Source organism: Mytilus californianus, unplaced genomic scaffold (assembly GCF_021869535.1).
Source record: "Mytilus californianus isolate M0D057914Y unplaced genomic scaffold, xbMytCali1.0.p SCAF_13, whole genome shotgun sequence".
NCBI classification, from domain to species: Eukaryota; Metazoa; Mollusca; class Bivalvia; order Mytilida; family Mytilidae; genus Mytilus; species Mytilus californianus.
In genome coordinates this window covers 11,792,292-11,936,470 of record NW_026262615.1, presented here as the reverse complement: position 1 = coordinate 11,936,470, position 144,179 = coordinate 11,792,292, and the positions used below count along the sequence as shown (strand labels likewise).

General features: G+C 34.3%; 3 protein-coding genes and 2 long non-coding RNA genes across 19 annotated transcripts in view; 3 read left to right on the top strand and 2 right to left on the bottom strand.

Annotated features, from left to right (window-relative positions):
- Window positions 1-10,852, top strand: part of LOC127723179 (uncharacterized) — a 25,333-nt gene extending 14,481 nt beyond the window's left edge. For 5 of the 13 annotated variants that reach the window (XM_052229692.1, XM_052229700.1, XM_052229696.1 and 2 more), the window contains 7 exons: window positions 268-321; window positions 1,618-1,671; window positions 3,395-3,478; window positions 4,748-4,944; window positions 5,921-6,080; window positions 6,736-6,839; window positions 10,695-10,852. In XM_052229692.1, the coding sequence (XP_052085652.1) occupies window positions 268-321; window positions 1,618-1,671; window positions 3,395-3,478; window positions 4,748-4,944; window positions 5,921-6,080; window positions 6,736-6,839; window positions 10,695-10,739 (698 nt within the window). In that variant the 3' untranslated portion in view covers window positions 10,740-10,852. The remainder of the gene's footprint in view (window positions 1-267; window positions 322-1,617; window positions 1,672-3,394; window positions 3,479-4,747; window positions 4,945-5,920; window positions 6,081-6,735; window positions 6,840-10,694) is intronic. The other 8 variants (XM_052229704.1, XM_052229702.1, XM_052229697.1 and 5 more) reach the window with 3 other exon arrangements.
- Window positions 10,853-52,509: 41,657 nt separating this feature from the next.
- LOC127723183 (uncharacterized) lies at window positions 52,510-86,887 on the bottom strand. Of its 3 annotated transcripts, none has more exons than XR_007991926.1 (10): window positions 86,608-86,887; window positions 69,744-69,823; window positions 63,946-63,999; window positions 62,830-63,013; window positions 61,882-61,986; window positions 59,147-59,273; window positions 57,912-58,041; window positions 56,803-56,958; window positions 54,980-55,087; window positions 52,510-54,188 (listed from the first exon to the last, which is right to left on the bottom strand). It is a non-coding gene; the product is annotated as an uncharacterized LOC127723183 (long non-coding RNA). The 3 variants fall into 3 exon arrangements; XR_007991928.1 differs by lacking the exon at window positions 86,608-86,887 and adding an exon at window positions 84,290-84,382; XR_007991927.1 differs by lacking the exon at window positions 86,608-86,887 and adding an exon at window positions 70,216-70,934.
- LOC127723185 (uncharacterized) lies at window positions 75,606-83,115 on the bottom strand. The gene is made up of 2 exons (XR_007991930.1): window positions 82,684-83,115; window positions 75,606-76,400 (listed from the first exon to the last, which is right to left on the bottom strand). It is a non-coding gene; the product is annotated as an uncharacterized LOC127723185 (long non-coding RNA).
- On the top strand, window positions 76,662-82,435 carry LOC127723174 (repetitive organellar protein-like). Its single transcript, XM_052229685.1, has 2 exons — window positions 76,662-77,377; window positions 77,966-82,435. Exons 1-2 carry the CDS (start codon window positions 77,296-77,298, stop codon window positions 81,379-81,381), a joined length of 3,498 nt encoding a protein of 1,165 aa, XP_052085645.1. The 5' UTR covers window positions 76,662-77,295; the 3' UTR covers window positions 81,382-82,435.
- Window positions 86,888-95,771: 8,884 nt separating the features above from the next.
- Window positions 95,772-125,215, top strand: LOC127723861 (uncharacterized). Its single transcript, XM_052230579.1, has 4 exons — window positions 95,772-95,783; window positions 123,372-123,613; window positions 124,167-124,227; window positions 125,011-125,215. Exons 1-4 carry the CDS (start codon window positions 95,772-95,774, stop codon window positions 125,203-125,205), a joined length of 510 nt encoding a protein of 169 aa, XP_052086539.1. The 3' UTR covers window positions 125,206-125,215.
- The last annotated feature ends 18,964 nt before the right edge of the window (window positions 125,216-144,179 follow it).

The window sequence follows — 144,179 nt, the reverse complement described above, 5'->3', positions numbered from 1 at the left end:
TATCGTTTTAATTTATTGTTCAGGCAATTTTTTCTAAAACATCCACCATCTATCCAAATTTTATATTAAGTTCCTTCTGACCCACCACAAACTGATTGATAAACTTAAAATAATTTTGATTAAAAATCATTATTGTTTTTTCTTAATATTAATTTCTGAAGTCAGGGATTTATTCTTTTTTCTTTATAAGTCAGGGAACTCTCAGGTATTAAAAGTTTTTACAACTGATATGCATGATATAAATCTAATGATTTTATTATTTTTTAGATCATCAGCAGGATAGCCAAAGTACACCTATCATGCCATTAGGAAATTCAGAAAGTAAGATTTTACAGAACATAATATCTTTATCATAGTGTGGAAGATACATGTATGTAATGGTTTAGATTGTAATGGTATCCCAGTTTTTTCTGTAAATACCTTAAAATCACACCAATGATATATTCTGCATTTATTAATTTTGTATTTGTCTAATTTGTCTAATTCAGTGTAACATGCACTCAAGATTGATTGATTGTCAGTTGCTAAACATCACAAGGTTAGTATTTCATGCACATTCAGGAGAACAAAATAAATTAGTGCAATAGACAAAAGTCAGAAATGCCCAGAAATGAATGTATTTGGGGTTGGGATGCACTTAATTTGACCATACATGACGTTTTAATTTATTGGTAAGGGTATTTTTCTTAAACAATCACCAGCCATCCAAATTTAATATTAAGTTCCTTCTGACCCACCACCCAAAACAATCAATTGAGGAACTATGCTCGGGAAATTCAGATTAAAAAAAAAGATTGAATATGAAAACTTGTTGGTTTTACTGTTATGTCATTGCTGCATATTTAAGGTAGCTGGGGTGTCTAAATCTTCGACAATAGATTTTTCTTAAATTTCTGTAAAAGACTTCTAGGTTGATATACTATCATACTTTCAAATTTCAAGATAAAAACTAGGGGTCATGCACAGACCTTGTTTTTTCTTTAAAAAAAACAGATATTAACGAAATCAGATTTATTTTATATGGGTTATATGGGGGAAACTTAATTTTTCCTTATTGAGGAAACAGTAACCTATAGAATTGGTTAAAATTCAATGAAAGAATTGCTTTTCATAAATACTTCCGAAATATCAAATAAAAATAGGGGGTCACAGGCCTTATTTCCTTGAAAAATACAAAAAAAAAATTGTCCTATCAAGTTCAATATAATTATCTGCCCTTGATTTTAAAAGGATTATTTTCTGAAAATTTTAAATACACTTTACAACATTCATTTTTTTTTATAGTTTAATTTTTAAATTTCAAGTTTTAGATGTTTCTGTTGTATATTGAATGTTACTTAGTAAAATATTTTTAAACCAAAAAAGTTTTTTTTTTTTTTTTTTTTGCAACATGACCAAAAGGGGTGCTCAGAAAAAGACACCCGACCTACCTTAACTGATTGTTAAACTTCAAATAATTTTTATTAAAAATCATTATTCTTTTATTCTTTCTTAATATTAATATCTGAAGTCAGGGATTTATTCTTTTTTTCTTTATCAGACAGGGAACTCTCAGGTATTAAAAGTTTTTACAACTGATATGCATGATATAAATCTAATGATTTTATTATTTTTTAGATCATCAGCAGGATAGCCAAAGTACACCTATCATGCCATTAGGAAATTCAGAAAGTAAGATTTTACAGAACATAATATCTTTATCATAGTGTGGAAGATACATGTATGTAATGGTTTTGATTGTAATGGTATCCCAGTTTCTTTTGTAAATACATTTGTACCTTAAAATCACACCAATGATATATTCTGCATTTATTAATTTTGTATTTGTCTAATTCAGTGTAACATGCACTCAATTGATTGTCAGTTGCTTAACATCACAAGGCTAGTATTTCATACACATTCAGGAGGAGAACACATTGACAATGCCATAGAATGCAGTCTGGAAACAATCTCTCAAATTCTTTTAAAATTGAATATGGAAATTCAAACAATGTGTAAGTTGTTTTAAATGGTAGTACCATGGTTAAGTCAAGTTAGTTTTAGTTTAAGGTAGCTGGGGTGTCTAAATGTTCAACTATAGATTTTTCTTAAAGGTCAGTAAAAGACTTCTGGGTCAATGTACTTTCAAATTTCAATACTAAAACTGGGGGTCACGGATCTTGTTTTTTCGTTAAAATACATTGAAATTAACAAAATTGGGGTTATTTTTATATTGTTTATATAGAGGAATCTGGAAACTTAATTTTTCCTTATCGAGGAAACATTAAACGATAGAATTGGCTAAAATTCGATGAGAGAATTGCTTTTCATTAATACTTCCGAAATATCAAATAAAGATGGGGGGTCACAGCCTTATTTTCTTGAAAAATCCCAAAACACAAATTGTCCTATCAAATTCAGTCTAATTATCTGCCCTTGATTTTAAAAGGATTTTTTTCTGGAAATTTTAAATATACTTTACGACACTTAATTTTTTGATAGTTTAATCTTTAAATTTCAAGTTTAGGTATTTTGTTGTATATTGAATGCTACTTGGTAAAATATTTTTAAAACAAAAAAGTATTTTTGCAACATGCCCCGAAGGGATGCTCAGAAAAAGACACCCGATCTACCTTAATATCCTGCTTATTCTTATGAAGTCAGCTAAAATAGTTAAGTTGATATGCATTGGAAAACTTAGAAAGTATGTTTATAAAGAATATTATGTTGCATGGTAATTATACCCCTGTCTCAAAAGAGGGTGGGTATATAGTGATGCACACATTAATCATGGAGATGATTTGGCCCTGAACCATCAGTCATGATTCATTGATTTATGGTGTTTTGCATACTTTACATGTTAAATTACTGTCATTTTAATATCAATGGTGTTTTGCATACTTTACATGTTAAATTACTGTCATTTTAATATCAACATTTGCATTTTACTATAAATTATATGCATGTGAAACATATCTCTGTATCAACAAATTATTTAAAAGGATTTTTTTATTTGTTAATGTTGGCATAATATATCTTTCTTTCACTTCTATACAAACCAAAATAAGTAACACCTACTATATGTTCTACAAAGATTAAAAAAGTAATATCTGTGTTCCCACAAACATTCTGAATAAAAATGAGGGTCCACAGGCAGGCAAATGATTTTAAAAAATATTAATTGCATGGTTTTTACAGTTGAAATAGTCTGATTTTAATATTGCTTGTTCCATAATGAAAAAAGTCTTGGGTAGGTACTAAAAATTTGTGTTGATCAAGTTGATCGAAACACATGTATTTTTATAAAGCCTTGAAATTGTAGGTTTTTTTATAGTTTTAGTTTATAAGTTTTTAATTTGACCCAAAAAATACTTAAAAAGTGCATTTCATCTTAAAATGTTAATATCTGTCATAGGAAGGAAAGAAAGACGGAGAGAAATTCGCATACTCCCAGATCTACCAGAGGAAGGTCGATTAAATTTACCAGAAAACACAAGCAGTAAGTAATATTGAAAGAAATGCAGGTAATTTCTGCAAAAAAAACAGCCTTGGAAAGTAATATAGTTCAAATATTTGTTATATGTTTTATTCAAATTCATCTAAGGAATAGTGTCACAACAATTTTGTGAAATGACACAATTAAGTTCATTAATGAACAGTTTATAATTAGTTAGAAAATACATAACTTATGGTCAGATACTTTTTTTCTGCCCCACACATGAATATAGAAATTTAATGAACATTCATCCGTGTAAAATTATGGTTTTTATCTCAAAAATTTACTTAATTGGTAGTTCTAAAAACTACATATTATATACAGTATTGGTTGATTTGGCCTAAGTTTTATGCCTAAGTCTTCTATTTATGATAAGTCTGTGATAATGTGTATAAAGTTGTAGTAGCTTTGTAGCATTTCCTTTACATCGAATTTATCCTGCCTATCCCAATGTCCACTGAATTTGAAAAGTTTGCATTTCTTACATTGATTGATTGATTGATTGGTGTTTAACGCATCTTTCAGCACTATTGTGCTATTTCGTGGCTGTCAGTTTTTATTGGTGGAGGAAGCCCGAGAGAACCACCGACCTAAGGTAGGAAAACTGACAATCCTAGTCAATTAAGATTGGAGTCGAGCGCACCTGCCACGTGCTGGATTGGAACTCACAACCTCTGTGTTGACAGGCTAGTGATACAGTAGTTCGACTACTTAGACCACTCGGCCACCAAGGCCCCTGCATTTCTTACAAGTTGTTTTTTTGATATGTTAAATAAGAAATTCTTAATAAGGTTAACTAGTCAACTGTTTTTTGGCATCTTATTCTCATAGCAGTTTTCAATATTTGGTTTATACAATCCATATCAGGCAAGTCTGACTAACATTCCTTTTTTCTTTTCTTTTTTATGCCCCACCTACGATAGTAGTAGGGGCATTATGTTTTCTGGTCTGTGCGTCCGTTCGTTCGTCTGTCTGTCCCGCTTCAGGTTAAAGTTTTTGGTCAAGGTAGTTTTTGATGAAGTTGAAGTCCAATCAACTTGAAACTTAGTACACATGTTCCCTATGATATGATCTTTCTAATTTAAATGCCAAATTAGATTTTTTTCCCCAATTTCACGGTCCACTGAACATAGAAAATGATAGTGCGAGTGGGGCATCCGTGTACTATGGACACATTCTTGTTTTCTTTTTGATTTTTTCATGGGAGGGGGGCTTGGGGCTTTTCTTGGCTGGATAAAACTTTTAACCTTTTTACAAATTATATTGCTCCAGGTTTTGAACGGATAGTATTGAGCACCCTTAAACATGTGGTAAAGAATCAAGAAAACATCCAGGCAGAGCTTGCCCTCATTTCCGGAGCAGCAGTAGATGATGAAATAGAAGACTTGCTTCCCTCTCCAGTAAATTCTCTTGAGGATTTCATCCAATGGGGAATTAAATTGGAGGAGAAGCAGTCCAGAAAGAAATTGGTAAGAGAGTAATTTTTTGAAGGAATAATATACATGGAGATAGATTTTCTGTCATACTTTTATTGATATTAAATTCATTTTTAAGAAACTGGTATAATTATAATAATTCACTTCTTCTGCATGCATTAAACTACTTTTGACAAGTTGGATAAATTATTTTGATTAAATTGTCTTTATATAATTTCCTGTCAAATTCATACACAATATTTATATCAGAAAAGATTAGAACATCGCCTAATAAAAAAAACTCTATATAGTTTAATTATAAAATTCTTCGCCAGCCTCATACATTGTATTTGAAAATGAACTATTTTAATTGTATTAAGGTAAAATACTCTTTATTTGGCAATATTTTGGATTTTGATGAAAGTTTGTATGCTTTTACAACTCAGTCATATTGAAATATTTCTTATCTATTAAAATAAATAAATTGTGATAACTCCACAATGCTTTTAATACTTTTTTATCGATAGAAGTGCTATGGATTTAATTTGTGTTGCATGAACTGCCGAAAAGAGCAATCTTGAAAAGCTCTGAGCTTTCTCTTAAGAATAAATTTATGATCCCTTATTGGATGTCCCCTAATTAATTTTTGAAATAATACTGGAACCCACTGATCTTAAGGTATAATTAGATTATTCCCCTTTTGAAATTTGCTTCAATTTCCCATTTTGAATCCTTTTTCTACATAACATTATTAGGACAGTAATTTTTTTTAGAAAAACTGGGGAATAATATGTCTTGCATGATAAAATATTGTGGTAATTTATAAATTTGTAAAAAAACTTCATGATACTACCTCAGTACTTAAAATTGTTAATTAATGTTTGTTTGTTTTTGTATAGAACTATCTCCTTTAGCAGTAATATGAGTTGTTTGAAGAAACATTTCTTTGATCATCCTTGTATTCAATAAAGATATTTTTTCCCCTTTTTATTCTCATATAAATAAAATTGCTCTTTTTTCTCCCTAATAGGCATCTTTCCTTATTGCTTTTGGAGGAGCGACATGTCTAGAAACAGTGAGAAATATTCTGAAGAAAACAGTGACTAACAATATACTATCTTTGTACAGCTTGAGGGGAAAAAAGGGGAAAAAGGTCTTTCAGGACCATAACTTGTACAGAGTTCTTATAAGTAAGTACATTAGGGCTGTTCCAGATACAAATATATTATGGGTGTAGATCAAAATACTTGTTTATTCCCCCTTTCTGAAGTAGGCAGTATATTGTGGGCCCTTCCATCCATCCAGCTTGTGTATCCTGAACCACCTGACAGAATGAAACATGAAAAGAGAAGAAAAAAAAGGTCTTTAAGGATTTATGTTTTTCACCAGACCTTGACCTCATTTCATGTATCAGTGATCAAGGATAAAGTTGCATGATTAGGTCCGTTTCTCAGATACTATAAGCAGTAGGTCAACTATATGTTGTGGATGGAATGATTGTAAGGGATACATGTCAGTCTGGCAGGTATCATCTGACTTTGACCTCATTTTTATAGTTCATTGGTAAATGTTAAGTTTTTGTGTTTTGGTCTGTTTTTAATTACCATAAGCAATAGGTCAGCTACATATGGTGCATGGAATAATTGTAAGGTGTACATATCTGTCTGACAGGATTAATCTGACCTTGACCTTATTGTCATGAATCTTTAAAAATGTTAAGTTTATGTGATACTTGTTGTACAACCTTTGTCTTTTTTACTTTCGTCATAAAGTCAATGGTCAGTAAAGCAGGCGAGACATTTTAGCGTGTGTACTCTTGTATGAAAATATCATTTTTTATTTCAGGAGCATGTTTTAAGTTGCACAAGTGCAAAAGACAGGAAATAGAAGATTGCATGATTGAGGTGTTAAAGCATGCTCCTCATATGCCGGGAGGACCTAAATACAAGGTAAATTGTTATATATTTTATTATAAACTGTTTGTGGCATCAAATAATTACCGCACTCGTACAGAAATCTTGGAAGAATAACTAGTGGTGCATCAATCAACAGAAACATCTTCTTTGTACCAATGATAGCTAACAATCCTGTGTTTTTACGGTTTTAAAAAGCAAAAAAATAACTTGATATGAGTTGTCAACGTTTACCTTGATATGAACAACGCTCAGACATAACAGAGTTGTCCACATTTTTAACTCATCTGGCCCAAAGAGCCAAGTGAGCTTTTCTCATCACTTGGCGTCCGTCGTCCGTTAACTATTACAAAAATCTTCTCCTCTGAAAACTTGGCCACAATCATCATTGGGGTATCTAGTTAAAAAAATGTGTCCGATGACCCTGCCTGCCAACCAACATGGCTGACATGGCTAAAAATAGAACATAGGGGGTAAAATGCAGTTTTTGGCTTATATCTCTGAAACTAAAGCATTTAGAGCAAATCTGACATGGGTAAAAATGTTCATCAGGTTAAGATCTATCTGCCCTGAAATTTTCAGACGAATCAGACAACCCGTTGTTGGGTTGCTGCCCCTGAATTGGTAATTTTAAGGAAATTTTGCAGTTTTTGGTTATTATCTTGAATATTATTATAGATAGAGATTAACTGTAAACAGCAATAATGTTCAGTAAAGTAAGATCTACAAATAAGTACACATGACCAAAATTGTCAATTGACCCCTTAAGGAGTTATTGCCCTTTATAGTAAATTTTTAACAATTTTTCGTAAATTTTTGTAATCTTTTACAAAAATCTTCTTCTCTGAAACTACTGGGCCAAATTTAACCAAACTTTGCCACAATCATCATTAGGGTATCTAGTTTAAAAATTTGTTCGATGACCCCGCCCGTCAACCAAGATGGCCGACATGGCTAAAAATAGAACATAGGGGTAAAATGCAGTTTTTGGCTTATATCTCTGAAACTAAAGCATTTAGAGCAAATCTGACATGGGGGTAAAAATATTAATCAGGTTAAGATCTATCTTCCCTCAAATTTTCAGACGAATCAGACAACCCGTTGTTGGGTTGCTGCCCCTGAATTGGTAATTTTAGGAAATTTTGCAGTTTTTGGTTATTATCTTGAATATTATTATAGATAGAGATAAACTGTAAACATCAATAATGTTCAGCAAAGTAAGATCTACAAATAAGTCAGCATGACCAAAATTGTCAATTGACCCCTTAAGGAGTTATTGCCCTTAATTTATAGTCAATTTTTAACAATTTTTCGTAAATTTTTGTAATCTTTTACAAAAATCTTCTCCACTTAATCTACTGGGCCAAATAGAATTAAACTTAGCCTCAATTTTTAATAGGGTATCTTGATTGAAAACCACAATTTTTAATAGGGTATCTTGATTGAAAAGTGTATCTGATGACCCTGCCGTCCAACCAACATGGCTGCCATGGCTAAAAATAGAACATAGGGGTTTACTATAGAAGTCAATGATTGTAAAAAAACAATTTCAATTGGTCACAACTTGAAAACTAATTTAAATAATGATAAGGGGTCTTCAGTAACTATTGTAAGACTACAATGGGATGACTTGATTTGTTTCCATGGGAGGGTGCAATTTTTTCAGGGGGGTGCTTATAATTTCTGCTTAATATTTTCCATTTTCAGAATTATTCAGTGTTACTTTTCTATAAACCATTATTATATCGTCTCTTTCAGCATACTTATATTGGGTGAATGCCCTTCCCGACCTGGCGGGTCAGGGAGACCCCTGCCCAAATTTTTTTTGAAGGGGTGTTCCCAAAAACAAAGGCATTTCCAGCATTATACAGGCCCTGGGTGAAATAAATTTTGGAGAGGAGGGGTATTCAATTGATGTTCGTTTGGGAGACTTTCATGACAGCATCCTTTTGCAATGATATCTCGTTTTAAGGAAATTTTGCAGTTTTTGTCTTGCATATCATTATAGATTGAGATATACTGTAAACAGCAAAAATATCAAGCAAAGAAAGGTCCACAAATAAGTCAACATGACCAAAATCGTCAATTGACATCTTATTGGAGTTATTGTCCTTTAAAGTCATTTTTTGCAATTTTTTGGTAATTTTTGTAAACTTTTTAAAAAATCTTCTGCTTTTGATTGAACTACTGGGCCAAATTAAACCAAAATTGGCTTCAATCATTATTAGGGTATCTAATACTATTTATTATGATTTTAACCTTATTTTACATGATTTCCCAAACCACAGTAGATACAGATGAGCGCGACAGGCTCTTGAGAGCCTCTATAGTTACCATTGTGACTGACCAGATAAAAAAAACACATGCTACTAATAATCTTTGTTGCTAATTATGCATTAAAAAAAAATCATTATAATCAGATCTATTATTTTGTTGTTATTTAACCTGTTTAGGTAAGGGCGTTACAGAAAATTAAATGCAGAAAAGTGGTGGTGGGAGTTGGCATGGGAGGGTTATTATTAAGACCCCATTCACCTATGATATAAAATTTTCATTTTACTTATAATTAAAAGGAAAATACAACCACACACAATTATTTGATTTGAGTGAATCCCATGCCCCAAACCACAATCAATTTTGGAACAGTACCAAGAGATTGTGTTCACTGCATATATATATTTGACTGTTATATTTAAAATCCACAATAAATTAGATTTTCCCATGGATAACATTGCAGTTAGGGCTGTTCCATTTAAACATACTTTGTACACACAAAAGGCACTTTGAGGTTGGGGTACCATCTTAAGAGACAATTTTAGAGTTTCACCTACAATTTCACTGTACAAAAACACCCACCTGTAGATGATATTTTGTAGTGCATTCACATTAAAAAAGTTGACATAAACATAAAGAATTCAGAAATGTTTGCTGCTGCTGAATTATAATGGAAAAATGCGTCTCTGCATGACATTATGAGCTTGCATGTTAAAACTATCTATAAGAAAGATGTTTGTAACAAAACCTAAAACAGAGTATTCATTTTTAATAGATAAAAAAACAGATCCTGTTTCCGCATTTTGCCTACAAGTTGGATTTCTATTTTCTTCTACATGTATTCTATTTTATGTTTAAATGAACCTTTTCAAAATGAGATTTGCCATACTATATTACAAATGTAGACATTTTTTATTGCTTGCAGTAAGTGTCATCAGAACAGAAAGTAGAGAGGAGTTATTTAAGATACTTGAAGGCAAAGTGTTTGTCCAAGACCTAATATTCAATTTAAACAATTTATTTTTATTCATAAAGTTAACTGCTTTTATATTAAAATAAGAAGATGTGGTATGATTGTCAATGAGACAACTCTCCACCAGAGACCAAATGACATAGAAGTTTACAACTAAAGGTCACTGTATGACCTTCAACAATGAGCAAAACCCATACCGCATAGTCAGCCCCGAAATGACAAAATGTTAAACAATTCAAACGCGAAAACTAACGGCTTGATTTAAGTACAACACAATGAATGAAAAACAAATATGATATACAGCAACAAACAACAACCACTAAATTACTTCTGACTTGGGACAGGCACATAGAGAATGTGACGGGGTTAAACTAAGTTTGTTGTCGCCAAACCCTCCCCCTTACCTGGGACAGTGGTGTTATAGTACAACATAAGAACAAACTATAAAAATCAGTTGAAAAGGGCTTAACTCATCAGCTAGTTCAAAACCAATAATAACTAATAAAACAATCATGCCTACTACATGTTTAAAGTTGGTTCGTTTAATTAAATCAATAAACTTACATTTATTTTCATTATGTATAAAATTCATTTTAAAATTTGCATTACTATTGCCTTTATTTATTTTTTATTGTGTTTTTTAGAAACCAGCTTCAAGAAGAAGAGAGGATATATCAGACTCTGAGTGACTCTTTAAATGACTCTTTAATGATACAAATTATATAAATGATAAATAATATATGATAATGTATAATATATATACATAATATATGATCAAATTAAATATGAAAACACATCTTTATGCATTTGTTTGGAGTATTCTATTATCTGAAGCTCAAGTTTTTCAACCAACAGTAATGTCAAAATGATCTAACTTTTCGATGGAAATACTAGTAAGGAAGAGCTGAGAGGCAGGGTAAAAAAAGAAGAGTGCATTTAATTGTATTGGAATACCATTTAAGTAAATCTTTAGATTAAAAGATGACCCTTTAATTTGAAGTGTGCCTTAAGCACTGTCGGCTATTTTTCGACTATTCTAGTTTAACTATCCCATAGGTATCTCCCGCCTCTCTTTTAGACGTGAGGTATACATCAATGCAACAGCAACTAGATGAACAAAAGTAGTCAAATTATATTTAGATGGGAACATAATATAGCATATAGTCTTCAACAACATAGATGTCTATTCACTAAATTAGTTGTGAATGAATAAAACAGAAACAGACATCTGCCATATCCATCTAGACAGAATTTCAGGAATAACATAAAACATTAAGATTTCACAAGACAGGAATTGATTTATGGTAAACGCAAGTAAATGATTTTTTTTTTTTTAAACATTTCACTAATGTGGGTCTTCAGTAAATGAATAACGTTATCAGAAGTGTTACTCTAACGTTAATATTACGTAAATAAATAATGTTGTAAAAAATATAATTCTAACGTTAGTCTTCTGTAAATAAATAACGTTATCAGAAATGTAACTTTAACGTTAGTTTTGAGTAAAAACAAACATTGTTAAAAAAACATTACCACCACGTTAGTCTTCTGTAAAAAAACAACGTTGTAAGAAATACTAATCAAACGTTAGTCTTCCATAAATTAATAACGTTATAAAAAGATGTATCTTTAATGTTAGTTTTACATAAAAAATAAACGTTCTCAAAAACGTAACCACCACGTTAGTCTTCTGTAAAAAAATTACATTCTAAGAAATGTTACTTTAACGTTGGATTTACGTTAATAAACAACGTTAGCAGATATGTTACTATAACGTTTGATTTATGTTTCTTGTAATGTTACTTTTAACGTTACTTCCACGTTGATCGGAGTCTACAAAATGACGTAAAATAAACGTCTCTCAGTAACGTAAATATAACATAAAGTTTACGTTATACCAACGTTATACTAACGTTATTTTGTTTGCTGGGCTCATGGTCTTCTGATTGGCAGATGGATTGCATACTTGGAAACTGTTGCTGGATCCATGGTGAGTCCATCGAGCCCCAGACCGAGGTCGGATTCTGTACAGGCTGCCATGGTTTTTGATGCTGAGGTTGGAAAAAAAACTCACAGACGTACCAGGATAGCTGTAGTTTCCAGGCTGACTGAATAGACCGGCAGAAGACTGACAAGGAAGCTTGTTCTTTGTCCTGAAAGCATCATTATCAATTATACATCTGTACATAACGTCGGACAGCTCCCGCTGTCATCTCCTCCAGAGGAGTAGCTCAAGATTGCGCAGTGCTGACTTAAGCCATTCTATAAATTCATCAAGCTCCCTGTCACCTTCTGGTCGGATATGATCAAAGAGCTACTTCTGCATAGTCAAAAACTGCTGAGAGCGTTCATCCAGGCTTGTAGGTAGGGTCTAATCATCTGCGGCTGCAGATCTTTTATCACGTAAAGTACTAGCATTAAGCGAATGAAGCCGCTAAGGGAACTCCATGTTCCCCACAGTACTAAATCGGTAAAAAGAGCCGTAGGAATGTTTTCTTATTATAGTCAATGGATTCCAAGAATCTCAGGCAAAATCAACCCTTTGGCTAATGCTACGCTACATCTTTTCCGTTAGCCTCTATTGCAGTGAAAGCATTCGATGATCTGCAATCCAATCTTGAAAACGCAAACATCAGTGCAATTGATGAAGCTATTCATTTTGTCGTAGAAACCGATGCCTCGGATTCTGCAGTAGCCGGAAGTCTCAATCAGGGCTGAAGGCCTGTTGCTTTCTTTTCGAGAACTTTAAATGCTCATTAATTAAGACACTCATCTGTAGAAAAGGAAGCATGTGCAATAGTAGAAGCTGTGGAGACACTTACTTAGTGGGAAACACTTCACTCTTGTCACTGATCAGGAAGCAGTTTCTTATATGTTTGATTCAAAGAAGCACGGTAAAGTGAAAAAAGACAAAATAATTCGATGGAGAACTGAATTGAGCTGCTACAGCTATTATATAAAATACCGTCCTGGACGAGACAATGAGTCAGCCGATTGCTTCTCTCGAGCCTACTGCTCCTCCGTCAGCTCAGATGCTCTTTCTGAATTGCACAGTGCGCTTTGCCATCCGGGCATCAATCCGACTTCTTCACTTCGTCCGTTCAAAGAACTTACCTTACTCTGTTGATGACGTCACGAGAACAATCAAACAATGTCAGATTTGTGCAAAAGTGAAACCTTAGTATGCATCACCTCTTGTGAAAGCTACACAACCTTTTGAACGTTTAAGCATTGATTTTAAAGGACCACTGCCGTCTGTTAGTACGAAGAAGTACATTCTTACCGTTGTAAGATTCCCATTTGCCTTTCCTTGCACCGATATGACAAGCGCAACTTTTATTCAGTGTTTACGACAGTTATTTGCTCTTTTTGGTATGCCTGCTTATATTCACTCGGACCGTGGTCAGTCTTTCATGAGCGCCGAACTCAAAACTTTTCTCCAATCGCATGAAGTAGCTACTAGCAAGACAACGCCATATAGCCAACAGAGCAATGGACAATGTGAACGCTATAACGGTATCATATGGAAAGCTGTTACTCTAGCGTTAGAATCTTTTGGACTGAAAGAGAGTCAGTGAGAGATTGTATTGCCAGATGCACTGCACTCTGTTCGAAGTTTGTAATGTACTTCAATAAACACTACTCCACATAAAAGGTTTATCAACTTTACAAGAAGATCATCATCTGGCCAATGCATTCCGTCTTGGCTAGCGCACCCTGGACCGGTTTTAATGAAAAAGCTTGTGCGTGCGACTAAGTATGGTCCACTCGTCGAGGAAGTAGATCTTTTGGAAGCCAATCCATCTTATGCTCATGTTAGACTGTCTGATGGACGCGAAACTACTGTATCAATCCCACATTTAGCGCCAACAGGACAACAAATAAACAATGACAATCTTGATCATTCAGTTTTGAACGATAGAACCACGGACATCGGTGAATGTGTGTATTCCGGTATTGAAACTACAACACAGGAAGTTACCAGCAACATGGACAACCCTATTGAAACGTTGAGTAATGTTGAGGATGTTGTATATTATGTTTAATTTGGTTTTGTGGTAGTTAGTCATTAGTAATAGACATTGTAACAGTTTCCTTCCCTAAATAAAGCATGTATCTAGTCTACTTTTGAATCTATATAATTACATTACAATTAATTTTCTCCTGTTGCCCACGTTTTACACAAAACCAGTACACTTCTACCACGATTATGTCACGATTTTACCGCGTCTGCTATGGCACGCCGTTCTCGTCAAAACTATGTTTAAGCCATTTTTGGAAAAATTTACACACTGAGATTTAAAAAAACACAATGAGATTAAAAAACTTAAAAACACACACTGAGAATTTAAAATTACACACTGAGAATTTAAAATTACACACTGAGATTTCAAAAATACACACTGAGATTGAATAAACTGAAAAACACACACTGAGATTGAATAAACTGAAAAACACACACTGAGAATTGAAAATTACACACCGAGAATTGAAAATTACACACTGAGATTAAATTAACTGAAAAAAAAGACACTGAGAATTGAAAATTACACACTAAGAATTGAAAAACACACACTGAGAATTGAAAATTACACACTGAGATTTGTGCGCACATTTTATGCGCACAAATCTCAGTGTGTAATTTTCAATTCTTAGTGTGTGTTTTTCAGTTTATTTAATCTCACTGTGTATTTTTGAAATCTCAGTGTGTTTTTCTTAAATCTCAGTGTGTATTTTTTTCGAAAAATGGCTTATTAACATAGTTTTGACAGAACGGCTTGCCATAGTCTGCCTTTAACGGTACAGCTACGATCTATACGTCTCAACCACACGCATCACGTTTCTCCTAAGTGTGCCACGCGGTTGTACCACGTCACATCGACCTCATTCTATTTTCCCGTCACATTTATGAAAAAAATCTAGTTTGCTTATCTCATAAAAAAGATAAAAAATAAATTATGTTTATTATGGAAACAAATGAATAATACAGTTTTCTTTAAACTAATAATATGCAATGAAAACTGGCCTTGCCGTTGCAATAATTTTTTGTTTATTTTTCGAGCTGAAGAAACCGTAGACGAAAGAATCACTAAATAGTTTGGATAAGGCCAAGGTTATCTTCGGGAAATTGATGCATTTTCAGAAAGTCAAAGAAAACTTGTATCACGATCGTCATACTCGTAGTAAGGACGTGGTATGAATGTGGGGGGGGGCGAAGTGAAAACGTTACACAAACGAGGTAAAAGCGTAGTAATATCGTACAGGTCGTTGTGCTGTCTTGGCATGATCGTAGGGCGAGCGTAATCAGAATCTGACTGAAATAATAGACAATCATGCCACGCAGACACCACGACGTTGCTACGCTATTCGCCGCTGCCACTACGATCTTTCTACGACCTTATCACTATGCTAGTACGACCACTTTTTGCCACGACCAGCCGCGATCAATGCCGAATCCCTCGGGCATGTTAAAGTGATGTCCCATTCCTTGTCAGTGTTTTTTTTTTTTATTTGTTGCAAGAATGTGAGTTCAAACCTCATATTGCGTGGGAAATTAACATTTGCGCACTTTCGTATAGCTTTTCCTTTTTTTTTCTCGTTTGCGCACTTTCATTTTCATATCAATTGCGGCTTTTTTACAGAAAACAATTATGTTATCCCTTCCGGTAGCCTAACTTGGAGCAAATATTATACAATTATAGTCTTTTGTAGAAGTCAATATGAGATTTTATGGACCAAAGAAATTGATATTGACCGAATTAGTAGGGTGAGGTTAATATTGATTTCAAATGTCCATAAAACTCATATTGACTAATACAGAAGAATGTAATTGTTTTATTAAATAGCAATTTGATATGAAAGTGAAACCAAGTAAATCAAGATATTATGACGTCATGCATAATGTAATTGGAATGTGTTATAATTTTTTTCCCAATGATTTTGATCAAAGCCAAAAATTTCAGTCCATCTTAACTGACAAGTGGGAACACTTTTATTTTTATTTAAAACAAAATACATATCTTTAGATCCTTTTGAACTTTTTACAAGTCTTTTAATAGCAGATGCAATTACAGGTAGTTCTAATTTGTGATTTTCCCCACAAATGAATTTGATGCTTGATATGTAGCAGATATAATACTATTATATCTCATGAAATCCACATTTATCTGATACATTTCTTCTATTTTTTGATGAGAGAAAACTTGAAAGTGAAAGGTAGTCAATATGATTTTTAAAATTAAACAATATCAGAAGTTACAGAATGTCATGTGTCAGCATTTCATCCAATGAAAATTTTGAAATTTTGTAATAATAAACTATATTTGAATATGGGTAAATGATAAAAATTCATATATAATGCCATTACTCTTCTTTTCCATTATATTTACGTTTTGTTTTTCTTTTTTTTTTCTCTCATGGTTCACTTGGGAACTTGTAATCGGTGGTAATGTAACTAAATAATCAGCAAATTTCTTACATTCTGACATAATATATTAGGCACAAAGACCAGAAAATTACCATTAAGCTTTAAACTTTAATGTTTAACGACATTTCGGTCGATGCACAAATGTAAAAAAAAAAAGAAATAGTGCACAAATGCAATGCGCCCTATGGCTTCGATACGTTGATCCCGCGATTTACTTTAAGCTGTGCCACAATGTCTGTCCAGATTGTCTTTTATAACACAAATTGTAGAAATTTGCAAAAGTTTAGCTATGCTCTTGTTTCACAACGTTACAGAACCTGGAACCGGACACAAAGGGGTGCGAAATAGTAAATTAAAATTCCGCGGCACGGGCTTGAATCTATATCGAAAGACGTTTACATACTAAAAATGTAGAAAATGCTTTAAAGGGATAAGGACTTTACTACATCTATGAAGTCCGTTTTATCCTACATTACGTACTAAGTATCAAAATAGCTTTGAATCGGAATTCATTGTCCTCTGGTTGTATGATTTTGAAGTAAAATCTCGTGTAAAGATATTGGGTGTTCCCCCTTTTTTTATTGAATCTACCCGGTATATATGGGTCGGTACTTAACAAGTGTTCTAAAAACTTCCGAAATTGCAAAAAATTTGTTAATCCGTTCAAAAAATTATCATTGTCCTCTGGTTGTATGATTTTGAAGTAAAATCTCCTGTAAAGATATTGGGTGTTCCCCCTTTTTTTATTGAATCTACCCGGTATATATGGGTCGGTACTTAACAAGTGTTCTAAAAACTTCCGAAATTGCAAAAAATTTGTTAATCCGTTCAAAAAATTATCATTTTTATCAAAGAAATTGACTTTATTGTAATCTTTTGTGTTTTGTTTTATGAAGACTAAACCTGCACTGCACTTAGGCCGTGTTCACATTGAGATAACTCGATGTGGTGTAAGTGTACTAACACTTAAACTAAACTCTATTACGTTCCTATTGATAAAAATCAATGTTTACATGCAGTTTAAATCAGATTTTGACCACATGCAGTCGATACTCAATGTAGGCCTTGTGTGGGTTAAGTGTACATGAAACTAGATATTAAGAACGTGAATTTTATTATGAATATTTAAGGAAGTTAAATATATTGAATAAAATGATTATAATAATATTATGAATTAAGTGTTTTACCTATTTATATGACAAAAACTCAAAAAAATTGATCAGTTAAAAACATGATTGAATTTAAATAGCCTTAGTGGACCATTTGATTTTCAGTGGGAGGGGGAATATTTTGCTGATGGAATATTCATTTTTACACCTGTTGATAGTTCGACTTATTTATTTAGCGCGAAAAGTATTTTCGCTTTTTGTACACAACAATTTTTTGCAAAGACCTGCATTTTGTAGGACAAAATATTCATTTTCATCTTGTCTTGGGCAAGGTTATTTTTTACAGTAAGTACCAGTCTAGAATATTCATTTCCAAAATCACCCCAAGAATGACTGGGTAATAGAAATATGGTCAATAAGGTCTTCTTCCGATCGGTAGTAAAACCTATGTCAAAGCGGGGCCTCTGTTTGGCTGTGTGGGATGTACAAGTACGCAGCCACGTATGATCAGCTTGGGGACGGTAAATCCGATCCCTCGTGTAGAGAGAGTGCCACGCTCTCGTCACGTTAAGAACTCCTGCAACAACTCTTTAAGGGGTCCGTAGGTGGCCTGTTGCCAGGCAAATTGTTGACCCTATTTAACATACTCTTATTTTCCAATGGCTGTCCAAATTTTCTAGATTTGTGAATTTGTTCTCGTCCTGAACATGTATGAAATATTTGCCACTGGACGTTAAGCAATCAATAATCAATCGATCAATCATTTTCAAAATCCTTTTTTTCGCTTATTGTTACGCTGCTTTAGCCTGCGTAATCGTGACATAATTTAGAACGCCCAAAGTTCCCCAAATCAATGGAACGATTTTTTTAAAGGTACCGACCATTCATCTTCGAAGGACAAACCAATTTTTTCACTATACTTTAATAAAAAAAAAAAAAAACAATTTTTCTCAATAACATACTGGAACATTTTTTTTAACTCCATGTTGAATCCCCCGCCTTTATGAACGTTATCTAGGGGTCATACACCTCGGGGAACTATGTACATGTGTTATATGAACATTGTCTATCGGACCTTCGGAATACTGATATGGTTTTTATGACATATTTTGTCAGTGCATTGGACCTATATTTGAGCCATAAATTTCATTGCTTAAAAAGCAGGGGTCGTTCGAGTCGTCTTACCAAATTCGCTCAACCAATGTATATTTTTCTCCGATTGTGACAGATGTCCTCAGTGGGTAAAATGTCCTCAGTGTGTAAAATGTCCTCAGTTTGAAAAAAGTCTCCATTTAACCGTATGTGCCTGTTGCCCTCAGTGCCACTGTTAGCTGAACGTAACATGTTTATATCTAGGGATCCTACGTCTCGAACATTTTAATATCATGGTTAATATATGTGAATGGTACACTGAAGGGGTCGAATAACTATGTAGTAATGTTATATTATTGTTATCTAACCGTAGAATGCCTTAAGTAACTCCATATAACTGTTTACAGAACTTTATCTAGGGGCCGTACACATCGAACAACTCAGTCCTAGTGTTATATGAACGTTATCTAGGGATCAAACATCTTAGTATAAGTGTTAAATGAACGTTATTAAATGATCATACACCTCGAAGAACTAAGTATATATGTTGTAGAAAAGGAGTCTGCAACCTCGGGCATCATTTTATCAGTGTAATATGAACGTTTTCTGCAGATCATAGACCCAAAGGAACATAGTAGCACTGTTATATGAACGTTATCTAGGATCTGGCACCACAAAGGTCTCAGTACCAGTTTTATATGAAGGATGTCTGTGGTTTAAACATCTCGAGAAACACCGTATAACAGGTATAAAAACCTTATCTAGGGATCAGGCGAGTCGAACATTATAGTGCCAGTGTTATATGAATGTTATGAAGGGTTATACGTCTATAGGAACTCAGTATCAGTATTAAAAAACGTTTTTATCAGCATGTAATACCAGTTTATTTAAAATGGATGTATTGCCCATGTTATAGACCAGAAATTGCATGCCGATATCACCCCGAGTTGATAACCGGTTATCGGTCCGTCGATAATACCCACGTTTATCGATATCAGCCCATCGTCAATTGTAATGTCATCGGTTAAGGAAAGCAACGTTCTTACTAGAAATCTGAAAAAGTGTATATAAATGAATGAATTCGAATCAAAAACGCTTTGACGTAGTCCGTATGAGACTGCATTTTCATTGAAAATATGTGATAAAAAAGTAATGACTTTGCATTAATAGATTAATACATGGCCTTTTTCATATTGCCCTTGTTATCAGCCCAAGACATTGAATTCGGACCCTAGGGCTTTAGTCCGAGGGACGATATCAGTTGAGGGCTGATAACAAGGGCAATATGAAAAAGGCCACATCGTCCCTCGCATCACACCTTGACCCATATCAGCCCTCGCGCACAGCTCTCGGGCTATATATGGGAGTCTCGAGTTGATACTCTGGCCTGTATGGAAAATGAAAAAGGCCATATCGTCCCTCGCATCACACCTTGACCCATATCAGCCCTCGCGCACAGCTCTCGGGCTATATATGGGAGTCTCGAGTTGACGCTCTGGCCGGTATGGAAAATTCAATGTTATAATCCATAAATCTAGTGGTGATATTGCTCGAGCAACTGTGTACCAGTGTTATATGAACGTGACCCAGGGGTCATAGACCTGTTGGAACTAAATTGTAAGTATTTTTGCTGTATGAAAGATATCTGGCAAAGTCACACGCCTTGAACAACTGTATAGCAGTTTAATATGAACGTTGCCGAGGGGTCTTACACCACTTTGAACACAATATAAGTCTTGTATGAACGTTATCTAGGGGTCATACACCTCGAGGAACTATGTACATGTATTATATGAACATTGTCTATCGGACCTTCGGAATACTGATATGGTTTTTTTTGACATATTTTGTCAGTGCATTGGACCTATATTTGAGCCATAAAATTCATTGCTTAAAAAGCAGGGGTCGTTCGAGTCGTCTTACCAAATTCGCTCAACCAATGTATATTTTTTTCCGATTGTGACAGATGTCCTCAGTGTGTAAAATGTCCTCAGTTTGAAAAAAAAGTCTCCATTTAACCGTATGTGCCTGTTGCCCACAGTGCCACTGTTAGCTGAACGTAACATGTTTATATCTAGGGATCCTACTTCTCGAACATTTTAATATCATGGATTATATATGTGAATGGTACACTGAAGGGGTCGAATAACTATGTAGTAATGTTATATTATTGTTATCTAACCGTAGAATGCCGTAAGTAACTCCATATAACTGTTTACAGAACTTTATCTAGGGGCCGTACGCATCGAACAACTCAGTCCTAGTGTGATATGAACGTTATCTAGGGATTAAAAATCTTAGTATAAGTGTTATATGAACGTTATAAAATGATCATACACCTCAAGGAACTAAGTATATCTGTTGTAGAAAAGGAGTTGCAACCTCGGGCATCATTTTATCAGTGTAATATGAACGTTTTCTGCAGATCATGGACCCAAAGGAACACAGTACCACTGTTGTATGTGCGTTATCAAAGAGTCATACACCTCGAGGAGGTCAGGATAACTTACATGAACGTTATCTAGGGGTCTTTTAACTCGAGTATCTCAGTACGAGTGTCGATCGTATGAACGCTGTCATGAGGTCAATCACCTCGATGACTCCGTATCACTGTTATATGATCGTCATCTGAGGTAATACGCCTCAAGACATTCTTTATCAGTCTTATATGGATGTTGTCGGGGGATCAATCATCTTCAGGAACACAATATTTCGGTTATATGAACATTATCTAGAGTCTGGCACCACAAAGGTCTCAGTACCAGTTTTATATGAAGGATGTCTGTGGTTCAAACACCTCGAGAAACACCGTATGACAGGTATAAAAACCTTATTTAGGGATCAGGTGAGTCGAACATTATAGTGCCAGTGTTATATGAATGTTATGAAGGGTTATACGTCTATAGGAACTCAGTATCAGTATTAAAAAACGTTTTTAGCAGCATATAATACCAGTTTATTTAAAATGGATGTATTGCCCATGTTATAGACCAGAAATTGCATGCCGATATCACCCCGAGTTGATAACCGGTTATCGGTCCGTCGATAATAGCCACGTTATCGATATCAGCCCATCGTCAATTGTAATGTCATCGGTTAAGGAAAGCAACGTTCTTACTAGAAATCTGAAAAAGTGTATATAAATGAATGAATTCGAATCAAAAACGCTTTGACGTAGTCCGTATGAGACTGCATTTTCATTGAAAATATGTGATAAAAAAGTAATGACTTTGCATTAATAGATTAATACATGGCCTTTTTCATATTGCCCTTTTTATCAGCCCAAGACATTGAATTCGGACCCGAGGGCTTTAGTCCGAGGGACGATATCAGTTGAGGGCTGATAACAAGGGCAATATGAAAAAGGCCATATCGTCCCTCGCATCACACCTTGACCCATATCAGCCCTCGCGCACAGCTCTCGGGCTATATATGGGAGTCTCGAGTTGATGCTCTGGCCGGTATGGAAAATTCAATGTTATAATCCATAAATCTAGTGGTGATATTGCTCGAGCAACTGTGTACCAGTGTTATATGAACGTGACCCAGGGGTCATAGACCTGTTGGAACTAAATTGTAAGTATTTTTGCAGTATGAAAGATATCTGGTAAAGTCACACGCCTTGAACAACTGTGTAGCAGTTTAATATGAACGTTGCCGAGGGGTCATACACCACTTTGAACACAATATAAGTCTTGTATGAACGTTATCTAGGGGTCATACACCTCGAGGAACTATGTACCTGTGTTATATGAACATTGTCTATCGGACCTTCGGAATACTGATATGGTTTTTTTTGACATATTTTGTCGGTGCATTGGACTTATATTTGAGCCATAAATTTCATTGCTTAAAAAGCAGGGGTCGTTCGAGTCGTCTTACCAAATTCGCTCAACCAATGTATATTTTTTTCCGATTGTGACAGATGTCCTCAGTGTGTAAAATGTCCTCAGTTTGAAAAAAAGTCTCCATTTAACCGTATGTGCCTGTTGCCCTCAGTGCCACTGTTAGCTGAACGTAACATGTTTATATCTAGGGATCCTACTTCTCGAACATTTTAATATCATGGATTATATATGTGAATGGTACACTGAAGGGGTCTAATAACTATGTAGTAATGTTATATTATTGTTATCTAACCGTCGAATGCCTTAAGTAACTCTATATAACTGTTTACAGAACTTTATCTAGGGGCCGTACACATCGAACAACTCAGTCCTAGTGTTATATGAACGTTATCTAGGGATAAAAAATCTTAGTATAAGTGTTATATGAACGTTATTAAATGATCATACACTTCGAGGAACTAAGTATATTTATTATACTTCACGTTAAAATGCCAGATTTTGATTGGTTAATACGAGGGAGACAATTTACTCTTTCCCATGGCTCAGCTGGAGACAATTTTTTGAATGTCACCCTCTCGTGTAGACCAATCAAAAATCGATAATTTAAAGGACTGTCGCAATCAATTGAATTTAAATCAATAATTTAAAGCCAATGCTCAAGTTCTACTTTTCGACTGTCAACATAAATAAAAAAATACATCTTGCTTCACTTTTGTTGTTTTTCAAATAACTGTTACGTTTTTAAGTACATAACGTCATAGTTAATTACTTTCAATTTATAATTCAAAAGACAATAATGACAGAACATTCAGTATAATAAATTAAATAACACATAGCTGAGAGGGTGATAGAGCAGATTGTTACCCCTCAAAAAACATTGTCAACCTTGGCTTCGCCTCGGTTGACAATGTTTTCTCGGGGTAACAATCTGCTCTATCACCCTCTCAGCTATGTGTTATTTATATACTGTTGTAGAAAAGGAGTTGCAACCTCAGGCATCATTTTATCAGTGTAATATGAACGTTTTCTGCAGATCATATACCCAAAGGAACACAGTACCACTGTTGTATGTGCGTTATCAAAGAGTCATACACCTCGAGGAGGTCAGGATAACTTACATGAACGTTATCTAGGGGTCTTTTAACTCGAGTATCTCAGTACGAGTGTCGATCGTATGAACGCTGTCATGAGGTCAATCACCTCGAAGACTCCGTATCGCTGTTATATGATCGTCATCTGAGGTAATACGCCTCAAGACATTCTTTATCAGTCTTATATGGACGTTGTCGGGGGATCAATCATCTTCTGGAACACAATATTTCGGTTATATGAACGTCCGTCGAAAATAGCCACGTTATCGATATCAGCCCATCGTCAATTGTAATGTCATCGGTTAAGGAAAGCAACGTTCTTACTAGAAATCTGAAAAAGTGTATATATATGAATGAATTCGAATCAAAAACGCTTTGACGTAGTCCGTATGAGACTGCATTTTCATGGAAAATATGTGATAAAAAAGTAATGACTTTGCATTAATAGATTAATACATGGCCTTTTTCATATTGTCCTTGTTATCAGCCCAAGACATTGAATTCGGACCCGAGGGCTTTAGTCCGAGGGACGATATCAGTTGAGGGCTGATAACAAGGGCAATATGAAAAAGGCCATATCGTCCCTCACATCACACCTTGATCCATATCAGCCCTCGCGCACAGCTCTCGGGGTATATATGGAAGTCTCGAGTTGATGCTCTGGCCGGTATGGAAAATTCAATGTTATAATCCATAAATCTAGTGGTGATATTGCTCGAGCAACTGTGTACCAGTATTATATGAACGTGACCCAGGGGTCATAGACCTGTTGGAACTAAATTGTAAGTATTTTTGCAGTATGAAAGATATCTGGTAAAGTCACACGCCTTGAACAACTGTGTAGCAGGTTAATATGAACGTTACCGAGGGGTCATACACCACTTTAAACACAATATAAGTCTTGTTTGAACGTTATCTAGGGGTCATACACCTCGAGGAACTATGTACCTGTGTTATATGAACATTGTCTATCGGACAATCGGAATACTGATATGGTTTTTTTTGAAATATTTTGTCAGTGCATTGGACCTATATTTGAGCCATAAATTTCATTGCTTAAAAAGCAGGGATCGTTCGAATCGTCTTACCAAATTCGCTCAACCAATGTATATTTTTTTCCGATTGTGACCGATGTCCTCAGTGTGTAAAATGTCCTCAGTTTGAAAAAAAGTCTCCATTTAACCGTATGTGCCTGTTGCCCTCAGTGCCACTGTTAGCTGAACGTAACATGTTTATATCTAGGGATCCTACTTCTCGAACATTTTAGTATCATGGTTAATATATGTGAATTGTACACTGAAGGGGTCGAATAACTATGTAGTAATGTTATATTATTGTAATCTAACCGTCGAATGCCTTAAGTAACTCCATATAACCGTTTACAGAACTTTATCTAGGGGCCGTACACATCGAACAACTCAGTCCTAGTGTTATATGAACGTTATCTAGGGATCAACCATCTTAGTATAAGTGTTATATGAACGTTATTAAATGATCATACACCTCGAGGAACTAAGTATATCTGTTGTAGAAAAGGGGTCTGCAACCTCGGGCATCATTCTATCAGTGTAATATGAACGTTTTCTGCAGATCATAGACCAAAAGGAACACAGTACCACTGTTGTGTGTGCGTTATCAAAGAGTCATACACCTCGAGGAGGCCAGGATAACTTACATGAACGTTATCTAGGGATCTTTTAACTCGAGTATCTCAGTACGACTGTCGATCGTATGAACGCTGTCATGAAGTCAATCACCTCGAAGACTCCGTATCACTGTTATATGATCGTCATCTGAGGTAATACGCCTCAAGACATTCTTTATCAGACTGATATGGACGTTATCGGGGGATCAATCATCTTCAGGAACACAATATTTCTGTTATATGAACGTTATCTAGAGTCTGGCACCACAAAGGTCTCAGTACCAGTTTTATATGAAGGATGTCTGTGGTTCAAACACCTCGAGAAACACCGTATAACAGGTATAAAAATTTTATCTAGGGATCAGGCGAGTCGAACATTATAGTGCCAGTGTTATATGAATGTTATGAAGGGTTATGCGTCTATAGGAACTCAGTATCAGTGTTAAAAAAACGTTTTTATCAGCATGTAATATCAGTTTATTTAAAATGGATGTATTGCCCATGTTATAGACCAGAAATTGCATGCCGATATCACCCCGGGTTGATAACCGGTTATCGATCCGTCGATAATAGCCATATTATCGATATCAGCCCATCGTCAATTGTAATGTCATCGGTTAAGGAAAGCAACGTTCTTACTAGAAATCTGAAAAAAGTGTATATAAATGAATGAATTCGAATCAAAAACGTTTTGACGTAGTCCGTATGAGACTGCATTTTCATTGAAAATATGTGATAAAAAAGTAATGACTGCATTAATAGATTAATACATGGCCTTTTTCATATTGCCCTTGTTATCAGCCCAAGACATTGAATTCGGACCCGAGGGCTTTAGTCCGAGGGACGATATCTGTTGGGGGCTGATAACAAGGGCAATATGAAAAAGGCCATATCGTCCCTAGCATCACACCATGACCCATATCAGCCATTGCGCACAGCTCTCGGGCTATATATGGGAGTCTCGAGTTGATACTCTGGCCGGTATGGAAAATTCAATGTCCATAAATCTAGTGGTGATATTGCTCGACCAACAACTGTGTACCAGTGTTATATGAACGTGACCCAGGGGTCATAGACCTGTTGGAACTAAATTGTAAGTATTTTTGCTGTATGAAAGATATCTGGTAAAGTCACCACACGCCTTGAACAACTGTGTAGCAGTTTAATATGAACGTTGCCGAGGGGTCATACACCACTTTGAACACAATATAAGTCTTGTATGAACGTTATCTAGGGGTCATACACCTCGGGGAACTATGTACCTGTGTTATATGAACATTGTCTATCGGACCTTCGGAATACTGATATGGTTTTTTTTGACATATTTTGTCAGTGCATTGGACTTATATTTGAGCCATAAATTTCATTGCTTAAAAAGCAGGGGTCGTTCGAGTCGTCTTACCAAATTCGCTCAACCAATGTATATTTTTTTCCGATTGTGACAGATGTCCTCAGTGTGTAAAATGTCCTCAGTTTGAAAAAAAGTCTCCATTTAACCGTATGTGCCTGTTGCCCTCAGTGCCACTGTTAGCTGAACGTAACATGTTTATATCTAGGGATCCTACTTCTCGAACATTTTAATATCATGGATTATATATGTGAATGGTACACTGAAGGGGTCTAATAACTATGTAGTAATGTTATATTATTGTTATCTAACCGTCGAATGCCTTAAGTAACTCTATATAACTGTTTACAGAACTTTATCTAGGGGCCGTACACATCGAACAACTCAGTCCTAGTGTTATATGAACGTTATCTAGGGATAAAAAATCTTAGTATAAGTGTTATATGAACGTTATTAAATGATCATACACTTCGAGGAACTAAGTATATTTATTATACTTCACGTTAAAATGCCAGATTTTGATTGGTTAATACGAGGGAGACAATTTACTCTTTCCCATGGCTCAGCTGGAGACAATTTTTTGAATGTCACCCTCTCGTGTAGACCAATCAAAAATCGATAAATTAAAGGACTGTCGCAATCAATTGAATTTAAATCAATAATTTAAAGCCAATGCTCAAGTTCTACTTTTCGACTGTCAACATAAATAAAAAAATACATCTTGCTTCACTTTTGTTGTTTTTCAAATAACTGTTACGTTTTTAAGTACATAACGTCATAGTTAATTACTTTCAATTTATAATTCAAAAGACAATAATGACAGAACATTCAGTATAATAAATTAAATAACACATAGCTGAGAGGGTGATAGAGCAGATTGTTACCCCTCAAAAAACATTGTCAACCTTGGCTTCGCCTCGGTTGACAATGTTTTCTCGGGGTAACAATCTGCTCTATCACCCTCTCAGCTATGTGTTATTTATATACTGTTGTAGAAAAGGAGTTGCAACCTCAGGCATCATTTTATCAGTGTAATATGAACGTTTTCTGCAGATCATAGACCCAAAGGAACACAGTACCACTGTTGTATGTGCGTTATCAAAGAGTCATACACCTCGAGGAGGTCAGGATAACTTACATGAACGTTATCTAGGGGTCTTTTAACTCGAGTATCTCAGTACGAGTGTCGATCGTATGAACGCTGTCATGAGGTCAATCACCTCGAAGACTCCGTATCGCTGTTATATGATCGTCATCTGAGGTAATACGCCTCAAGACATTCTTTATCAGTCTTATATGGACGTTGTCGGGGGATCAATCATCTTCTGGAACACAATATTTCGGTTATATGTACGTCCGTCGAAAATACCCACGTTATCGATATAAGCCCATCGTCAATTGTAATGTCATCGGTTAAGGAAAGCAACGTTCTTACTAGAAATCTGAAAAAGTGTATATAAATGAATGAATTCGAATCAAAAACGCTTTGACGTAGTCCGTATGAGACTGCATTTTCATTGAAAATATGTGATAAAAAAGTAATGACTTTGCATTAATAGATTAATACATGGCCTTTTTCATATTGCCCTTGTTATCAGCCCAAGACATTGAATTCGGACCCGAGGGCTTTAGTCCGAGGGACGATATCAGTTGAGGGCTGATAACAAGGGCAATATAAAAAAGGCTATATCGTCCCTCGCATCACACCTTGACCCATATCAGCCCTCGCGCACAGCTCTCGGGGTATATATGGGAGTCTCGAGTTGATGCTCTGGCCGGTATGGAAAATTCAGTGTTATAATCCATAAATCTAGTGGTGATATTGCTCGAGCAACTGTGTACCAGTATTATATGAACGTGACCCAGGGGTCTTAGACCTGTTGGAACTAAATTGTAAGTATTTTTGCTGTATGAAAGATATCTGGTAAAGTCACACGCCTTGAACAACTGTGTAGCAGGTTAATATGAACGTTACCGAGGGGTCATACACCACTTTGAACACAATATAAGTCTTGTTTGAACGTTATCTAGGGGTCATACACCTCGAGGAACTATGTACCTGTGTTATATGAACATTGTCTATCGGACAATCGGAATACTGATATGGTTTTTTTTGAAATATTTTGTCAGTGCATTGGACCTATATTTGAGCCATAAATTTCATTGCCTAAAAAGCAGGGGTCGTTCGAATCGTCTTACCAAATTCGCTCAACCAATGTATATTTTTTTCCGATTGTGACAGATGTCCTCAGTGTGTAAAATGTCCTCAGTTTGAAAAAAAGTCTCCATTTAACCGTATGTGCCTGTTGCCCTCAGTGCCACTGTTAGCTGAACGTAACATGTTTATATCTAGGGATCCTACTTCTCGAACATTTTAATATCATGGATTATATATGTGAATGGTACACTGAAGGGGTCTAATAACTATGTAGTAATGTTATATTATTGTTATCTAACCGTCGAATGCCTTAAGTAACTCTATATAACTGTTTACAGAACTTTATCTAGGGGCCGTACACATCGAACAACTCAGTCCTAGTGTTATATGAACGTTATCTAGGGATAAAAAATCTTAGTATAAGTGTTATATGAACGTTATTAAATGATCATACACTTCGAGGAACTAAGTATATTTATTATACTTCACGTTAAAATGCCAGATTTTGATTGGTTAATACGAGGGAGACAATTTACTCTTTCCCATGGCTCAGCTGGAGACAATTTTTTGAATGTCACCATCTCGTGTAGACCAATCAAAAATCGATAATTTAAAGGACTGTCGCAATGAATTGAATTTAAATCAATAATTTAAAGCCAATGCTCAAGTTCTACTTTTCGACTGTCAACATAAATAAAAAAATACATCTTGCTTCACTTTTGTTGTTTTTCAAATAACTGTTACGTTTTTAAGTACATAACGTCATAGTTAATTACTTTCAATTTATAATTCAAAAGACAATAATGACAGAACATTCAGTATAATAAATTAAATAACACATAGCTGAGAGGGTGATAGAGCAGATTGTTACCCCTCAAAAAACATTGTCAACCTTGGCTTCGCCTCGGTTGACAATGTTTTCTCGGGGTAACAATCTGCTCTATCACCCTCTCAGCTATGTGTTATTTATATACTGTTGTAGAAAAGGAGTTGCAACCTCAGGCATCATTTTATCAGTGTAATATGAACGTTTTCTGCAGATCATAGACCCAAAGGAACACAGTACCACTGTTGTATGTGCGTTATCAAAGAGTCATACACCTCGAGGAGGTCAGGATAACTTACATGAACGTTATCTAGGGGTCTTTTAACTCGAGTATCTCAGTCCGAGTGTCGATCGTATGAACGCTGTCATGAGGTCAATCACCTCGAAGACTCCGTATCGCTGTTATATGATCGTCATCTGAGGTAATACGCCTCAAGACATTCTTTGTCAGTCTTATATGGACGTTGTCGGGGGATCAATCATCTTCAGGAACACAATATTTCGGTTATATGAACGTTATCTAGAGTCTGGCACCACAAAGGTCTCAGTACTAGTTTTATATGAAGGATGTCTGCGGTTCAAACACCTCGAGAAACACCGTATGACAGGTATAAAAACCTTATCTAGGGATCAGGCGAGTCGAACATTATAGTGCCAGTGTTATATGAATGTTATGAAGGGTAATACGTCTATATGAACTCAGTATCAGTATCAAAAAACGTTTTTATCAGCATATAATATCAGTTTATTTAAAATGGATGTATTGCCAATGTTATAGACCAGAAATTACATGCCGATATCACCCCGAGTCGATAACTGGTTATCGGTCCGTCGATAATAGCCACGTTATCGATATCAGCCCATCGTCAATTGTAATGTCATCGGTTAAGGAAAGCAACGTTCTTACTAGAAATCTGAAAAAGTGTATATAAATGAATGAATTCGAATCAAAAACGCTTTGACGTAGTCCGTATGAGACTGCATTTTCATTGAAAATATGTGATAAAAAAGTAATGACTTTGCATTAATAGATTAATACATGGCCTTTTTCATATTGCCCTTGTTATCAGCCCAAGACATTGATTTCTGACCCGAGGGCTTTAGTCCGAGGGACGATATCAGTTGAGGGCTGATAACAAGGGTAATATGAAAAAGGCAATATCGTCCCTCGCATCACACCTTGACCCATATCAGCCCTCGCGCACAGCTCTCGGGCTATATATGGGAGTCTCGAGTTGATACCCTGGCCGGTATGGAAAATGAAAAAGGCCATATCGTCTCTTGCATCACACTTTGACCCATATCAGCCCTCGCGCACAGCTCTCGGGCTATATATGGGAGTCTCGAGTTGATACTCTGGTCGGTATGGAAAATTCAATGTTATAATCCATAAGTCTAGTGGTGATATTGCTCGAGCAACTGTGTACCAGTGTTATATGAACGTGACCCAGGGGTCATAGACCTGTTGGAACTAAATTGTAAATATTTTTGCCGTATAAAAGATATATACATGGCCTTATATTGCCCTTGTTATCAGCCAAAGACATTGAATTTGGACCCGAGGGCTTTAGTCCGAATGACGATATCAGTTAAAGGCTGATAACAAGGGCAATATGAAAAAGGCCATATCGTCCCTCGCATCACACCTTGACCCATATCAGCCCTCGCGCACAGCTCTCGGGCTATATATGGGAGTCTCGAGTTGATACCCTGGCCGGTATGGAAAATGAAAAAGGCCATATCGTCCCTCGCATCACACCTTGACCCATATCAGCCCTCGCGCACAGCTCTCGGGCTATATATTGGAGTCTCGAGTTGATACTCTGGCCGGTATGAAAAATTCAATGTTATAATCCATAAATCTAGTGGCGATATTGCTCGAGCAACTGTGTACCAGTGTTGTATGAACGTGACCCAGGGGTCATAGACCTGTTGGAACTAAATTGTAAATATTTTTGCTGTATGAAAGATATATACATGGCCTTTTTTATATTGCACTTGTTATCAGCCCAAGACATTGAATTCGGACCCGAGGGATTTAGTCTGAGGGACGATATCAGTTGAGGGCTGATAACAAGGGCAATATGAAAAAGGCCATATCGTCCCTAGCATCACACCTTGACCCATATCAGCCCTCGTGCACAGCTCTCGGGCTATACATGGGAGTCTCGAGTTGATACTCTGGCCGGTATGGAAAATTCAATTTTATAATCCATAAATCTAGTGGTGATATTGCTCTAGAAACTGTGTACCAGTGATATATGAACGTGACCCAGGGGTCATAGACCTGTTGGAACTAAATTGTAAGTATTGTTGCTGTATGAAAGATATCTGGTAAAGTCACACGCCTTGGGCAACTGTGTACCAGTGTTGTATGAACGTGACCCAGGGGTCATAGACCTGTTGGAACTAAATTGTAAATATTTTTGCTGTATGAAAGATATATACATGGCCTTTTTTATATTGCACTTGTTATCAGCCCAAGACATTGAATTCGGACCCGAGGGATTTAGTCTGAGGGACGATATCAGTTGAGGGCTGATAACAAGGGCAATATGAAAAAGGCCATATCGTCCCTCGCATCACACCTTGACCCATATCAGCCCTCGTGCACAGCTCTCGGGCTATACATGGGAGTCTCGAGTTGATACTCTGGCCGGTATGGAAAATTCAATGTTATAATCCATAAATCTAGTGGTGATATTGCTCGAGCAACTGTGTACCAGTGTTATATGAACGTGACCCAGGGGTCATAGACCTGTTGGAACTAAATTGTAAATATTTTTGCTGTATGAAAGATATATACATGGCCTTTTTTATATTGCCCTTGTTATCAGCCCAAGACATTGAATTCGGACCCGAGGGCTTTAGTCCGAGGGACGATATTAGTTGAGGGCTGATAACAAGGGCAATATGAAAAAGGCCATATCGTCCCTCGCATCACACCTTGACCCATATCAGCCCTCGCGCACAGCTCTCGGGCTATATATTGAAGTCTCCAGTTGATACTCTGGCCGGTATGGAAAATTCAACGTTATAATCCATAAATCTAGTGGTGATATTGCTCGAGAAACTGTGTACCAGTGTTATATGAACTTGACCCAGGGGTCATAGACCTGTTGGAACTAAATTGTAAATATTTTTGCTGTATGAAAGATATATACATGGCCTTTTTTATATTGCCCTTGTTATCAGCCCAAGACATTGAATTCGGACCCGAGGGCTTTAGTCCGAGGGACGATATCAGTTGAGGGCTGATAACAAGGGCAATATGAAAAAGGCCATATCGTCCCTCGCATCACACCTTGACCCATATCAGCCCTCGCGCACAGCTCTCGGGCTATATATTGGAGTCTCCAGTTGATACCCTGGCCGGTATGGAAAATGAAAAAGGCCATATCGTCCCTTGCATCACACCTTGACCCATATCAGCCCTCGCGCACAGCTCTCGGGCTATATATTGGAGTCTCCAGTTGATACTCTGGCCGGTATGGAAAATTCAATGTTATAATCCATAAATCTAGTGGTGATATTGCTCGAGCAACTGTGTACCAGTGTTATATGAACGTGACCCAGGGGTCATAGACCTGTTGGAATTAAATTGTAAGTATTTTTGCTGTATGAAAGATATCTGGTTAAGTCACACGCCTTGAACAATTGTGGATCAGTTTAATAAGAACGTTACCGACGGGCCATACACCACTTTGAACACAATATAAGTCTTGTATGAACGTTATCTAGGGGTCATACATCTCGAGGAACTATGTACCTGTGTTATATGAACATTGTCTATCGGACCTTCGGAATACTGATATGATTTTTATGACATATTTTGTCAGTGCATTGGACCTATATTTTAGCCATAAATTTCATTGCTTAAAAAGCAGGGGTCGTTCGAGTCGTCTTTCCAAATTCGCTCAACCAATGTATATTTTTTTCCGATTGTGACAGATGTCCTCAGTGTGTAAAATGTCCTCAGTTTGAAAAAAAGTCTCCATTTAACCGTATGAGCCTGTTGCCCTCCGTGCCACTGTTAGCTGAACGTAACATGTTTATATCTAGGGATCCTACTTCTCGAACATTTTAGTATCATGGTTAATATATGTGAATGGTACACTGACGGGTCGAATAACTATGTAGTAATGTTATATTATTGTTATTTAACCGTCGAATGCCTTAAGTAACTCCATATAACTGTTTACAGAACTTTATCTAGGGGCCGTACACATCGAACAACTCAGTCCTAGTGTTATATGAACGTTATCTAGGGATCAAACATCTTAGTATAAGTGTTATATGAACGTTATCTAGGGATCAAACATCTTAGTATAAGTGTTATATGAACGTTATTAAATGGTCATACACCTCGAGGAACTAAGTATATCTGTTGTAAAAAAGGAGTCTGCAACCTCGGGCATCATTTTATCATTGTAATATGAACGTTTTCTGCAGATCATAGACCAAAAGGAACACAGTACCACGGTTGTATGAGCGTTATCAAAGAGTCATACACCTCGAGGAGATAAGGATAACTTACATGAACGTTATCTAGGGATCTTTTAACTCGAGTATCTCAGTACGAGTGTCGATCGTATGAACGCTGTCATTAGGTCAATCACCTCGAAGACTCCGTATCACTGTTATATGATCGTCATCTGAGGTAATACGCCTCAAGACATTCTTTATCAGTCTTATATGGACGTTATCGGGGGATCAATCATCTTCAGGAACACAATATTTCTGTTATATGAACGTTATCTAGAGTCTGGCACCACAAAGGTCTCAGTACCAGTTTTATATGAAGGATGTCTGTGGTTCAAACACCTCGAGAAACACCGTATAACAGGTATAAAAACCTTATCTAGGGATCAGGCGAGTCGAACATTATAGTGCCAGTGTTATATGAATGTTATGAAGGGTTATACGTCTATAGGAACTCAGTATCAGTGTCAAAAAAACGTTTTTATCAGCATGTAATATCAGTTTATTTAAAATGGATGCATTGCCCATGTTATAGACCAGAAATTGCATGTCGATATCACCCCGGGTTGATAACCGGTTATCGGTCCGTCGATAATAGCCACGTTATCGATATAAGCCCATCGTCAATTGTAATGTCATCGGTTAAGGAAAGCAACGTTCTTACTAGAAATCTGAAAAAGTGTATATAAATGAATGAATTCGAATCAAAAAACGCTTTGACGTAGTCCGAATGAGACTGCATTTTCATTGAAAATATGTGATAAAAATGTAATGACTTTGGATTAATAGATTAATACATGGCCTTTCCCATATTGCCCTTGTTATCAGCCCAAGACATTGAATTCGGACCCGAGGGCTTTAGTCCGAGGGACGATATCAGTTGAGGGCTGATAACAAGGGCAATATGAAAAAGGCAATATCGTCCCTCGCATCACACCTTGACCCATATCAACCCTCGTGCACAGCTCTCGGGCTATACATGGGAGTCTCCAGTTGATACTCTGGCCGGTATGGAAAATTCAATTTTATAATCCATAAATCTAGTGGTGATATTGCTCGAGAAACTGTGTACCAGTGATATATGAACGTGACCCAGGGGTCATAGACCTGTTGGAACTAAATTGTAAGTATTGTTGCTGTATGAAAGATATCTGGTAAAGTCACACGCCTTGGGCAACTGTGTAGCAGTTTAATATGAACGTTACCGAGGGGTCATACACCACTTTGAACACAATATAAGTCTTGTATGAACGTTATCTAGGGGTCATACACCTCGGGGAACTATGTACATGTGTTATATGAACATTGTCTATCGGACCTTCGGAATACTGATATGGTTTTTATGACATATTTTGTCAGTGTATTGGACCTATATTTGAGCCATAAATTTCATTGCTTATAAAACAGGGGTCGTTCGAGTCGTCTTACCAAATTTGCTCAACCAATGTATATTTTTTTCCGATTGTGACCGATGTCCTCAGTGTGTAAAATGTCCTCAGTTTGAAAAAAAGTCTCCAATTAACCGTATGTGCGTGTTGCCCTCAGTGCCACTGTTAGCTGAACGTAACATGTTTATATCTAGGGATCCTACTTCTCGAACATTTTAGTATCATGGTTAATATATGTGAATGGTACACTGAAGGGGTCGAATAACTATGTAGTAATGTTATATTATTGTTATCTAACCGTCGAATGCCTTAAGTAACTCCATATAACCGTTTACAGAACTTTATCTAGGGGCCGTACACATCGAACAACTCAGTCCTAGTGTTATATGAACGTTATCTAGGGATCAAACATCTTAGTATAAGTGTTATATGAACGTTATTAAATGATCATACACCTCGAGGAACTAAGTATATCTGTTGTAGAAAAGGGGTCTGCAACCTCGGGCATCATTCTATCAGTGTAATATGAACGTTTTCTGCAGATCATAGACCAAAAGGAACACAGTACCACTGTTGTGTGTGCGTTATCAAAGAGTCATACACCTCGAGGAGGCCAGGATAACTTACATGAACGTTATCTAGGGATCTTTTAACTCGAATATCTCAGTACGACTGTCGATCGTATGAACGCTGTCATGAAGTCAATCACCTCGAAGACTCCGTATCACTGTTATATGATCGTCATCTGAGGTAATACGCCTCAAGACATTCTTTATCAGACTTATATGGACGTTATCGGGGGATCAATCATCTTCAGGAACACAATATTTCGGTTATATGAACGTTATCTAGAGTCTGGCACCACAAAGGTCTCAGTACCAGTTTTATATGAAGGATGTCTGTGGTTCAAACACCTCGAGAAACACCGTATAACAGGTATAAAAATTTTATCTAGGGATCAGGCGAGTCGAACATTATAGTGCCAGTGTTATATGAATGTTATGAAGGGTTATGCGTCTATAGGAACTCAGTATCAGTGTTAAAAAAACGTTTTTATCAGCATGTAATATCAGTTTATTTAAAATGGATGTATTGCCCATGTTATAGACCAGAAATTGCATGCCGATATCACCCCGGGTTGATAACCGGTTATCGGTCCGTCGATAATAGCCATATTATCGATATCAGCCCATCGTCAATTGTAATGTCATCGGTTAAGGAAAGCAACGTTCTTACTAGAAATCTGAAAAAAGTGTATATAAATGAATGAATTCGAATCAAAAACGCTTTGACGTAGTCCTTATGAGACTGCATTTTCATTGAAAATATGTGATAAAAAAGTAATGACTGCATTAATAGATTAATACATGGCCTTTTTCATATTGCCCTTGTTATCAGCCCAAGACATTGAATTCGGACCCGAGGGCTTTAGTCCGAGGGACGATATCAGTTGGGGGCTGATAACAAGGGCAATATGAAAAAGGCCATATCGTCCCTCGCATCACACCATGACCCATATCAGCCATTGCGCACAGCTCTCGGGCTATATATGGGAGTCTCGAGTTGATACTCTGGCCGGTATGGAAAATTCAATGTCCATAAATCTAGTGGTGATATTGCTCGACCAACAACTGTGTACCAGTGTTATATGAACGTGACCCAGGGGTCATAGACCTGTTGGAACTAAATTGTAAGTATTTTTGCTGTATGAAAGATATCTGGTAAAGTCACCACACGCCTTGAACAACTGTGTAGCAGTTTAATATGAACGTTGCCGAGGGGTCATACACCACTTTGAACACAATATAAGTCTTGTATGAACGTTATCTAGGGGTCATACACCTCGAGGAACTATGTACCTGTGTTATATGAACATTGTCTATCGGACCTTCGGAATACTGATATGGTTTTTTTTGACATATTTTGTCAGTGCATTGGACTTATATTTGAGCCATAAATTTCATTGCTTAAAAAGCAGGGGTCGTTCGAGTCGTCTTACCAAATTCGCTCAACCAATGTATATTTTTTTCCGATTGTGACAGATGTCCTCAGTGTGTAAAATGTCCTCAGTTTGAAAAAAAGTCTCCATTTAACCGTATGTGCCTGTTGCCCTCAGTGCCACTGTTAGCTGAACGTAACATGTTTATATCTAGGGATCCTACTTCTCGAACATTTTAATATCATGGATTATATATGTGAATGGTACACTGAAGGGGTCTAATAACTATGTAGTAATGTTATATTATTGTTATCTAACCGTCGAATGCCTTAAGTAACTCTATATAACTGTTTACAGAACTTTATCTAGGGGCCGTACACATCGAACAACTCAGTCCTAGTGTTATATGAACGTTATCTAGGGATAAAAAATCTTAGTATAAGTGTTATATGAACGTTATTAAATGATCATACACTTCGAGGAACTAAGTATATTTATTATACTTCACGTTAAAATGCCAGATTTTGATTGGTTAATACGAGGGAGACAATTTACTCTTTCCCATGGCTCAGCTGGAGACAATTTTTTGAATGTCACCCTCTCGTGTAGACCAATCAAAAATCGATAATTTAAAGGACTGTCGCAATGAATTGAATTTAAATCAATAATTTAAAGCCAATGCTCAAGTTCTACTTTTCGACTGTCAACATAAATAAAAAAATACATCTTGCTTCACTTTTGTTGTTTTTCAAATAACTGTTACGTTTTTAAGTACATAACGTCATAGTTAATTACTTTCAATTTATAATTCAAAAGACAATAATGACAGAACATTCAGTATAATAAATTAAATAACACATAGCTGAGAGGGTGATAGAGCAGATTGTTACCCCTCAAAAAACATTGTCAACCTTGGCTTCGCCTCGGTTGACAATGTTTTCTCGGGGTAACAATCTGCTCTATCACCCTCTCAGCTATGTGTTATTTATATACTGTTGTAGAAAAGGAGTTGCAACCTCAGGCATCATTTTATCAGTGTAATATGAACGTTTTCTGCAGATCATAGACCCAAAGGAACACAGTACCACTGTTGTATGTGCGTTATCAAAGAGTCATACACATCGAGGAGGTCAGGATAACTTACATGAACGTTATCTAGGGGTCTTTTAACTCCAGTATCTCAGTACGAGTGTCGATCGTATGAACGCTGTCATGAGGTCAATCACCTCGAAGACTCCGTATCGCTGTTATATGATCGTCATCTGAGGTAATACGCCTCAAGACATTCTTTATCAGTCTTATATTGACGTTGTCGGGGGATCAATCATCTTCTGGAACACAATATTTCGGTTATATGTACGTCCGTCGAAAATACCCACGTTATCGATATCAGCCCATCGTCAATTGTAATGTCATCGGTTAAGGAAAGTAACGTTCTTACTAGAAATCTGAAAAAGTGTATATAAATGAATGAATTCGAATCAAAAACGCTTTGACGTAGTCCTTATGAGACTGCATTTTCATTGAAAATATGTGATAAAAAAGTAATGACTTTGCATTAATAGATTAATACATGGCCTTTTTCATATTGCCCTTGTTATCAGCCCAAGACATTGAATTCGGACCCGAGGGCTTTAGTCCGAGGGACGATATCAGTTGAGGGCTGATAACAAGGGCAATATAAAAAAGGCCATATCGTCCCTCGCATCACACCTTGACCCATATCAGCCCTCGCGCACAGCTCTCGGGGTATATATGGGAGTCTCGAGTTGATGCTCTGGCCGGTATGGAAAATTCAATGTTATAATCCATAAATCTAGTGGTGATATTGCTCGAGCAACTGTGTACCAGTATTATATGAACGTGACCCAGGGGTCATAGACCTGTTGGAACTAAATTGTAAGTATTTTTGCTGTATGAAAAATATCTGGTAAAGTCACACGCCTTGAACAACTGTGTAGCAGGTTAATATGAACGTTACCGAGGGGTCATACACCACTTTGAACACAATATAAGTCTTGTTTGAACGTTATCTAGGGGTCATACACCTCGAGGAACTATGTACCTGTGTTATATGAACATTGTCTATCGGACAATCGGAATACTGATATGGTTTTTTTTGAAATATTTTGTCAGTGCATTGGACCTATATTTGAGCCATAAATTTCATTGCTTAAAAAGCAGGGGTCGTTCGAATCGTCTTACCAAATTCGCTCAACCAATGTATATTTTTTTCCGATTGTGACAGATGTCCTCAGTGTGTAAAATGTCCTCAGTTTGAAAAAAAGTCTCCATTTAACCGTATGTGCCTGTTGCCCTCAGTGCCACTGTTAGCTGAACGTAACATGTTTATATCTAGGGATCCTACTTCTCGAACATTTTAATATCATGGATTATATATGTGAATGGTACACTGAAGGGGTCTAATAACTATGTAGTAATGTTATATTATTGTTATCTAACCGTCGAATGCCTTAAGTAACTCTATATAACTGTTTACAGAACTTTATCTAGGGGCCGTACACATCGAACAACTCAGTCCTAGTGTTATATGAACGTTATCTAGGGATAAAAAATCTTAGTATAAGTGTTATATGAACGTTATTAAATGATCATACACTTCGAGGAACTAAGTATATTTATTATACTTCACGTTAAAATGCCAGATTTTGATTGGTTAATACGAGGGAGACAATTTACTCTTTCCCATGGCTCAGCTGGAGACAATTTTTTGAATGTCACCCTCTCGTGTAGACCAATCAAAAATCGATAATTTAAAGGACTGTCGCAATGAATTGAATTTAAATCAATAATTTAAAGCCAATGCTCAAGTTCTACTTTTCGACTGTCAACATAAATAAAAAAAATACATCTTGCTTCACTTTTGTTGTTTTTCAAATAACTGTTACGTTTTTAAGTACATAACGTCATAGTTAATTACTTTCAATTTATAATTCAAAAGACAATAATGACAGAACATTCAGTATAATAAATTAAATAACACATAGCTGAGAGGGTGATAGAGCAGATTGTTACCCCTCAAAAAACATTGTCAACCTTGGCTTCGCCTCGGTTGACAATGTTTTCTCGGGGTAACAATCTGCTCTATCACCCTCTCAGCTATGTGTTATTTATATACTGTTGTAGAAAAGGAGTTGCAACCTCAGGCATCATTTTATCAGTGTAATATGAACGTTTTCTGCAGATCATAGACCAAAAGGAACACAGTACCACTGTTGTATGTGCGTTATCAAAGAGTCATACACCTCGAGGAGGTCAGGATAACTTACATGAACGTTATCTAGGGGTCTTTTAACTCGAGTATCTCAGTACGAGTGTCGATCGTATGAACGCTGTCATGAGGTCAATCACCTCGAAGACTCCGTATCGCTGTTATATGATCGTCATCTGAGGTAATACGCCTCAAGACATTCTTTATCAGTCTTATATGGACGTTGTCGGGGGATCAATCATCTTCAGGAACACAATATTTCGGTTATATGAACGTTATCTAGAGTCTGGCACCACAAAGGTCTCAGTACTAGTTTTATATGAAGGATGTCTGCGGTTCAAACACCTCGAGAAACACCGTATGACAGGTATAAAAACCTTATCTAGGGATCAGGCGAGTCGAACATTATAGTGCCAGTGTTATATGAATGTTATGAAGGGTAATACGTCTATATGAACTCAGTATCAGTATCAAAAAACGTTTTTATCAGCATATAATATCAGTTTATTTAAAATGGATGTATTGCCCATGTTATAGACCAGAAATTACATGCCGATATCACCCCGAGTCGATAACTGGTTATCGGTCCGTCGATAATAGCCACGTTATCGATATCAGCCCATCGTCAATTGTAATGTCATCGGTTAAGGAAAGCAACGTTCTTACTAGAAATCTGAAAAAGTGTATATAAATGAATGAATTCGAATCAAAAACGCTTTGACGTAGTCCGTATGAGACTGCATTTTCATTGAAAATATGTGATAAAAAAGTAATGACTTTGCATTAATAGATTAATACATGGCCTTTTTCATATTGCCCTTGTTATCAGCCCAAGACATTGATTTCTGACCCGAGGGCTTTAGTCCGAGGGACGATATCAGTTGAGGGCTGATAACAAGGGCAATATGAAAAAGGCAATATCGTCCCTCGCATCACACCTTGACCCATATCAGCCCTCGCGCACAGCTCTCGGGCTATATATTGGAGTCTCCAGTTGATACCCTGGCCGGTATGGAAAATGAAAAAGGCCATATCGTCCCTTGCATCACACCTTGACCCATATCAGCCCTCGCGCACAGCTCTCGGGCTATATATTGGAGTCTCCAGTTGATACTCTGGCCGGTATGGAAAATTCAATGTTATAATCCATAAATCTAGTGGTGATATTGCTCGAGCAACTGTGTACCAGTGTTATATGAACGTGACCCAGGGGTCATAGACCTGTTGGAATTAAATTGTAAGTATTTTTGCTGTATGAAAAATATCTGGTTAAGTCACACGCCTTGAACAATTGTGGATCAGTTTAATAAGAACGTTACCGACGGGTCATACACCACTTTGAACACAATATAAGTCTTGTATGAACGTTATCTAGGGGTCATACACCTCGAGGAACTATGTACCTGTGTTATATGAACATTGTCTATCGGACCTTCGGAATACTGATATGATTTTTATGACATATTTTGTCAGTGCATTGGACCTATATTTTAGCCATAAATTTCATTGCTTAAAAAGCAGGGGTCGTTCGAGTCGTCTTTCCAAATTCGCTCAACCAATGTATATTTTTTTCCGATTGTGACAGATGTCCTCAGTGTGTAAAATGTCCTCAGTTTGAAAAAAAAGTCTCCATTTAACCGTATGTGCCTGTTGCCCTCCGTGCCACTGTTAGCTGAACGTAACATGTTTATATCTAGGGATCCTACTTCTCGAACATTTTAGTATCATGGTTAATATATGTGAATGGTACACTGACGGGTCGAATAACTATGTAGTAATGTTATATTATTCTTATTTAACCGTCGAATGCCTTAAGTAACTCCATATAACTGTTTACAGAACTTTATCTAGGGGCCGTACACATCGAACAACTCAGTCCTAGTGTTATATGAACGTTATCTGGGGATCAAACATCTTAGTATAAGTGTTATATGAACGTTATTAAATGGTCATACACCTCGAGGAACTAAGTATATCTGTTGTAAAAAAGGAGTCTGCAACCTCGGGCATCATTTTATCATTGTAATATGAACGTTTTCTGCAGATCATAGACCAAAAGGAACACAGTACCACGGTTGTATGAGCGTTATCAAAGAGTCATACACCTCGAGGAGATAAGGATAACTTACATGAACGTTATCTAGGGGTCTTTTAACTCGAGTATCTCAGTACGAGTGTCGATCGTATGAACGCTGTCATTAGGTCAATCACCTCGAAGACTCCGTATCACTGTTATATGATCGTCATCTGAGGTAATACGCCTCAAGACATTCTTTATCAGTCTTATATGGACGTTATCGGGGGATCAATCATCTTCAGGAACACAATATTTCTGTTATATGAACGTTATCTAGAGTCTGGCACCACAAAGGTCTCAGTACCAGTTTTATATGAAGGATGTCTGTGGTTCAAACACCTCGAGAAACACCGTATAACAGGTATAAAAACCTTATCTAGGGATCAGGCGAGTCGAACATTATAGTGCCAGTGTTATATGAATGTTATGAAGGGTTATACGTCTATATGAACTCAGTATCAGTGTTAAAAAACGTTTTCATCAGCATGTAATATCAGTTTATTTAAAATGGATGTATTGCCCATGTTATAGACCAGAAATTGCATGCCGATATCACCCCGGGTTGATAACCGGTTATCGGTCCGTCGATAATAGCCACGTTGTCGATATCAGCCCATCGTCAATTGTAATGTCATCGGTTAAGGAAAGCAACGTTCTTACTAGAAATCTGAAAAAAGTATATATAAATGAATGAATTCGAATCAAAAACGCTTTGACGTAGTCCGTATGAGACTGCATTTTCATTGAAAATATGTGATAAAAAATTAATGACTGCATTAATAGATTAATACATGGCCTTTTTCATATTGCCCTTGTTATCAGCCCAAGACATTGAATTCGGACCCGAGGGCTTTAGTCCGAGGGACGATATCAGTTGAGGGCTGATAACAAGGGCAATATGAAAAAGGCCATATCGTCCCTCGCATCACACCATGACCCATATCAGCCCTTGCGCACAGCTCTCGGGCTATATATGGGAGTCTCCAGTTGATACTCTGGCCGGTATGGAAAATTCAATGTTATAATCCATAAATCTAGTGGTGATATTGCTCGAGCAACTGTGTACCAGTGTTATATGAACGTGACCCAGGGGTCATAGACCTGTTAGAACTAAATTGTAAGTATTTTTGCTGTATGAAAGATATCTGGTAAAGTCACACGCCTTGAACAACTGTGTAGCAGTTTAATATATACGTTACCGAGGGGTCATACACCACTTTGAACACAATATAAGTCTTGTATGAACGTTATCTAGGAGTCATACACCTCGAGGAAATCTGTACCTGTGTTATATGAACATTGTCTATCGGACCTTCGGAATACTGATATGGTTTTTATGACATATTTTGTCAGTGCATTGGACCTATATTTGAGCCATAAATTTCATTGCTTAAAAAGCAGGGGTTGTTCAAGTCGTCTAACCAAATTTGCTCAACCAATGTATATTTTTTTCCGATTGTGACCGATGTCCTCAGTGTGTAAAATGTCCTCAGTTTGAAAAAAAGTCTCCAATTAACCGGATGTGCGTGTTGCCCTCAGTGCCACTGTTAGCTGAACGTAACATGTTTATATCTAGGGATCCTACTTCTCGAACATTTTAGTATCATGGTTAATATATGTGAATGGTACACTGAAGGGGTCGAATAACTATGTAGTAATGTTATATTATTGTTATCTAACCGTAGAATGCCTTAAGTAACTCCATATAACTGTTTACAGAACTTTATCTAGGGGCCGTACACATCGAACAACTCAGTCCTAGTGTTATATGAACGTTATCTAGGGATCAAACATCTTAGTATAAGTGTTATACGAACGTTATTAAATGATCATACACATCGAGGAACTAAGTATATCTGTTGTAGAAAAAGGGGTCTGCAACCTCGGGCATCATTCTATCAGTGTAATATGAACGTTTTCTGCAGATCATAGACCCAAAGGAACACAGTACCACTGTTGTATGTGCGTTATCAAAGAGTCATACACCTCGAGGAGGCCAGGATAACTTACATTAACGTTATCTAGGGGTCTTTTAACTCGAATATCTCAGTACGAGTGTCGATCGTATGAACGCTGTCATGAGGTCAATCACCTCGAAGACTCCGTATCACTGTTATATGATCGTCATCTGAGGTAATACGCCTCAAGACATTCTTTATCTGTCTTATATGGACGTTATCGGGGGATCAATCATCTTTAGGAACACAATATTTCTGTTATATGAACGTTATCTAGAGTCTGGCACCACAAAGGTCTCAGTACCAGTTTTATATGAAGGATGTCTGTGGTTTAAACACCTCGGGGAAACACCGTATAACAGGTATAAAAACCTTATCTAGGGGTCAGGCGAGTCGAACATTATAGTGCCAGTGTTATATGAATGTTATGAAGGGTTATACGTCTATAGGAACTCAGTATCAGTGTTAAAAAAAACGTTTTTATCAGCATGTTATATCAGTTTATTTAAAATGGATGTATTGCCCATGTTATAGACCAGAAATTGCATGCCGATATCACCCCGGGTTGATAACCGGTTATCGGTCCGTCGATAATAGCCACGTTATCGATTTCAGCCCATCGTCAATTGTAATGTCATCGGTTAAGGAAAGCAACGTTCTTACTAGAAATCTGAAAAAAGTGTATATAAATGAATGAATTCGAATCAAAAACGCCTTGACGTAGTCCGTATGAGACTGCATTTTCATTGAAAATATTTGATAAAAAAGTAATGACTTTGCATTAATACGTTAATACATGGCCTTTTTCATATTTCCCTTGTTACCAGCCCAAGACATTGAATGAGGTCCCGAGGGCTTTAGGCCGAGGGACAATATCATTTGAGGGCTGATAACAAGTGCAATATGAAAAAGGCCATATCGTGCCTCGCATCACACCTTGACCCATATCAGCCCTTGCGCACAGATCTCGGGCTATATATGGGAGTCTCGAGTTGATACTCTGGCCGGTATGGAAAATTCAATGTTATAATCCATAAATCAAGTGGTGATATTGCTCGAGCAACTGTGTACCAGTGTTATATGAACGTGACCCAGGGGTCATAGACCTCTTGGAACTAAATTGTAAGTATTTTTGCTGTTTGAAACATATATACATGGCCTTTTTCATATTGCCCTTGTTATCAGCCCAAGACATTGAATTCGGAACCGAGGGCTTTAGTCCGAGGGACGATATCAGTTGAGGGCTGATAACAAGGGCAAAATGAAAAAGACCATATCGTCCCTCGCATCACACCTTGACCCATATCAGCCCTCGCGCACAGCTCTTGGGCTATATATAGGAGTCTCGAGTTGATACTCTGCCGGTATGGAAAATTCAATGTTATAATCCATAAATCAAGTGGTGATATTGCTCGAGCAACTGTGTACCAGTGTTATATGAACGTGACCCAGGGGTCATAGACCTGTTGGAACTAAATAGTAAGTATTTCTGCTATATGAATGCTATCTGGTAAAGTCACACGCCTTGAACAACTGTGTACCAGTTTAATATGAACGTTACCGAAGGGTCATACACTGTTGGAAGTAATGCATAAACATAACGTTCTCGCTGCCGCTATTCATTGTAACGTCACCTAAGTGTGACGTATTGATATTAGAGTTTGAATAGAGATCCATACATGCTAGACGCCTTTGTCATTGTTAGCCATATAGTTGCCCGATTTAACCACTTAACGATATACACAACGTTAAACACAATATAAGTCTTGTATGAACGTTATCAAGTTATATGAACTTTGTATCTTCAAAACTATTTCTCATGCTTGCATGACCATAAAAAAAGTCTTCTTTTTTTTAATATTTCACTTGTCAGAATAATTAAAAATTTGAAATGTTTCCCGCCTTGGCTATCCTACAGGATTATCATGAAAGACTATTTCCCATTAAAAATGTCGCATAGGATTATTTTTTCTCCTAAGGGATTTAATTTGTCCTATGGGATTTCTTTTCTCCTATAGGATTTTGTTTTCTCCCATAGGATTTTCTTCTCTCCCTTAGGATCAATTTTGTCCCGTAGGATTTTTTTTTCTCCCTTAGGATAAATTTTGTCCTGTAGGATTTTTTTTCTATTGGATACATGTACATTTTGTCCTGTAGGACAGTTTTATCAGGTTTGCTGTTTTTTTACACAATATATTTATGGTGGTGTTTGTATAGTGTTTCCATATTTAATTAAAAATAAAACCTCAAAATAATACATCATGCACTTCAAACATTCCAATACTTTTATGCTCGTCAATGCGAATAGTCTGCGTGGTCCAGAACATGGAGTATCAAACATCAATAGGAAAGGTATATTTAGACCTTGCGACAATAAAAACTTTTTACATCGGATGTGACCTTGAGAGGTCATACCGGTGTTATGTTGCCGCAGAAATTCTGCACACGTCCCTTGCGCTTTTGACTGATAACCGAACGTATTTCGTATAAATACGCGGATATTATCGAGTGCAAAATAACATTCCTTATCGCTTGTAATAAATTCATTTCTTCAATGAATACTCATGAAAATAATTTTTAAGAACATAAATAAATAATATGAAAATGTTTTGTCGTGAGAAACATATATATATCAGTAAAACAATCAATAATATCTATGCACACGTACCGAAAAATTGTGTTTGCGGATGAATATCTCGAAAACGCATTCCAACAAGAGCGGGCTTGAAAGAAATTGAGAGGCGAACCCTGTCTGGCAGGTATCATATTACCGCCTGTCATTTATTCATCATCCAACATAACTTGCGGTCATCCGATGTTCAGTACTTCAGTACTTTGATTTAACTTGTATTGTTGGCTTACAGTCTCATAGATCTATATAATTCAAAACCAGAGTTGTAAACTTTACCTCAGAATATGCAAAAGGATCAATGATTAATTGTCCTTCTTAAATAGAACAAGAGTGCACACGCTGAAATGTCTCGCATGCCTTACTAACCATGATTGGTTTTATGTTGATAGTCCTAAAGATAAAGTTTTACTACAAGTATCACATAAACTTAAAATTATCAATGATCCATCAAAATGAGGTCAAGGTCATATAGACCAAGCCAGACAGACATGTACCCCTTACAATCATTCCATGCATCAAATATAGTTGACCTTATTGCTTATAGTATCTAAGAAGCAGACTTAAACAGGAAAACTTAACTCTGACCAATGAACCATGAAAATGAGGTCAAGGTCAGATGAACCCTGCCAGACAGACATGTACACCTTACAATCATTCCATACACCAAACATAGTTGACCTATGGCTTATAGTATTAGAAAAACAGACCAAAACACAAAAACTTAACACTGACCAATGAACCATGAAAATGAGGTCAAGGACAAATGACACCTGCCAGACAGACATGTACAACTTACAATCATTCCATACACCAAACATAGTTGACCTATTGCTTATAGTATTAGAAAAACATACCATAACACAAAAACTTAACACTGACCAATGAACCATGAAAATGAGGTCAAGGACAAATGACACCTCCCAGACAGACATGTACACCTTACAATCATTCCATACACCAAATATAGTTGACCTATTGCTTATAGTATTAGAAAAACAGACCAAAACACAAAAACTTAACATAGACCAATGAACCGTAAAAATGAGGTCAAGGTCAGATGAAACCTGCCAGACTGACATGTACCCCTTACAATCATTCCATACACCACATTTCCTTTCTCTATTGGTACTGTACACGTATACCTAACAACAAAATTATTTTCATTTACCCGTGTTTAAAGTTATTGCAAATGGATGGTAATTTTGTTCGAGCATATTGTTTTTCTTTAATTGTTTAACATTTCTTACCCATATAACATGTTACTCTATTATTCTTCCCTTAGTTTATTTATTTTGTATCAAAATTATTTATTTTGTAAAAATATTTCCTTTCTCTATTGGTACTGTACACGTATACCTAACAACAACATTATTTTCATTTACCTGTGTTTAAAGTTATTGCAAATGGATGGTATTTTTGTTCTAGCATATTGTTTTTCTTTAATTGTTTAACATTTCTTACCGATATAACATGTTACTTTTATTATTCTTCCCTTAGTTTATTTATTTTGTATTTACATTGTGTCATAGGTCAAATTTATTTGTTCAGTGTATGTTCAATGGTGTTAATATGTCCTTTGATTGAGTTAAGCTATTTCAGTTGATATTTTATAGTGTGTCTTTCTATGTTGTGATGTTACACTATTGTTTCAGAAAAAGGGTGAAGGTTTGGTACCATTAAAACGTTTAAACCCGCTGCATTTGTTTGCACCTATCCTAAGTCAGGAATCTGATGTTCAGTTGTTGTCGTTTGTTGATGTGGTTCATAAGTGTTTCTCGTTTCTCGTTTTTTATATAGATTAGACCGTTGGTTTTCCCCGTTTGAATGGTTTTACACTAGTAATTTTTTGGGGCCCTTTATAGCTTACTGTTCGGTGTGAGCCAAGGCTCCGTGTTGAAGACCGTACTGTGACCTATAATGGTTTACTTTTATAAATTTTGACTTGGATGGAGAGTTGTCTCATTGGCACTCATACCACATCTGACCTACTGCATATAGTATCTGAGAAACGGACCTTATCACGTAACTTTAACCTTTATCACTGATCCAGGAAATGAGGGTGAGGTCAGGTGAACCCTGTCTGACGGACATGTAGACGTTGCAAGGAACCAATATACCGAATATAGTTATCCTATTACTCATAATAAGTGAGAAATTCACATAACAAAAAAACTATAATTTTTTTTCAAGCAGTCGCTGAACCATGAAAATGAGGTCAAGGACAATGGACATAAGACTGACAGAAACTTCGTAACATAAGGTATCTGCATACAAAGTATGAAGCATCCAGGTCTTCTACCTTCTGAAATATAAAAGCTTTATAGAAATAGTTTACGCCACCGCCGCTGCCACCGGATAGCAATACCTGTCTCACTCTGCGACTTTCGTCACAGGCAAGACAATAAAAACAAAACAACTCAACAAAACAAATGTCCTCATGATTTTTACCTTTCAAATAAATGTTTTACCACAAAGAAGCAATTTAACAATGTTTAAAAATACCAAGAAACAGATACTGTGAATAATTTTCATTTACACTTACTAGTTAAGCTTGAAATGACAAAAAAATCAATTCGAAGAGACTGCACCAGTATTTATGTGGTCAATAGATTACGCTTTGTATCTAATAAATTGTTGACGCAGTGATATATTTCGTCTTTATTCAATTTTGATAGTATGATGCAATTGTTTGAAATTAAAATTGTGCAAAACAATAAAAGTCAATGAACCATAACTGAAGGTGCAGGGACAAATAACCATCTTGGAAATGAGAAATGCCAATACTAATACAATTGCATACCAAATTTCACAAGTGTTTCCCTTCCTTAAAACTGACCAAAACACAAACTTTAACATGTAGACTATGCAAAAGTTTCAAAACCAAAAGACCATGACTGAGGGGGCAGGGACTAACAATATCCATGGAAATGAGATGTGCCAATGTCAATACAGCTGCATACTAAATATCATTGACCTACCACCAGTGGTGCCCCTTTAACTAACCTAATCACAAACTAGTACATTGTTGACGCCGACGCTGACACTGCCAGAAAAAAAATCATGTTTAAGTCTGGCGTTTTCTACTTTGTCCAGCCAGGACAAAACCTGTTTGTATCATTGAATAGGTTCAAAGGGTGCTGCTCAGGAGAGTCTTGAAGTTGGATGTGCACATATTAGCTCATTTAGAAGACCAAATCCATGTGAAGCTGGGAACACTGATGATAGTGCAATTACTTTTATGTGTAGTTGTTTCATAATATTTCATGAAAATGTTTTCTACCCAACATTCTTTCTTATCCAATAGCAAGGACCACATTTCTCATGAAATAAATGGCAATTTATTACTTTGACAATCCAAATAAACATCTAGAATATTCAAACTATTTCTCATGCTTGCATGACCATCAAAAAAGTCTTCTTTTTTTTTAATATTTCACTTGTCAGAATAACTAAAAATTTGAAATGTTTCCCGCCTTGGCCTTTGATTCTGGTACTTTGACCATTAAATGATTACATTTAGAACCTTACAAATATTTCATACATTCTCTTTTTTTCTTGAATAATACATTAACTACAGTGTAATGAGGTTTCTTGGCCTTGAATTGAAAATGAAGGACCAGTAAGTTGATGAAAGGACAACCCAGAACCTTTTACAAACAAAATTATAAATTAAAACCTCTACTATTGTATTAAGACAAACAAATTAAAAAAAAAGACAATTATTTCTGACATAAAATATTTATTTTGTATTTACAAAAGAACTATGGAAAATTGATACATCAACACATTTCTTTCCAAATGAAAGTTGTTATTTACACTGGTGAATTCTATCTAAGATATACATCTTTTTCATTAAATGTCAATACTTCAAAGCATAAAGCCTGACTAATAAAAAAAATACGAGTAAAAAAAGTAAGTTCTATTGTCTAATAATCATACATGCATACATTTGAATTTTAAGGCTAAGTAAAGCTTTCTATTTCTCATCTTGTACAAAAGAGAAGGTTCAATAAGGCCCCAATATGACCCCTACTACTACCTATAATTACAAATTATTATTGAATGGCCTTTATTACAATGCATCATAGTTAAAAAATTCGTAAAGGTTCCGCGGAACCCAGTGTCTCGCCTACTTTTGGTGTTAATCGCAGGCTCAACAAAAATGAGGAAAAAAATTAATAAAAATATTCCTCTCTATACTATCTTTTGATTGTAAGTAGCTTCTGTCCAAGTTTGGTAAAAATCCAGGATAATTTATGAATCTAATAAATGTTTTAAAAACTTAAACTGCAGAATGTATGTAATGTTGACTGGAAGAAAAACTAAGTCCATTTATAAGTAAAATACAGAAAAAATGGAACAAAATTTTATCAAAATTTCCTTCTAGATACTAGCTTTTGATCATAAACAAGCTTCTGTTTAAGTGTGGTACAAATCCAGGATAGTTTAAGAAAGTTGTTAAAATTTTAAAAACTTTAACCACAGAGTGAATGTTATGTTAACTGGTAGAAAAACTAAGTCCATTTATAAGTAAAATACGGAAAATATGGATTTTTTTTTTTACAAAATTTACTTCTGGATACTATCTTATGATCATAAACAAGCTTCTTTCCAAGTTTTGTAGAAATCCAGGATAGTTTAAGAAAGTTATTAAAATTTCAAAAACTTTAACCACAGAGTGAATGTAATGTTTCCTGGCAGAAAAACTAAGTCCACTTATAAGTAAAATACGGAAAAAATGGAATTTTTTTTTTACAAAATTTACTTTTGAATATAATCTTATGATCATAAACAAGCTTCTGTCCAAGTTTGGTAGAAATCCAGGATAGTTTAAGAAAGTTGTTAAAATTTTAAAAACTTTAACCACAGAGTGAATGTAATGTTTCCTGGCAGAAAAACTAAGTCCACTTATAAGTAAAATACGGAAAAAATGGAATTTTTTTTTTACAAAATTTACTTTTGAATATAATCTTATGATCATAAACAAGCTTCTGTCCAAGTTTGGTAGAAATCCAGGATAGTTTAAGAAAGTTATTAAAATTTCAAAAACTTTAACCACAGAGTGAATATTTGTGGACGCCGCCGACGACGACGACGACGACGACGACGCCGACGGAATGTAGGATCGCTATGTCTCGCTTTTTCGACAAAAGTCGAAGGCTCGACAAAAAATGAATAGATAGGAGAAATGCTGTTTTTTTTATCTATTAATTTATCGGCATTTTTTTCATGAAATAAAAATAAGTATAACTTTCATTTCCTACCAATTAAAACAGGCTAATTTCAATAGGTTTTTATGCATCATCTTCAAAAGCTTTTCAGCCTGAAATAATTTACTTCAAATTGGGACATAATAGGGCACTTACCACATCTACTCCTTTCAGAATAGAAATAGCAATTTCACCATTTTTAAAATAATCACTGAATTAATTTGTCAAAACACTCACTGAAGCAATTAAAATATTATTTACAAATATTTTGTTTTATATTTACATTTATACAATTGTGAACATTATATATATTGCACTGCTATACATAAACACTTAGTTTTCAAAATAATCATGATTTTTTTGTGTGTTAAAGTTAAAAACAGAATTCCATGCAACAGAGGCAAACTATAGTACATCAATGCAGATGATATTTTGCTTCATACAGACATCTGCTAAAACCCTCAATTCATAAGGAAGTCAAGACATAGAAGTGGTGTCAGTATGTCTTCCTTCCATGTTTAATTGGAATGTCTAATAACACCATAACATATCCATTACAACAATAAGCCAAACTAAGTATCAGTTTCAAAGCTTTTAAAACTTTATATCCATTGGGCCAAATATAAAATTTAAATTGTTTGATGTTGCCTACCTACCCGAAAAATTTTATGACACAAACTGTTTCCAATTTTTTTTTAAAAGATTTTTTCCTGCTTTAACGTCGTTTTCTTGTCTAAAACATGTAACAAAGAATTTTTTAAGGGTGTCCTTGCATTCAATCGATTCAGATTTTAAATTTAGAAATGCCTTTTCACCTTGGTGTTAAATTATACATTCATACCATTTCAACAACATTAGTTTCTAAGATATTGGCCAAGATAAAACGGTTTGAAATGATACATTACTAACATGTTCATTGATATATATATTCCATTTTGCTTTAAAAAATAAACTCATGAAGTAAAATTTGATAAAGTCACTACAGCTTTAACTCAAATCATTGTGACTTCTATATTGCAGAGCTGTCTTTACAAAAGGGCAGCAGTAGAATGATTTATTACTACAGATATTTCTAAAGTCACTCAAGAACAACACTTTGTGATAGTGACTGAAATTTTGCTGTATAGCAACTTAATAAGAGAGTGAAATATTATACATAGCTACAAGTTTCTGGGAATTAAACTTGACACAAAACATGCTGTAGTCATTTCATTAATAGCAACACAAATTTGGCAGCACAGTGCTCATTAGAAGATGGTTTATCTATCAAATGTTTCTATGAGGTTCATTACAGACAAAATATAAAAAATACAATTCAGTAATAAAAATCAGTTTTGAGGTCTTAAACCCGTGGTCAATGTGTGACAATCCTGACATTGGTGTTCCTATTAAATGTCTGTATGTGGTTGTTAATTGCCGCCAACATATAATCCTCCATAGCTGGTTGTGGATGTTGTGGTTTCTTGTATCTTCCCATATTTTGTGGCAAGGGAGTCTTTGGCGCAGGACGTCTTCTCTTCTCCAAGGCTGATAAGTAGTTGATCCACCAAAGTTCATCTTCTCTATTTAGTTTACCATTCTTTACCCATTTTGGTAGATCTGTTCTCATCAACAGAATGATACCACTAATTTTTTCCATATTCGGTTCTACCAACCATGAGGAATGTCAGCTTGATCTGTCAAAAAAACATAAATAGATATAGATTTGAAATAAGTAACTAATGCTTCCATTCCAATTCTCATATAGTTCAAATAAAATTACATAGATGCCAACCCTTTTTTGGTGCAGGATAATAACAGAAAATCAAGTCTCAATATGATCACCACAATATCTAGTGGGGACTGTTCTGTTCAACAAAAATAATTAACAGAACAAAAACAAGCAAAATATGGACTATAGCACGTTATGGTCTATGGTCGGGAAATAATTCCAATTACTGAAAATCGTAATTCTTGGCATCTATACATTTTACTGACAATTTACAAACTTGACAAGCTGCTCAAGGCAGTGTCACTGATCAAATGATCAAGTTGAACTCTTAATCTGTGTTTTTAAATGAACTTTAGAATTTCAGTACATTTTAAGCAATTGAATCAATTGTGATTTTTAGATTCTGTGACATCTGACCTACTATAAGGTCATACGACTAGCACTTTTGCTTTGTTATGTGAAACATTTTCTCTTTTGATGATATAATTTTATAGGAAATTTTGTGAAATTTTGTAATGACAAACATATACATGATATAGTGATAAAGTGTTTAAATTTGCAATAAACGAATAATGGAACTAAAAATGTTTTGCATGCTGTAATGTCTTAATTTAACAGTAACTGGAAGTAAGGATAACAAAAAATCATACATGTATGCAAAAGAACTTCTATAATAATATTCAAATACCAAATTTTGTTACCATGGTAAGTCCATCTATCAGTAAAAATATGCAAAAGAATAAAATAAATAATTACCTTTTTTACAATTTCCATTTTCACCAATATTGCTAGGAACATTATCACAAATTTATTTTTGTTGTCATCAGTTTGAATATAAAGTGTAGGAGGTAAACCACCATTTTCCTAAAAGAAAAAAAAAAGCTATACATATTATATATTCATGATATCTTTACAATAAAAAGTTTTCCAATCCTTTAATACTGAACAAGACATATTACCTAGCATATAAAGTATGCCAAAGTTAAAGTAACACAGCTGAATTTTAAGAAAAGATGTATTTTCAACAATGTTAATTTATGGTGAAACTCATGAATAAATTGTTTCATTTCACCTCTTATCATGAGATAGGCAATTTGTTCTCCACTTTTTCAGTGAATTTATCATATTTCTTCGAAAAAAAATAGATCAAAGACTAAAATGACCGGGTTGCACACATTGTTTCTTAAACAATGGAGAATGGTTTATGGGTATCTGGGTTGAAAACTGTAGGAGTTGATTACACAAAAACTTGCACCCTCTTTAATAAATTTTGCTGAAAAATGACTAAGTTTCCAAGTCTGGAAAAATGAGAAAAAATTCCTCAAACAATTCCATAATAGCAGGTGCACAACTTTCACATATGTGCAATCTTCCTGTGAAGTTTCAGGGATCTGGGTTGAAAACTATAGGTGGAGTTGATTACACAAATTAGGTACCCACTTTTCCCCGCCCGCCTGCCTGCCCATCATCACCATACTATAATCCGGTTTCCCGGGCAAAAATTTTGCTTATATTTCCATAATATTTTACTTAATTTTTGGTATAAAGAAAACCATTAAATACCACAGAAAATAAAAATGCAATTGAAATTTATAGACTATATTATTAATAATGTTCATGCATTTAGATGTTCATGCATTTAGATATATATATAATTCAGAAATGTGAATGTGAAAATAATCCTCCATCAAATGAGATTTACATAGTGTTCAAGTGCAAAAGTAAACAAAATAGACTTTCAGAATTGTTTTTTAAAACTATCAGGGTCAGCAAGAGATTGACACAAGCATGCTGTTGGTTTTCTTTTTTGAATTTGTTTTCCATTTTGTCATCACATGGCATTTTAGCTAAGTATAGGGTATGGGTTTTGCTCACTGCAGAAGGCCATACTTTGACCTGCAATAGTCAATATCATTGTCCGTTAGTCTTTATGCATAATTGTTTCATTGGCAATCATACCTATCCTTATTTTTATATGAAATATATAGCAACATTACACCCACCACATCTGTCAATGACTTTTAAGTATTGATTTTGAGAAAAGCCTACAAAGCAGGGTTAAGAACAATACTATAATTGTATTCATAAAAGAAAAGCAATTATAGGCCTATCCTCTTATGATGTTTATCATAGTCATGAAAATGAAGCCACCAAAATTTCATACTGATTTCCATACTTGTTGCAAACTTGGCACCACACAGTCCAATAATGAAAAGTTCATATAAGTTTATAACTGTTAGTGATATTGATGTATCTAACTTTAAGGGTTTTAAAGCAACCTTGTCAAATTATTATTTCCAATTTAATATGATATGCTAGATTGGACTCATCTGTTATTTTTCATGACTTTATCATGTGAACTCTTTGGATAGTTGTCTCATTGGCAATCATACCACATCTCTTAATTTTTATATTGTAGATGGTTCTTTGATGTTTAAAATTAATGGACTAAAAGTGGCTTCCATACACTTTGACTTTCTTGTAGATACATAAATTGTAAAGTTAATAAAAATGTGTTTTTCTCCTGCATGTGAACTTTAGTCAATTGTTTCACTTTGAACTTGATAATTAATACTTACTTTTGTTACATCGCCTAACACAGACATCAAACAATTCAAGGTGATATTACAATCAGAGGAAAACTGATCTGTCCATGTAAATGTGTATGCCTTATTTAATCCGTGACATAAAACACCTGTGACATGGTGGTGCATTTTTTCAAGTGTTGTTTCATTCTGAAAAAAAATTTGTTGAAAAACATGTGCTCATAACTCAAACCAGAATGCACTCACAATTCAAAATATTGGCAAACAGGAAGTAGTTATCTGACATATCTGAAAGGTGCACACTTAACAACTCATCTCTGTTGAGCTGCTGACCAAATAAAAAGTCATTGTGTTCAGTAGTTTCTGAGAAAAATGTGACAAAAAAGGTTAAGTTCATTCAAATATTGAAAAATTCAAAGTATTAGCAAACAGGAAGTAGGTATCTGACAGATCTTCAGATGCTTCACATATCACAAGTCATCACTGTCAAGCTGCTGACCAAATATGAAGTCATTCTGTTTAGTAGTTTCTAGAAAAGTTTAACGAAATATTTGTTGTACAAACAGATAGACAAGGTGATACCAATATAGCCCCCCTCTTCTAGAATGGTATAATATTTGTCTCATACAAAATGCCTAAAAGAAAATAAATACTGCTAGAAGTTTTTTTCCTGTCAGAATGTTTATTTTAGCTACACATCCAGTTAGTTCATATGATTGCTGCTTCGCCTTAAGTTAATCAATCATTTAATAACAAGTAAATATAGTACTAAATAAAATGTCAACACAGAGATAGGTTTCCCATGTGTGACCTTATCACAAATTCTAACATTTGCCTGACATTCGTAGCAAAATTAAAAGAGACCATTCGAATGATATACCAAATATTTGTAAAAGTGATTTTATAAAGTACAAATATGATTAATCTAACACTGTCAACCCGTTTTCAATATTGAAATTGATTATTGCAGTGAAATATCATGTTCTTTTCAGAAATATACATAAAAGTAACTACCATGAAATGTATTATGTAAGAAGTATGTAGTGATGTATCATCCCAGTGGTCAGACCAGATAACCTTAATCTAGTTGTATAGACATAATGGACTTTGCAATTTTATACACACTTCCAAAATAAACTCACCTTAAAATGTAACGTAAATCTTGGCAGATTTGTTTTGGACTGATCCATATTGTCACTGATAACAGATGTATACATGCTTGGATGTTCTTTGGATTTCTTGATGTGTTTAAAATATTTTTCTCTGCAGAGACTGAAAAAAAAATCAAAATATATACAATATACCCACAAATGGCAGAATTTCACTGATGCACCACTATCAATACACCCCAAAACTCAAACAGGTTTTAAAGTTAGAGAAAAAAAATGTATTTAAAAAAAATAAATACGCACATGGATGCACGACTAAGTTGCGCTAATTCTATGACCATGACTTCCTTATACCCAACACACCTTCTAGAAGTGGTGATTAATCATGCCAGGTTTCATTACCCAACATCAAGGTGTAGTGATGTTAGGAAGCGTAAACTATCTTTATACCTATGCATGGGGGTGACTAAACTAAAGAGCCTGTGTCGCTCACCTAGGTCTATGTGCATCTTCAACAATGGACATTCTCCAACATTGTAGACTAAAATAGAATTTATGACAATAATCTCTTTTTTGTTGATATTGTATTGCTGATCATTTTTCTGTTGATAGTTTCTCTCCATCTTCTTTAGTTTTTGCCCAAAACACAAAAAAGGGTAAAAAAAACAGTAATTTAAGGGCAATCACTCATATAAAGTGTCTACTAAAGATTTCAGCAAAATTTAACTTGTTTGTAGATCTTGTCTTGCTAATCATTTTTGCTTTTTAAAGTGTATCTATCTTTTATAGTTTTCAAGATAATAGGCAAAAACACTAAAAATTGGTAAATATCGCCATTTAAGACCAATAACTCCAATAAAGAGTCAACTGACGGTTTTGATGTAAATGGACAGAAGGTAGATCACAACATTCTGAACATTTCTGCCCTGTCAGATTTATCTCTATTAATAGCAGTTTTCAAGATAATAGACAAAACTTGCATTTTACCCCTATGTTCTATTTTTAGCCCTGTCAGCCATTTTGGTTGGCAGGCATGGTCATTGACCACCTTTTTTATACTAAATACCCCAATGATGATTGTGGCCAAGTTTGGTTAAATTTGGCCCAGTACTTTCAGAGGAGAACATTTTAATGAAAAACGAAGGACGACAAGTGATGAGAAAAGCTCACTTTGCCCTTTGGGTCAGGTGAGCTAAAAATGGGGATGTATCTGCATTAAACATGAAAAATACAAGAAATTCATATTCAAGTGTGGAAAGAATTCTTACTATTGAAGAAGCATATGTGCTCTAGATCATCTCTTGTCCTTCAGCACCCCAAATCAATCTTTGTCAGTTTTTCGCTGATGGTCTCTTTAAAGATTACACACTCGTTACATTTGCTGAGCTTCTGATACTACAAATAAAAAATTTGTAAGAGGTTCTGCGGAACCGTGTCTCGCCTGCTATTGCTGCTGTCAGTGTAAAAGTGTAATGTTGACTTAAAAAGTGAGTCCATTTATCAGTAAAATACAGAATTTAAAAAAAAAAATCAAACTTTTTCTTTAGATGCTTTTTTCATGGTCTTGAAGATTAGCTTCTGTCCAAGTTACATAACAATCTATGAAGGTTTACAAATTTATCATGTCAAAAAAGTTGAATCCCAAACTGTCTGTAAATGTTAACTGTAAAAAACTAAGTCCATCTATCATAAAATACTGAAAATGAAAAAATTAATTTTTAAAAGTTTGCTTCGGACATTATCTCTTAATCATAAAAAAGCTTCTGCCAAAGTTTCAGAAAATTCTATGAAGGTTTGATAAAGTAATTAATGTGTAACAAACTTTAACCCCAGTCTGTATCTATTTGTTAAATGTAAAAATAACTAAGTCTATTTATCAGTAAAATACACAAGTCCATTATCAGTAAAATACAGAAAAATGAAAATAAATATTTTCAAAATTTTGCTCTGGATACTGTATTTTGGTCATTAACAAACTTCTGTCCCAATTTCCTAAAATTCCATGAAGGTTTGACAAAGTTATTGATGACTGAAAAACTTTAACCTCAGACTAAATCTGAATGTTAACTGTAAAAAAAACTAAGTCCATTTATCAGTAAAATACGGAAAAATGAAAATAAATATTTTCAAAATTTTGCCCTGGATACTGTCTTTTGGTCATAAACAAGCTTCTGTCCAAATTTCCTAATATTCCATGAAGGTTTGACAAAATTATTGATGACTGAAAAACTTTAACCTCAGACTAAATCTGAATGTTAACTGTAAAAAAAACTAAGTCCATTTATCAGTAAAATACGGAAAAATGAAAATAAATATTTTCAAAATTTTGCTCTGGATACTGTATTTTGGTCATAAACAAGCTTCTGTCCGAATTTCCTAAAATTCCATGAAGGTTTGACAAAGTTATTGATGTCTAAAAAAACTTTAACCACAGACTGAACCTAAATATTGACGCCGCCGACGAAGGAATCTAGGATCGCTATGTCTCGCTTTCGCGACATAAATGTCGCAGGCTCAACAAAAAGGACATCTATTTAATTCTATGTACAATTATTAATTTATGCATGAATGGACATTTTTTTTATATGACAGAAGTGTTAACTATCTGCCATAAAGCAGGAGGTATGATATAAATAGCCTTTATCAGGCCAATGAAATTTCAAAAAAAGTTAAGTTATTCAAGACTTTCAACATTAAGTTCATTTTTTTTTATAAATAAAAAGGTTGAAATATAGTAATTATTCTAATTTTTGAAGGCCTAAGGTGACCTTTAGTTGCTTAAATCCATGTCAATTGGACTCTATAGGATAGTTGTCTCATTGGCAATCATACCACATTACTTATTTTATACTTGAGTGCAGAAAGGAAATTTTTTTTCATAAACATGTTGACATTAACATATTTGACCATTTAACACATAGTTTTTGGACAAAATTGATGTCTGTCATGACTTTACCCAAAAATATATTTTATACACATTAACATCTTTGTAAAAAAATTTTGATAGCATATGTTTTTAGGTAAAGCATTGGCATAATTACTGTTGAGATGTGTCAGACCTTGATGATTTCCTATTTTTCAGATATGATTTAGACATCTGCATATTTTGTTATCAACTTTTTACTGATTATACCTTGAAATGAATTTCAATGAATTTAAGAGTCATTATTGACCCTTCATCATGTTCATAAACCAACACCTTTGTTCTGAATATTATTCCATACAAACCTTTTGTCATAACAAACATTTTTCAATTTGTTTTAACTGTGGAAATTGAACACCGTTCAAGTAAATTGTAAAAAAAAAACCTCCAGACTGTACCTTAACTTTTACTTAAAAATGCAAAAAGACCAAAAGACAAACAACAGTATACAAAACACAACATAGAAAACTAAAGACTGAGCAACACGAACCCCATCAAAAACCGGGGGTGATCTCAGGTGCTCCGGAAGGGTAAGCAGATCCTGCTCCACATGTGGCACCCTTGGTATAAATTACATGAGTGTTTGACAAAAGTTATTTATGTCTAAAAAATGGAGCCACAGACTGAGCATACTAGGGGGAGGGTTCAGCCAGCTCGAATATGTTTAACCCTGCCACATTCTTTATGTGCCTGTCCCAAGTCAGGACCCTGTAAATCAATGGTTGTTGATTGCTGTCTGTCATATTTTGTTTTTGTTTATTGCTTTAGCATAAATTAGGCTGTTGGATTTCTTGTTTGAATTGATTCACATTCTGTGAGCTTTTATAGCTTACTATACAAAATGGGTTTTTCTTTGTTAAAGGCCTTACAGTGACATGTAGTTGTTTGCATCCTCGTCATGGATAGTTGTTTCATTGGCAATTATACCACATCTCCTTTTTAAATACAAATGTTGTATATATTAAAAATTAACCAGGCAAACTACAACAGAATGTTGAATCGCTACTTTTGATGTTGGGTTGCTGTCTTATGGATGTGTAGCCTATTAACTATTTTATTCATACTAATATGGTATTATACCTCCTTCTTTTTATGCCATACACAATCCTCCATGCATATTCACATACTCTCCTACCAGTCAGCACAAAAGTCAACTGTTTGTCTTCTAAACTGGCATCATTGCACCTGTGTACAAAAATAAAAATCACTTGGAAAAATGTAAATAGATCTCAAGAACACATGTTTTCATCTGATCTGAAAGAAATGAGTAAAATTTACAAAGGATATCCCTACATTATTTGTATGTATCATGAGACATATTATTTTTTAGAAAATAAACACCATAGTTTGTTCTTGTGTTGTGTTGTTGCATCATTGTCCCAGGTTAGGGGAGGGTTGGCGCCTTCAAACATGTTTAACCCCGCCACATTATGTATGTGCCTGTCCCAAGTCAGGAGCCTGTAATTCAGTGGTTGTCGTTTGTTGCTGTATATCATATTTGTTTTTCGTTTATTGTTTTGTACATAAATCAGGCCATTAGTTATCTCGTATGAATTGTTTTACATTTTTCATTTCAGGGTCTTTTATAGCTTACTATGCGGTATGGGTTTTGCTCATTGTTGAAGGCCGTACGGTGACCTATAGTTGTTAAATTCTACGTCATGTGGTCTCTGGTAGAGAGTTGTCTCATTGGCAATCATACCACATCTTTTTATTTTTCTACCAGAAGTCTGCTATCTTTGTTGCAGACAAAACAAAAAAATATCTAAATAAAACTTACTTTAAATTAAGTTCTATTAGACTTCTTAATAAGTTAAGGTAGCTATAAGCAGAAGGCAGCATGTACACTCAGTATATCAGTATGTGAAAGTACATGTACTTGCCAGTTATTGGTTTGGTGGTTTAATATGGTTTTCTCAACCAAATTATAGCATGTTATATAGCATTATGAAATTGTATAAATCCAAGTATTGTTGCATATCAAACAATCAAATAAATTCTATTCATATATATATATATTGAGTATACCTTATGTTTCACTCAATGAAATCTGACTGTTCCTCATGGGTCTTTTTATACAACATAGCTTGACAGGTCTGTATTGTCTGAATGTTACTGGTACTTAGAACATTTTTTCTCACAAGGCTGTTTATAACATTGAAGTCAGTCTCCTTGTCTTTTAATACCTTTGATGTTTTTTCATGTTTCCTGGCTAAAATTAAAAAGAATAAAAGATAAAGTTGTTTGGAGAAATATCAGAGCCTTGCAATTCTAAAAAAATACTTGCCAGTCTATTCTATCTAAAAACCATGACCAAGGTTTGGGGAACAGACTTTTTTTAAATATCGCCTGGTCTTAAATGGAAAGACATGATTCGAAGTCTCATTGATACATATGCCAAATCTTTTATTCAGTGACAATATAACAAACTTTCCTTTTTTGAGAAAAAAGAAAACTTGAAAAATTATAAATTTACTCAGATAACTAATTTCAACATTAGTGAACAGTAGATAGTATTGACGTAAAGTCAGATAAGTCTTTTTCAACATAAGTGTATATGTTGGATAAATATAAATTTTTAATGGGTTTGGCGTAATCATGTGTCTCGCCTGCTATTGCTGCTGTTGATGTTAAAGTGTGAGGTTGCCAACAACCAAACTTGTCCATTTATCAGTTATATCTGAATTTTCTTTTGTAAATCTAATGTTTTTTTTCAGATGCTATTTCTTAATCATGGAGATACTTGTCTAAGTTTCATAACATTCCATGAAGGATAAACAAAGTTATTGATGTCATAAAAATTTAACCCAAGACTTTAAGTCCATTTGTAAATTTCTATTATTCAGTTTATCATGTTTATTAGGGAAAATGAAAAAAATAATTTCAAAATATTGTTCTCGATACTGTCTTTTGATCATAAGAAGCATCTGTCAAAGTTTCGTAAAATCTTATAATGGTTATTGGTGTTTGAAAAACTTTAATCTTAGACTGTATATCAATGTTAGATGCAGAAAAAATATGTCCATTTATCAATAAAACACGGAAAATGAGAATAAATACTTTTCAAATTTTCCTCTGAATACTGTTAAGCTTCTGTCCAAGTTTCATGCCTTTAACATATTTTAATTAATTCTTTGTTCTCACCTATTTTGTGCTTTGCTTTTCTAACATCAATGTAGTCATCTTCTGTGTCACTGTCTACAAAACAACAATAATTATGTCATGCGAGTAAAATAAAATTATTCATGTTCACTCCTCTTATTCTACAGTAGGGCATGTAGGGGTCCGAAGAACTAGAAATTAATTTGGTGTGGCCTTTTAACATCTTGTTTCAAAAATATTTCTTCTTATATGTTACAAATGTGGACACAGACTTGTGTTGTCTGATGGCGAATTTTGATAATGACTTGTGCAGGGGTGGATTCTTGTGGGTGCCAGCAGGCGCATTTGCACTCCAAAATCTAAAATTCTGTTGTGTTGTCTGGTGGGCGAATGTGGACACTGTTTCACATTGAAATAGTAATACTGCAGACACATCAGGAAGTCACAAAACATTAACAATGAAGGACAACTCTCAGGAGAAACACTTGAAAATTACTATGACTGATGCATTTGTGTGATGTGGTTCTACAAATATGTTGCATATTTGATTTTGTCATGCCTAGACTCCCAAGACCAAACTGAAATTTAAAAGATTTAAATAAAAATAAAATTTGATCGAAACTTTGAAATATGAATTTAATGCAAGATAAAAAGGGTCAATACTTCAGAATTTCAGTGAAAAAGTTTGATAATGATAATAAAAATGCAATGAATAAATTTAGCATCTGTTTAGCCTTGTGAGTTTCATCTAATTTACATTGTTAAAAATGTAATCATTTGTCATGGAACGCATTAGTTGGCTCTGCATTTGGTATTTGTTTTCATCATGCCTGGACTCCTAAGGCCAAACTTAAATTTAAAGGATTTAACATGTTTAAGTAAAAATAAAAACTGATCAAATCTTTTTAAATTTTATTTTAATGCAAGATATAAAAAGTAATACTTTAATACATCAGAATATTAGAGAAAATTTTTGGTAATCATATATATGATACCAAAAGTGCAATAAACAGATTTAGCGTCTGTTTGGCCTTGGGAGTTTTGTCCCTTTTACACTGGTTAAAATGTTATTATATTCGATGGGACTCATCAGTTGTTTCCCTACAACCCATACATAGTAAGTGCACCCCCTCTTTTTAACCTCTATAAAAATCTTTGAAGGAAAAAGGCAATCATACCTTAATTCCTTATTTTTATATTAGTACTTTGTGGATCATGCATATAAAAGTTACTATTTCTTTCTGACCGATGGCTTTTTTCTCCTTTTTTTTTTGTAATGAAAAAATAATCTGATTCCCAACATCGAAGAAAAAAATATTTTGATAGGGGAGAAGGGGAAAAAAATTCTGTTTCATACTCAGAGTATTTGTCATTAAATTTTCAAAATGTTTAGTTCTTTAAAAAAATTCTCACTTTGTATGAAAAAAAACCAAATAATTTGATGCTTGCATGGTTTCATAATAAATTTTCAAAATGGAAAAAAAACCATATTAAACCCTTCCCCAAAGTAAAATGGTCCTTAATTTTGTTGTGTTGTATATATACATGTATTGGTATAATGATACATGTATATGATTGATCGATTGTTGTTTGCTTTATGTCCAGTGGAAAATACCTCATGCATGCTCAGGGAGAGAACAAATTAGCAATAATTACAATAGGAAGATTCTGTGCAAGGTAGGCCTACCAGGAAAGGAGGGGTGGATTTGGACTGCCACTGGAAATTAGCGATCAATGTTTGAAATGGGACAGAAATTTAGCCTTGCAACTGGCAACCTACAGAACCTCAAACAGTTGTTGCAATGATTCTTTAATATGTAGAGTTTGTTGCACTCTCTCTGCACGAAGCATCAGATTTAACATCCCCTTTCTGACCGCACGTTCCTGATATATGAATTCAAAAACCAAATATCAGTCAGAGCTCAGACATAAATAAGTCTAAATCTGCTTTTGACTCGTAGAGGTCTATATTTGTAGGTTTCAAGATTTGTCTCCCTTTAATTTAAGACAAATTAAGACTTCAATAAGTCAATTAGTGTTAAGCAAAAAATATTTGACCTGAATTAAAAAGTTGCAAATATTGATTCCTACAAGTCGATAAGTTACCAAAATTGGTCAACTTCAAGACCCAAGCATATTTATAAAAAGGTCATGCATCTACATGAAATTATGACAACATTGAAAGACAATGCTTTGTCTTCTAAAGAAAAATATGCATGAGAGCCTAAAAAAACGGAGATAATGTTTATTTACTTTACAATTCAACCATCTATAACCACACAAAATGAGGAAATAATCTTATGTTAAGTAAAAATGTTCAATTACATGATTATATACAGATAGCTCAGGTCCTTGTGAACTCTCAGACAGGTTTATGATGTCATAGGTGGTGCACTTTGGCCACCAATTAAAATTAAGTCTTTTCATAAACATAAATAGACCTAAACAAGTCTGTCATTTTCTGACTTAAATCAGTCTGAAAATGAAAACACATTTTTTTTATAAATACATTTTTTGACTTCTGTAAGTCAAAAACTAAAAACGACTTGTTTATGTCTGAGCTCTGACTGAATATCACTTGTATTTACTAATAAAAATGTATTAATTTAAAAAGAGGGCAAATGAACCCAGGGTTAACAGACTCTGTGGGCGAATGGTTGTAGGGCAAAAATGTTATGTTTGGCGAACAATCCCCATTCCATGGTTATAGGTTATTTGTAATGTTTCTACTTATGCAACAATGTGGAATTAAATCTGCACAGAAAAATTATGGGATTATTTTCAAGGAAAAGAAATATTTACAAAATTGGTTTTGATTTTTGATGGAAGGTGGGAAAAGGGATAAACTTATAAGAATTGGTCAGTTGATGACAGAACTGTGAATCTGTGTGGTTAGCCTATATGTTGAAAAGGGGGGGAGGGGGGTTATACTTGAAAGGGTAATCATAAATCGAATTTAGAAGATAAGGTCACAAACCAAAAACTGAGGACCGGATGTGATTACAGGGTACATGATTTACTTTGCGCCTGTCCAAAGTCAGGAGCCTGTAATTCAGTTATTACTATCAAATCTATCAACTCAAGACGACGATTACATAATAATGTTTTGCTTGCAAGGGATGTAATTTGTGACACTAGATTCTGATCTCAAATCGATCGATAACCAGCTTTCAGTCTATTTATAGAAATATATGTGTATATCACTTCAGAATTGTAAGGAAAATATTTGCTCACCAAGACTTTAGTGTTCAAGTTGTTAAAATTAACTTGTGAATGGGTGACCCATTTTGGAATTGTGAATGGGTGACCCATTTTGGAATTATAGTCATTTCGTACCCTAATCATTTTGTTCCCTCAATTTCGTACCTTGTCAAAAACCATTTCGTACCCTAATCATTTTGTACCCTCAGTTTCGTACCTTGTCAAAAACCATTTCGTACCCTGACCATTTCATACCTTTTATTTATTTAATCAAAACTATTAAAGTTTCCATGTGCTTAATTAAACCAATCACATGTCTTAATTTAGTCTATATTTGGTACGAAATTAGCTACCAATTATTCCCAGCATGCATTGTCACTTCTAACCGCGAAGAGCCAATAAATATTTTTTTTGATATTAGAGTATGTAATAAAAATAAATTGTTTTTTTCTAATAGAATAGACCGCCTCGGTGGTGTAACGGTTAGCGTGCTCGCCTCGAGTGCGGGAGGTCGTAGGTTCGAAATGCGGCCGGGTCAAAGCAAAGACTTGAAAATTGGTATTTGCTGAATCTCCGCTAAGCATGCAGCATTAAGGAGTAAGAGCAAAGACTGGTCGGCCCGGAGTCAGAATAATGTGTCCGGGTAGGGTGACATGTCTTCCTGCGAACTGTTACCTTGTGAGCTAGCACGTAAAAAATCCGGCTCAGCGTGTCGATCTAGTACAAAGCAGGGTTAGTATTCATTTCTCATTATCATGCTCTCGTCCTGAATATGCATCTGACCTGCCACTGGACGTTAAGCAACCATCCATCCATCCATCTAATAGAATAAAGTGGAAAAAGTGTATTTGTCACGAAAAAAAATAATATGTCCCACCCACTAAAGCATTCCCCCACTTAAGATAATGATTGTCAACTATATTTATTGACAAATTGGCACCAAAGTAACAACATTTGTTGAGGACATCATAGGAAGGATCTCTAAGTTTGGTCAAATAATGACAAATTCTGATTAGTAATTCTCAAACAGAAGACAACAAGAGTGCACATGCTGAAAAGTGTCGCCTGCTTTATATGATTTATTCTATGTTGTAAGTCCTAAAGATAAAGTTTTACAACAAGTATAACATAAACTTAACATTATCAATGATCCATTAAAATAAGGTAAAGGTTAAGGTCAGATAAACCAAGCTAAACAGACATGTACACCTTACAATCATTACATGTATACACCAAATATAGTTAACCTATTGCTTATAGTATACAAGAAACATACCAAACCAAAACTTAATATTAATCAATGAACCATGAAAATGAGGTCAAGGTCAGATGAACCCTGCCAGACAAACACGTACATCTTGCAATCATCCCATATATCACTTATAGTTGGCCTTATTGCTAAATTATAGTAACTGAGAAACAGACATAACCAGGAAAACTTAACATTGACCAATGAACCATGAAAATGAGGTCAAGGTCAGATGAACTCTGCCAGACAGACATGAACACCTTATAATCATTCCATACACCAACTATAGTTGACCTATTACTTATAGCATTAGAAAAAAAAGACCAAAACACAAAATTTTAGCATTGACCAATGAACCTTGAAAATGAGGTCAAGGTCAGATAAAACCTGCAAGACTGACATGTACACCTTACAATCATTCCATACACCAAATATTGTTGACCTAATGCTTACTGCATCTAAGAAACGGACCTTAATCATCATGATCATGTAACTTTAACCTTGATGTCTGATCCATAAAATGAGGTTGAGGTCAGGTTAACCCTGTCTGACAGACATGTAGACCTTGTCAGGAACCTATATACCAAATATAGTTATCATTTTACTCATAATCATGATAATACATTTGTAAGTAAGAAATTCATGTAACAAAAAAACTACTTTTTTTTCAAGCAGTCGCTAAACCATGAAAATCAGTGCAAGGACAATGGACATATGACCGACGGAATATTTGTAATATAAGGCATCTATATACAAAGTATGAAGCCTCCAGGTCTACTAACCTCCGAAATATAAAAGCCTAATACAAATAGTTTACGCCGCTGCCACTGCTACTGGATTGTAATCCCAATGTCTCGCATACCGAGACTTTTTGTTGCAGGCGAGACAAAAATGTCATTCCCAATAGGATTTCAGGGTAACATGGTAAACTTTGACCTCGGTTGGTGGCTATATGTATTTACAATCTTCAAACAACTACTAAAGTAACAACACTTATTAACTTGATTAAGACATCTCAATGGGAACATATCTACCAAATTTCAGTTCAATCCAGCATGGGTTCTCAAGAAGATCTTAGAAAATCGGCCAATAAGAAAATTCAATTAGCATGATTAGTCCTGGCAGCCATGCTTTTTGACGAAACAGCACCAAAGTCACACAAATTGGAAGGGACCTCATGGGGATAATCTCTACCAAGTTTGGTCAAATTCTGTTAATTAGTTCTCTAACAAGAAGGAGTCGAAAACCCTAAAGGCCTGCATGGGGATAACACTAGAAATTGTGTATACAATATTACATGGATAGAAGACACAATGATCTGTACACAAATGGGCAAGACTACAATAGCAACAAGGCAAAAACAGCAACTTCCATAATCACCATGATATACCTATTTGACTGTCCGCCGTCTGGTCTGATCTGTATTCCAATCCACCATGTCCATCGATATCTTTCTTCCTTTTCCTCAACCTACGATATAATAAGTATCATGCTAAAATCCAAATTCTAATACATGTACGACATTCTTCAAAGTTAACACTTTGTCTTTTTATGAACAAAACAGCATTTAATATGTAATATAACCAGAAATACTGTGAGCAAAGCTCACTAAATGATACCCCCTGCTCCCCCCTATGTGATGTTTTGCTATGGGAAACCCCAAAATTCATTTGAATTAAAATTTAAAATAGAAGGTGCACAATCATGGTGGATAACCTACGTCATGTTTTCGAAGTGTTTGCAAAATCTCATTTCTGTTCCAAATGATTAATATGGCATAAAAAGGGGTCTTGCCATTTATTAGTTTTTTATTTGCTTCAGGAGAACTTGAGATATCGTGTCTTAAAGTGGGCTTTGTTTACCTTTTTCGTGGGTTCCTTGTCCGTCAAATCATGTGACAATGACGTAGGTTATCCACCATGACAATAATCTGTGAAAGTTTCATTGAATTTCATTAAGAAATACTGACTAAAGTCAATAAAGTCAATAAAGAGTTAAATATAGGTCACAGCGACTTACTTTGCCTGGATGCTGACTTACTACCCCTGTACATAAAAGTTTACATGATCCTACAACTTATAGTTGCTGAGATATGAACATTAAACTGAACCAGTCATTGAAGCATGAAATGTGGGTCCAAGTGACCTACTTTTGCCTGATTGCTGACTTACTACCCCAGATACATCTGCATACATATGAGGTTCTATGTGTACATTCCTTGGAGGAAGTTCACCAAGCTATCCGTGAACATGAGTTGTCAAAATCAACTAAATACATGTATATCACAGTTAAAAAAGAGAAGATGTATGGAAAGGAGGACTTTGGTAATTATAGCTTTTATTAGGGTATTTATATATAGAAGTGTTATCATTTATCAGCAAAAAGTTCCGGTTTTGGCAACTAAACCAGAAAAAAGACAAGATAGTACAGCGATTCATGTTGCCATACAAAAGCAGTGATAAGGTATCAATTTGATGACAGAAAAATAGACGCAATCAAGATTTCATTCCAAATCCATATAAAAAAAAAACATCTTCTGAAAGTGTTACTGCATCTGGAAAATTTGAGATAATGACACTTTTCCTGTTTTATAAAAAAAACTAATTGCTCTTTTTTAGAACAAGAGAAAAGATGAAATATTTATTTATTACTTCTATGTAAATCAGATGTAATCGTCTCATATCTTCGGGTCTGACGACCCTCAGATATGAGAAGCTTACATCTAATACATACATGTAACAAAAAATGACCGGTCTAAAAAGAGAAAGTAGATACCATAGGGCAATGAACATGATGAAAAAAACAGACAACACCATAGTGAATAAGAAAAGCAACAGAAATACAGACAACTTAATAAAACACTTCACAGAAAATTAAGATTGAGCAGCATAAACCCTTTTATAAAAAAAAGTAGGGGTGGACAGGTACTCTGGGAGTGTAAGCAGTTCCTGCGGCACTAGTGGCACCTGTTGTGTTGCTTATGTATTCACATTTCTAATTTGGATATATTTCAGCAATGAATGTTATTTTACCTACAGTCATTGCAATAGAAACCAAACAATATTGGTAGGTTTAAAAGATATAGATATATATTTACACCAAGATGTCGTTAAATGAAATTGGATATCCTGCATTTATCATGCTTTTCTATAACATATGGTCAAATCACTGAAAGACCCCCCTCCTAAATTATGGAAAACTATCATTCTGCATTCACAATAATATCTTGGTGTAAATTAGATTCACCCAATCGGGCTTACGCGCTCATGTGTGTATCTAATACATATATATAAAATTCTAACCATATAATTGAACAGATATATATCATGTTCACATATTTTTTACTTGTTAAATTGATTGATTGTTGGTTGCTTAACGTCCAGTGGCAAATATTTCATGCATGTTCAGGACGAGAACAAATTAATTAACAATAAATAAAATAGGTAGGTCCTGTAATAGAGGCCGTCCGGGATGAAGGTCAGGGAAATTTAGACTGCCCAGGGGTGTGGAAATTTTTGTTGTGAGCACTTGTCCCTGGGCAAGTTAAACTGTAAATTTTACTTGTCCAGAAAAAAAGTTAATTGCCCTGAATTTCCCTGTAAATATTGAAGTATTTTACTATGAGCATGTATGATTCTTACTAGAAAAATAGAATGATGTGGTATGATTGCATGCAATGAGCATGATGAGACAACTCTCTACATGCTCTACCAGAGACCACATGACGTAGAATTTAACAACTATAGGTCACCGTAAATCTGTTTTGTATTACAATATAAATGATGTTTGTGATATTGTTTGTGAATAAATAAAAGGTGGTATGGGGTTAACATCAATCAGATAGAAACCCAAAAGCAAAACAACCAAAAGACATCTAGAGGGCAATGTTTTGTCCATTTCCCCAGACACCTGTTTAATTTTACTGTTTTCTTTCATCAGACAAGCTTGGTGTTTTGCAGAACATTGATTTTGGTGTCCCTTCTATCTATTAATTTGCCAACAAATAAGTAAGACTTTTGATCAGCAAGATGTAGGCATTTCCTACAAATTGTGCAAAAATTTAATTTATTTTCAGAAGTTTCTCACTGAAGAGCCACGAGGTCTGGAATTCTCGCTTCTGTTTTTGTTTTTTTTCATATTCCTTGTCTTTCTCCACCTGTGTTTTCCGTTTTTTTCTCGACTCGTCATTATTATTTTTATTCTTTTTGTCTTGATCACCAGGTCTTGGTGTTTTTATCAGGTATTTATCCATCTCGCTAAGACCCATGCAATCATGAAAAATTAAAATAACACTTCTGTGAGATGGCAAATAAAACCTAATCGACGATCCCGGGTCAATGGACAAAGATATCGCAATGTTTATGAGACCCGGGTTCGCATACTTAGGCCATAAAAAAGAATATGTTTGTTTGCCCTAACCCTACCTACCCAGAAAATAGCTGCCTACTCAAAATCTTTTATTGTCCTGATGTGAAAAAGTTTTTTTTAATCAGATAGGCATGAAGACTAACAAACGTCTGACACTTCAATTTCTCTTTGTAGAAAAAAAAAAGAAAATGCCTACCTACCTACCCACTGTCTCTACCTTTGGGTAGGGTTTGGGCAAACCAAAATATTTTTAAATGTGGCCTTATTTTTATTAATTTTGGTTATCGATCTATTTCCGTTTTTTTTTTTATACTTGTCATCATGAACATTGATGTTTTGATTTAAATATATGTTTTTCACGTGTTGATCATTGGTTTCTTTTACATAAAATAATACATCTTAATAAATTATGAAAATAATTCTATATTTTTGATTAAATGAATTTTGTCAACTGTAATTTTTTACTTGTCCACGGGCAACCCAGACAAAAACAAGAGTGCACACACTGAAATGTCTCGCCTTCTTTACTAACCATAGATTTTATGTTGATAGTCCTAAATATAAAGCTTTAGTACAAGTAACACATAAACTTAACATGATCCAAAAAAATGAGGTCAAGGTCAGATAAACCAAACGAGAAATACATGTACACCTTACAATCATTCAATAAACCAAACATAGTTGACCTATTGCTTATAGTTTCTAAGAAACAGTCTTAACCAAGAAAACTTAACATTGACCAATGAACCATGAAAATGAGGTCAAGTTCAGATGAACCATGCCAGGCAGACATGTACACCTAACAATCAATTTATGCATTAAATATAGTGGACCTATTGCTTATAGTATCTAAGAAACAAACTTAACCATGAAAACTTAACATTGACCAATGAACCATGAAAATGAGGTCAAGGTCAGATGATACCTGCCAGACAGACATATAATCCTTACAATCCTTCCATACAACAAATATAGTTGATATATTGCTTATAGTTGAAGAAAAACAGACCAAAACACAAAAACTTAACACTGAGAAATGAACCGTGAAAATGAGGTCAAGGTCAAATAAAACCTGCGAGTTTGACATGTACATCATAAAATATTTCCATACACCAACTATAGTTGACCTATTGCATATAGTATTAGAAAAAAAGACCAAAACTCAAAAACTTAACTTTGACCACTGAACCATGAAAATGAGGTCAAGGTCAGATGACACCTACTAGTTGGACATGTACACCTTACAATTATTCCATATACCAAATATAGTAGACCTATTGCTTATAGTATCTGATATATGGACTTGACCACGAAAACTTAACTTGTTCACTGATCCATGAAATGAGGTCGAGGTCAAATGGAAATTGTCTGACGGGCATGAGGACCTTGCAAGGTACGCACATACTAAATATAGTTATCCTATTACTCATAATAAGAAAGAAATTAACATTACAAAAAATGTTGACTTTTTTTTCAAGTAGTCACTGAACCATGAAAATGAGGTCAAGGACAATTGACATATGACAGACAGTAACTTCGTAACATAAGGCATCTATATACAAAGTATAAGGCATCCAGGTCTTCTAGCTTCTAAAATATAAAGCATTTAAGAAGTTAGCTAACGTCGCCGCCGCTGCTGGATCATTATCCCTATGTCGAGCTAGGCTCGACAAAAATTACTTGTCCGGTTGTTCAAATGGACGAGTCGGGCGAGTCGGGCATAGCATTTCCACACCCCTGCTGCCACTGGAAAATGAGGGTATATTGGATAGGGACAGAAATTTTGCCTAGCAACAGGCCACCTACGGACCCCTCAGAGAGTTGTTAAAAGGGTTCTTAACGTGCAGAGAGCGTGGCACTCTCTCCACGAGGCATCAGATTTAACGTCCCCTTCTGACCGGACGTGGCTGCATACTTGATACATCCCGCACAGCCAAATGGCCGCCCCACTTTGGCAAGGGTTTTACTGCCGGTCGGAAGAAGACCTGTAGTGACCATATTTCTATTCCCCATGCAGTCACCCTTGGGGCATTATTTGTTTAATTACACTGCATATCAATATGGATGATTAAGTTAAATATTTGATTTTATACCATAATTCTTTCACTAACTGTATTTAATAAAACACACAAATGATCAGGCATTGTGTGAAGGGTAAAAAGGCAAATACCATGGCAAAGAGGGTAAAAAAGACATATCCTTGTGCATATACCCAGGAAGTGATGGCAAACTAAAACATTATTATGACGACCTTGACACTTCATTGAATCAGCGTGCTAAAACCTATTATACGATCCCCACCTCACTGATTTTAATTTCTTGAAATGACTAAAATAAATGTAATTTGCATACAGTGGGGACTATCAGTGGGTTACAAATAAAACATTTTATAATTTTATTACTTTCCTATGGTCCATGTATGTTTATTTTAAGGCAACAACCATTTTCTTATCTGGGGGGGGCCTGGGATTTTCATTGTGTTCATAATTTTTTTTTCAGAACCTTCCTGCGATAAAATTTTTTTTTTCTTATGAAAAGGAAAGCAAAATTTTTTTTTCCTATCATGTTTTTCACAAAACCATAAAAAAATTTTCAGCTACAGTGCAAAATCTAAATTTTTTTTCGGTCAGCTAGGCCATCAAAATATTTTTTTCAAAAAAATCCCAGCCCCCCCCCCCCCCCCCCCCCCCCCCCCCCCAGATAAGAAAATGGTTGTTGCCTAAGCAAAATACAGGATGGACATTGTATTCGTTGACCAGATTTGAAAGCCATTTTTTATACTTCTCTGAATGTTAAACAAGTTCAATCTGGAGGCAAATTATGAAATAGTAATTTCAATATGGAAAAGTTTTTAAGGCTAAATAATTTAAAAAAACAAAAGAAACTAAACTAGAGGCTCTAAAGAGCCTGTGTCGCTCACCTTGGTATATGTGCATATTAAACAAAGGACAAAGATGGATTCATGACAAAATTGTGTTTTGGTGATGGTGATGTGTTTGTAGATCTTACTTTACTGAACATTCTTGCTGCTTACAATTATCTCTATCTATAATGAACTTGGCCCAGTAGTTATAGTGGAAAATATTTTGTAAAAATTTACAAAAATTTCCAAAATTTATGAAAAAATTGTAAAAAATTGACTATAAAGGGCAATAACTCCTTAAGGGGTCAATTGACAATTTTGGTCATGTTGACTTATTTGTAGATCTTACTTTGCTGTACATTATTGCTGTTTACAGTTTATCTCTATCTATAATAATATTCAAGATAATAACCAAAAGCTGCAAAATTTTCTTAAAATTACCAATTCAGGGGCAGCAACCCAACAACGTGTTGCCTGATTGGTCTGAAAATTTCAGGGCAGATAGATCTTGACCTGATAATCAGTTTTACCCAATGTCAGATTTACTCTAAATGCTTTGGTTTCAGAGATATAAGCCAAAATCTACATTTTACCCCTATGTTCTATCTTTAGCCATGTCGTCCATCTTGGTTCGCCGGCGGGGTCATCGGACACATTTTTTAAACTATATACCCTAATGATGATTGTGTAAAAGTTTGGTTAAATTTGTCTAAGTAGTTTCAGAGGAGAAGATTTTTGTAAAAGATTACAAAAATTTACGAAAAATGGTTAAAAATTGACTATAAAGGGCAATAACTCCTTAAGGGGTCAACTGACCTTTTTGGTCAAGTTGACTTAATTGTAGATCTTACTTTGCTGAACATTATTGCTGTTTACAGTTTATCTCTATCTATAATAATATTCAAGATAATAACCAAAAACGACAAAATTTCATTAAAATTACCAACTCAGGGGCAGCAACCAAACAACGATTTGCCTGATTGGTCTGAAAATTTCAGGGCAGATAGATCTTGACCTGATAAACAATTTTACCCATAGTCAGATTTGCTCTAAATGCTTTGGTTTCAGAGATATGAGTAGGTATGACACATGACGCCATTTTGTCATCGTACATTGGTGGTCATGAAATAAAATTGAATTTTCAAATTTCCCTGCAGAAAAGGTTGTATTGAAAAAGAAATTGAAAATAACATTTTGTAAACAACTGTAACCCACTGATTAATTCTGCCAAATTTCGTTGCAAAAGAAGTTTTTTACATATTTTCCTGTTTATCTGAAAAGGTCCGATCAGCGAGTATTGAATTTCTTCCCGACGTCACGGTAAAAAATTTGCGTTTGTTGATAAAAAGGGTGAATTTCATGGCTTCGCCGGTAAATGAGCCAGTCGTCATTTGCATATAATCTATGGTCCATTTAAAAGCGGCAGTTTCGTATTTTGAGATGATATATTTTTCTTTAAAGAAAATTTATTTTTTACGGTAAAAAAATATATTTAAAGTCTTAATTTGAGTTTTACAAAAGGTTCCCAATTAGTTTAATATTTGAAAAATGTATCATTAGAAAGCTGAGAATTTTTTCTTCAAAATACAGTTGAAAGTTCGAAACTAACGAAATTGGCTCATTTGCCGGTCATGACCTTTGTACTCTTCCGTTACTAACGACGCCACAAAAGTAAACGTTACGTCAAACGTCAAAAATTTTCAGAAAAAAAATGGAACGTCAACAATTAATGGACTTGAGTGACTGGAATGAGGAATTTTTACATGATTTGATCAACAAAAAGATAAAAGCAGGTAAGATTATATATTTTACTGTAAGAAATGATAATAAATATTGAAAAAGAGAGAATTGGATGGTCTCATGTCTGATAAATGAGACCTGCCCCCCATTCTTTCTCCTTTTTTTTTTTTTTTTTTTTTTGCAAATATATTCCTCCCTTCTGGCCTGGGTGAAATAGGGTGGGGGTGAAACTAAAATTGTCTATTGTAGGGGAAGTGCTGCTCAAATTTTTCCAAGGTCTGGACTTAGTTTTTTTCCCAGGTTTATTTGGGGGGCAGCAGGAAAGAGGGATAAAACTTCTGAGACAAACAGTTTATTTTTTCGTCGTCATTCATAGCCTTATTTATTTTTTTCTCTCTGTAGAGATACAATTTTGGGGAATTAATGATATTATTAATATCTTAATACATTATTGAATGGAAGAAAAAACCCTGTTTATAAATTCTGAATATATAAATCTTAGAAGTCATTTGGATCTTATTTAATAGATGGGTCTAAAATTGTACTAATAAAACAATGCAATACAGGTAACTGCTGTTTTGTTTTAGCATCTTCTGATGATTTAGTTAATACTTGTTATATAAATGTACTTTCTATTGTAGGAATACAGTCAATCACAAATGTACAATATGCCCTACTTTTCACGATGGTGCAGGAAATGGAGTGTCCTATATATGCAACCCTTGAAGATGTATTACGTTATGCCATGCCTGCTGTTACAGTACCAAAAAAATGGGCCAATGTCACCAGAAGTGTAATGAACAATGTGAATAAAAACATAAATTTAAAGAATATTGTTTATCAGTTAACTCCTCAAGAAAAGCCTACAACTATTAATAATGAAAGTATAGGAAATGTTTGTGATGCATTAGGTATACGCCGGTCAACTCTGCTCCATCCACCGGAAAATTTATCAAGTACTCTTTTAACTGTGAAAGCTTTCCATGAAATCTGTCTTTTCAAAAACCGGTATTCCTATACATGGTCAGATGTGGCTGAATGGACCAACAATATGTTGTCAGAAGGCATGCTTGTGAACAAACATAAAGTTCTATATTTATACAAGAAAATTAATGACAATTTTCAAAGTTACATGAAAAATAGACAAAATGAAGATCTTGACACTTTTAAATCATCCAAATTCTTTAAGTTTCTTAATAGTACTTTACAACCAAAATTACAAACAGATATGAAGAAAAATGATAGATCATTAAAAAGGCAGTGTTTAAAACTTGTAGCAAATCAGAGAGAAGTTTTGACTGAAAATCAAGAGTTGTGTTTTGAAAATGAAGTGTTAAAAGAACAAATTGTTGAACAAAAGAAAAACATCAGGAATAATGAATCTGAATCAGTGAAAAGAAACCAGGAACTTAGAAAACTAAGGTTGACAAAGGAGGCAAATGTAAACTTAAAAGAAGAAAATAAATCTTTAAAAGAAAATTTGACTTCTTTGAAAAAGGAAAATTTTTGTAAGAGATTAAGGCGAAAACAGAAAAAGCTTGAAAAGAAAGAAAGAAAAATAATAGAGAAGAATAAAGCTTTAAACAGAGAAAACAGTGGTCTAAATGCAAGAATAAGAGCTATTGAATCAGATTTTGCCAAAAAAAAGAATGAAAAAAAAATAAAAATTCACAGATTGTCAAACCGATTATCTCATGCGAAGAAATTTAATATCAAACTCAAACAGAAATTACACAGCCAAAATGTTGATTTAGAAAATAAAAAAATTGAAACATTAAATCTAAAGAGAGAGTTAAGTGTTGCAAATGATCAGTTAGATATAATTGAGGCAGAAAATCAAAATAAAAAAGTATCTACAAAGGAAGGTTTCAGATACACTGATAGCATGCGAACATGCATTATGGATCTCCATGGCAGTGATATTTCTGCAAACAAAATTTCTAAAGTTATAAATATTGTAAGCAACAACTTGTTTGACTCTGTACCATCAGATTTGCCATGTAGATCGACAATTTCAAATATATGTGATGAAGGACATGTTTTAGCTAAACATCATGTGAGTGAAACATTGGCTAACTGTCAGCAATTTGACATTTTCTCAGATGGCACCGGTCGTGAAGGAAAAAAAATAATAGATTTAGGAGTACATACAAAAACCGGTACATTATCATTAGGATATAAATCAGTGGCAAGGGAGGATTCAGATACTGTTGCTCAAACAATTAAAGACTCTTTAAATGAGTTTGCTGATCTTCAAAGCATATCTATTAATAAATTATTGTTGCAACTTACAGCTATGATGAGTGATCGTTCAAGCGTGATGAAAAAAACAAATGAAATTATTGATGAATGGAGAAAATTAAAATTGACAGAAGATTTAAATGAGAACGACATATCAAAACTTAATTTCTTTTATTGCAGTGCACATGTACTTTTAGGCTTCCACAATGAAATAACAAAATCACTTAAAGAATTAGCAAAACAAACTCCACCTATTGGAAGAGATTCATTGCCAAAATTTGCTCGTTTCAAACACAATTCTGAGCCATCATCCATCAGATTAATTCGTATGGCTTCAGAAGTTTTAGGTCCAAGGGGTGACGAGAAGAACGGTGCAAGACAGGAGTGGCTTGCTTTTTTAGCTCTAAAACAAAAATCTTCCATGATTATAAATTACAGGGGGAATAGGTTCAACAATTTGTTTACAGGTGCTGTTTCTATTTTGAACCATTCTGAAGACATAATTGACTTTATTTCGAACTATAGAGAAAACCCAAATGATAAATTGCAATCTGTTCTTGCTGACATTAAATGTCCTGATGTTCTCTCCCATGTTTCCGCCATTGCCATAGCATCTATGATTTTAGCTGAACCATTCTGGAATGTAATTAACAGTGATGAACATTACTTAGATCTCTACAAATTTATTATACCTTTACGAGATAGATTGGTTGATTGGAGCTCAAATGATTTCAATGTTTTTGATTTTAATTATGACGAAATTCCTAGTTTGTATGAACAATATCCACATGACATAATTCAACAGGTATTCAACAAGGCAAAGATACATCCTAAAACTAATGACATTCTTAAAATTATATGTTCATCCATGTTGACAATTGTAAAAAGACAACTTAATGACCACCTTGAAAATGGAGTATATGGATCGCTCCCTGATCCAGATCTGAAATCAAGAACATCACATAGCAAGTTAACAAATATACCCGCGGAAAATTTGTTTGGAGATCTAGACTTTTATTTCAAAAGAAAACCAAATGCAACTTTAAGACATCATTCTGCAATAAGTATGCTCAAACGAAATAAAACAATACAATGGCTAAAAACTAAAACTAAAAATTCCAGGAAAGTTTTACTTTTAAAAGCTAGAAAAAGTGCTAAATCTTTAAAGTCAAAAGAAATTGCATATGAAAAGAGTGTTATGGAAGCTAGGAAAACACATTTACAGCAAATAAAGAAGAAAAAACAACAGCTTGAACAAAAGAAAAAGATGGAAATAAACAAAATTGAACTAAATGTGAGGCTAATGGGTGGTATAGTGCGATCTAGGAAGGATGTTGACTGTCTTTTACAATCGTCTAAAACAATCAGATTAAAGAAAGAAAAACTCAGAAATCAGTTACTTTATTGTAAACAATTTATGAATTTAGATGTTGATAAAAAAGACATAATGTGGAAAAACACTGTTAACCAAATGAAAGATGTTTTAACACTAACTTTGAAAATTGACGAACAGAAAGTTTTAGAAAAAGGGATATGGGTTGCAGTATCCTACGAGGATAATTGGTATCCAGGGGAAATTATTGATATAATTGACAATGCATACACTGTAAAGTTTTTAAAACGAAAAAGTATGAGAGGAAATACTTTTATTTGGCCAAACAAAGACGATATAGATAGTATTAATGACAAATTTATAATTTATTCTGATTTTGAAATAATGCCCTCTCTGGGGCTTAGACATTGGCTCATTCCCGACATGGATGAAATTGAAGTATTGCATAAACAATTTGTGGAAAAATACTTTGAAAATTGTTAATCTGTTCTGAAAATGTTTATTTTCAATGTTACATGTAACTGTTAATTGCTATTTTATCTTGTTACTTAAATTATTACATATTCCACTGTTTTATATCATTTTTGGCCAAACCAACCTTTTAAAGATTCACATTACCATGACTGCAGACATATTTGAAATAAACACATTTGGTTGTTTTTCCCTGAAAGGATACACCATATACATTTTAGAAATTACATGGTCTTCCTTTAAAAAAACATTGAAACAAAACAGTAATTTTTTAATTTTAAAGTATCCAATATATTTTGTGGAAAGTTGTAGTTAATTGTTGCCATGGTAATTGACTAATTAAGGATAACAAAACTATCATGTCCTGACCAGTAAATATATCTTTAACATTGATAAAAGAAAAAGCATGCCAAAAAGTCTCAGAAAACAAATGTGTGCAAAGATAATTTGGAAATTGAATATTTAACAGGTTGTACGATGGTTGCTTCAAATTAGATCATTGAAAAAAATGGTTACCATGGTAACAAAACTCAAATTTCCACTTAAGATATTGCAATTTTGACAATGCCAAATGAAAGAGCATGCCAAATTACCCTGGTAGCCAAATTTGTAAGGAGGTAATGCAAATAGTAAAGGAATTACAGCCAATTCAAGAGAAAAAATGCTGGACTCTGTCGTTTCTGCAGTTCGGACACGTTTCCGAGGGTGCTTGAAGACCTATTTGTGGTGTTTATATTTTTGGAAACTTTGGGTTTATGTAACTAGTAAAGACCATACCAGTCTAATATATCCCTAATTAGAAGATTTAGAGATTATTTAGGTTTTGTTAGCAACAAATGTGGAGATAAAAGCCTCTAAAATTAGAGATTTTATCATTTTTGTATCAAATATAGCAAAAGTGGCAGAAAATATCGCTATTTTTTAAATTTGTTTTGGTCATAACTTTTGAACCGCTAAAGGTATCTTCATATTTTAAACACCATTTTCTTTGTTTTTATGAGCTCTGTAAGTTAAAAGCATTTATATTATGGAAGGAATGTGTTAAAAAAATCATGTGTCATACCTAATATGAGCCAAAAACTGCATTTTACCCTATGTACTATTTTTTAGCCATGTCATCCATCTTAGTTTGTGGGCGGGGTCATCGGACACATTTTTTAAACTATATACCCTAATGATGATTGTGGACAAGTTTGGTTAAATTTGTCTTAGTAGTTTCAGAGGAGAAGATTTTTGTAAAAGATTACAAAAATTTACGAAAAATGGTTAAAAATTGATTATAAAGGGCAATAACTCCTCAAGGGGTCAACTGACCATTTTGGTCAAGTTGACTTAATTGTAGATCTTACTCTGCTGAACATTATTGCTGTTTACAGTTTATCTCTATCTATAATAATATTCAAGATAATAACCAAAAACGGCAAAATTTCCTTAAAATTACCAATTCAGGGGCAGCAACCCAACAACGGGTTGTCAGATTCATCTGAAAATTTCAGGGCAGATAGATCTTGACCTGATAAACAATTTTACCCTGTCAGATTTGCTCTAAATGCTTTGGTTTCAGAGATATAAGCCAAAATCTACATTTTACCCCTATGTTCTATTTTTAGCCATGGCGGCCATCTTGGTTGGTTGACCGGATCACCGGACACATTTTTAAAACTAGATACCCCAATGATGATTGTGACCAAGTTTGGTTAAATTTGACCCAGTAGTTTCAGAGGAGAAGATTTTTGTAAAAGTTACGGACGACGGACGACGGACGCAAAGTGCGGTCAGGTCAGGTGAGCTAATAAAAAAGCAAAACCAGAAACTGAATATAAAAAAGCCTTTGGTGCAGAACTTTTCCACACAGTGTAATATTCATGTTTTTATAAAATAAAAAAGTGACAATTATAGTAGAAGAGGCTGCTCAAAATCCAGCATTTGTACTAAGATTTATCCATAATCATTGAGGTAAGGAAGTCTAGATCTGGTTATGACATAAAAATAACTTTTGACTTGTCAGCTGTGGTAAAAATCTATTTGATACCCCTCTCCCAAGTTAATCAAAAGATAAGTTGACTGCTCCCTTATATAACTGAGACTACTATATGTTAATAGTAATTTAAATTGTCAAGTTACCAGTTATGGATAAAACTAATGTACATAAGTACATACATTTAGTAAGTGGACTTGGAATAATATCTTTTAATAATTATGTATGAAAAAGACGGTGAGTCCCAAAAGTAAGTCACTCTCCAAGCTGGCAAGTGGAATTTCAATTTGGTGAGTTGAAATGAAAAGCTGCTCGTCAATTTGGCGAGTAAGAAAAACAAAAGGTTTCACACACTGCACTTGTACAATCAATTCCAAGTAACTTCAATATAACATTTATTGAACCATACCATGATGTTTTATTCAGTTGCTGAAGTGTTTTAAATTGTTCATATGCCTCTTTCAATAGAGGAAAATTACTTCCTAAATTCTCTAATCGATACCAATACAATCATGACAATAGCATCGCTTTAATTATATTAAAATAAATTGGAAATCTAACGCAACATTTGTTGTTTTTTTGTGCACACCAAGTATAAATTTGTTAAATTTAATGTGAAGTTTCTCACCGGGTAAACCTGAATATAATTTTTCAAGAGATACATCTTCCTTCTTACATTTAGAGGAAAGAGAATTAAACATTCCCCATACTTCACTACCATATAATAAAATAGGTTTCACAGTGTGATCAAAAGCATGAATACTTGTTTTGATGTTAGGATTTAGAGATAAAAAATCTTTCCGCAATTGATAATAAGCTTTTAAGGATACTTGTACAGTTCACTTTGAGCATAACTAAATGAGCCAGATGAGCTTAAATATAAACCCAGGTACTTGTATTTTGAAACACATTCCAGGTTTATATTCTGGTATGTGTATTTACCTGTGACCCAACCTTGCAAGCCTACCAATGGGTCTCAACAAGTGAGAGAATCCACACCTGGAGGCGGGCTTCAGCTGGCCCCTAAACAATAATGTACAATAGTTCAGCGAATTTTTTTTTTCGTTATATTTATAAAATAATATTCTCAAAGTGAAAACAAAATTAGTAAAAGACCTGTATACAATGTAAGACAATATAGTCGTATATTATAACGTGCATGAAAGAGTTATTTATGGTCTTTTCTGAGCCCTGCATCGAACAAGGGTTGGTCTTTGTTACTTGAATTGGACAGAAAATTTCTACAAACATAAAACAATGCATGCATAATCGGATCCTGTTCCTTATATTTAAGCCTTGTAATGTATGCAGCATTCTCAGCTATGGATTTCGTAAGACATTCCCTGGACATACATGTGATTCTTCCGGCGGGAGTCAAAATCTCCCGCTTTTCAGACCCTCTTCCGTCCCTCCCGTTAAAATTTGAAATCTTCCGCTTTTTGAAAATGGCAACCTCGTAAAATTTTCGTTAGACATTTTTGTTTACAAAATCGATACGGACAAAGAAAAAGTCCGAGAAACTCGAAATTGATATGGGAAAAGTCCGAGAAAAACGGAAGTTTCCTGTAATGGATTTTGTGTCAAAAGTTAAAATAGGTAAAATTAGCCTGAGGTGTTTAGGATTAAACTGTATATACAACAATAAATAAAAGATAATAGGCAATTACCTAGTGATCAACTAGCTAGTTTAAGACACAAGCCAGGTTGATTAAAAGTGAAATACTGACAAAGGATTAAATTGTACAAGTTGTATACACAACGATTTAATTTGATGCTGTTGAAAACATGGAACATTTACTGAACCTCAAAGACAAATAAAATCAACTCAAATATGATATTTGTGGCTTGTTTTCTATCCAAGCCAATGGAATACCTATATAAGTACAGTTGTCTTGGACTATTCTAAAATTTTAGAATTTGACAAAATGCAAACCGTAATTTATATCACCAAATACCCCAGCAGCAAATAAAAGAAGACCAAGTATCTAGCCAAATTCAACTCTGCCTGGAGATCTGATTTCAAATGATGCAGATCCAGTACCAAGGGTCAAGACCATGCTTACTACACTTCATGCAAAGCTGACTGTGGTGGCCCTAATGATTTGACCAAACTGATGGAGACAGCTACCCACCAATAAGCCTACAACTCTATCAATTTAACACCTTCTGTTACAAGCATGTTCAGTAGTGGTACCAAAGTTGACAATGTAGCTAAATCAGAGATACTTTCTGCCAACTCTGTATGATGGCTGATTGCTTTATCTTGAATTATATATAATGAATAAATAGTTGAAAACCCCTTTATCTTCTTTTTTTATCAAGTAAAAATGGATATGGAGTTGTTGAAAGGTATGGAATTATTGTTCTTTTAACAAACAAAAAAAGAAGATATGCAGTTTAAACACACAAAAAAACCATTGCGTACGTCGATAAATAGGTCGATAAAAAATCTCCAGTTATGAAGCCCAAACTCCAGCTGAAAATTTCCAAATCTCCAGTTGTGGCTTGACAACTCTGTCACATGTCTGTTCCCACTGCTTACTTCTGGAAACCTTGTTTACAACTACATGTACATTTTTTATCATTGTAATCATCCATCGTGGACTTTGAATGAAAAAAACTTTTCTCAAACATAGATCAAACACTGGTCATACTCCGTGATCAGACAAATCCTATTTACTATTAAAATGGAAATAGAAGGCTATAACTGCAAACTGCTCATCAAATGAGGTCCATGCATTCTTGAAATAAAAGAGCCACAGTGACTGACCACATATTTTCATTAAATCGCTTTCATACTTGTAGAGTTGAGAATGGGAAATTATGTAAGGGTAGCAAATTCATTCATATTTCAAGCCAATCCTGAACAAAAATTTCTGCTATTTATATAGCTATACAAATTTGGGAAAAAATAGCAAGCCCTGTTTGAAAGTTACCAGCCGTGCATCCTCGGGCAGGCTGGTAAATTTACCAACTCTGGTAGAGGGCATACTCCCCTCCCCTCTTTTGATCTGAAACAGTATCATTTTTTGCATAAAATGTCATAAAATCGTCCAAATTTGTTTTGCATCACTCCACTCGGCGTGAAATTACGCCCCTTTGAAAAAAGCTGAATCCATCATCCGCCCCTGCCTGGGACTGTAGTTATGGTCGATCGGCAGCTCATGCTAAATTTTAGAGGCATTGCCCTTCCTAAATAATAAAAAACATGAATGGTAATGAAAAGTAAAACGTGATAAAATGTTGAAAAAAACAAGTACCTTGCTCCTCCAGATGCCGCCATCTTGTTCCGATTTTGAAGCATGCGCACTGGTGATATTGTGTTATAGCACGACCACAAAAATGGCGTTTAATAATATCGATGTACACACATAGTTCACACTTCCTCATAATAGACGGCGAGTGAGACTTGCTTATTTTTTCTTTTTATTTTATGTTTGATTGAAAATTAAAGCAATTTAGCGATAATCATACAATTTACATCTGAGGACGTCCTTAGTTGTGAGTGAAGTCCTCACTTACTGGTGTGTATACTTACACATGTCCTCATTGACATACGTGTACCAGACCACACAAGACATAATTTGCAAATGTAAAATTTTGAAGGTAAAAATAGTTGCTGACAAAAAAAAACAATACTAGTATTATTGTTACCAGCAATTTCCGTTTGAAATTGTGTCCCTGTCTGGAAATACATTTCGGCAATTAGTTTCGAAAGTAACAATAATTATTTCTTATTTTTACCTTTGGTCGGTAATCGTAGCCAGTGCCTTTTTTTGAATTGACACTAATATAAATCACACCTTGAATTTGATAATATTAATGAAGTTTGAGAAAGTAATATTGTGAATGAATTTTCATCTTTAATTAGATTGTTGGAATAATATAACAAGTCAGATATAATGGGGGGAGAGGACATGAGTATTAGGATAATGTATATTCTGGTCTGGTAAATGTTCATATAGTCATTGTAATAACTGAAAAAAAATATAAACATTAGTCAAGAGTGCTGACACAGGATGAAAATGAATATTCTGTCCAAAAAATGCAGGAAATAATTGTGTACAGATCGATGGACGTTTTTATATGAACTGGGACAAATACATTTTATTTAACCAGGTATAAAGTCAACAGTCAAAGTGATTATGTCTTACATTCTTATAAGTTGGTGCATGGACTTTTGAGTTAAACCTGAGACGTTCAGCAAATTAAAAAGTAACAAATTTTCTGTGGTATATTCGGGGAAAAAGGGACCCCCTTTTTGGAGAACTTACAGTCGGCATGACACATGATCACCCGTGCATTCAAATTTGATTCATTTTTGTCGGTATTTGCTGTTTGAGGCATACAATAATAAACTATTATCTGATGAGCACCAAGTGATAGTGGTCAATAATTTCCAGGGAGATTGTGAAGAACAATTTGAACAGTTTGAAAACGGATGTTGTCAACTTGTGTGGGTATAATATTTCCGGAGACAAGGATGGATACCTTTTGCTGAAATCCGATTTTATTCATTTGTGTGTAAATAGTGCATTCAATATATGAATGGGAAATGGTGATAGGCCGGATTTCATGTTTCAAATAATTTTACACTTTATTTTTGTCGTGTAAATCATTTCTTGAAAGCACAATTATTTGAAAATGATTAGGTGAATATCTAAAATAAGCCTTTACCTTTTATGTTGTGTAGCATAAAGTTAAAGCATCCAAGAATGTCATAAATGCAACTTCACAGTGTGGAATGCCAAAACCAACATCAAACAATGGCCGCCATTACGTGTTGACAACGTCGTCTACTGAACCGTATCACTGAGCACCGAAATATAAAAAAGAAGATGTGGTATGATTGCCAATGAGACAACTTTCCACAAAAGACCAAATGACACAGAAATTAACAACTATAGGTCACCGTTCGGCCTTCAACAATGAGAAAAGCCCATACCACACAGTCAGCTATAAAAGGCCCCGAAATGACAATGTAAAACAATTCAAACGAGAAAACTTACGGCCTAATTTATGTAAAAAAAAATGAACGAAAAACAAATATGTAACACATAAACAAACGACAACCACTGAATTACAGGCTCCTGACTTGGGACAGGCACATACATACAGAATGTGGCGTGGTTTAAACATGTTAGCGGGAAAGCCTTACTCAGACACTTCTAGTTAACTTACTGGATTGAGCACTCGAAAACATGTTTAACCCCGCTACATAATTATATTCTTAGCTGTATTTAGTAAAACCTTTTGGAATTTTGGGTTTTCAATGCTCTTCAACTTAGTTACTTTATTTTGGTCTTTTTTTCACATTTGGATTCGAGCGTCACTGATGACAGAGTCTTTTGTGACGAAACGCTTGTCTTGCGTACAACAATACACGCCTGGTATTTTGATATAATGTATATGTGTGCCTGTTCAAAATAAGCTAGGGTATTTTAATTCAATGGTTACACTAGTTACCAGAATTTAGCTTAAACGGCCAAATAGGTATTACAACCAATTTACAATAACCTTGACAAATCTCACTACTAGCCTTGTTAATAGTCTGCTCGACTGTCTTCTCTACTACTTGATTGCCTATTATTGTCCTTTGTACCCCAAATGAATTCTTTAGAAAACTATTAACAAGGCTAGTAGTGAGATTTGTCAAGGTTTAAAAAAAAAATTACTGGATTATTGAATCAGATTAACAAAAATCAAAAACGGTTTTCTATCTTATTCAATCCATTTTAAACTATTTTAATACCAGTCAAATAGATTCCCTTGCGGTCATTCAAGTTATTTTGAGACCCGGTTAACCTCCGTCAAACTAATAAGCCACGCCCCCGTTAAACTAATTCAAACTGATGTTAAGTCCTTTTGAACTTTAATGTGTCCGCCTCCTTGTAAGGTAAACCACTCAAGCAGAAAAGCAACCCCGATAGATATATAGATTCTACCACTGCATCGAGTGTGATACGATATTTATCCACTCGAGACAGTTAAATTTTCAAATTTAAAACGCGAGGCTCGCCGAGCGTTTTAAATATTTAAAATTTAACTGTCGAGAGTGGATAAATATCGTATTACACGAGATTTGGTGGTGGAATCTGTTTCTCTAATGATTTTCAAACAATACGCAGGCAAATTTATTCCTTCTTTTCGAATGATCTGCAAAAAGATGTGTTCTTTCTATGGGACGTCATCAGGCATGGTCGCCTTTTTTCATGCCGTCACAAAATGAAATTCAGAGGAAAGCAAGAAAATTCGACGTCATAATCGGATTTTAACCAATGAAGAACTGAGATCAAACGAACCACACGTTGATTAAATTTTTTTTATACAATGGGTGCAGAAAGGGATAAATTGACGAAGAATTAGAGAAATATATTTATCTGCAATCCATTCCATACGTTATTGACCGACCGTGCAAGGGCTGTATAGCCAGTCAAGGTCGTTAAAAACTTCCATTTGTTTGTTTGCCATACGTTATCGATTTTCTTTACAAAGGAGTAGGTCCGGTAAGGGCCGATTTTGGCCTCAAAATTCAGGTTCATCTGATGAAAGATTTTGGACACTTTTTAAACGCTTAAGTGTGTACTTCAGTCGATTCAATTAGTAAATGTGAAAGATTTGAACTGATTTAGTCATTAAAGATGCTCAAATTCAAGCTTAAATATGAAAAATCTATCAAATATGCCATAATATGTCACTTTTCAGATGGTTTTTGTCAAAAAGGAAAGTGGCCGCATCCGTGTTCATTCTCACCCTTTATATATGTTATGTATTATCATCAAATACAACTTACATTTAAATATTAAGAATGAACACAAATGCGGCCACTTCCATTTCAGACGGAAACCGTCTAAAAATTAACCAGAATGCTAAAATTTTGACGATTTCAGTAATTTAGAATGACTTAATGATGCTAGTAACCGATACATGTGCATTGTATTGTCAAAAACAGTCCATATGTATGTAACAGAACTATTCTTCTTTCCAATAAATAGCTGAAAATTTACACTTTAACAATTTTGTAAAACTGCTATATTTTGGGGCCAAAAAGGGGTCTTACTGGGCCTACTCCTTTTCACAATTAAAATGACTTAATGACAAATATATAAGAAAATAAGTAACTAAAAGTTATTGATCCAAGATATATTTTTAAAATGCAGCAAGAAAAATGAACCAGTTGAAAATAGAAATTTCCGGTAAATAATATGATTTTAATGTGTCCACATGCAGAAGTTCTTTATCTGAAAGAGTGTAGATAACTGATAATTTTTTTTATGAAAATTCGAGTTATCACAGTATTTGTGGTCTCTAAACAACAAATTTCTAAAAAAAAATAAAACGAGAAACGGAATCAAGGATTGTGAAAGACAATAACAATATCAAATAGAAATAAATTAATTTAAAAATGCAATAAATTTGTCAGTCTTTTACTCTGTATGGGGATGACTATTATTTATATTTCTGTTAATTTGTCGTATTCGCGTATATTTACTTTTTCTCTTTGTCTGTATTCCTATCGCGTATTCCTTACGGATAATCAATACAGGGACACATGTAAAAAGAACAGACAATAGTAATTGTTTACATAATTAAAATCGATAAAATTATTAATCCTTTAGGTTAGTAAAAATCTTTTACAATTACCGACAAATAAAACAATAAAAGTTTTATCAAAATTAATTAATTGTGAAAATGTTGATATGTTGACTTTTTCCCGTAAACAGTATAGTCTTGCTGAAATAAATTAACAAATATATCTACTTTTAACTCTGTATTAAAGTTGTAAAACTTGTCACTGGTGCAAAAAAAAAACCAAAAAAACATCCACAGCGGAAAAGGCTGAAAAAATCAAAATGAAACCTAAAAAACTATAAAGCACGGCTATACGATTGTGTTTAGTAAATATCGTGCAATTCAGTCAAACCCTCTTATAAGTACCGCACATCGCTGTAACCCGCAAATAATTCAATTTACCGGAATTTAATATACATGAAACAGTAATTCTGGGACAATTGCATTTTGCCTCAACAATCGAAGATTTGTCAAGCTGTAAATTGTCCACCCCACAAAAAGGTTATGTATGCATTGAACAGTGGTTTTAACGAAAGAGCAACTTAAAACAGGAACGTAGAAATGATTACTAGTATACACATGAGGGTGTGGGGTTCTACACGCTCTTCCGAGTGTGATAAATGGAATAGTTTTTTTTTAATCGTTAAATCCTTTGTAATACACAGGCCTACAGAAGGGGTTTTAAACATTACGATCCAAAAAAATAAATCATTGCAAAGCAAAAAAGAAATTATACATTGAATATACAATGAACATACGCAGTTAAAAGAGTATGATGAACTTAAACATGTTAAACTTAAATATTCTAGGTTCGTAGAATGATAATTTTGTATGCTTGCCATTTAAAATTTTTCCGTACATTCTTAATATGTTTGTTTTTATCTGTTCGTACTTAATGATGTTCCTTTCTTTCCAAATTAAAAATTCCCTTGTTAATTAAACCGTATTGACAATTACCTCCTATATGTATGATTCATTTGCAATACACAGAAAAATAGATTCCTCCAATTTGTTTTTTAAGTTTTGCTTTGATTGTTTTTTTTTAAATATATAAAATGAATTTATCTTGTTAAAAACAACTACTTTACATCATTTGTTATTTCTCCAATACACGAGAATATGCACTTGATTTTCTTAACCAATCCTACGAAAGTAGCAAATCCCGTTGAATTGTTGGATTTATTTCTTATTTCTTCAGTATATGCAATATAATGAAATTTGTTCCATTGTAATTGGCAAGCTTATCTATAGTTGCAACATTATTTTGTTGATATTTACTTATACCATAATTTTTTTTTTAATTGATGATGTATAATCAATTTTACTTCACACGAGGGCCACACATCGTTAAAGAACATCATGTTCTTTTAATTTTAATTCCTTTCGATGAATTGCCCGCAATAATACAGCAATCCATCAACAATTTAAAGGTAAGGATGGAAACTATATACTACATGAAACCGTTACTTGAAATTTTTGCATCTTATATGTTTTCTAGAATGTGCGTATGATAAAATCCTCTTAACTTTGGGTACAATTAAATTGTTTTTTTCGTTTAGTTTTTCGTCGTCTGGATACCAGATAATCATGTTTTTTAAGTATAATATAAATATCGTTAATCAATATGTTTAACTGCTAGTGTTTACAACACAATATTTATCTGGCTTAAAGAAGTTGCAACCATTCTAACGTTCAGGAATTATTATCAAATACTTTTGAAAATGAGCGCGCAAAAATTGAAGACACGTGACAACAGTAAAATCTATTTAACAAAATCGTCATAACTGGTGATAAAAAGTTCTGTGATCATGACAAAATCGAGACGAATACACCTTATGAATAAAAGGAGATGTGATAGATACGTCAAGGAGACATCAACAACTCAACAACACAAATAACTAAAATCCGTCAACAATTGACTGTCTACAAAATACGTCAAACTTGAACAATGGTCCTACAGTTGTATTAAGCACAAATACTTTGACTGTTTGGGAAGTGTGTACAGGGTACGGCTGTGATTTAGAACATGGTAAAACTAATTAAGGATGAATTACACAACATCGGACTAGGTGAATTGACAGTGGCTACGCCAGTCTGAACTGACATTTGAAAACTCCTTTTCACTTATAAAACAGCGCCTACTAGATATAAAAATACAAGAACTTTATTTTTTTTTTGGAAAACAGTAGCAATTAGTAGTGTGTCATTTACAAAAATATAACCACAAACCTAGATTTTCATTATATACCCCCTACTCTATACCGAAAGCCCGGAAAGGCTATTACAAAAATAAGACTAAATCATTAAATATTGAGACTGGTCGTTTTCTGAATGTTCCTGTAATGATATCGTTTATGCAAAGTATGTAGTCAATGTATTGAGGACGAGTTCCACTTTATTCTTGTGTGTCCGGCATATAGAGACTTGCGTGCAAAGTTTATAAAACAATACTACAGTTATAGACAGAGCGTATATAAACGGATACAGTTGTTAACTCTACAAAATGTTAAGCAGTTGACTTTTTTGGGGGAAAATTTATTATCCTGGCTTTTAAAAGGAAGGACAGTATTTTACAAAATGATTAACATTCTCTATCTACATGTTTTATTTCAATTATAATTTATTATTTCTTTTTTACACCGATGAGCTGTAAAGCTTAATGTAATAAAGTATATATTATATTGTATATTTAGAAGACCTACTTTATAACCGTCCTATAATACAGTTATGTGTGTGTTTGTTTCTTATTTCAATTAGCATGTAAGAGGGTATGAATGGGTTGCCTCCATGAATGAGGGCATACGTATGGACATGGAAGTATTATATTGACAGGAACTCCAACGAAAAAATAGCACATTCCCATCCCACTGATTCCTTGAAGAAAATAAAAGGTTCCGACTCAGTTTGTCAAGTACGTGATAACTCCTTTGTGGGGTATCTGCGATGCCACCTTCGCCTGTTCTGTTAACTGAAACTGGTCTTATCACGTGATTTGGTATCGAGTGTCTTATCTACCTACCAATGTAAATAAACACGGAAACTCCCGTGGTTATTTGTGAATCGCCAAAGTAATAACGACACCTGTTTCCATTCAATAAATAAAGACAAAAGCTGAAAAGATCGAAAAAAATCGGTCCATATTTAACAGAATGACATAAGAAAATTAACTGCATTCGGAAAGAGGGCAAGCTTATTTTTAGTTTTGTTTAATATGTTTTAATCATTGAAACTTGGAAATCGGGAAATATCCGATATTAAAAATTACATGTACTTTAAGTCGGGTGTTTGCGGAAAAACAATGTGATGCACGTGTAGTGTGCCGGATGGTGCCGGATAGCTTAAATTTAAGTTTTATGGTTGATAGTCAATATAATACTTCCATGGTATGGATGAGGTTTACAGATTAGAAAATAATGGTCAAAAAGAAAAGATTAAAGGATTAGAAGAAAGAAATGGACCCAAAAGTATAGAAAACAAATTAAAAGTGTGACGAAATATAAAGAATAGAGAATAATTGGCAGAAAATCAAAGAGAAGAAATGGTCCACAAATGCAAATCTAACCCCCTCTTTTCCACCACCAAATCACCACAACATCAACACACTTTCGCATATTTACATATCTATACAAATATTCAATTTTGATTTCATGGTACCCCATGACATCGGGGTTCTGGACCCGCCCCTGTTATACTTACATGTAGTCTGTGATACTTGTAAAAAGTTGTCAAAAAGGTGAATTCTAGATCCAATAGACCGGGTGTAACGTTGACTATACAAACCACCTTGTACTATAGTGTCATATTTATTTTATACATGTTCAAAAGTTAATATTTCTAACAAATAACTTACTTACTTTATAGCAAACCAGACTATGACATTGTCTTTGAGCAAACCAACTTGAGAAAAAACGCCCTTTTTGTTGCTCTAATCATAACTGAAAATTGACTTCTTAAAAAAAAAGAAGTTTTACTTTATTCTAATTGATACAAAATAAAATAATGGCACCGTTTATCATTTGAAAGTTTTTTTTTCAAGTATTCTTTCATCGAACTACTTTCAACCAAGGAATGTAAATCTCATAAGCCAATCTTATGGCTGGGTACTGATTGTTTTAATGTATATTTTTATTATGTCATTGTATAATGTCCAATCAGTATGTGACACAATAATAAAATAAAATTTATTATTTATTTTATTATTATACAAATCCTTGTATCAACTAATCAATTGTTTATTGCATAAGGTTAATTGAACACGATGCTTGGGAATTTTTACTATTCGTGTGTCACGTGCCGTTCGTCACGTGCGGGGTGGCACGCGCTGATTAAAAAGTCGTTTTACTTCAAGAATTATAATATCAGTTTATTGAATCAGATTCAAAATTTTATATTCATGCTTTACATGCTTATATCTTCTTGTATCCATGTTTGCGTGCTCCTTAAACACATTGTAGTGACCTTAATGCAAAAAACGTTATTCTTGGTAATGTCTTTGGGTGCACTAAGAAGTCCTTTGGAGTATTTCTATATATGCACTGCTGGCAATTCTCACTTGAGGTATATGTTCAAATTTGCAATAAATAAATAAATGAAAAAATAAAACTAAAAAAACACACGACTTAATTAGTTCTTAAAAGGTTCTTTATCAAAACTCTAAATTCATGATACAGGCTCCAAAGTCAACACATATTAGTGATTGTAAAAAATATGATGGTTTTGTGCATTGTTTGGACACCAAAACACGAATAACTCTAAAAAAAATAAACAAATGTGTTCTTGCTGTCAGATCAAAACCCAGACCACTGAATTTATCATATCGATAATTTTACATTTGTACTTATTACGTAAGAAGATGTATGTCCAGGTAAGGTGATGATGGGAGTTTTTAACGACCTTGACTGGCTATACTGACCCTTGCACGGTCGGTAATCCAGGTAAGGTTTGACAACGGGTGGTATATATAATTAAGTGTGTGTCATCTTCAATTATACACCTGACGATGACATTCTGCTTTAGGGCAATTCAGTGTCTATTGAGAAGAATGTATTTTAGAGGGCTTATTCTCATTTCGCCTTAGCTGTCAAAATCTTTATATAAAATTAATCCCATTTTGCCTTAGTACAAATTTTCAGGTAAAAAAGAATTAACTAAGGAGAAATGGGAACATGTGTTAACAATGTAATTAAGTTATTTTTTGTTTGTATTGCAATTAGTGGATATTTGTTATTTTATTGTCAAAATCTGCCATGCAATACTTTTTAAAAGAAGATGTTTTTTTGGTGTCTTTCAGATTGTCTTTTTATTCTTTTTATAGTAGCTCATCTTTTTATGACCGACCTAAAAAGGGGGCGCTCCAGTCATGCTTCAGTGATTCCCTATATAATCAAACAAACTTTTCCCACGAAAGGGGGGACCCCTGGATCCGCCTATGAAATATTAACAGACTTATCAAATTTCATGCCATTCAATTCTAATATTTAAAGTTGTACAAATAAGAATTTAATGTCTTGCATAAATTATAGCGAATGGGTTTTGTCTGCAAATATATGTACGTTAATCAAAAACTTGACACCTTCTGGACATTCATTATTTCGTTATACTCACTGTACTAATACGACAAATACTTCTAATATATGAATTCCCCGACACTTTTCCATTCCCAATTAAAAACTAATTTCTTAAGTCTAAACTAATAAATCTACTCATGGAAGTATTATAGATTCAATATTTTATTGTACAGTATAATACTTCCTGGCTCTATATTACTATTATTATATGTCTGTTTGACAGTTTCACACATATTGATTTTGAATGTTGGAAAATAAGTCAAAGAAAAAAATAATCACGGAAGAAATGTCATGGACAAAAAACGTAGTTCTTAGTGCAATAAGAAGTCCTTTGTGGTATTTCTTCACACCTGGTTTCCATGGATTATATATATATATGTATATACTCCTCAAAATTCAAGAGTCTATCCTAAATTGAGGTAAGTTGTAGGGCTTTCCAAATACCGTTTCGATTCCTAACATCACTGAAGAGACATTAATTGTCGAAATCCGGATATGGTGTACAAAAACCTTTGCACCTTTTGTTTGCGGTATTCCATCTTTTCCGCAAGTTTATTGTTTTCTGTTTAGTATTAAATTTATAATTAGGATCCATTAATTACATCGGTGATCCGTTTATTTGGCAATCGCCAATGGCAGTCAGCAGGGTTTAAGAACATTTGTTGTTCGACCTGTTAGTCAAATGCGTTATGTTAAACTATACTTTTTCACTTTTTTGGTCTTTTGGAAAATGTTGTTTGTGCTGTATTTAGACCCCTCTAACAAGAAATTTGTTTTGCATGCACACGTATAAAAATTGCGGTTTTTATCCAACGCAATCATAGGTTTGAACGTTGTTTTCAATTTAGACTTGTTTATATTTTTTCGTTTGGGCTTGTATTATATTTGCCTTCGGGTTTATATGGTCTGTTCATCCTATTTTGACTCCTCAAAATTCAAGAGTCTATCCTAAATTGAGGTAAATTGTAGGGCTTTCCAAATACCGTTTCGATTCCTAACATCACTGAAGAGACATTAATTGTCGAAATTCGGATATGGTGTACAAAAACCTTTGCACCTTTTGTTTGCGGTATTCCATCTTTTCCGCAAGTTTATTGTTTTCTGTTTAGTATTAAATTTATAATTAAGATCCATTTATTCAACGGTGATCCGTTTATTTGGCAATCGCCAATGGCAGTCAGCAGGGTTTAAGAACATTTGTTGTTCGACCTGTTAGTCAAATGCGTTTTGTTAAACTATACTTTTTCACTTTTTTGTTCTTTTGGAAAATGTTGTTTGTGCTGTATTTAGACCCCTCTAACAAGAAATTTGTTTTGCATGCACACGTCTAAAAATTGCGGTTTTTATCCAACGCAATCATAGGTTTGAACGTTGTTTTCAATTTAGACTTGTATATATATATATAAGATTCAAACGTACTTAAAATGTTTTATTAATGTATAACCACTTAATTATCTGTTTTTGATATATAAATAAGTCGAAGACACTATTCTATGAATTTCAAAATTCCATTTCCTGTTCATTAATTTAAAGACAATAGTATTCGCTTTCAATATACCAAACAGCGTGCTGCAGCACGCTTTACATTTTTAATAGTCAACACTTTTGAGTGTATATAGAATCGTAAATAATTATGAAATTATTTAAATGCTTGCAAAATTGCGATATTGTGTGAAATAGCTTTCCATATTTTCGGCATCCTGTCAAATAGTTCGTGAAAAGTATCAATTGTTCTGCATTACAAGAATAGAAAGTTGCGTTCGTGCTTTAACTTTTTTTTTGTCAGACAAATGACGAAACATTCGACATCTGAACCAGTGAATTTCGCTTACTTTTGATTAGACGAAAGGTTTATTTTTTGTTCTCAAAGTATGGTGGGCAAGGAAATTATTTATTAGCTATATATATATATATATATATATATATATATATATATATAAACGCCTAAAAAGTGTACACAACAACACCAATAACAAAAAAAGGAACTATAAATGTAATTATTTATAAATATTTCGGATAACAGATATCCTTCATCAGTAAATATGATTGTGATGTTGAATGAATCATATATCAGTCTACTTAGATTAAACTATAACAATCTTGAAATTATATATATATATATAAAAAAATCCGTGTTATACCCAAACTTTGAATTCTGATCAAGCAGGCCCTAGGTCCCTAGCTTCCGTTTGCACCTAGTGCGGACAAAAGTGTTGCCGTAGAATTTTTTTTTTATTAACTTATCGGTAAGGGTGGGGTAGGGTGTCCGACCCCAACTTTGGACCTACTTTAAAAAAAAAGCTTAGCCGAACAATACCCTGGATTTTTTTCTCAAGTAGACCTCAGCTACCCAGCTTCCCTTTGCACCTAGTGCGGACAAAAGTATTGCCGTAGAAATTTGTTTATTAACTTTTTGGTAAGGGTGGGGTAGGGTGTCCGACCCAAACTTTGGATCTACTTAAAAAAAACTAAGCCGAACAACACCCTGGATTTTTTCTCAAGTAGACATCAGCTACCCAGCTTCTTTTTGCACATAGTGCGGACAAAAGTATTGCCGTAGACAATTTTTTTATTAACTTTTCGGTAAGGGTGGGTTAGAGTGTCAGCCCCAACTTTGGACCTATCTTTAAAAAAAAAAACTTTTCCGTAAGGGTTGGGTAGACTAAATCTAGCATTATAAGACTCAAATGTTTTAAACTATATATATAGCTTTCTATTTAAACATTCGAAAGCATCAAGGGCATAAGTACTATGAGCCGTTTTAGAGGCAATATCTACTTTATCTCTGGTACCATGGTCAATGTGGAGAATCTCTTTGTTTGGCCTGGAATAGTGAAATTGGACTAAAAGAGGGACGAAAGATACCAGAGGGACAGTCAAACTCATAGATCGAAAACAAACTGACAACGCCATGGCCAAAGTTGACTAAGTGACATCCTGTTCATCATATGCTGACACATTTGATCGGATCTAGGGCATAAGTGCTATGTGCCATTTTAAAGACAATATCTTCTACCTCCGGTACCTATGCCAACAAAGAGAATCTCACAGTTTGGCCAGCCGACAATAGTTAAGATGGACTCTGTGACATGCCAAGTACCCCGAACCATATGCTACCAAAGTCATGCGGATAAAGGCATAAGTGACGTAGACCATCTAAGAGGCACTATCTTCTTCTACCTCAGGTAGTATTGAATTTTAGGGAACAAAGTATCGTATGTTACCATGGTCAACATGGAGAATCTGTTTTGTTTTTGTCCAGCCTGCTAAACTGAAGTTGCACTATGTTGACACAGATGAACGACTTCACAATAAAATCTATGACAAACGTATATATAGTTTAAATAATTATATTTGAAAATACAATAAAATCCTTGTTATTTTTTTCATATTTTTTGAAAGAAAAAGGGTGCCAATGTTAAATGTATGAAAAGTCTAGAGAGAATTATTTCCCGCCAAATTTTCGAAGGCTTATATCTCCAAAACAAGCACACGGACCCTTCATTTTGTCTGCTATTTTGCTATTTTAGTTCGTTTATTTATATACTATCAATTTACAGCAGTCTTTTTAAAGTTGAAACAGAGTAGCGAACATCCTTTATTATGATGTTTCTTTTGTAAGTCTAGTTGGATATTCTGTTATGTCTTATCGTTTATGGTTTGAATTCTATTTTTATTTTCTATATGTATGAAAAAGTTAAGATAAATAATATGCTAGTTCATGTATATGATTTGTAGTTTAAAACCACTATATGCACAGGATTTATTTGATTTTAAACAGTTTTGATTTAGGTAGCAATATACAGTTAGGAAAAAAAATTAAAATTTACTCTTCTAAGTTTTACCATCCCCTTTTCCTTGCTTTCTTACAAAATAAGCTACTGTTTGTGTCATATATGTGCATAATTATGTAATCAGTATCTTTCATAGATTTGATGTGCAGTAGTTGAAATGGTCAAATATAATTTCTCTTCGGTGTATCCATGACAACAACCTGCATGTATTTGCTAAACAATATTACAAAAAGGGGGGGGGGATAAAGATGTCACATATTTCCCAAAATTTAGACACAAGTAGAATTTCAATCCCTTGGAGTGATACCTTTTCAGCAATTATTTACATGTTTCTATCAAGTGATCAAATAAATATCATATATCTTTCGTCTGCGTCAAACAGCTCGTGTGAAAAAAAATGTTTGTAAACAGTTCACAAATTTCTGGACCTGTGGTTGGTCTGGCTATGAAAATACGTACAGTCAAACAGAAAATATCCCATAAAACATGTAAAAATGATCTTGATGCTCTTATAAACCAACTTTTAAGGCTAAATTAGCCATCAGCTGTCTAAAAATGAATTTTATTGCACAATATCTTTCATATCTGAAAAATCCACCGGGCCTAAAATGCTAAATTATACTCCTAACTGTGTATTTCTACCTTAAAAGAAAAACCGACATGGTTAGAAAATACAAATAATTACACCATTGATAACACAATACCATATTTATATTCTATTTTTAGAAATTTACTTGTGATAAAATAAACGTCACAAAAATACGTTACGTTTTATGGTGTTGATACATTCGTGTGACGCACAGTTCTTAATGTTCAAGCGTTTATTTTTACTGTATTCCTGTCACGTGATGTTGTAATTTTAGCGGTATTTTTAACATTACCATATAAGCGGGAGGTTTGGCTAGCCATTAAACCAGGTTCAACCCACCATTTTTTTTCTTAAAATGTCCTGTAACAAGTCAGGAATATGGCAGTTATTATCAAATAGTCCGTTTCTATGTATGTTGGTGTTTGTTTTGGTAGTAGGTCAGTGTTTTTGTTTTCTCCTTATAGTTGATGTGTCTCACTCGGTTTTGGTTTGTGACCCGGATTTGTTTTCGCTTAATCGATTTATGGTAGCAATAAAGAGTTTGGAAAAAAATGACACCCATTATTTTTGAACACCCTCTTCTCAATGCTTTCTAACAAATAAGGCTTAATGTGTGGGTTATGCATGTGCGTATATATGGAAACAGAGATTTGATTTCCAATACTTAAAATGGTGAAACGTAATATCTTTTCGGTGTAACCATGGCAACAATCTGCATTTATTTGATACAAAATATTACAAAAAGTTGAAAATGTCACAAAAGTCCCCAAAATTTGGTCCAAAGAAAATTTCAATCCATTTGAAAAAAAAGTAAAATCACAAAAACACTGAACTCCGACGAAAATTCAAAAAGGAAAATCTCGCTCTACCTCTGGTCAATTGGTCAATGTGGAGAATCTCTTAGTTAATCCAGTCGCCAATAATTATTAGATTATATGACATACCAGATACTCATCACCCTATACTGAAAAACTCGTACGGGTCTATAACATAAGTAGTATTGGCCATTTTAGTGAAAATGTCTACCTCTACGTCAGGTTCTAAGGACAACGTGGAAAATGTCTTAGTTAAGCCAGGCGGCTCATTTTTCAAGATTTTGAAACTTTAATTTAAATGAAATAGGATACTAGTTTTGTGCAATCAACTCCTACTGCAGTTTTTAATCCAGATCTCATACACTTTACAAAAAAAGATCGAACCTATGTTAAAGTTGCGCACATTCTTTGATTCCTTGAGTGATTTTCTCAACTTTTTCTAGACTTTGGATCTTAGTCATTTTTTCAGCAATATTTATGAAACTTTTGTGTAATCAACTCCTCCTTAAGTTTTCCACCTAAATTATATAAACTTCACTGGAAGATTGTACATATGTTGGAATTGTGCAAAATTTATGAACAGCATTGTCGTGTAGATTTTTATACGAATTAAATATAACGATGGAAGGGAATCATTTATTTCAAACCCCGGTATTGGACCTATGTATGGTTGTCTGGAAATTTTTGTCCAGGAAATAAGAGGCTTCTGCTTTTGATTTGCATCTAGTGCGTATAAAATAGTTCTACAGATATTTCTTTTTCTTATCAAATTTACAACGAGTGACAGGAGCCAGTAATGTAAGACCCCGATATTGGGCCTGTCCTGAAGACCTTTTTTTAGTTTTCTGACCTGGACCTTTTATCCAGGAAACCTTATGCCACTCGTTTGCATTTAAAGCTTATGCTGATCAAATTAAAAGCATGGCCAATAGGATCTGTTTATGTGTTAGATTTAAGTTGCATACGTCAGTACCGATATTGGACTCATGGTATAGACCTTCCGTGAAATGTCCACTTGAGGCTTTTGGTCCAGGAAATATTTGATCTCTGATTTTCATATACATCTAGTGCAGATAAAATTTTCGACGCAGGAACTGTTTTACAAATTAAATTCCGAAATGATTTATCAATACAGCTAAAGCAGGCTATTCTGGTGAAGAAAATCCTTAGTATTTCGAAAAACGTAAAGTTTTGTAAACGTCAATTTATAATGATGACCATGTCAATGATAATTCATATCAACACAGAGGGCAGTAATGTCAGTTATCGATATTGGAAAATGTGGTTTAGACCTTTCTAAGAGAAGTCATAAACTGGGCATTTCGACTCAAATAAAAAACAAAAACCGTAGGCCACAGGTTTGATTGTTTTACTAGATAGTGCGAATAAAAGCATTGACGCACGGAGTTAGAGTGGATAAGGGTTCAGTTATATCAGATACCTATATTTAACCTATAATGTAGACCTTCCGTGAGTCCTCCCACCTTGATCTTTTGGTCCAAGAGATCTGAGGTCACTGTCTTAAATTTGCATCATGTGTGAATCAAAATGTTGTCGAGGAAAACTTTTTAATTAATTGATGGTAAGGAGTAGGTAATCTCAGACCCCGATTTGGATCCTATGATGTAGATCTTCTGTTGTTTAACCCATCTGGACCTTTTTGTCGATAACACCTTATAGTCTACCTTCCATATGCATGTAGTCCGGATACACGTATTGTCATTGGAAATATTTTCGAATTATAAAAAGGCCGTAGGAAAGAGATGATTGTTATCATACCTCGATATTCGATTGGTGGTGAGATCTATCTTAGGTTTCCCCCTGTGTCTTTTGTTCAAGCAAACATTAGGTCTGTAGTATAGAATTGACAGTTAGGTCGCACAAAAACATAGCACCTGAATGGAAATTATAAATTGGGGTACAACGAAAATTAGCAAAAGTATATGTGATTTTAAATTGCATGTTTGAAAAGATGGTTTGTGAAGAAAGAAGAAGAAGCTTATATTCATTGCTGAACAAACATGACAAAGGCGATCAACTTTGAAGATATGTAGAAAATGATGTAAAATAGTTTTGGAGAGAAATTTGCAAGTTGGATATCAGATAAAAATGGTTAGGCACTGACTGAGGAGATTAAAATAAAATTTGATATCGATAGATAAAGATCAATTGTCGGATGTCAATACTAGGTCTTACTTAAGTGGCTGGCAGAAAAGAAAGCCATCATTGATGTGAAGAACCAGGACAAGCACTGTTTTATTTGGGCGATTTTGGTGTCGATACATTACGAATGGGTAGAACATAAAAGTGCTGACCGAGTGAACTAGTACCATCGATGGACAGAAGTTCACGTTTGAAGGGATTGACGTCCCAGATAATCTCAAGTTTGCGAAAACAATCCAATATACCAACCAGCGTGTATGGTTTAGAAAAGAAAAAGACCTACCCACTCAGGATATCTGATACTGACAAAAGAGAACTGAATGTGGACTTGTTGGAGATTGGGAAAGAAGGATTGGCACACCGCTATTATCTGATGCCTAATCACTTGATCTAAAGTATCAACATATTTAATAGATCACCCGCGGTTTTTTGTCAGTCTGATTTCGACTTTAATTGAGATTAACAGGTTAAAATATCCCTTTGGTTTCTTTCGCCTCTCTTTTAATCACTTCCAAAGTGAGCAGACCCTATCCCAGCAAAAAGAGAACAGACAGTAATAACAAGATGATTGCTAACTTACGATGACGAATAAAGGGGCCTACGAAGATTTTGAAAACCATTTGAAATCAATGAAGGTTCCATTAATTCGATGTGTACGCAGGATTTGAAAGCTTTACTGGTGACATCAAGTCGAAAACATTGTGAGGGATTTTAGTAAAAACAATGCATTTTTTTTCAAAAATCAAGGAACAGAATACAATCTAGGTGAAAAAATCATTAGTCGCCGAATGGATAACTGCAAACCTTACCAGAAGCACACATTGTCCAGAATTTGCATTAAAGGCTATGACTACAGGGTGTAATGCAGAAAGAAAGGGACGATGTTACCAAGATCTTTGTGATTACTTAAATATGTACCAGAAAGGTAATTATTGAATGTTCAAGGAGATGTCTGAGGAGAATAAATAAGCGTTAGAGCATGCAACGATGAACCACTCACGCTTAATTTGCAGCCTCACATTTATAAAAGCAATTGTTTAGGTACTTGTAGAGAATAACACAACCGTCGCATTTCCAAACATACAGAAAGTGATAGGAGAAATCAGGAGTTCTAATGCATTTTTATGTAACAATTTATTTCATTAGCTAAAAGTTACCATTAAATCCACAGTTGACATGGCGTAACTAAGGAGGGACCCGCCGTTTTGGATTGCTTAGATCAAAAACTATCAAAACTACAACATGTACAATATTATCGAAAATAAAAAAACATCTACATCAAAATCGCCGCTTTGATGTGATTTTATCCAAATTTGAATCGTAGAAGTAACGTAATAACCTTCAGGTTGTAAGTTTTTATTTGTTTGGCCATGACGTCTCTGCGCCAAAATCATTCATGAAGTTTCGCGGAATTTTATTTTATTTCAAATCTATACTTTTTTTCAAGCACTAACGTATTATGTCTTTTTGTAATGCATCAGAATCGGAATAACAGTACTGTAGTTGAAGAGTTGCCACCGTCAATTTTGATTTGATGATCGCAAATTAGGAGATAACTGTATTGTATTTTCAGCTTGACATTCGTCAGTCGTAAAACGTAGATTTTACTGTCGCAAGGGAAACGGATATTTGCGACAGTAAAATCAAGTTTTACGTAGGCCAAGTTTAAAATACAATACGGTTATCTCCATTTTAATGCAGCATATTACAATAAATTCCATTTTATTAATATTTTGGTTGAAAATTACATAAACGAAAATGTCCGCGAAACTGTTGCATCGTCTTTAGCATCTAAACAATGTGACGTCATATGTATACTCACGATGTGAAACATAAACACTAGACGTATGTATGCCTTTCGTACGCTTCTTAATTGTTTCAAGGTTGACAAAATGAAGATTTTGAAGCTCAAAATGTAACTTTCTTGTTTATTTTGTGAGAAAGCACATACCAAAAAAAAATTGGAAATCTAAATGGTGGCTTTCTGAGCTACAGACTAGTAGAACGTGGAATCGAACCCTTCAAAATATTTGTCAACATCCAATGAAAATTATCGTGACAAACGAATTGTATTAGAATTTCCGTTTTACTGTCTCTGCATTTGCGATCATCAAGTCGCCAATTGACGGTGACATCTCTTCAACTACAGTACTGTTATTCCTTAATTGTATAAAATGAAACAACACAATTCTAGGGATGGTAGGAACATAGCCATAAGAGAGATAGTGGACAGTCGAACATAAGAGTACACTGTGAATCATCTGGATGATTTCAAGTTTAGGACTCGGTGCATTGAAGGAGTTAAAGCAGACGACAATACCCAACTAACATAAATTAACGACTACAAAGCCAGTACCTTTGGAATCCTTCACCTCTCTTTTATAAATGTTATGGGTCAAAATTTGAAGCCTGGATACTATTTCTGGTTGCAGTTTGCAACATATGTGGAAGGTCTTAGGTTAGAAATTATTCTTTAAGGATCCTCCTCATACATGATTTTAGTAAGTTCATCATCATGATCTACTATCTATGAGATAAATCTCTGTAATGTGTCTCCAATTTTGTAGTGTTTCTGTCAAATCGATAATGTCTTCCCCTTGTCGTCTGTTGAAAGAGCTTTATTGTTTTTGTTGTACTATGTCGATGGGAGAATTTGCTCAGAATCGTTTTCGTTGTGTTGTAGGAATCATAGCCCGAGTTCAGATATTGTTTGAAGTCGCTATATACAATCTCATCCTTGATCACATTTTTTTACACCTTTAACTCTCCTGATTTCATACCTTTCTGTTTTAATGGCATACCGTTTCCGTGTTAGACCGGCACGTTCAACCATTGGTATTCCAGCATAATCGATCGTGAAACATATAAACTTTCTTGTTTACTAGTACCTTAGTCTTGACTTGGAATGTATGGTCAGTTGGACATCTCGTACTATTGATGCACATTTTCATAGATGTACTTGTAAATGTCTGTGATCTGAATATCGCAAACGAGACTGTCGGTGTTGCGTATGTAGCGGATCGTGGCTCGCAGTCCGTATTGGGGTTTGAGGTAGTCTTATACAAAGTCAGTCATCAATGCTTTGGACTAGAACAAAAATCGCAAAACATAGAACGATTGGTTTCCAAAATCCCAACTTGTTTCGTGTCCTGTGGATTGCAGTCCAAAAATCGTTAAATACAATTCGGTTTCTTGAAATTGAGGTTGATTGCTTGTTTTCAAGCTTTCGTTTTGTTACGGATACCAACACGGTTCCAGATATTTTTTATACTTTTTGCAGACATTTTCATACTTTTTACTTTTTTAAAATGTAACTCTAGATTCGGCACGGAGTTTATGCTTTTGTTAATGTAAGGTTTCAACATGGGCCTTGGTTGGATATGATAGCTTATGGATATTCCTCGGCTTCAACTTCCGGGTCAGACACTCTTAAAATTCACTTATATAATGCACCAAATATGTTGGAATAGCTTGAAATTATTATCTTAAATCTATCTATAAATATTTGTTTCCTTGATATTATCTGGCCAGTAAGGTATCGGGTGATCATTCCTCGTGTCAATCTCATAAATGTAGTCTTCGCAAATTTAAGTGTTTGTCTATTTCGTCAGGCTTGTATTTTGAAATCCGAGTTTTACCGCTGTCCCAATATCCTCAAAAACCGTTCCACTGGAAGTAACGCATTATACTTTCACCTTTAACATTGGTGCTGGCTTGGCAATCGTGCATTCATGCTAGCTAGGTATTCGTGTTTACTTTAACACCTTTGATCTATCGAGACTTATGTTGGCAATCATCCAGATGATTCGCAATGTACTTTTACTTTCGCCAGTTTACTATTTCTCTTATGGTTATATTCCCGTCATTTTCCAGATTTAGTTTTATTGTAAATGCCGGGTAAAGAGAAATTTCTACAAGCACTTTCTGTGTGTTTGGAAATACGACGGCTGGGTTATTCCCTGTAGACTTGCTTTCATAAATGGCAGGCTGTTAATAAAGCGTAATGCCAGTACAGTGTCTGCATCTTCCCTCCTCATCCCCTTTTTGCTTTGCGACACTTTTTGTAAAACGATATATATTTTTTGTTTGTTTTTGGGTATGTAAGCAATCTGTGATCTACTAACTCACATGTTTTAATAAAGAGGGAGCTGTTTTACCCGGCCATGTTGTGGACGATCACCAGAATGAATCCAGGTGCCTTGTATTTTTAGTTCACTTGTGAACTGTGCCTTTGTAAACCCCGGTATGTTGACAGTTATCTTTCGCTTTGTCATCTCCTAGTTTTTCTTAACATTCTTTGCCTGGTCGAACGCTTGTTTATTCTCTTTGGACATTATTATTATTTTTCTAGTACAGAGCTCAAAAATCTTCTTTAAGTTTATTCACAAGGATCTCGGCACCATCTCCCCTCTATTTCTACATTGTACATGTTGAATAACAAACTGGTATCTAATGAAAACCCTGTCGTCACAGTAATTAATGCAATAGACAAAGGACGATGTGTGCTTTTGGTAGGGTTTGTTGCCTGGTTTGCAGTTATTCATTCGGTTACTCCTATAAACTATTTGCATTAGCTATATCAAGTGATTCTGGAGCACACGTTAGTGGATTGGTAATTGACAGTTATCTTACTCTAAGACAGCAACAAAGTCATCAACCATCAATATTCATAAAGTGTTCTTTACATTTTTATATAGTGAACTAGGTTATTTAAGTAAGAATCACATAGATTGTATGGCAGTGCAAAGTTTTTACAAATTATACGGATATGCATATAGATATGCATACCAATATGATTTTTTTCTAACTCACCTTTTCCCTTTAAGATACTCTTGTGTGGTATTTGACTGAAGTAGATTTTAAGCAACCACATGAGCATACAACTACTAGATACCTCACTTCTTCACAAGAATGAAGAGTAGAAAAATGATCAGAAGTATTACATAAATGAGTGGAATACAGATATTTAATATAGTACTCCCCACAAAGCAATGTCTTATATGGGATTCGAAAAGTGAACGAAAGACTTAACAATTATACACGTCAGATAAGTCTTTATGAGGAATAATTACTATATGAACCACAGGATATCTAGTGTGGTATTTTATTCAAGATTCTTCCATGGGAACTGGAACACACTGGACATGGTGATTTAAAAACGGATTGAAATATATATATTGTGATTATTATGAACATCAGCACCCGAAGACATCGATTGAGTATTCACAACTATAAATTGATTAAAAACATAGATGAACTACAAAAACGCGACACAGTAGTGTGTGAAAATATTTGTTTGAATGTTTTGAAAATGCTTTCAGATGGTCAACCGTTTGATGAAGTGACGTTTTGAATACAATTACAAAAAAGAAAGATGGTAGATTAATTCGTATTTGTAAAAGACGAGCAAGCATTGTTACTCTTTTCGTGAACCTCGATGGTAAAACAAATGCAGAACCACTTAATTAGTAATCTTTCCGAGCAAAATAAGTAGATGAAACGATTAAAAAAGGCTGGTATACAAAGAATTTGCTCGAAAGGGCGCAAACATGAAAAAAAAAATGTCAAAAGCATGTTATCGATGGGTGCAAAAAATCATGTAATACCTCGATGTAATTGTTCAATTGAAACTTACGAATAAATCTAAACAATCACTGACAATCGAAGATGACAAGATAAAGGTTTAAAACCATCAAAGTCCTTTTTTTACATGCAAGATGCAAACAGAAGTAAGGAAACGAATTTCTACTTGAGAAAAAATCTAGGGTGTTGTTCGGCTTAGTTTTTTTTTAAGAAGGTCCAAATTCGGGGTCGGACACCCTACTCCATCCTTACCGAAAAGTTAATAAAAAATGTTCTACGGCAAAGCTTTTGTCCGCACTAGGTGCTAAGGGAAGCTGGGTAGCTGAGGTCTACTTGAGAAAAAATCTAGGGTGTTGTTCGGCTTAGTTTTTTTTTAAAGTAGGTCCAAAGCTGGGGTCGGACACCCTACCCCACCCTTAACAAAAAGTTAATAAAAAATGTTCTTCGGCAATACTTTTGTCCGCACTAGGTGCAAAAGGGAAGCTGGGTAGCTGAGGTCTACTTGAGGAAAAATCTAGGGTGTTGCTCGGCTTCGTTTTGTTTAAAAGTAGGTCCAAAGTTGGGGTCGGACACCCTACCCTACCCTTACCGAAAAGTTAATAAAAAATGTTTTATGGCGATACTTTTGTCCGCACTATGTGCACAGGGAAGCTGGGTAGCTGGGGTCTACATGAAAAAAAATCTAGGGTGTTGTTCGGCTTAGTGTTTTTAAAATTAGGTCCATATTTGGGTCGGACACCCTACCCAACCCTTACCGAAAAGTAAAAAAAAAAGGTTCTACGGCAATACTTTTGTCCGCACTAGGTGCAAAGGGAAGCTGGGTAGCTGAGGTCTACTTGACCAGCAATCTAGGGTGTTGTTCGGCTTATTTTTTTTTAAGTAGATTTCAAAGTTGGGGTCGGACACCCTACCCCACCCTTACCGAAAAGTTATTAAAAAATGTTCAACGGCAATAACTTTGTCCGTTCTAGGTGCAAATAGAAGCTGGGTAGCTGAGGTCTATTTGAGAAAAAAATCTAGGGTGTTGTTCGGCTTAGTTTTTTTTTAAAGTAGGTCCAAAGTTGGGGTCGGACACCCTACCCGACCCATAACAAAAAGTTAATAAAAAATGTTCTACGGCAATACTTTTGTCCGCACTAGGTGCAAAAGGGAAGCTTGGTAGCTGAGGTCTACTTGAGAAAAAATCTAGGGTGTTACTCGGCTTAGTTTTTTTTAAAAAGTAGGTCCAAAGTTGGGGTCGGACACCCTACCCAACCCTTACCGAAAAGTTAATAAAAAATGTTCTATGGCGATACTTTTGTCCGCACTAGATGCAAAAGGGAAGCTGGGTAGCTGAGGTCTACTTGAGAAAAAATCTAGGGTGTTGTTTGGCTTAGTTTTTTTAAAATTAGGACCATATTCGGGTCGGACACCCTACCCAACCCTTAACGAAAAGTTAATAAAAAAATGTCCAACGCAACAGCTTTGTCCGCACTAGGTGCAAATGGAAGCTGGGTAGCTGAGGTCTACTTGAGAAAAAAATTAGGGTGTTGTTCGGCTTATTTTTTTTTAAGTAGGTTTCAAATTTGGGGTCGGACACCTTACCCCACCCTTACCGAAAAGTTAATAAAAAATGTTCAACGGCAATAGCTTTGTCTGCACTAGGTGCAAATGGAAGCTGGGTAGCTGAGGTCTACTTGAGAAAAAATCTAGGGTGTTGTTCGGCTAAGTTTTTTTAAAAGTAGGTCTAAAGTTCGGGTCGGACAACCTACCCCACCCTTAACAAAAAGTTAATAAAAAATGTTCTACGGCAATACTTTTGTCTGCCCTAGGGGGAAAAGGGAAGCTTGGTAGCTGAGGTCTACTTGAGAAAAAATCTAGGGTGTTGCTCGGCTTCGTTTTGTTTAAAAGTAGGTCCAAAGTTGGGGTCGGACACCCTACCCTACCCTTACCGAAAAGTTAATAAAAAATGTTTTATGGCGATACTTTTGTCCGCACTATGTGCACAGGGAAGCTGGGTAGCTGGGGTCTACATGAAAAAAAATCTAGGGTGTTGTTCGGCTTAGTGTTTTTAAAATTAGGTCCATATTTGGGTCGGACACCCTACCCAACCCTTACCGAAAAGTAAAAAAAAAGATTCTACGGCAATACTTTTGTCCGCACTAGGTGCAAAGGGAAGCTGGGTAGCTGAGGTCTACTTGACCAGCAATCTAGGGTGTTGTTCGGCTTATTTTTTTTTAAGTAGATTTCAAAGTTGGGGTCGGACACCCTACCCCACCCTTACCGAAAAGTTATTAAAAAATGTTCAACGGCAATAACTTTGTCCGTTCTAGGTGCAAATAGAAGCTGGGTAGCTGAGGTCTATTTGAGAAAAAAATCTAGGGTGTTGTTCGGCTTAGTTTTTTTTTAAAGTAGGTCCAAAGTTGGGGTCAGACACCCTACCCGACCCATAACAAAAAGTTAATAAAAAATGTTCTACGGCAATACTTTTGTCCGCACTAGGTGCAAAAGGGAAGCTTGGTAGCTGAGGTCTACTTGAGAAAAAATCTAGGGTGTTACTCGGCTTAGTTTTTTTTAAAAAGTAGGTCCAAAGTTGGGGTCGGACACCCTACCCAACCCTTACCGAAAAGTTAATAAAAAATGTTCTATGGCGATACTTTTGTCCGCACTAGATGCAAAAGGGAAGCTGGGTAGCTGAGGTCTACTTGAGAAAAAATCTAGGGTGTTGTTTGGCTTAGTTTTTTTAAAATTAGGACCATATTCGGGTCGGACACCCTACCCAACCCTTAACGAAAAGTTAATAAAAAAAATGTCCAACGGCAACAGCTTTGTCCGCACTAGGTGCAAATGGAAGCTGGGTAGCTGAGGTCTACTTGAGAAAAAAATTAGGGTGTTGTTCGGCTTATTTTTTTTTAAGTAGGTTTCAAATTTGGGGTCGGACACCTTACCCCACCCTTACCGAAAAGTTAATAAAAAATGTTCAACGGCAATAGCTTTGTCTGCACTAGGTGCAAATGGAAGCTGGGTAGCTGAGGTCTACTTGAGAAAAAATCTAGGGTGTTGTTCGGCTAAGTTTTTTTAAAAGTAGGTCTAAAGTTCGGGTCGGACAACCTACCCCACCCTTAACAAAAAGTTAATAAAAAATGTTCTACGGCAATACTTTTGTCTGCCCTAGGGGGAAAAGGGAAGCTTGGTAGCTGAGGTCTAATTGAGAAAAAATCTAGGGTGTTGTTCGGCTTAGTTTTTTTTTAAAGTAGATTCAAAGTAGGCGTCGGACATCCTACCCTACCCTCACCGAAATGTTCATAAAAAACGTTCTACGGCAATACGTTTGTGTGCACTAGGTGCAAAGGAAAGATAGGGACCTAGGGCCTGCTTGATCGAAATTCCAAGTTTAGGTATAGCACGGATTTTATTTTTGATATAGCTAATGAATAATTTCCTTGTCCACTATACTTTGAGTACAAAAAATTAACCTTTCATCTAATCAAAAGTAAGCGAAATCCACTGGTTTAGAAGTAGAATGTTTCGTCAAAACAAATCTAACTGGCAAACAGAAAATGTTAAAGCACGAGCACAACTTTCTATTCTTGTATTGCAGAACAATTGTTACTTTGTATGAACTATTTGACAGGATGCCGAGAATATGGAAACAATATCGCAATTTTGCCAGCATTTAAATAATTTCATAATTATTTACGATTCTATATGCACTCAAAAGTGTTGACTATTAAACATTTAAAGCGTGCAGCACGCTGTTTGATATATTGAAAGCGAATACTATTGTCTTTGAATTAATGAACAGGAAATGCAATTTCAGAATTCATAGAACAGTATCTTCGACCAATTTATATATTAAAAACAGATATTTAAGTGGTTATGCATTAATAAAAACATTTTAAGTACGTTTGAATCTAATGCAACTTTTGGGTTTATAGACATATCTGAAAACTGGCTGCTAGCGAAGTTGCTTCTAGCGAGTGGCTGCTAGCTCTTGAGCCTGGTTTTGAATTGTAATGTCGGGGCATTTTATAGCTTGTTTTGCGGTATGTGTTATGCTCATTGCTTTAGGTCATTCGGTGACATATAGTTTCTTGTGTATACGTTATTTAGTTTTGTTTGGATAGTTGTCTCATTGACAATCATATCAAGTCATTTTATTTTGTGATAGTGTCAGCATTAAATATAGTATAAGATTAAAGTATTGTGTTGTATGTTATACTAAATGAATACTCCGTACATAATTAAGCCTGATAACACTTTATTACTTCAATTATTAAAATTAAGAGGCCTCAGCTACCTTGGTTTTGCATATAGGCTGTATTCTAATAGCTGATTTACATAACATATTACAAAATTAATGATGCTAAAAGTATGTGTAAGACCTCATAAATTTTATAATTTCCAAGATGTCCTTATATGATAAAACTTTATGTAAGAACTTATAAAAGTTTTGATATCATTGCTTTTGCAGTGCGACTAACATATACATCATTATGCAAAGCTTCTTTATAACACGGATACGCTGTGCTCTTATCTCCTGATATCTCATAACATACTCCAAGTATTGTTTTTGAATTAGTTAAATCTGGTGATGAAATAAAATATTTATTTCTCAGAGTTAAACATAAATCATATAATGCTTTTTGTCTGTTGGAGGTATAACCAAGTTGATGATAACATAAAAATCTAAGATAGTACGAAAGAACAACTGGAGGTATAAAAATGCTTTTATCTTCCACCTCAAACCGTAGTTCTTCTGTATTAATGATGAATGCATCAAATATTCAACACTGTCTACAGTGGCTAACGTCATTCTATCCTTCAATGTTATTTTGGAATGTACATTTTGTCTATAACTATTCATTTGTCCTTTATCATAGATACCACAGCCTAAATACACCATATCATTTTTACATCTTAATAAAGCATACTTGGTTAGATTGAGTGTCACATTGTACTGTCCTGTCACATAATAATACGACACGTACACAGCCTTCACGCTTAACTTTTGAGTCCACAAGCCAGACGCTCAATATTTTTGAAAATTTTAGTTGGATTCTGTTGGCTTGTAGAGGAGAATTTTACAAGCCCGAAAGCAATTTTACAAGCCATGGCCGTAGGACTTGTGGTTAAGCGTGAAGATTGCGCACAACAACCAACCAGACACAGCATCTCTCCAAATACCGTTTTGTAAATGTCTATAATAAAGCTTTTGTATGTTGTTAGTGTTACTTATTGTAGAAGGTGGTAGTGGAAATTATATTGCACACTGACTGATGACGGCATAATAATATTTACATACATTAATCATAAATTAAGACGATTCGAACCTTTGTAAAAATTTAGCAAATTGCGGTAACTTATGACATCGCGAAAGATTTGTTGCGGAATTTGGCGTTCCACAAGTCTTGAATAAAAAGACGTCTAACTTTATGAATGAAGTTTCACTCTTTGTACTAAATTAAAAGATGATTCCCACTCGCAGTCGGAAATAAATTATTTATCAATACATCCATTCCCCCATACTTTATACTTTCCAGTACACGCTAAAGTTTTTAATTGTTAGTTTGGTCAACTTTTCCTAGGAACATGTTATGTTTAGGTATAAAATAGTTCGGACAGTAACAGTTGTTTATCAATAATATTAATGTATCAAGACAGAGAGAAAAACAATAAAACAATCTAAATAATTGAAATATTTCAATATCAAATTCCTCTGAGACCAATAATAAGGCGGTCTTCAGACAGTAGGAACATAATAAATCTTTGACATCAACATTGGTGTTAATGATTACGCCGAAGTGTTAATTTTAGAAGACCGTAACATAAGAGTTGAGTGAAATTAAATGAATATACAAGTTTTTTTTTCTTCCACAGAGAAAGAAAATCTCCCTTATAATCGACTTACTGGCATAATATTGGGTTCTATAGGTACTATAAGACATCCGTGTCTTTTAATCTTGTCCATTACGCAGTTAGGAGGCCATTGGTGTCGATGACGCCTTGTCCACGGAATTGCATTGTAAGGTAAATTTTTACTTCGTTGGCAAATTGCACAAACAAATATCTGATCTGCATCTGAAAAATGAAAGGCCGTGTAAATGTAGCTGTCATCCATCTGGAGCGTTTTGCTTAATTTTATCAAGAACTAATTCCACTGGTAAATATAAACCTTTTGCTTTACTTTCACAGCAATCAGATGTGGCGAATGCAGATTTTCTCTCCCTTCTGCAATCAATATAAGTCTTGTAAATCCGGGATGATCGTTATCTAACTCCATAACCAGTGTAGAGTTTTGTATTGGGCGTTTGATATTCAGTACATTTTGAATTACGTCTACGTTATGGAAGAGGACCATCATATCATTGTCACTACCTGGTACATCCAGTCCTTCGGCCAAACTTCCGCTTGATATTTGTATATAATAAGACTGAAATGAATTATCCATCATATCATTTATTATAGATAGACGTTTTTTATTGCGTATATGTATTTCAGTACCAACTGTATAAACTAGGTGTCCTTCAGAGCATTTCCTGGCCAATGCAGTTTTTTTTTAAAATATGAATTTATACATTTTACTAAACATTGAAATAATGTCTGTAAAATCGAAAGTTTTCACAAATTACATGTATTCCTTAGTAAAATGAGCATCTTTTTGCAAATTAGTTGGGTCTTTTTTTAGCTGAACACTTCGTGCTGTCGATTGTTGTCTCGAATATACATGATGGTTAAAAGATTTTTGATTTATGATCGGTTGTTCAGATACACTAGATGATTTGAGTAATATGGTATATTTAAGCTTATAGAAAAGTAATTTGCATGCATTTTAGTATGTAATTAGGAGCACACATATTAAGATAACCACTGATTAGACTATGCGTCGTGGGTTTTGCTCATTGTTGAAGCCAACGGTGACTTATAGTTGATAACTTCTATGTCATTTGGTCTCTGATGGAAAGTTGTCTTATTGGCAAGCATACCACATCTTCTTATGTTTAAATACTATAGTTCACATTGGTATTATATACACTTTACTTCATTGATCAGAACCATTTTATGTTGCTTCATTGTTAACTTGTATACACTTCATTTAATTTTTGTCACCAGCCTATCCACTTTACTTTAATCAAGAAAGTTATCTTTAAATATGGTTTGATTGATGATGTCTAATTTCGAAACATTTCAATTTGTTGAAATTTATTGAAGTTCTATGTATAATATGTGAACAATTTTAATTCAAATTAAAGAGAAACAACAATAGTTTACCACTGTTCAAATCTCGTGAACGCAGCGAGACTTGGTGACTCAACATGATACTAATGACCTGTTATCTACCATGTGGATCCACAGAAAAGATGTCACAGAAAACCCATGACGCATAGTCTAATCAATGGTTATTTTAATAAGTGTTTAATTGCGAGTGAGCCGCTAAATTTCAAACTCCCTCTGCATGATCTAAGATTATTTTTGCTATTATGTCAATCCTCTTTGGTCGTACCTCATCAGATAATTAATAACTTATACATCCTTAGCTTTCAATTTCAGTGTTTAAGCGTTTCTGATTTCGATAAATTCAGAAAAGCGATTTGAACACACTTAATTCATAAAGTGTTATGTTAATGACTTACTCAGATTTTACTTTCACCCTAAGACTTAAATTATTTGAATTTTACGTAATTGTTGCGACTTGACGGATACATAATTTTCCTATTAAAATGTCGTACATTTTTGCATAGAATTGAAATAAAATAACTAGCGGGACATGCAATGAGGAAAATAACTTTCCACAAGTATTCATATGAATTTAAACGGATAATGCAGATTTTACTTTATATATATTATTATCGATTCAGAACATCCCGTACGCTGCTCCTCAAATATGAATAACTGGGTGCGACTTATTACCAAATTTGTTTGCCATGAGCAATACAGACTTTAGTATAGCAGGAACTCTTTCATTCAGGTGTTACCCTGTTTCCGGTATGGTGAGTATTTCCCAGTCATCCGTTAACTGTGTAGTATTTTATGAACTTCTTTGTCTCTTTGTCGTTTCTTTTTTTGGTCATGGCGCTGTCTGTTTGTCTTTAGCTAATCGTTTTCGATTTCAATCTTGGTACATGTATCTGTCTACTTATATAGACTTTCTTGATGTTTTTGTTTTTAATCATAACATCGTTCTTACCTTTATTGTAGTATATGCAATTCTGTAAGTATTCCTGATATTCTTTTGAAGATTTGTCTAAGGTTTAAAATCCACTGTTCTTGTGTTTTCCTTCTATCTAAACATTCTTTATACATTCGTTCAAACTGTTTGATTGTCAGTCCAAAACCGTCACTTGAGATAAAAATCCCTCCGCCTGTAGATTGGTTAATGGATGGTTGGTATCTGCGCCTTCCACGGTAAGGAAAACGTTTAACACCGTATTTTTCCCAGTACATAAATCTTCTCATCCCATATTTTTTTTCATCTTCGTCTTTGATTTGGTTTTTAGTATTTGTGCCCATGATGAATCTTAAGATAGAAATTAGTTAACACATTTAATCATTACCTAAATTTATAAATCATTGTTGGTCATAGTGTAACATCACTGTTCGATATTTGTTGTCGGGTACTTATTTGGTCTTTATTTTGTTTAGTCCAGGTAAAAAGATTGAAAATAAGAAGCTCCGCAAAGCGAAGCTTGATACAACCGCAGAGGTTGAACCCTGAAAAGTTTGGGCAAGTATGGACACAACATTCAAGCTTGATACAGCTCTGAATTTGGATTGTGATTAAATAATTGACACAACATTTGTTTCTGACACAGAATGAATGTGGTCTAAGAACCAAAAAATAATTAAATTTGACCTTTACCTATTATGGTCCAATATCCAAAATCTAAATCTATGGTAAGATTCAACCTATCAAAGAACCCATTAAATTCATTTTAATTTTTGCTGAAATCAAACAAATTTTATTTTCAACTTTAATTAAAAACATGAAGTTAAATGTTTGATCATAATTTGGACCAACCTGAAAACTGGACCCAAATTCGAAAATGTAAATGCATGTTTAGATTCAGCATATCAAATAACTCTGAGAATTCAATATTTGTTAAAATCAAACCAAGTTGAATTGTGGACCAATTTGAAAACGGGGTCCAAAATAAAAAAATCTAAATAGACGGTTAGATTCGGCATATTAAAGAACCCAATATTTCAGGTTTGGATGAAATCAAACAAAGTTTAATATTGGACCATTTGGATCTCAATGCAGACCAATTTAAAAACGGGGGCCACAATCCAAAATCTAAACACACGGCTAGATTCACCATATTAAAACAAAACTAGAACTCAAGAATTAAACTCCATTAAAATTGGTCAAAAAATAAGCAATTTATACAAAGTATTAGGAAAGTATAGGTTTTGGTCACTAATTCCTAAACTATCAGAGCCGTAACACCAAAAATTAATCCTAATCTTCTTTTATTTTGTAGTTTGGAACCTTGTGGTATAATTTCAAATATAAACATAGACTTATACGCTAGTAATTTTCCGGAACGAGAAAATCCTTGTTTTGGCCCCTTTTTGGGCGCTTGTTCTAAACAGTTCGGGTAATTACCCCCAAAATCAATCCAAATCTTCCTTTTGCGGTATGAAAACTTAGGGTACAATTTCATACAGATTAATACATTTATACACTAGTGTTTGTCCTAAAACAAGAAAAATGCTTGTTTTTGACCCCTTTTTGGCCCCAAGAATCAGTTTAAACAATAACCTCAAATCAATCCCCACATTCCTATAGTGGTATGGACGCATGTGATAGAATTTCATAGAGATCCTTTCCATAATACTCAAGTTATTGTCTGGTAAGCGAATGTCGTTGGACGACAGAAATTTACAGTCTTTCTCAAATAATATGTCTTAGGAACTGTGATTTTTGAAATATACTTTAAACAGAAAATTGTCGTCAATTGTTAAGCACCGTAGACTCGAACATTGAATCCTAATTGAAAAAGAAACCATTTTACCGTGGAACTATATGGATACGAGGACCAGTAGCGTCTCCCTTAAATCTAGCTCCCAAATAGACCATAGTTGCTATTAACCTTAATAAATCTGTCGGAGTTCCTCTATATCTGAACTGATAAAAAGTTTATCACACATGGAGTCTGCAAGGTATTTTGCATTGAAAAAGGTTTACAAAATTTGATTCTACAACTTTATTTATTCTTTTGAATAAACATCGTGGTTTGAGGTAAGCTTTGATATAAGTTTGTCCGCAAACTTTTACTTTTCTAAAATTGAAAATGTCATACAGAGATAACGTCATGTTTCTGCAACTCGTTCTAACTATGACGACCCCAAATAACGAACATACAAAATCGGCTTTTCAGTGTCTTCATTGGACCAAACAAACCAAGATTTAATAACGAAATAAAATTATGTGTACGGTAATTATACCCCCTTACATACACGAATATTCTTGGGTCATTACGGATCACCAACTCGTAGTCAGTCGCAAGAATCCGTAAGTAACTCGTCTCAACTCGCAATAACCAGCAAACACTCTTAAAGAAACACGAAAGGAGAGACAAATCTTTTGACATGTGAACAAATCTTCTTATGAATGTGAACGGATTGATTTGTTCCCGAAAATCAATCCACAAAAAATTCGTTACAATCCATAAGTATTGTAAACCGGTCGCAACAACAAGTATCTTTCTGTGAACTATTCACAAGAATGACACGTAACAATTGTAAATGTACGATTTGTTACGGTATTCATTCGGGTCCTTATACGAAGGCTTTACGTTATATAGATACAATGGATAAGCGTGGATTCTTGAAAAAGAAACCATGAGCCCGGAGTGCGAATGGTTTGTTTTTCATGAATCTACGCTTATCCATTGTATCTATAACTTAAACTATTGTGTTAATTTCTTTTCAAAATTAAAGCCTTTTCTTAATTAGAAGGTATTGTAAGTAAGTTTAAATAACCATGTTATCGTGTCCAAACGATGCATTCATAAATCTCAGATCACATTAATTGGTTAACAAAATACAAATATAACACTTCTACCTTTAAAGATCTTTATATTACCAGGCATATGAATATTATCTGTTTATACAAAATAAGACATATTCGAAATTATTTCTAATAAAATTGAAAATGGAAATGGGAAACGTGTCAAAGAGACAACAACCCGACCAAAAAGCATATATGAATTATATATAATAAGTATGTTATCGAAATTTTTCTAGCACTCTAGGCACATCACGATTTTCTCGCATAGGAATTTGCGAACAAACCTGTGTAAAATTATGTAGTAAAACAGATGAAATCATACTATATTTATAAAACAAAAATTGACAAATAGAATGTAATCATTTTTGTTTCAAACATGTGAAATAGCCAATAATAATTAAAAAAAAACGTTAAAACTCGCTATTATCACAAAAATATCCACTTTAACATGCAAAATTAGAAAAAAACCAGGATAACTTAAGAATTGGAACAACAGAGAGAATACAGGGATTCGAACCTAAACCGACAAATCCATATCTTTAACTCACTGATTTTAACCATGCTAACCTCGCGGCTACCAACTCGTATTATACGACTACCTATTGTGTCTATATAAAGGTACAAGCCCTGTGTGTCCGATGAACCGATGTATATCAGATGTTCATTTAAATATATAAAATAGACATCTATAGTGTAACCCATTGGTAGCCGAGAGGTTTCGTCGATGTGTTGATGTCAGTCACACATAACAGATTTCGAGGAAGGGTTCGATTCCCAGTGAAGGCATATAAAAATAACAAAAATTACACCCCAGTTCTATTGTTATACTTCATAGTTTCTATTTCTGAAACAAGTGTAAATTGAATAGATCTATTGTTACGAATAACAATGGACTTTGACCACAGGGTGTGACGAGCGGGGTTTCTGGAAACCCCTGCTTCTACATCCCGCAAACAAAGTCCATTGTTATTCGTAACAATAGAAATTGATTATTTTTTTAAATAGCATGAACATAAGAAATTTCTAATAGTGTTCACTACAAATTGTTTCATGATATTAAAAAAACACATTTTAGGAAATTCCAATAAGCATCTATATGGAATAAAAAAATAATCCTTTAAATACTCCTTTGCTTGAAGGTAATTTTTTTTATCCCAGTCATATGTCTCTTATCTCCCGACCCCCCCCCCCCCCACCCACGGTTACCCAGTGGCCGATCTGGAGTTGGGGGTTCCGCGGATTGGACACGACTTTTATTTAAAAGATCAATGCATTTGAATGGTTGGAACCCCCCCCCCCCCTCCGTTTTCTCTTGAGTTGGGAACCTACGGCTGGATCAGCCCCTGATTGCCTCAAAAAGGGAGTTCCTCTGGTAGTCGTGTTTCTAATGCAGACACACCTATTCCTTAGTATGTTCGAATATGAATTTTTGTTTTTTCTTGAGAAGAGGGGGGGGGGGGGGGGGGGGCTTTTGTTTTTGATAAAATCGTAAGATATAAAATAGTTATGATTACCTTTATTAAACTGATACAGGTAAGTACTTTGGGTTATAATATTGCCTTTATCTTTATCTTTATCTACCAAATCCAACGCTTGCCACAAAATGTCGTCCGTCTTATACCCGTCCATATTGACAACTGTATACCAGGAGCATGATGTATTTTTTGTGTGTAATAAGAATACACGTAAAAGTCAACCTTGACCTGCTGATCCATATTAGCACATGGATTTAACGGGAATATGCAAAACAACTTTGACATTTGTAAAATATACTCACTTGTCAAAGTTTGGACGAAGATAACCAAAGAGAGGTTACTAGTGGGGTTTCATGTGAGAAAAAAATATTCTTATAAATCATGGTTTGAAATTGTCAATAAATATGCTATCGTTTTTTTTTTCATTTAATAATCAATGTTAACAAATATAGGGTTTAGAATGGGGTGTAAGTTAGTTATACACCTCGGGATACGGCCGTCGGGGTTTCTTATCCAGACACACCTATCCCTCGGTGTATAACTATTACTGAAAGGTAAGTTTTTAAATTAATTCCATTAGTGAACAGAAATCAGTAAATTAGCCAATTCAAACTTAATGAAATTAGACACACAATTGAAACAATTGAATATAGTTTGGTGAGTCCATTTCAGCGACAGATTTAGGAAGCGTTGATTCTAGAAAAAGAATCCACGGTAAATGAATAGGCTGACGTCACGACAATGGTTTAAGGATTGTTATACGTTATTACGAGCAGAGAGGTTTAGCATCGGAACTTGTACGTGTGCGTCTACTTGTGGCTCGGGAACCCCCCGATTTCCTGCGAATTACGTTATCGATTTTGCCTGGCGGTGAAACGTACACGTTAGGGGCAACGTGTAAAGCGGCGGCTTCACAAAGGTAAGAACTTGTGGCTTCTTTTTCTTAAAACACAGATATTCGTCAATAAAGTTGAATGTACAGGCACAAGAGAATGTACTTGAAGTAATAAAACTATTTTGAGCCTTTAAAACATTTCTTTGACATCAGGACGGAACGGCAAATGTGGAACGCATTCGACGGAAAATGGCGGCATATTGAATGTCCTTCCGTTATTAAACAATACTTTATAATAACCTCTAAAACTATTTTATAGTTACCTTATAGTTAACATGTTCGCCGACTAATAGTTCTACAGTATAAGACTCATTTTCAAGAAGTAAACTAACTGATTTCCAGTTTGTTAGAAAAAAAGGGGGGCGTGAACAGGTGCGTGAAAAATGAACGATGCTGTCAAATTGTTTCTTTTCCAATTGAATGAGAGGCAAATTCATAAGACTCTTGAAATACTCTTGCAGGATTAAACTATAAAGGAGAAGACATGCTTTTGGTGCTTTAAATATATTTTATTTCAGTGAAAAAGGGGGGTGGTCAACAATTTGTGTAACTCTTGAAATATATTTGTTCCTTTTTAGAAAATTCATTCTCCACCAGTGGCAGCTGAAAAAAAAGTCCGATTCCAGCCAAAAGATGACCTGGTACTGCTGAGAAAGGTCCTGGCTAGATATCCATTTAAAAATAAGTCTGCCTGGAATGAGATAGCATTATCAGTAGCAGATACCAGATCTAATTTCCAGGTTGATGCAAGACGCGTCCGGGAAAGATCACATTTGCTGATAGATCCGCATAAAAAAACCAATGCTGAATCTTTGAAGAGGTATTTATACTTTTATAATCATTTTATGATTTATTCAAAAAAGAAAAGTTTTTAACCCTTTTTTTCTCTAACCCATAACTCCTACATCCCTCTCTCTTGACCCCTTCCGCCTGACTGCCGCTTCCCTCCCCTTATTCCCAACCCTTTCCACCCCTCAGAAAACACTAATTTAAAGCACTTTTTAAGTGCAAACAAGTCTGTATAAAAATGTATAGCATATGCAGCCATACTACCAGACAAAGTAAGCATTTGTTTGTAGTTTTTGTCAAATAAATTGGTACAATTTGAAATGTTGCAAATAGATTTTGCAATTGTTAGATTCTAATATTCTAATATATGGTAAAATTAAGCGCTTCATCAACTATCTTTGAAATAAAAAAATATGATGTTAAATATAATCATAGCAATGTTTATATTATTAGTAAATTTTAAAATACATATAAGTCTGATTTATATGGGAAATATCATGATTTCCAAAAAACGTTTTTACAAAGATTGCATGTGACGTCAGTGTTCTTGTTAATTTTAATACAGTTTTATATTATTATTCCAGTTCAGGGATTGATGAAGAGTATGAAGAGAAAGAAACTCTACTGGATGAAATTCTTTCATTTGTGGAGGATAGAGAAAAACAAAAAGAAAAAAGAGAAAGAGAAAAAGAAAAGGAAAACAGAAGAAACTCGAGGAAAAGACATTACTTAAAGGTACATACTTCTTATCTTATACATGACCTATTTGTTCAGTGTTTAAATAAATTATATAATAAATGGTTACGGTATCTCTTTCACAGGTTGTTTTTTTGGGGGGGGGGGGGGGTACTGCATGCATTTCGTCAACTTCTGGTTGCCCTAATAAAAAGTGGTCGCATTTGGCTTATGAAGTTTTTCTTCCTGAACATGCAAGTAAATTTTATCTCAGTCAATACATATTTGAAAAGATTACAGAATAAAATATGAATGAATGTTGGGAGAGTGAATGTGTCAAAGTGACAATAACAAACGTGTATCAACATATACAGGTACCAGGCTAAACAGCTACCAGAACTGGTGCTTGGTTTGAATTTCAAGGAAAAATGGCATGAGGCGTAGGTGGGTAACAGCGTATAGCATGTGATGATACACAGTGATGACACAACCAGCGAGTAAAAATACAGTTTAGGACGGCTCATTGGTCTCGAACGGTAAGGAATCATCACCTCCGGGGGTATAGACTGTAGCTGGCTTATTCCATACTTTACATCATTAAAAATGAGTTCGAGCCAACAATTAATGTGTCTTCTAACTTCAGTGATGCTCGTGGACCAATTATTTTAAAGCCAAAAACCTTATACATTTTAAAACAAATTCTGTCTATATATTTCAGATGATGATGAATCTAACGACGACACCCCGTGAAAGAGAAACAGTTCTGGAAATATTGTTGGGTACTTGAAAGAAATAAATGAGGCCGAAATGGTATATCGAAGACAAGAACTTGAAGTAAAAAAACAGCAACTGCAATTGGAGGAGGAAAAAATTCAATTAGAGAAACAAGAAAAATTCAAAAACTGGGAAACAATAAACAAGAAAAAAACACTAATGTTGGAGCTGTAAAAAAAATGTTTAGGTGACAGACATTAAATAGAAGAAATATTTTAAATCAATAAATAGTACAAATAAAAATATATTAAAACAATTTATAATGAAGAACTGTTTTTATAATATTTGTAGTTTTACCCCAGGTCATAAATGTTAAAAGGAAGATAATCAAATTTACTGGTTAATATTGCAATATATGTTAATAGTGTCTTAAGGTAGATTACTTTGTGGAAATGTGCACAAAGAAAAATCACTCTGGCAATTGTATTTTGAGAAAAGGATGGGGCCGGGGGTTTCCTGAATGACTGTAATCACAGTTCTAGTTTTGGATAGTGTCATTACATGTTGCTTACTTAAGATGCTAAGCCAAGAGATAACTATCTACTACCTGCCAAATATATATATTCTAGATCTTCAAGTCGACTAGGGTAGGCAAGTCGTCGTAATACCATTCAAAGTCCATCAATACCCCTTGCTGTGGTCCGATTACAACATACAACTTTCTCTGGTATACGCAGGGCGCGACGAAGAATTTCAATGTCATCTTTATCAAATCCAAAAAAGATCGACACTGTTCATTTGTAAGTTTTTCAACTTATATACCTGGGAAAATGCCCTTTTCCTCTTAACATAATAACAAAAACCAGTAATTTGTTGGAGTCTTCTAAGGCTGGTAGCACTTTCAAGTTTTCCGCCGTAATTATCAAATATAAAGTTATTTAAGTATTGTTTATGATTGGGGAAAGGTATAAAAGCAGCAAAATCGTATTCGTTACAACACATAAACAGATTGTAACTAACACGTAAAAGCTTCGTTGAATAGTAACATGCATTAATATACATGATATACTCATAACAATTTGTAAAAAGCTCGTACAATGCCCGTAAATTGTACGTAGTTATCCGTGGCAACTAGAAATAAATAGCCGTAAATACATCGTCGTAACGCTTAATAATTCGTAATATAAACGGTTAATATCTTTTTATACCTCGTAACAACTCTTAAATCGGTTGTGAAAGTGTCCAAATCGTAAGAGTCCGTGACTTTGATCGATTCATAAAGAATCATAAGAAAAATCTATGTATGTAAAGGAGCATAATGTCTATGTAGCATATTTTAAATCAAATTAAATTTTCAAATATATTTTTCTGAGGTTTGTTCTTGATATATCAGAGAATTGCTCGTGATGCGTTTGCCAGTTTGATTTATTGGTATATAATCGCATTTGACAACTGAAGTTAGTTACTGGTTTTCAATATCGAATTATATTTCAAGTCGATTTTCAGTAAACTACATAACACTGTATTCTTTGTGGTTTTTGGAATAAGTAACTGTTGTGAATAAAAAAAGTATTTTTTTTCTGGTTTAAATCATGAATTGGGTAACCGGGTTATATGTCTCAATTTTTCAATGTTACTTTTAACAAATCAACTGTCGATATTTTACACCGAGCGTAATCGAGTTGTAAAATATGGTGAAATATAATGCCAACCATGTTAAAATGAGCATAGACCATGACATGAAGGAATTATTTCAGTTCTGAAAGCCGGACAAATACGGTATTGTAATAGGTCACACACCCCTCCCCCCAAAAAAAAATACGTCAACGCAACGAAACTATGAAATGAGTATTTGTGGAAAACCTACAAAAAATAATTTTATCGTTTATTATTCCAAAGTAGAAAATTTCAAATAAACAAAAACGTTTTTGATTCAGTTCAGAGATTTCGTAACGACACACGTTATGATGATGGCGGAAATTATCAAGACTGTGTAAAACTGTTACGTGTAGTGTAAATACTGCAACACAAGATCTCGTGCAGGGGCTCCCCAAAGGGAAAGGCAAAAATTAAATTCAAATAAAACTAAAGATTTCCGTCATCTGCATAAAATAAGTTATTAAAATAACTTGCCTTTATGCTATCTTCCTACAACCGTAACAAACCATCTGATATGATGTAAGTGTCAGAATTCGACGAAATGTTCTTTTTGATATCGTATGGGCAATGGATAAATGAATGGAGAAACTAAAAAGTAAATTGCAAAATTTGTACTTATTCGTAAAAAATTCTTTCATATCAAAATACACAATATATATAATTCTGTACAACACGATAATAATGAATGAAAATACATAAAAACACTAATAACATATTACATAACATATTACATAATACAATAGCTTGGCCTAGAAAAGGGGTCAACTAAGCCACCAGGAAAGATGCAATAAAATAAATCTTTCCTACCCCACAAAGGCCAAGCACTTGGCAGAAAATAAAGCTTTGAGCTTAATGCCTGATCATAATTAGTTCCAATTGAACCATACCAGTATAAATACAATACCGGCCAAAGCAAGTACTGTTATGTTAACAGACAAAGTCCTTGTAAGCAAATAATGACAATAAAAACTTCCACAACAATCTATCGTGCATAACTAAATAGATATTAGAGCCACAAACAAACATCTATGTATTAATGTTAATGTATGCATTATAGTTAAGTATGCATAAATATAGCATGCAATTGGCATTGAAAACTTAACGGCCCAAGCAGTTAAGTATTGTTAAAATAACATAGCTTCATGCGTTGAAACCTTTTATCTTTTATAATTGCTATTGCATAAAATGATATGTTTATTATATGATGACACACTAACTGGAGATTTACCAAAAATAAAATTCGTATTGATTGCCAATTACCAGCTCAAGCAAGTAACGCAGAGATGCTGGAAAATTTTTATATATTCCTATAAAAAGAATTACACCGGCCCAAGCAGGTACCAAAAAATGTCTATCAATTTAAATGGGATCTTATGTAATTTTGAAATGCGTTAGACTTCAAACGTCCCATAGAGCGTATTTGTGAATCGGATACGCCTCTCTCGGCAGCATCAGTTGCTGCTCCTATGCGGAAACTGTGTCCTTTGTATCTCGAACTATCCAGTCCACAAGATACTAGCCATTTATGTAAAATTCTGTCAAAGTCTGGACGATGTAATGGAGTGGCACCAACAGAACAAAACAATGGTTCTGTGGGTACGGAATAGGGTCTCACGTTAAGGTACTCAACCATAGCTATGACTGCTGATTCCATTGCGGTACCATGTGAAAACGAAATAGTCTTTGGCATTCCTCTAACGTTATGCTTAAATTTTCGGAAGCAAACCTGAACTTCTGCAGCTTTGCCCTGTACATAAGACAATGAAACATCGTGCAATAGCAGAACATTATCATTTGGGGCATTTTTTGTTGTCACCAACTCTCCAACTCTAGAGAAAGTTGAAAAAGCAAATAAGAAAATTGCCTTGAACAAAACTTGATCATGTGTACACCTGATAACTAATGTTATACTATGTAACAACTTGTTTAAAATAGGAATTGTAATTAGGAGACGGCTATCAAATGTTTTTGATAGTCTATATGTGCCTGTAACTAATTTTTCAACTAAAAACGACCGAGTGTTGTCAGGCATTGACATCATTTTGTGCACATAGGCTATGGTGGATAGATATGTTGAAATTGTACTAGGAGCATATGATTTTTTAAACATGTAGGCAATGAATAATGAAATTGTAGCTACAGATATTGGTGGCTGCAGACTTTGGTTCATTATTTCTGTACAGAAAGAGTCAAAAGTTTTCCATGCGCGGCTGTAAGTAGCTTCAGTTGATGGAGCTAGAGCTGCATTTGCTAAGATTGTAACGTACTCCAAAAGTTCTGTTGCTGGAATTGATGTGGAACTAAGCACGGTTTGGGTTGAGCACTTGGGACTATTTTAAAAAACTGTTTCACCTGTAAACGAGAAAGGCAATCTGCAAAAATATTCTTCTTTCCGGGTATATGCTTTGCTTTAAATAATTTGTTAAATTGGAAACATCTTAAAACCATGTATCTAACCATTTTCATTGCTTGACCATCAGATGTTGACTGTTTATTAATCACAGAAACCAGTGCTTCATTGTCAGTGAATAATAGTATAGAGTGATTTTTTCACAATGGCCCCCATAACTCAATTGCTAAGATGATAGGGTAAAACTCCAAGGTCATTATATTGATGTTTTTCCAGTTTTCTGGGAATGAACCATAAAACCATTTTGACCTGTATATGCCTGCATAGATTGTGCAGCGTCAGTGTGAAGTTCCAATGTATAACTTGACATGAAACTTTCATTTAAAAACATTGATTTCCCATTAAAAGAATCTAAAAACTGAAGCCATATTCTCATGTCATCTTTTGTCTCCAGATTTAGATAAACGTGAGTTTAGGAATCAGATACAGTCATTGTTAAATTAATCATCCTTCTCAAAAATGCACGTCCTGGTTGAATAACAGAACAAGCAAAATTCAAGACTCCAATAAGTGATTGCAGTTCTTTTAATGTACAACATTTCATATGTAAGAACTTTTCCAGAAGATATCGACATTTTGTAATCTTATCCAGTGGCAAGCGAGCTTCTTGTTTAATTACGTCCAATGTTATGCCCACAAAATCCATAGTTTGAGATGGGAGTTCAGTCTTTTCTGCTGATAAGGATACCCCCAAGTCTTCACATAAATTGATGAACGCCTTGAGTTTGGAAATTGCATCCTCTTACGATTTCTCAATGATCAGAAAATCATCCAAAATATGCACCATTGAAGTGATACCTAATTTCGTCAATGCTATCCATTCTAAAGCAGTACTGAACTCTTCAAATATTTTACAACTGGTCCGACATCCCATTGGGAGGCAACAATCATAGTAGAACTTTTTATTCCATTTAAAACCTAATAATTCATAATCTGTCGGATTAACTGGAAGGATTCTAAAGGCCGATCTAACGTCGGTTTTGGATAGGAAAACTTGATAATTGCGGCTACGCAGTTGTTCAATTTCATTAATGGCTTCATTAATGCCTGCATAATGTACTGCAGCAGATTCGTCAGAAATACCAGCATTAACTGAATTAGATTTTTTGTCTGGGTACGACAAGTGATGAATCAATCGCCAAGCTGATTTAGACTTTTTAGGTACAAGACCTAATGGTGAAACCCTCAAAATTAAAAAAGTTTTTTTCTAAATAGGGGCCCATAACTCTTTGACAATTAACCTCTTTGTTTATTTTTTCTTGTACTATCAAAGGATTGCTTTTAGCTGATTTAAGGTTAGAGCAATTAAACTGTGATCTAGGCCCATTATGTTCCAATCGAAAACCATATTTAAAACCGTTTAAAAGATAAAGTGATTTTTCTGAGTCATAACCTTGAAAATGAAATTTCAATCTATCTGTCTTAATTGGAGTAGGTAATTTACATTTGTTTAGTTTTGGTGGCGGCAGCTGCAGGTCATTGTATATGAGCTGTGGTTTCAAAATTTTTTCTGGATGGCCCATTGTCATTTGATCTGTTTGTTGTTTCATTCCTGTAGCATTGGGACATAGAATGACCTTTGAAACAGATACTGCAGATATGGGAGTATCCACAAGTTCCTTCACAAATTCGCCCCTCATTATATCTGTGGCATGTTTTACGAGGGGCGCTGTTTGGAAAGGGCTTTGCATTGTTGTATGTGTGAGCCCTTTTCATCGGGTTTGGATTATTAACTTTAGGAATAAATCTATTAAGGGACCTCGTATGTAAAATTTGATCAACATAACTCCAAGAAAGTGTGTCATCATTTTGCATTGATTGTCTAAAATTAACATCGTAGAAATACCAATCGCCACCATCCTTTTGAATTTGTCGAATCAAATCCATATATATGACTAAATCCTCTGCTAAAGTAGGGTGAGTGGGGTTAAACTTCCCGAGTACGGAAGAGAAAATGCTAAATGCATCTGTCCAACTTTCAATGCTAACAAATTTTTTTTTTTCCAGATGACAGGCCCACCCTCTTATTCCGAACAGCTAAATGAAAATCTAGTTCAGCAGGATGGTGGTCAACTAGGATGTCTGACATATCAATAAACTCCTTATTTTTAATTTTTTCTTGGAGTTTAGAATTTATTTTATTATACAACGGTCTACCTATTGGTTTATAGGTTGCTGTACCATGGTGAACCTGACTAAAACCTGCAACCAAGCTATGTGCAGGAATTTGAACCATGTTTTGAGTATTGTGAGTGCCAAAACTAGACAAATTTTCTCTAGAATAGCTAGAAGTTTGTGTGTGGTGTGACAAACTGTGTGTGGGTTCACCTGTACTGTTAGGTAATGATAAATCACCTTCATGTACGAGGACATCCATCTCAACAGGTTGGGGTCTCGTCTGACAAGGTTGCGGCAATATGCCATTCTCCTTCAAATTCTAAAGCACTTTGGCAGTCACAGCTGCCGAGATTGCCTCTGTCATTGCATTATCTGGGGTTTTGGTTTGGTCTTTTTTCTGGCTTTTAGATTGCCTCTCACTAGGCTTCCTTTTAGGAGGCATCCTGTTAATATACAAGATACTATCAATATAAATGAGCTCAATAATTATATAATTTTAATGAAAATAAAGTTTTTGTCTATATAAAGATTTATTGAAACACATAGTCTTTGATAAATCACATGGTTTAACATAACCATGCAAATACCATTCTGACCAAACACTTGGTCTGTAATTAATTTTCAATGACCAAAACTTGTACCATAAATTACATCCTTTGACCAAATCCATGTTTTAATAAACTCATTTGGCCAAAATAGACATATACATAGTCTATCATCAATTTCCATTGACCAAATTTACATGGTCTATTGCTATTGACCAAATCCATGGCCTACAATTTTAATCATTTGACCATATCCATGATCTATATAATCAAGTTGTACTGACCAAATTCATGGTCTATAAATTACTGCTATTGACCAAAACCATGGTCCCGACCAAATATATGGTCTATAATTATTTACATGATCTATAATAGTTAAAGCGCTTCTGTTACCAAATATAACGTACATTGCTACTAACAGTATCATAACTAAAGATTATCTACAAAATATAAATAAAATCTTATATAAATTCATTTGGAATGGAGGAAAAGATAAAATAAAAAGGTCAATAATAATTAAAAATTTCTCTGAGGGGGGGTTAAAAATGATTGATATGGAGTCTTATATAAAATCAATACATTTAAAATGGATTTTAAAAATACTACAATCAGGCAATGCAAACTGGTCTGTTTTATCAAAATTACACCTTAATAAGTTTGGAAAAAAACTGCTCATTTTCAAGATGAATCTAAATAGCACAAAACTTCTAGATAGAAAAATATGGAATGAGACACCAATCTTCTATCAAGAGATGATAAAAACATGGATAACTGTAAATAATTATGAAAACAATCATCATGATCAAATCGATATTATTTAGATATCAGAAAACAAGTAATATGGAGCAATAGATCCATAAAATTTCAAGGGAAATGTCTGTTCTTCAATAATTGGATTGATAGTGATATATTATATATAAATGACATAATTGATAATAGGGGAAATATATCAGAAGAAATAATTATTTCAAAATTAAGAAATAAAAGCAATTGGATTTCTGAACTATCAAAACTAAAAAAATCCATACCAAAACAATGGACAGACAAATTAAAAACAGAGGAATCAGTCAAAATTAAAGTCCATATTAACCGAACTAAAATTAAACTTAGAGATAATAATGATGTACTAACTATCAATAATAAAGACATATACAAAATAGTACTAAGTCTAGTAAAAATAGAAATACCAACCGGTTTTTCAAAATGGGATAGAGTTTTAAGAATAGGAAGACTAAAAAATGAATTCAAAGACTCTATTAAATTCACTTTTGAGTATCTTAAAGATAATAAAATAAAAATGTTCAGGTGGAAATTAATGCATTATATTTTGCCAAACGAGGAGCTGCTATTCCAGTGGAAAATTTCAACAAACAATTTTTGTTCATACTGTAATAAACTAGATAATTATAATCATTTTTTCATTACATGTTCATATCATAAAACATTTTGGAAATCAATGAAAGGTTTACTTCAAAAAGTCTGCATTGATGAACATGTGATAAGTCTCCATTCTCTTGTAATAGGATACAAAATTCATGACGAGGCATACTATGCACTAAATCATCTGCTTAGCTTAATGTTCTTTTCAGTTTATAAAGCACATTATGTTTCTAATAAAAAGGCAAAAATGGTAGACACTTTAAGAATTTTCAAATATGAAGTAGAAAATATAGTAGAATTATATAGTATAGCAAATATAGAGATAAGCTGCCTATTAACAAAGGTGTTGAATATTTTGAGAAAAAATTGAGGTCATTTTATGGTATTAAAATGCATTGAGATACTAGTAAAAAAAAACAGAGGCTATCAACTAATGTGTTAAAGCTTGTTATACTTTAATTGTAAATGTACAATGTAAGTACATACATGTATCTATATAAGTTACGTATGTACTTTGGGTGTGTGTGAGTTGTGTATAAATTTGTTCGCAAAAAATTAGTCCAAATGGTTGTGACGTCTTGAAGGGCTAATTAGTTACTTTTTCTGTGAGGTTTACCTACGTCGTAGGAAGGTGTCAAGGAAAAGTGATTGGGTTGATCATTTGAGACTCATAATTGTTTGGACTAGCTTAATAATTCACCTCTGATATGAAGAAATGAGTACAAAATAAAACAGTATGAAATGTATGTATCAAATAGTTTACTAAAAAAAGGGCTCTATATTCTGAGCAGAAATTGATGTAATTTATAAAATTAAGCTGGTATTATTATTAGAGCTACAGAAAGTATTTTTGTTGTACATACATGTAGAAAAAAGCATAGGCATGTGATGTTGTACATTGTACAATGTTGTTATTGCAAAAGTATGCATGTACCAAAGTATGTTCCTGTGGATAATTCAGATGAATTGGTATATGTAGACGTGTGTGTGATCTTTGAATATTTTGGTGCTGTACTATGTACCCCATGTTTTAAATGTTTAGAACATTTGATAGGTAAAGGTCACGACACAATATTTATTTGGGTCAAATCAATAACGAATCTATTTAATAATTAAGTTGTAAACACAAAATTATATTAGTACAACAACTTACCTTTTCGAATCATTATTCCAAATTTTCAAAACATTAAATAATATATCCAAACACCAGGATTGAAAATTATGTATTCTCATTGGGGATTGAAAGATTGAAAAAAAACGTGCGAGGTCACTGACCGCATTTCGTTTCTGATATATTATAGGGAAAACGGTACTATTACATTTTCCCATCATTAGGTTGGCCTTTTGTGTACCCAAGGCAGGCGAAGGAAGTCAACTTAGGAGCGCTGTGATTGGATGTAAGGGTACAATATATTTTTTTATTTATCTATGAATAACTGCAGTGTGTATATTTACAATATAAATTTTGAAACCCATTGAAATATTTTCTAGAGAATTATTCGAAAAGACTTCCAAAATTTCATAAATTTAATGTAAAATGACGGTGGGCATGGATAACATAAACAAGCTCCGTTGGAAGTTGGTCATGATACTATTTGGCTTCAATTTTTAAAACAGAGTAATAAAGTACTAACACCAAACATAACTGTTTTGTCCAGGTTTTTATTATAAAAAGTGGTAAATTTAGAAAATGTTAGTATTGTGGCCTATGGCAGAATAAATAGTACCGTTTTCCCTATACTGAAGATAGCAAGGGAAATCAAAATCAATCAGACTTCAGTTATATTACACTATTTCAAAGCTTTTGATTAATACATTTGTTTTTTATCACCAAGAATAGAAATTTTTCACCGAGACCAATACTGTATTGAGAAAAGTGCTGAGTCATCATAATAAGTCAAATTGATGGGTACTGATATAAAACTTCATTCTAGGATTTCAATATTAACTATATTGTATAAAATGCACCTAACTCTAGTTCTTTTGTATTTGTTTTCACCTTTCGCAATGATTAATTCAATTGGAAACACCAGAATTCAAGTCGCGACAAATATTTTTAACTGAAATATTTGCCTTATTTGCTGTGTAATTCCCTAAGTGTATCCTTTGGGTATTTCTCAAGACATAACCTATTAAATTGGGAAATTGTCTGGTTAAGTTTGTACTGTTATGGAGTAAGGCAATATTTGGTCATAATAGAAGCATTTTCAGTGTAAAAATTGTCCATCTAAGAAAAAAAGAGGCCCAATTGAGGCTAGATTTAGGTAGATTTTATATTCTCCAGTGTAAAGAATTGATCACATTCTTGGCAATTCATGCTGCAAATGTTTGAATAGTGCTTCATTTTGTAGTTTCTATCTTTTATTATATCAAGCATATATAATTTTTCATTTTTTACTGTTTGAAAGGACTTTTGTTGGAAATGAATACTTCCAATTAAGGGACATAATTCAGCTTTTTCATAGACTGATACAGGCAAGAAAGGCAACTTTACAGCTGAGTATTTTGCATATTTAATGTTTTAAGTGTCTAATATCTTTGTTTTTATCATCCCAAGACAGAATAATGGATTTTATAACAAGCTCTGAAATTTTGAACCACAATATGGCATATACTAAAGCATGGAATGGAGATTAGTATGAAAAATCTTGAATGTGTGCTTATGTTGTAAATTTTGGATAAATTGAATACAAATTGAATGGAACTGTCATTTTTATCTGTTTGAATGGTACTGTTTATTATTCTTTTTAAATAAGATAAGATATGATTGGATACAGGTAGTTTATTAAGCCTTATCTGAAAGAAGTACAGAAAGAGGTAAACCAGCATATAGGGGTGGGGACATGAAATGATCCATTTTTCTTTAAGTAATGGGGACATACAAGAATTTATTATAGCCAAGGTTTTTACAATAACCCAGTATTGCATTAATGGTGTCATAAGAATTCTTTATATATTTATGTCACAGTATAGGGAAAACGGTACTATTACATTTTCCCATCATTAGGTTGGCCTTTTGTGTACCAAAGGCAGGCGAAGGAAGTCAACTTAGGAGCGCTGTGATTGGATGTAAGGGTACAATATATTTTTTTTGATTTATCTATGAATAACTGCAGTGTGTATATTTACAATATAAATTTTCATTGTCAGGAATCAGTCCGGTCAATATTGCGCATGCGTGAATTCAGATACCCTACATGGATAAAATCGTTATATAGAAGTTATATGGAAAATAATCTTTACAAGACGATATTCAAGTTTCTTCTCAATGGTTTTCTTAGCTGCTGCGATCCCCAGAATCCTTAATGTGTCTTCTTTTTAATGATATAGATTATTTTAAAATAAAGTTTGAACTTCTTGCAACAAATTTGGATTTTTTACAGTGATGTCAAATGGCTTACTTTTGCCGTTATTCTTACAGGAAAATGTCATTATTCGGAAGAGTGGTCAGCTTTGAAAAAATAAATAAAATACTTTTACTTATGATATACCTTAGCTGCTGCGACCAAGAAAAAGATGAAAAATTAAAGCTTAACGTGGTGTAGTTTATTTTCAAATTGGTTATTTTCTTCTTGCTCCAAATTTGATTTAAAAGTAGGCGATTTTTGTTTTTTTTCTATCAATTTCTATTTGACAACAGGACACATCGTGTGTGTAAACAGATAACAAATTGTTACACAATCGTGTTTATACAGTCATGCTGAGACATAATATATTCCCAGAGTCATGTAATATAGTGTAAACGACATTTTGTATAAACTTGATTTAGGGTTGACGGAATAGCAAAACACCATATATTTATAATTAACGTTTTTTTTATAATTAAAGACAAGGATTTGTATATCTCACTATACAAATCCATGTTGAAGATGATTAGATTTTAAGTTATTTTTTGTTTCTGTTTTCACGTGGTTATAACCGAAAATTAATAAATATATCATTAGAATGCAATCAAAATCTAAAACGCATTATTTTAAATAAATGCTTGTCCATCTGAATGTTTTATCAATACACGATCATATTTTTTTTCAATGGCATTAAATGGTTTCTATTCACATTTATTTTTAAAAAAAGAAGAAGATGTTGTATGATTGTCAATCAGGCAACTGGCTCGTTTTCCTGACAATCCCTAGATAATCATTTTTTTAGGCAATTTTAACACGGTTTGAATACACAATCATATAGGAGAACAATTCCATTTCGTCGCACTTTAAAGAGTGCATAAAAAAAAACCATTTAGAATACTTCACGAATTCGACCACTTGATACGGCAAGATGAAATCTAATAATATATTTTACATCAAACCGAGTTTCTGTTATTTAATTTCTTGAGACTAAATACACGAATAATAATATGTGCGCACAATAAATGGAAAGTTTGCACCTTTCAAGACCCGTTAAATAGTTTTGAAATTCATTCATTACTTAAATTGTACATTCGCCGTCAAAAAGAAACTTGTTGATGACAAAAATAATCAAAACGAAAAGTGTATATTTTTTGTCAATTTTTTATATCACTAGCTTTTCATTTCAATTAAAATTTATTGAATCGAAACAATATTAAATAAAAAATCAATAATTTCTTCACAAAACGGTAAAGATTGTTAGCTTTGAACAGGTACTTGTACATGTATGACAATTAACATGTCAGCTTCAGGGTATATACCTGTGGATATATGGTTGAAACGATGCTGGAAGCTTGTATGTTTTCTGTTTCTTGTTTAACTTCTATTGTTTGCGTCGTAGATGTTTATATAATGCGAGATATTAGGTAAATATCCACGAGATAACCTACCCTCCACCCACAAAATTCACAAGATAATAGAGGGTTCTGTAAGTTTTAACTGAATACATTGGCTATCATAATGTATGAAAAGCTTTAAACCCCCCGTTCCTTCATAAATAATGTTTAAACCAGAGCTATATATATATATATATATATATGGCCCTGGTTTAACTTAGAAGTAAATACAATAATTTACAAAATAAGACGATGTGGTAAAATTGGCAATGAGACAACTTGTCACCATAGACCAAAGGACGTGGTTGAAAGCAACTATAAGTTACTGTACGGCCTCTATCAATGAGCTAAACCCATATCGTATAGTAAGCTTTGTAGGATAGAATTGAGAATGGATACGGGAAATGTGTTAAAAGAGACAACAACCCGACCAAAGAGCAGAACACAGCCTAAAGCCACCAATGGGTCTTCAACGCAGCGCAAGAATATCCCGCACCCGCAGGCGGGCTTCAGCTGGCCCCTACACAATAATGTATACTAGTTCGGCGAAAAGAACGCCACACCAAATCCGAAATATAACGGAACCAAAATTTAAAAAAAACATACACAAAGGCTAGAGGTTCCTGACCTGGGACGGGCGCAAAAATGCGGCGGGGTTAAAATGTTTTGATAGATCTCATGTGAATTGTCGAAACAATGAAAACGGGGAAAAAAACAACGAACTAGTTTATGCTAAAACAATAACAACAAGAAAATAAATATTTCAGACAGCAAGAAACGACAACCACATAATCACAAGTAATTTGTTCCTGACTTAAAACAGAAATATAAACCGTGGCATGCGGCGGGGTTAAACATGCTTGTGAGTGCTCAAATCTATCTTAATCCCACTGAACCTGGGGCAGTGGTATAAAAGCACAACACAAAACCAAACTGTTGAAATTAGTAGGAAAAGGCTTCCTTGTCAGATGGGCACGAAAAACTATCTACAGAAGACAAAAGATCTGAAGATAAATTATCTACCAGTACACATCCACATACATATAAAAATAAAGAGATGTGGTATGATTGCCAATAAGACAACTATCCACCAAAGTTCAAATGAAGTGGACGTAATCAATTATAGGCAACCGTTCGGCCTTCAACAATGAGAAAAATGCATACCGTATAGTCGGCTATAAAAGGCCCCAACATGAAAAATATGAAATTATTCAATTGAGAAAACTAACGGCCTAATTTATAACAAAACAATTTACGAAAAACAAATATGACAGACATTAACCAACAACAATCCATTTAACTCGAGGAATTGTGCTGTTATCCTCACTCAATGTATACTGTTAAATTCAATAATTATGAACTGTCAATGGATATTTAAAATTAAATAAAATGACAGACATTCCGAATTCTCGAGGTACCCGTTTTATATATATATATATAAAAGAACCGTAAGACAACGGCTTTTCGGCCAATTATATTTGAAATAGTTGAACTAAAATTTCAATTACATTTCAGTCAGTTTGATGCTCAGTTCATTTTGAATAAGAAAATCAATTTTTATTTATATGCATTTTTCATTTACCAATTTGGGTAAAACATCTCATGCCGTTTCAATGTTTCAACTGGTACTAATACACTAATTCAGTAGTCCCAGGTTTCAACAAAGATCGAATAGGAACTCCGGCCTTCAATTAATTTTACAAATTACACCAAAATACAGAAAACATGATTCAAAATTATTTTATCGATAACATCTGGTATTGGTTTTCACTGAAGTTATCTTTACAGATCAGCGGGTGTTTAACCCCTTAATTGTGCGTCTTATCGCATATGTCAAATTGGCAAGTGACCCCATATGGAGCGAGGACGGGTTATCGTCCTTGTCGATACAAATAATTGTTTTCAAATTGGGTTATCTCCCTTAAACCGGACAGATTCTTGGCAATGTTGAAACCCATTGAAATATTTTCTTGAGAATTATTCGAAAAGACTTCCAAAATTTCATAAATTTAATGTAAAATGACGGTGGGCATGGATAACATAAACAAGCTCCGTTGGAAGTTGGTCATGATACTATTTGGCTTCAATTTTTAAAACAGAGTAATAAAGTACTAACACCAAACATAACTGTTTTGTCCAGGTTTTTATTATAAAAAGTGGTAAATTTAGAAAATGTTAGTATTGTGGCCTATGGCAGAATAAATAGTACCGTTTTCCCTATAGATAGTATAAAAAACCAATTCCGGAGTAAAGAATAATTTCCGTAAAAATACTGACAAACTTGTGTAATTATAGATATTGGAATATTACAGATATTATTATAAATATAAATAATATACAAATTTTGTATTAACAAAGACTGTCTGTAACAGTAATTTATGTATTCAGATATTTGTACCAATGCTATTTATTGTTAATTCTACTGAATATTCTCCCTGGATATTTAGTAGTAAATTTAGCAGGGAGACTTGATGGAATGCTGTACACCAAGTTTTATTGTTAAAACAGCAATATGTGCAATAAAGAATCAATTTGAGTAAAAAAAAAAAGAAAATCATAGAAAATGGTGAAACAAGTTAAAGTAATAAGAATAATTGGGTGCTATAATATAAAGAATAGAGAAAAAATTGCAAAGACACGCTTCACCTCCTGTACATTCCTGACTGTCATGTTTTGAAGTTTTAATGAATCTGATGGATTAAATCAGACATATAGCTCGTCTTACCGTGCTCAAATTACCCTACTACTTCGTGTTAAAAGTAGAAGTTAACAAAAAAGCGTAGTGGTCCTCTGCATCTGAACAAATATACACCCTTTAAAAAAAACCTTTCAATTCAAATGCATTTACCATTAATTTAACTTACCGTAATTGTTAGATGAACAATATGTTAAACACGTTTGTTTTTATATAGTAATGGAAAAAAGTAGAAATAAAAGATAAGATAATCAATGAATTTGAAACAGGAAAAAATTCAGTTTAAATTAAACAACTAAAACAATAAAACTTTCTACTTGAAATGCTCAAATTATTTTTCTTGATTGTACCATTTTTAAGAATTGACATTGTATTTTGCTAATTTTAAGAAATTAAAATGTAAGGATTTAATAAAAGGACTCTTGCTGTAATTTGGCAGTTCTATACTTTTGACAATTGTTAAAGATAAAGAACATCGATGTACACGATCGATTTCTGTGATATATTTGAAATGTTAATTATATCTCATTTACCTGCACTCAAGGTTGTACATAACTATATCATAATCATATGGATATTTACATACAATGTGTTTAAATATTTTGCGTATATTGGATCTTGCGAGATAATGGATTTTTAAGTTAAAATCGAAGTTAAGAACTATGAAAAAAAAAAAACAAACTTAAAAGCTAATTTCATCTTTTTTTTATTTCCGTTATGTTTGATTAAAACAGTAAAATTACACACTGTTTTAGTTTTTACATGGATTCTTATGAATATGCACTATTGCCATTTAAGAGACATATCGAACCGATATTTTTAAGTATACCATTTCATAATTCTGACAATGTTCCTTGGGTAATTGTACACCTTGGATATCAAGATTGGTTACACAACACAAGAAACTATGAAATGTTGAATGAAGTGGATGTAAGCAATTGCAGGCAATCGTACGGCCTTCAAGTATGAAAAAAATCATACCGTATAGTCGGCTATAAAAGGCCCCGACATCAAATTAAAATATTTCAATGTTAAATTGGTCGGTCTTAAACAAAATCACTGAAGTAAACTAATATACAATGTACGTGTATAACATGATGAACTATTTTTTTTTTGCTTCCTCTGAATTTCCTATTGTGATGTAACGAAAAAAAAGGCGACCATACCTGACGACGTTACATAGAAAGAACACATCTTCTTTGAGATCATTGGAAAAGAGGGATTCAGTTTGTCTGCTTTCGTCTAAAAATCTTTGGAGAAACAGATTCTTCAAGAAAAGTTCACGCAATACGATATTTCTCCCCTTGCGACAGTTAAATTTCAAACATTTAAAATGATCGGTGAGCCTCGCGTTTTAAATTTGAAAATGTAACGGTTTCGAGTTGAGAAGAATCTATATATACATTGACGTTCAGCAGTTACCAAGTTGTTATATACACATCTGTTTAACCGATGTCATACTCAAGTTGAAAGTGAATGAGTTTGTAAAGTCATTTGAACATGATGAGAATATCTAAATTCTTCAATTTCTTATGTTAGATCTGACTGTGTGTTACCATTTCTACTGGTGTAAACATAGCTGTCTTGCAAGCAAAGGCAAGCAAGTTGAAACACGTGTGTAAAGCTCACATTGATATATTTTAATTCGGGAAAGACATCTTAAACTAGTACTAACTGATGTATTGGATGAGGTTTACAGAATGTATAATAATGGGTAAAAAATTTAAAGAATATAGAAAATGGACTCACAAAATAAAAAAAATATACATATTTGGATGTATTAATATAAAGAATAGAGAAAAACTTGCAAAAGATAAATGAAGACCTGCTTTCCCGATTTATGTGTGCATAACATGAGACAAGATCCTACATTTTTTAATTGATTAATGTTAAATAAAACTTACCACACCTTTGCCACACAAATCGTTCAATCCTTTGAAATTGAACAATCAAATCAACTTTATTTGTCAAAATTTGCTTTGCTTTCCTATGAAGCATTTATACGGTCGTTAAAATTTAAATGACTACATTCTTTATGTTTTAATAGAGTCTGAATATATATTATTGTGCGACTTTGCCCCCAGCAGAGCTATAGCAAAACAGTACATTACGGGTGTTACACGGACACTTTCTAGATGATACACAGACACTTTTAAGTTGTTACACGGACACTTGTAACATGATACACTGACACTTTTTAATTGTCACACGGACACTTTTCATGCATAGAATCACTCGTGCATAATCAGTGAGTTCATGGGCACTTTAAATTTCAATTAGATTTGAACTTTTTGTTTCACCGACATATTTCCTGTCTTTTTTATTAAAATATTTACGTTGGCATCAATAACTATTTGTTTTCAAACAATTCCAGTATATTACTATTCATATCAGTACACTAAGGGATTTACCATTTAACTTCAAAAGGGGGGTTATTGTTTTTTCCTACAAAAATATTCTGATCCCCAATTTTTTGGAAAAAAAAAGAATATTGTGGTCAAGCAGATAACAAAATAATGTTCTGATTCCTGATTTTCCGAATACCGTATATAATAGTGCTAATTTCGAAAAAAAAGATATTTGGGTGATAGCGTTGAAAAACTAAATAATTTTCTTACTCAGAAAAAACATACCCCCTTTTGAAGTTGAATGGCTGGTCCTTGGGTGTACTTTTTTCAATATATGGACATGAATTGATTCTGGACAATGCTGAAAGTAAAGAAATGCTGGTACCGACGTTTATATTTCAATAAAAAAGACAGGAAATATATATCTACATTGATATTTTGATGTCGTCCCTAATTATGCAAATATGCGGGAAATCGTATGCTCTATAATGATCCAAAAGGAACAAAACCCCAGAAAGAATTTTGTCGTTGCCAAATTGTTGAAGGTCCGTCTGTACGTTAGTGGTATGACCAAAATCGCTTCTACCAAATTTGCTTCTCTTGGGAGCATATAGTGGTCGTCTATGCAGTATTTACATCCTTACTCTTTTATTAATAACACTGTACTGTACAGGTACACTATGTTTGTAGAAGATTTTGATGATTCATGCACAGCAGAATTCAGATGAAATTTGTGATAAGGTTAATATTTACATTCTATTGATGATATAAGGGGATGACCGTTTTTGATATGTTGAAAGAAAAAGGGAGGGAGATTGACTATTTATTTTCATCTGTTGGTACTCATGCTTTTTTTTATTTTCGAAAAATTATTTTCAATTTTGTACACTATATAAAAATAAGGAGATGTGGTATGATTGTCAATGAGACAGCTATCCACCAAAGTTCAAATCAATTTACGGAAAAAAAACCAAACATGACAGACAAGAACCAACATCAACCACTGAACTACAGGCACATAAGAAATATGGCGTGGTTAAGCATGTTTGGAGGCGACAACCCTCCCCTTACCTGGGACAGTGGTGTAACAGCACAACACAGGTACAAGATAATTATGCAAATTCAGAAACGAAATACAAATATGAGAAACACCAAAAAATGACAACTGCTGAATTACAGGCTCCTGAATTGTGACAGGCACATATAGAATGTGGTGGGATTAAAGGCTAAGACTTAAATATCAATCAGAACACATCCAGCATTCGATGGATTTAGTGTAAAGACGTCATTATCAGTCAGAGAAAAACGTGAC

Bases quoted from the DNA above. Each gene is read 5' to 3' on its own strand.
- LOC127723861 (XM_052230579.1), top strand. The intron at 123,614-124,166 runs GTATTTATACTT...TTATTATTCCAG, and splicing joins AATGCTGAATCTTTGAAGAG to TTCAGGGATTGATGAAGAGT. The intron at 124,228-125,010 runs GTGGAGGATAGA...ACCCCGTGAAAG, and splicing joins TGGATGAAATTCTTTCATTT to AGAAACAGTTCTGGAAATAT.
- LOC127723174 (XM_052229685.1), top strand. From the start codon at position 77,296: ATGGAACGTCAACAATTAATGGACTTGAGTGACTGGAATGAGGAATTT. The intron at 77,378-77,965 runs GTAAGATTATAT...TTTCTATTGTAG, and splicing joins CAACAAAAAGATAAAAGCAG to GAATACAGTCAATCACAAAT.